The sequence below is a fragment of the Desmodus rotundus genome, chromosome 11, assembly GCF_022682495.2.
Source record: "Desmodus rotundus isolate HL8 chromosome 11, HLdesRot8A.1, whole genome shotgun sequence".
NCBI lineage: Eukaryota > Metazoa > Chordata > Mammalia > Chiroptera > Phyllostomidae > Desmodus > Desmodus rotundus.
Window position 1 is genome coordinate 100,703,512 of NC_071397.1, and position 144,179 is coordinate 100,847,690.

The following is a 144,179-nucleotide window of genomic DNA, read 5'->3' on the forward strand; positions in this document are numbered from 1 at the left end:
GCAGGCTGAGCGGTACCCACAGTGCCTGGTCTCTGCGTTCAGAAAATCCCATCACCCCAGAGACCCCGCTTTCCTCCCTACGAAGTAAAACTATATTCTTCTTTCAGGGCCCATTTACAAATGCGTCTTCATTATAAAGCCATTCTGGGTGTTCCCAATTCCAAATTGCCTTCTTTCTATTTATTCCACCCCTACCCTGCTTTTCAAGCTCTTTCTCCATCCTATTATCTCACAAAATCAGAAATCATTTACCTGTCTGGCTCCCTCCTCAATGTGGGTTCAGGGATCACAGGCCACATCTTACTCGTTTCACCTGTGCCCTCCACCTCTACCAGACCAGGGTGCAACCTGTAGGAACCAAGTCGCCCGAATTCACCAGGGAGATCCTGGCGTTTTCCTACCACGTGGAAGTTCATCTTGCCCTGCTTTTTCTGCTGCTGCTGCTGCTTCTTCTCACCACTGCACACTCCATGTCTCTGGGCTGGAAAGTGTACCTAAATGTGGCTGTGGGTGCCCAAGCCTGTCCGCTCAGAAAACCTTCCCTGGAAGCACAAGTCGCAGGGTTTATAGAAGGCAAAGCAAACCTCAGAGGTGTCATCTGGTTATTCTCTTCCCAAAGGAAAAAAGGGCAAATGTGAAGGCTATTACTGCAGCTTTGCAAATGGTATTCCAACCCATCATGCTTGATTCACAAGGACCCAGTGGGCAATTAAGGCTCAGAGCTCCGCGCCCCTTCTCCAGCCATTGCCACACCTCTCCGCTGCTCCCTGCAGCTGCCTGTCACAGAAACCCAGCACCTGGCTGCAGCAGACCCACCTCAGGGTCCCCACGGCAGCAGCGGGCCCCAACAATCACAGATAATCGGTAGCAGGATTTTCTGTGTTTCCTGGAATGCTTGTAAGTTCTCACAAGCAATTACACGGGCTCTACAGTGATCCAAATTGCCTCTTAAAACAGCTGTAACAACCGAACCAAAGCTATCGGCTCATAATTTTGGCCACAGGGACATAGATTTCCATGAAAATGAGTCAAACAAGAAACACAAGCAAGAAGCTAAATGATCTGTTTGGTGCAGTTTCCAAACTGTTGTGTTCCAGAACTGGATGACAGTGCCAGGGGCTGATTCTCCCATGTAGCAATCACTTAAAAAGATATTGACGTAAGGAACATGTACACAGGTCCCATGGGCAAAGACAACGGGGGAGGAGGATTGAAAGTGGGGGGGTGGGCAGGGCAGGGGAGAGCAATGGGGGGGGGAAATGGGGACAACTATAATTGGACAACAATAAAAAATTTTTTAATTTAGTAATTATTTAACAAATTTACTAGTTATCTTGTATCCATAGACATATCATATAAATGTAGAAGAGAAGTCACTCATGTTCTTACTGGACTTTAACATCTAACTGTTATAATTCAACAGATGCCATTACAAGTGTGGCAGAGGAGACAGATGTCATTGAAGCGATCACCTCGCGGGGGATGAGGCTCTCGGTCCCGTCAGCGCCCCCCTGACAGGCGCAGGTTAGAAACCATCGCCCCTGCAGTGGTAGCCACTGACAACTCGTGTTACTGTCATCATTTTTACATTGCATTTTAACTGCATCTCTTCTTATAGCAAGCATGCTACTGTTCTTTTAAAGATTTTATTTATTTATTTTTTAGAGAGGGGAGGCAGGGAGGGAGAAAGAGAGGGAGAGAGATATTGATGTGTGAGAGAAACATCTATCAGCTGTCTCTCTAATGCCCCCAACTGGGGACCTGGCCGGCATCCCAGGCACGTGCTCTGACTGGGAATTGAACCTGCAACCTCTGGGTGCTCAACCCACTGCGCCACACCAGCCAGGACTAGCCTGCTATTATTATTGTTTCTTTCGTTTTTATATCCTAATCTGTTGTGGGTTGAACTGTGTCCCCGCCCCCCAGTAAAAGACACGTCAATGTCCTAACCCCCAGCATGTTGGAATGTGACCGCATTTGGAAACGGGAGACGTGATTAGTTAGGCTGAGGTCAAACTGAAGTGAGGTGAGACTTTAAAGTAAGAGGACTGGTGTTCTTATAAACAGAAAGTCAGTGAGGGGACAGAGACACAGGGGCCATGCCATGTGATGCGGCGGGGATACACCCGCGAGCCAAGGCGCGCCAGCCTGCTGGTGGCCCGCACACCCCCAGAGGCTAGAAGAGACAAGGCAAGATCCCCTAGAGTTTTTAGAGGAACTACAGCCCCACCAACCCCAGGATTTCAGATTCCCGGCCTCCAGAACATTGACGAAGTGAATTTGTGTTGTTTTGAGAGACCTGGTTTGCCCTGCTTCACTGTGGCGGTCCTGGGAAGCCAACGCAGGGCCCTGTGGGGGGTCACACTTCCACTGGCCTCCAGAGCCCGTCTGGGCTTGGCCCCACGAGATGGGCCAAAGCCACCGCAGCCAGCACACGCCACTGCCTGCTGATTTCCAGCTGGGTTTGGCCCACTGGCCCGTGTGGAGCTCAGTTGGGAGCCTGGAGGGAGACAGAAGGTCGAGGTCAGGTATCCATTCATGACCCGTGTTCTCTGCCTGCGGGGTTTCCTGGCTTGCTTTGTCTTTGACTCAGAATCACGAGCCCAGAAAGTGACTCGAGAGCCTATTTTTCAGTTCTTGGAGGATGATGTACAACTAATGCCATCCTTAAAACATCGTGTTGTATTTGATGAAATAACGGATGGAGACGCATTGTGCTTTCAATGCTCCGTCTCTTCTCCAGGTGGCTCCTCGACACTTGTCTGCTGGTCCGGGAGCCTCAGTCTCTGGCCTTGCCGGGGCCCAGAGACCTGCTGCCCCACCGGTGTAGGCCCCTGCTGCTGCACTGCCCACTGCAGTTGCCCCCACCCTCACATCCTGGTCCCTCAGCGAACCTTACTCACTGCACAGTCACCCGAGTTAGGATGGCTCCATTTTCTTCTGAGACCCTCCCGTCACATCATCTCTGTCTTCGAACCCTGATTAAAACATGCCCACTGTCTAATATCCCTTCCATTTCCTCTCCTGCGGTTTCTCTCCCCTCTGGAGCCATCCTTCCAACTTGTCAGCTCCGGCTTGAGGAGGAGGTTTCAGGCCCACCTCCCCTGAAGTCTTGTCTGCGAGGAAATCTGAACAATGTGAGGAATGAAGCCTGGCTGATGGGTCACAATGGGCACCGACGTGCTCCCGATTGCTAAGACCACAGCGACAGTTGGAACAAAAGCCACACCAGGGGCGGATGGACAAATCCTGCTGCGGGCGGTAGCAGGCAAGGGGACGGTGGCATCGAGGTTGAAATGATCAGGTAGGCAGGTGGTCTACACCAGCTGAAAAAGAAGTACTGGGGAATGTACTGGTCGGTAAGGACGTCTGTGTCCTTCCTCTGTGTGTATTTATTTATATCTAGTGTATAACAGTTACCTTTCTCCCTTAATTCCTAAGGGAAAAAGAAGCAATTTTTGACATTTTGTATTATAAAAATAGCCCGATTCTCATCCCCGCATGAAGCTTCCCTTTACACTTCTCTCTCACATTGAGAATTCATTTCTTTTCCCGTGCTCCCATAATACAAGCCATTTTATTTTTTGTGGGCTAATAGCGATTACAGTATCATGTGATAATGGCTTTATGTAGAGGGTTTTCTGGGAACTGGCATAAGTACAGTGAACACAAGACCAGCGTCTCGAGCGTAAGCACTGGGGTCGAAGTAAGTTGTTGAGGTTGTCAGGCCGCGGTCTGTCAGCGGCAGCTGAGTGCTCATTCACTCGTTCGCGTGTCCTCAAAACACCGCAGGAGTCTCCCTGTACTCAGCCCATTCCCTCATGGCTGATGTTGTCCGCTTTGTTCCGGAATGTTCTACCTTCCACATATCCTCAAGTCTCCGTCCTCCCCCTCTTCTAAGACTTTGCTCAAATGTCACTTTCTTACTAAGGCTATCCTCATCCGGCCAACTTAAATGCACCCCCGCCCCCACTTCTCTAAACCTAGGCAATCTGGTATGTTCTTACCTTATTTTACTTTTTCTTTCTGATAATTAGAATCTATTATCATATGACTTATTTAATTTCTCTATTCCCTTTTGTATTTTTTGTGTATCTTTCTCTGACGGAATACAAATATCACGAAGACAAGTATCTTTGGTAAGTTTACTCACTTGTGTGTTCCAAGTGCCCCAACAGTGCCTGGAACGTAGTAGGTGCTCAATTGCTATTTTTAACCTAACTGTTTGGGGTCTGACAGATGTGCCCACGGCACCCTCCCTTGCTGCCAGGTCCGCTACCCGGAGGAGCTGGCTGGTCCCAGAGCTGGGCAGGGAGGCAGCCCTGCGGCCAAGCGGAGACAAGCCTTCTGAAGGAAATGGGAAGGGGTCTGGGCCGGCGACTCTGAGAGAGGGCCATCTATGCACCACTATACCATCTTTTCCCACGTCATGCTGTCGTCATTCTCTCGAGTAACCCGTGGCGTTGTAACCAAGTCCAAGGAGGAGTTCAAAGCCGGTTTTGGATGGACTGGGACAAATGAAGACAAAGTTGACGCCTAGCTAGGGTCGGGGTGACAAAGGAGGGGGAGTCCCCCCACCCCAGTCTCTACATCTGCTCCTCTAATGACAAACGCATCGATGAGAAGGTGAGCAAGGGTCCCAGCAGGATGGCATGACAGGAGCAGAGAGAAAACGCTGTACCGGTGACAGGCACTCACGGAAGCAGAAGCGTGGGCAAGGACGGAGATTAGGAGTAACAGAAACAGCTCGCGCCCTGCTAATCTGGCAAAGCAGGACTCAGAAGGCATGATGCTTTGGATCCCCCAGCAAAGGTCCCCTCACCTCTGCTTCCTGACCGGGACAGGCGAATTCCAACCCACGCTTCTCACCGAGAACCGAGCACGGGCTGTAGCGTGTCGCCAGGGGACACCTTCAGGATTTGAACTCAGCCTTAATTAGTAGATGCTCTGAAGATATTTCAAAAGTGAAAAACATTTCTAAGTTCAACCGAAGAGTCATGGAAGTCCATATACCAACTGCTATCTCACAAAGTTAACTCCAGCCATCATGGCTAGGTTTTTCAGAATAAAAATATATTCATGCAAAAAAAAAAAAAGTTCTGCATTCACAGTAGCCAAAAACTGAAAACCATCCAAGTGTCTACTAACTCACGAGTGGATACCCAAGACGTGATAGAGCTGAACAACGGCATGTTCCTCGGTGCTAAAAAACAGTGAAATATTGATGCACGCCCCAACGTGGGTACACCCGAAACCATTATGCTAAGTGAGTGAAGCCAGACACAAATGGCTTCATCGCATGGGGGCCCATTAAAGTAAGTGGACGCGGAGCACGGGGCTGTGGCCCGCGGGGACTGGTGGGGGCGGGCGAGCGAGAAAGCACGGCTGGGAATGAACACTAGCTTTACCAACAGCAGGCTCCAGCAGTAGATGGTGGCAATGGCTGCAAAGCCTCGGAGCTTCAGAAAAACCACCGACTTGTACCTCTCAGGGGACGGATGGTCTGGTCAGTGAAGAAGAAGGAAGTGTACACTTGGGCACTCCAGGGAAGGATCTTAAGGGGTTGTTAGAACTCAGAATTCAGAATTTCTGGTCTCAAAACTTGGTATGCTATTTGAAACAAATATTCACAGACTTAGACATACACAACCAATGAAACAATTGTTGCATTGTATGGAAAACAGTATGTTTTATATGAAGTTTTGGGTGAAGCAATTATGAGTAAAAAAGACAATTCTAAAGTTAGTTTTCCTTTGTAAGTGATGCCGCACCAACAGAAGGCATAAAAAGACCATTTGAATCATACACAAGTCATAAAGTCACAAGTTACAGGACAAGTCATGGGAACGGTCTTAGGGGAGTACCAACACCCCATTGCATGATTCGCTGTAAATGTAAACTCCCAGGAAACTGATTTGTATGCAGGATTAACATTTCAGAGAAAAACGTTCTGTGAGAATCATCGCTAGATGAACTAAAATGTATATGTTGAGATCATTATCAGAAATGTACCCCCATGTTGTCATGAACTATAAAATACTCGTAACAGCCCAGTAATGGCTCCAGCAGCAGAAAAGCCTTCTCAAAATTAGAAATTGTTGATGATGCTTTGTCGTTTTGCACTTGGCGAAATGACTGATGTTGTTTGCAGTTCAGTGTGAAAGACTTCCTCACACACATTATCAGAGAGTGAGCTCATCTGCCACCAGAGACTCAGCTGCGAGGCTGAAGAAGGTGGCCCCCGAGTCTGTTCAAGGGTGACGCAGTGTAAATGGGAAAACAAGGGGAAGGAGAGTCGGGGCCTCCAGGAAAACCAGTTCTGTCTTGCATGCGTTGTTCATCATCAGTACCAATTACCTGTCAGATATCCAATTTCTTTAAAGGCCTTGTAAAATGATGGTAATAAAAGTAGCGACTGCCTGGAGTTTCCATGATGTTGCCAGAAGTATAAATCTTGATGGCCTCTAATAAACGCATCTGCAGGAGAGCGAGCCAGAAAAATCTTATCATCAATTAGGGTTATCACATTAATAAAGTATTTTTGTGTGTGTTATATAACATTACAACACAAACTCGCTTTGCAGACTTGTATTCATGTATCACTATTGCTGTACTGTATTTTATAAGTAACAAAATATCTGCAAGTCGACGTCTTTACATTTTAACACATTTAATTGTACTTTCCCCTGTTTTTTGAACAAATAGCCCAGGACTTTCATTTTGCCCTGGGCCCTGAACAGTTTCTAGCTGCCCCTTTGGTTGAGAACCAGGTCTTAAAATGGCAGGGCACAGTTTTAACTTAAGGAAAAAATTGCATTTTTGAAAAATAAAAAAGCCATAAATATCTACGTTGACTTGATCCTTGTAGACTCGCTCCCATCTGGCGTTTGGAAGAAAAGTCCTCTTCTTCCGGTGCTCTTGGCTACGTCTGCAGACGCTGCACGGAGTGGCCCTCGGCATTGTGAGGGGAAACTAGCCAAGTCCCCGCGGGTCTCAACCAGGTGCCACACCCCTCCCTAGCACGGGGGTGCGGGGGGGGGGGGGGGGGAGGTTTAGAAGGAGGATCTCGGCAATCTCATTTCACTCAAGCATGGTGCGAGGAATAAACTGAGTCAACTTTGGCAGGACAACTAGTAGCCCAGGGAGATTCCAGGGTGAATTAGTTAAGAAAATTGCATTTTCCTGATAGCCAATGAGGTCTTCATTGTTTCTAAAGCTTGTGTAAAAATATAAATAAATAAATATAGCTTGTGTTAAGTCTTCAAGGACAGAGCGATGCCTTTTAATATCATTCTATACAATTGATGATGTGTACAGAGCGTCAAAAACTACCTTCCATTAACCTATGACCTAAGGCAGCGAAGCTACACCAGCACTATGCTTTATAAAGGTTAGTTTTGCCGGGCGCACTCACTTCCCATGCAGCCGGCTGCTTCATGCTTCTCCTTGAAGAGATGCTTCATTCTGCTAGAGCTGTTCCAATGGACAGGGCTGGCTTGCATAGACACCGTTATCTGGACAGCCGGGGGCGGCCAGATAATGCAGCAGGATCGTCCACAGCTATCCAATGCCGCTCGGGTGGCCCGGACGTCCGCGATGGTGACCTTTCCTGCTTGTGAACATTGTCCTTAGAATTATGCAGATTTTCCAATCTCCAAGCAGATGAACACAGAAAACAAATTAAAAGGAAAATATGAAAAGTAAGAAGTCTGTACTCCCAGTTCACAAAATTATTCTAGATTATTAAACTTACCATCAATTTGCAATTTATTATAAAGACTCCATCCTTCCCTTTTCTCTCTACTAACGTGCATGTATGTTTCTTTTCAATAAATGCAATGCTCTTGGGAAACTACGCAGATGGTTAAGTTTATTGAGGGGAAGGTATTTATCCCTGGTAATGTGCATAGAAGCCAGAAAATGAATTTGTCCATTGTGGTTACCAACATAAAACGGGAACAAAAAATAGAGATGCAAAAGATTAAAAAAATGAAAAAAGATTACGAGAAAACTAAGATTACCACGATGCCCTCTTATAGAAAGTGGGATATTCTAGCTCTAAGATGGATGAACATCTTTAGTGTCAAATCAATGCAACAGAGAAATGCCCGTGAACCTCGGAATCCAATGGACTGAGGAAAGAGCGAATGTGCGTTTGAGCTTTAAAAAGTACTGTTTGAAGCTCTGTGCTTCGGCCCCAAGTAGCACTGAGTGCTGTGTTACCAGCCAGTAGATTTGGAAGATCTTTGAAAAAAATCAATGCACATCAAAGTCAATCATATTAAGTTCCAACTTAAAGATTCACCAGACATTGTAACAATTTAAAAGCCCTAATTTTCTAATCAGTCAACAACATTCCTGAGCACCTACTGTGTGCTTTGCATTGAACCTGAAATGAAAGGAGTAAGAAAATGTCATAGTAGCTACAAACTACTATTGTCCCTTCTTGCTCCAAATTTTTCTGTCTGTGCTGGAATATTTTTTCTGGACCACGCAGGCATGCATATGTGTGTGTGTGTGTGTGTGTGTGTGTGTATACAGATATGCGTATATATGAATTTTATCATAAATTGGGTAATTCAAGCACCCAGTATCCTCTACATAAGCATTGGTGGCCGGACCTGATCTCCTTATTTTTCTGAGCCAACATTATTATCTTCTCATGTAGGCATCTCTCTCTCTCTCTCTCTCTCTCTCTCTCTCTCTCTCTCTCTCTCTCATCTATATCTTTTACCTGTCGGCCTCTACGTCTCTAACATACCATTCCATTTAGTGCAAAACAGCCAGGCACGAGTTTCTTTGCTGCATGATTTGTAGCAAACACTGATGCATTGCATAGTATGTTCCAGGAAACAGTCTCAGAACATTTAGTTCCCAGACGCTATACGGTTGGTAATGTCTTTACCAATTCACACGTTACTTATGAGTAACTCAAAGCATGGAGATGTAAAACAGCTTCCCCAAAGTCATGTTTGGGGGTAAATGGTAGCGTTAGACCTTAAACTCAGGCCATTAGAATCTAGGGTCCAAGCTCTTAATAAGTATGCTGTATGTTTTTTACATTATCTCCTTTCCTTTCTACAACAATCCTGTAAAACACAGCACAATTTTTACTAACAGACAAGAAAAATGGGACTCAGGGTCATGTGTGCTGACAAATCATTCCGCGTGTGTTTCACAGACGGTCACAGGAGACATGAGACTTCTGGGTCGGAGCCAAAGGGCTCCGTTCCTCACAGGAACGTCTGTGGCCAGAAGACCAGTGTTTTTTCATCTGTGTGCCACTTCTCCAAGCCCCAGGTTTAGCAGAGTGAAAGGGAGAGACACAAGTGACTGCTTCACATGCAGTTCATGGCCTCACGGAGGGGACTCTGAACGATTACAAGATGGGGTGTGCATGCCAGTCCTTCACTCTGGAGAACTACACCATCTCTGTCTTCCATGGCTCTCCACTCTACAAACATCTTTTTAAGAGAAGTCCAGAACACAGAAGGCACTGCTTCTGCTCATGTGACATGCAGATAGGCAACAGACTCATACAGAATCTATTCTCAACAGAAGTCACACATCTAGTGAGTAGAGAAGCTCAAAGTTGACCCTGGGTCGTTCAGCTCCTGTATTTTTCTGCAGTGACTATAAGCCTGTCTTCTCCGGGCTGCATCTTTCCATAAGAGGATGGAATCTGAAGCATATTACAAGTGGCCTGAAACGTATAGCTATAAATAATGAATGAATAAATTGAATCTCCTTTTGTTTATAAATGAATTAATTTCAGTGTATAAGCTCCTATTCATAGAATAGTTGAAAAATGTAATGAATCAGGGTAACTCAGCCATTTCCACTCTTAAAATTAGGCTCTTTTGGGTGAATAATCAGACTCAGGACGCCTCGTCCCACTGTTCTTCACTCCCCCTTGGAATGATATGTTTCCAGTCGATCTACAGGGTGAGGCACAAATAACGCCCCTTTTTTATTACAAAATCATAAGCATGCAATTCTGTAACATAGCAATGTCATATTCCAGCACATCATATGACATTTTAGGTGAAAGGTGCAAATGAGAACTATGAATTATTGCACCCATATTATCACCCTACCTACTGCACTCAGGCAGGCCTTCCTTCTGCCAGACCCCGTATGTTATCACCTTCCTCACCTCTGGGGAGTATCCACGGACCACCTTCTTTTCCTTCTGACAGTTCCGCAGTGAAGGTTATTCCAACTAACTGTATGAGCGTCAGAAGCAGACAGCCTCCAAGGTCATGCTCACCTTTCTTTAAGACCAGGCATCTGCTGTTGCTGTCCATGGTCCCGGCCCAACTGCCTCTGCAGTGCTGTCTCGGCTTGCCAGCAGTCTACCTTCCCCTCCCCACTTCAAGACAGGCAGGAGAAGCCCTGCCGTGCTCCTGTCCGACGTGAGTTTATCTGAATGTGAGTAGGAGCACCCAGGCATGGGGGAGCTGGGTCCTGTCTCTGGACTCCAGGTCGTGCCCAGACCTCAGGCATGGCCTCTCCTGCCTTTATCTTCCCTTTGCTAGAACTCGATTTCCCTTTGGGTAGGATGATGATTGCTACAATTTGTTTTTTACTTTGTGGCTTATAAATGCTCTGTGTGGTCTTTCAAGCATTTTCTTTTTGAAATCCACAACTTTTTTGATCTCAGCAAAGCTTGGCGTTTCCACATAAAAACCTTGTTTACAACATTATTCATTTGTTATTTATTATCCATTCAATTATTTTCTATAGATTTACCAAAACCATGTTCAGCACTTCAATTGTCTTCTTTGTTTAATGTTTTATCTGCCCTCCTTCCAGGTCAGAAAATGTAGAAAATACTCACTAATGTAATGATGTATTAATTGTGAGGTGCTGAGAAAGGGGTAAATGAGGTAAAAGGAATGAAAAAAAATAGCACCAAATACTAACCTTATACAATATTGAAAAATGCAAATTAAAGACTAAAGGTTAAATATAAAAATTCCAAGAAGGCACAAAATAAAGCACTTAATACAAAAAGATATGAATAAACACGGATGAGCAGCACTGCATCTTCCCCACTCCAGAAAATGTCTCTCTTCTTTGCAAATGTACTTTCCCTTTTATTTACCCTGAACATCTATACACAGGAGGGTTTCTTCTCCTTCTATGCTATTTAAAAAGGTAAAAACCAAAAACTAATTTGAGGTCATTCAAATCCTAATTTACAATTCCCGAAATGAAAGAGCCTGATTCTCCCGAGATCTCCGGCACCACACCATTCCCACCAGTAGTGGGAGGTAGCTGAGCGCACCATGCATAAGTGTAGGTGCGGGTGAGATACTGATTTCCACCACCCTTGAGCAGCCAGCTGCAGAGGGGGCTGCTGGGACTCCAGGCTGGTCACCTCTGGTCACGTGGAGTCTTTTCTGTTTCCACCAAAATGCCCTATTAATATTATTTTCTACGTGTACCATGAAGTCAGAAGGTTGGGAATGACTTCTCTATACCAGGTCTTACTAATAACGCATGATATGATGGTGTGGTTATATTTTTAATACGAATACTTACTAACACCTCAACCATATGTATATGGGGATGGTTTTGCCAGTATCTCACGCATGACAAACTCCCCACAATATTGTTAATGGGAATAAAGTCTGTTTATAGACAAAAGTAAGCCTCAAATTAGTTTTTGAAGAGTTAAACCTGTTGGATGGAAGAGGTGGAAGATAGTCTATTTCCAGATAAATATAGAGATGATGGGGGATGTTTTTCAGTTCAGTTTGCGAGAGAATGTCTTGCTTGAAGTACAGAATCTGTTATATATAAAGCATATACAGAAATGTGGAAGTCCATCCATGGAAGGCAATAGATAGTGGTGTGGAGAGCTGAATTTTGTTCTTCAGTACGCTGCAAGTAATCGTGGGTTTTTTCCCTCATAGGTATAGAACCATTTTAGGGGTGACAGTGAGACACACTGGAAGGGCAAGAGACAGGTCGTAATTTGGAGAGTTATACAGCAGACTAGCAGGATCTGATGGAGTATTCATATGCAACTTTCTATCACCAGAACTGAACACAAGGCTACACAGGAAAATGGGCCTAGTGGCGATGGAAATGCAAAATAAGTACAATACATGAAAGACAGCATGAAGAAGTAGTAAGCACGGTCCACGATGAATAAATTCAAAAGTGTAGGAGAGGGGCAGGCAATATTCAAGCGTGAGTTTCACAAACGGGCGATTACAACTGAATTTGAAAACAAATTACTGGAATTTGGGTTTGAAAGATGGGTGCCTTGGGTTGGGAACAGAAAGAAAGCAAGTCAGAGAGGCAAATGAGCACAAATAAAAAGAGAATGTTTCGGTAATCCAAGGGGTGTGTGTGTGTGTGTGTGTGCGTGTGTAAACCAGGGGGAGAAGAAAGTGACAAGAACATGTTACAGACTAATGGCTATTTTGGAGAAATATCCGACAGAATAAAGTAAGAAAATACCATTATACTTCATCTCTGGGAGTATATGAATTATCCAAGTGAGGGAGTAGAAGAACTTATTATTCTCCTTGGCATTTCCAAAAGATGAAAGACATTAGATGGTACAGTTGAAGAAGCATCGAGGCCAAGTAAAGGTTTTTCTCAGGAAATGTCACCTAAGCCTGAAAAATGGCTGAAAGGAAACAGATTCCATTTTAAAATAGGAAGAGAAGGAGAGAAACATCAGCAGCCTTCTGAGTAGGGAGTTCATTAAAACTACTCCATTTTGGTCAGTTGGACAAATAGGAAAGGTAACAATATCCCTTGTGGCTGCTTCTCAGCTACAGTGCTTAGTTTATGTCTTCTCATTTGTCACAGTGGAAGAACGTAAGGACTAGTGATTTTGAGTAGGTTTTGCCCGATAGTGTTAAAATGCAGTGTTAAAATCCACAGCGCCTGATCCATCGACACAAGAAGGAGGCAAGCTATATCAATAAAACCGCCTAATGCTTAAAGAGAGGACTATATTAAAACCGCAGTCCTGAGATGGGTAAGCTACTGTGATGCAGCACAATAAAGCCACATATCCACATAGTGCCTTTGGGAAATGTACCAAAAAATGCTAACACCTTCCTTTCAGCCGTGCGAACTAAACCATACATTTTCTCAGTGACTCACACTAAATGCCCTTTATTTATGTCTTTTAAAAATGTCTAAGTCACGCTGGCTACATACCTCCCGCTGAGTGTGGGCTTGTGGCACCTCAGGGTCAATGCCTGTGTGTTGATGTTCACTCAGCTATGTGAGGACTCAAGTCATTCACAAGAAAAGCTGCGAGCAAACAATCCCTGGCTGTCTGACATAAATTAGGTATTCTTGTTTGGAAACCAAATACGAGGCTAGAGGCGAAATAGCTCTCCCCAAATCATAATGCAACGCAGACGGCTTGTCCCTGAAAAGACAGAGCCTCGTTTCTGCGGCGTGTGGTGCAGTGGCTCATCTCTTATTCCAGCTAATTGCGGTACAGAGCTATTCCAAAGAATCCCAGAGCAGCACGAATGGTATCATAAACCCAGACAGGGGTTCAGAGGTTTCTACGAGAGATATGTATATTTATTGCCTAGCCTTCCAAAGGCACAACGAAAGAAAGTACAACTCTGAACAGCAGACATAAAATTCACAGTAGCCTTAAGGAATGTATACAGATTAAGTCCTAAAATTCAATTAATGCAAGGATTAAGCTACATCCACATTTTAAAAAAATCACAAAATAAGGCTCTTCGTTGCTCTGTACACCACGGAGCACCGTGCTCCCCTGCTAAAGTACTCCAGTTAGTGTAACACCCTGAGCCTCAAAAGTGCAACAGTGTGACTTTTGTTAAAGTTTTTATTAGCTTGAAAGTAAGAATGCTAAATATAAATTGTTGAATTCTTGGAGAATGTACAAAGAAGAAAGTAAAAAAAAATCATTTCAAATCCCACCATCAGAAATAACCATAGTCAGTTCCTGTGCCTTAACATTTCAATGGCTGCATCATCCTCCGTACGATGTCCACACTGTGTCTCACTGAACAAGGGCCCTGCTGACAGACTAGCTACGTGTCAATTTCCCACTAACGTGCAAGTAGCCATGGACATCCTCTGTCTACGTCAATTTTCACTTACAGTATTTTCTCCATAAGGTGTCCCAGAGGAGTGACTGCTGAACATTTTACGTCCTGTTACATTTTTTGAAGTTTCAGAGACATTATAACAATTTACGTTCCCTTAACTGTAACATGAACTAACTTATTTCCACTAAACTTATGAGAATAGCTATTGGCAAATTTTTAATCTTTTTCAACACACTACAAAAAATGATGTCATTTCATTGTTTACTTTTTAATTTGAAAAGTATTTTCAAATACTGTTAGCAGTTTCGTGTCTTAGAACATTTCTGTTATCTTCAGTTCTTGGCTGAACTCAATACCTCCTTAAGGGTATTACCAGGCAGCATATTTATTTAAACCTATGCATCTGTACCATTGATTCATTCATTTGACAAATCAAGCAACTAGTACGTGACAAAAAATATATACATATGAGGAATTCATCATGAAGCAAGAGGAAGCCCAAGTCCTGGCCTTGGGTAGCATGAAGGAAAACAAAAGCAATGAAAACAGTAACCTATTGATAACAGATTTCTGATGATGTAATTCTCAGTACTGATGGGATGTGAAGAGAACAGAGAATAGTGTGATAGAGAGGGACCGATATGTAAGGAGTAGACAGAGTTGTCATGAAATCCTCTTTGAGGATATGACTTTTGAGCTCAAATGTGAGTCATAGGAAAGATTCAGTCATCAAAGACCATGCCAGGCAAAGGGAAGGCAGAACCTTCCCAGCTGTAGAGCAAACAACACAGATTTTATTGTCGTTGTAATGGGAAGACGTCATACGCTTTGCTTTAACTTTGTCCCCCCCTTTTTTTTTCTTTAAGTGGAGGGCATTTATATGTTCCTATTGTCAGTTGACACTGTCATCATTGTTCACTGCAAATAACTAAATGACTGGACGGTTTTATTCTCCAGCTATAGCTACGCAGTGGTGTTTGGGCAATGGGCAAGACAGACAAGCGGTTGGACACAGCTGGGCTCGCCTGTGTGGGCTGAGTGCTTGCGAGGCCCCAGCTTAGAGCACTAACTGCCTCTGTGTCCAAGTGCGCAGATGATGTATGCAGTAGTAGGAGGTTAAAGGGGAAATGGATTTGCCTTGTTTTTGACAAACAAAGGAAAAAAGAGATGGGTACTGGGACGATTCCATTCCACCGTGATCCCCCATGAGGAGCAAGGCTGCTGATGGAGGACTTGGCAAAGAGGACGAGGATGAGCCAGTCTGTTCTTATTGTCAACTTTGACACCAACTTACCGTGAATGAATACTTACCGAGTTGGGGAAATCAGGAAAGAAGGCTCTTGTTTCATGGAATTTATTTCCTTCTTTCCCAAACTGTTGCCTTACAGAAACTACTCATATCCATTGCTGAGAAAGAGAAAATAAGGACAAGCAAGTTTGGCAATCCATATTTTCACTCTGCTGAGATTACCACTCTTAATACCTCCATATATGTTATATCAATATGTATTCTTCTCATACATAAGCAGTTTTTAATCCAGGTAAGTTCATACTGCATGTTGTTTTTTGTGCCTCTTCTCAGTCACTCCCCAGCTTCCCATTTCAATAAGTTTTCATCTCTCTTAGAGCCTACACTATGTTTACATGTCTTCAGTTATCTCAAAAATGCTCCTTTTATCTGGTTTGTCCAAACACAGTCAACCAGGAGGCCACATTTCACTGGATGTTAAATCTGCGCCAGTAGCCCCGTTCCGTGCTTATGGCACTGACTAATTGAGAGGGCCGAGCTGTCTGTAAAATCTCGGGGAACTCTTTTCACAGAGTTCTGTAAGTAATGTGGCACAACCCCTCCCTGCCTTGAGATGCCAGAGGTGGGGGAAGCAGGGACTTCCCCTCCCTCCCTCACCTCGAGTCTGGCGAGAGGGGCTTGGAGAGGGCCAGGCAGGGGCCGTTACTTATTTCCTGAAGTTCGTGGACATGGTGAGAGGATACCTAAATTATGCCTGGAAATGTTCAGAGCAGGAGGCTGGCCAACTAGCTGCCTCGTAACTGCAGGGTAAAGATAGCAACACTGGGAATAATCTGCCTTTCTACCCGTGGTGGGTCCAGCGGTCCAACCTGTGTCCCTGCTGGCTGTCGATCCTGAGGAGAGAACAACAGCTGTCGAGGGACAAAGGGAGAGTCAGGCAGAGGAGACGAGCATTCACACCACCAGAAGTACGGCTGCCCATTTGCAGTAGGGAGTATCTGAGAAGGAGCCAGCTTTGAAGATTCGCTCACAATACCTTCCAACGGTACAGTCAGGTCATGTGTTTTTGCACTTTACCTCTGTTTTCCACCTTGATCCTGGAAAAGCCTATGGCAGGCTGGTGAGTAGAAGGCAGGAAGAGCCGGGGAGTGGAAGAGGGAGGAAGCTGACCTTCCTTATTCTGGCTCTGTAGGGCTCCTGCCTGGAACGGGTCCGCGGGGGGCAGGAAAGATGCCTTGGTGAGTAATGACTTTGGAGTGTTCATTATTGTAATTTCACTAGGGAAATGTTACAGCTTTCATGACTTCCACTTGGAGAGCCCCTCGTTACCTCAGACGGACCAGGAATGCAAACGTTCATCCCTGAGGTGACTCCATCGAGAAGGAGTCAAGGACCGGTGAGAGGAATTCAAAAATTGTTTTGTGATTGTACCTTATCACATCCCACTTGTTCAAGGCACTAATTATGGGCCAATAGTTGCTTCATTCTCATGGAAAAATAATGAGAACATAGGATGTGCTCCTTCAGAGCTCTTTCCATTTTATATGCAAATGCCCCTCCTGGCAAATGTCTCCTTTGAGAGTGAGCTTCTTAACTGAAACTATTAATTTTTATTGTCATCATGCAAGCTGATATTTGTATAGCACTTTCACATTCGTTACCTTTATTACCATGTTTTCAGTAACTGCATTCTCTCGCGTTTTTGAGTTACCTCTCCATTATAACCCAATCTCCCATGTTTTCAACACATCTCATTGTGTTGCCTTTAGCAGCACAATCGTATGGATGGTGTTTCCAAAATTAAAACTGAGTCATTATTCTCAGGAAAACAGAAGTGCTCATCCGGCATCAGAGCGTTTCTCATGAGTATTCTGAAAGCAGCCTGTTCCATAGGCTGGGTATCATTTTATCATTACTCGAAGGAGCAAACCATCAGAATGCTAAAGAACAAATGAAGGGAAAAAAATGAAATATACAAAGGTCAAAGAGCCACACCGACCACAGGCATTGCGTTGAGAAATAACCAGCTTCTGTGATTCAGCTCAGCACGCGGCAAGCCCAGCACCCTTCAAATAAGGAGAAACGCGGTGGAGCAGGAAGGGAAATTGACAGCTCCCAGATTTCAATAAGAAATAGATAGCATGCACAGAACAGTGGTTCTCGTTAGATCTGTCAAGTTCCAACAAGCTAAGAATTCTCTAAAAAGTAAAGCAACACTCAGTAATCACCTCTCTCTTCCTCGGAGATAAATGGCCGGGCAGTCATTGTCAGCATCCACAGCAGCTTAAGAAAAAAGACTCCTTCTTTCTCTTGACAAAGATCCTGACTAGAGTGCGGAGCGATAGTACAGGGTCAGAATGCCAGATATTTCAGAAGAGGAAGAATAATTTTCTCTTCATAAAGAAGGAAATTCACTTCACACGAGGGGTATTTCTTTAGCCACTTGATTGGGAGGGGCATAAGACAAGGGCTATTGAAAAATGCGGTCTTTATTTGAAGACAGTCTATTTAGGGGCTAGTAGATACCAGCAAGGTAGCTCTATAGGTGCTTCTGAAAAACCTTGCCCTTCAGCACCTGTCTGGAGAGTGTCCGGTGCTTCAGCCAGCGCAGCAGTTGGAGGGGTCAGGAGTCGGGGTCATTCAGAGGCTCAGTGCTGATGGGGGTTGGGCACCACATAAGAATACAAAACATGCCTTGCCATTGACCTGAAATTCGCATCTTCATAGTCCATCCTTTTATCCCAAGAGTCAAAAGCATGAAAAGCTGACCTATAAATCTCTCGTTAATTAAGATTTCCGTGTTATTTTTCCGGGGAGGTAATTAACCTGTGAATTGCAGGGATATGCTCACAGTTCATATCATTGCTGCATGTACATTATAACAGAACACTCGATTAATAATAGAACCGATTCAGACATTTAAAAGGCACTTTGGTGCCTGTGTGTGATACCAAACCAGGCATTGAACAGAAGATTTAAAAACCACACCCTCTGCATTCAGATCTCTAAGCATCTACACAAAGCTAAAAGCTTCCAAAATAAAATCCAGGGTACCATTACATTTCGTTCCTGAATTTCAAGTAATGATTTAATTTTTTCATAATGAAAATAACTTTCTAAGCAATGAGAAAAATATGTTTAGGTGATAGAATCTCATTTCAGGCCTCATTCATGCAATAGAGAAACTATGAAAATCTATGAAGCTCTTCTCTGCTTTCCAGCGCCGAAAAGACGGCATTTCATTAAATCTCCGATCAATGAGAAGATGTGTGTGGCAGATTCAGTTTTCCTAGAACCTTTTGCAAAAATGTGCTGCATGCACTTCTGGGATCTTGCACTTCCCTGACAACAGGTGAGATCTAGTTCCTTCCCTTGAAGCTAGGTTGGACTTTGTCACTGCCTTGCACAGTGGTGGACCTCACACCTGGCGCTACTTGATCTCTGGGGCTAGGTCATAAAAATTCCATGCATCTTACTCCCTTCGGATGCTTGCTCCTGGAACTCAGCCACCTCATTGCGACAAAGCCCAACAACACAGGAGGAGACTGAGAGATCAATGAAGAAAACCAATGAGATGTTTCCAACCTGGGGGTTAGAGCATGCGTGTAGATAGACAGAGAGATGATAAATAATGCATAGACAGATAGATGTGTGGACAGGTAGATGCACAGTGTTAAAATAAAATGCAATGGAGACCAGGCTTGAAAATCCCCCAGAAGACAAAACTGTTTGGGGCCATGTAAACAAAATTAAATCTAGTTTATTTCATAAATATAAGCAAAACTTAACTTGGTTATTTCTTGTAAATGACTCTGATAATCATAAAAGAAACTTGTTACCTTCCTAAAAATGGTATAAGATAATCACTTTTAACCAATCCCTGCTGTCTACAACCCCCACTGGAATAAGCAATGACTGTAATGGTTAAAGAATGTCGCTATTTCTGCTTTCTAACCACCCTGTAATGCCGTGCTCCTGGGTTCCACCTCAGTCCCGGGTTTGAAAGCTCCTGGTTCGTAAACCGCTCTATGCACCCGGAACTCTTACTAATTACTGCTGTGCTGCTCTGAGGGGGTCAACTTGCTATTTATGGGTTTTTTACAGCAGAGAGACATAAAGACAGATATGTTATATAGATATCTTCCCCTATAAAGTTCCAACTTACACCGAAAAAAGTTAGTTGCAAAAACCAAGGAGCTTTTCTCTTCTGGCTCTTTACTATTTTAACTTCATTATAAAAGCCGTACTGTATAAGTTGAAATATTCATACTACTATGGCTTTTTGACAGTAATCTAGCTTTTCAGCCTAGTATAACATATTTTTTTTCTTAAAATAATATTTCTTTATCTGGTCTACTGCCTCAACTTAAAAGTTTCTAAGTTCTGAACTCTCCAAATCCCACTTGTCTCTTTGAACAATGCAAGTTACTATTAAATATAAACAAATCTGTTTACACAATATAGCTGTAATATGTCTAAGCAGTATACCACATCTCCTTCTGTCTGTCTCCGTGTGCCTCTCTTCCTCTAGATACACAGATTCCATAAAATGGAACAACATATAGTCATTTAAAATGACGAGGAAGTTATGCATTTATTTCAAAGAAAACAGTGGCTGTGTGTTACATATTAATATTTCTAAAATAGAAAAAGCAGACTATACAAAAAGATGCCCCCAAAACAATTTTTTTGACAGATCAATATACAGCTTGAGATGAAGGTATATCTAAGTATATAATTATCTTGGTAGATGAATGGAAAAGCCTGGAAGCAGACACCTGAAAATATCAGCAGTGGCTATAATAAGTGATACTGTGGAGAATTATTTTGATTTTTTCATATTTAACTTACCTGTACATTCTAAATTCTCTTCCAATTAGTATGCATTATTCAAAAATAAGTTAATAGATTTCTACAACCCAAACCTTACTCCAACAGCTTGAGGCATTCTGTTGGCTCATTCTTTTGACGAGCTGCGTGTACAAGGGCACTGAGAACCGGAAGGGCCTGGACTCCGACGATGCCCATCAGAGCGTGCTTCTCTCAAACGTCTGCACGTGATTCCTGCAGGTGGCAGGGTGGGGATGCAGCCGTCTCTTCTTTGGTAAACTGAAAAGGAATTATTGATTATGTCCTGCCTTGGAAAATGCTCCATCCTGCCTTACTCAGAAGATGCTCATTCTTGTTTCCTGTGTGATGCTATCAGTGATTCTCAATTGCAGTTGCTGTAGTTCAATCCATAAACTTTGACTTTATGGGGATTAAAAGAGAAAATGCCTTGTTCAGTTGTGGGCTGGTCACACCACTGAGTTTATTGATTATGACATAGAGATATGTGTGATGTATGTGTTTTCTCAAATAGTTACTTTTTAAATTTTTATTTTATAAAGAATGCCTTTGGAGGAATAAAAACTAAACTGTGAAAAGCTTTCTCTTTTTTTGCTAAGACCATCCTCTAATATCAAAAGATTTCTGTTAATATTTCACAACCCAGAGTGAGGTAGTCGATGTAAAATAAACCTTCTGGTCTACCTTTCCCTCAGCGTCCTTACCTCCTTTTTCACCCAGATGTTGTATGAACAGAAAAAAAATTTCTTCCCTAAATTGGTCACCCACACCTTCACAGTCGATGCTATTTAAGGAACAAATTTCTAAGGGACTTGTATTTCATTAAAATGTTTTTGGGACAAAATAGGACACCTTTCTCTGTTTCATTGGCTTTATGGAGGCCTTAGAAAAGTCAAAAGGCTACTTTCTCAAAAAGTCAACAGAACCTGTGTTCTCACTGTGTGAAATTTCCGCAACTTTGGGAAGTGCTTTGCGGGCAAGGCCACAACAACGACCCCTTAGCCCTTAGAAAATGTGCTGTGTCAGGACGGAGAACCGACTCAGACAGAAAATTCAACCAGATGAACTGAATTCTAAAATTGCCCTCTCCACAGAAAGACCACGATGCAAGTCAGGGTTGATTTGCTTGTTGCTTACATTCTATTAGGTTGGCTTAGCCAAGCCATCCCACCAGGCACATTTTATCTGAAAGAGATACGCACCATTTTTTCTACATGATTAGTGAAAATGTTATTAAAAGAACTCATGGTGTTGAAAAATTATTGGTGCAATATTTAAATATTGTAATGGAAGTTCCAAGAATGTTCAGGGCTCCAGGCCAAGAAATATTAATTCAAAGAAGAAAATTAATTTCCCTTTCTGGGAAACTTTTCTTCCCGAGGCCTGACCCTTTCTAAATGAAGGATTGGTGGCTGGTCTGCTCAGAGTGTGTGCCCTGCCACCCCCTGGCCCCACCCCCTGGCCCCACCCCCTGGCCCCACCCCCTGGCCCCACCCCCTGGCCCCACCCCCGGCCCTGATCTGGCTACAGAGGAAGAGACTATCCTCCTCCTTAAAAGCTTTTCTGCTCTTTCTTGTCTCTGTTTTTATTTTATAAAATGGAAATATGCCCAAAATATTCTCTATGGGCAGTTTGGCCAAAGACAGATTATGAGATTTGACTAATTCATTTTTCTGGTGCTTTAAATGCTACTAAATATGAGTTAAGATCTTTTCTCTTAGTTCAAACCAGTGTTTCAAACTTTATTGAAACCTCTGTTTGTAATCCCTGGATCTTCGTATAAGAAATTTAATCTGTGTCTCTGGGATTTTGCAAACTTTGCTTCACATTGGAATCCTGAGAACTTTTTTCTTTAAAGACAGATTTTCAAATGTTTCTCGGACTTACTCAATATGTCTAGCAGTAGGCTCAGATTTACTGGGGTCCTCGCTGAATCCAAAACAAAGGAACAAATGGGTTGAAATAAATAGGTGAACAAAACTTAAAGGGATTATTTTCTAAAATTTACATGAACGGCTGGTTCTTGTTGCTCAGGAGCGCTGAGAAGCAGCTTTGTTGTTTTCATGTAGCCTCATGTCATTAGCATCTCTCTGTGGCCCTACTAATTTTGAGTATTTAATTAAAACATCAAACATGTAGGTGTTTTAAGAAAACTTATTAAGTCTGTAAAATATACCCCTTTTGGGTTAGATTATATTCTTACATCTTCTAAAAGTTTCAGTTACAGTGTCGGAATTTTCTTAAAATAAAATTTCTGCAAAAGTAATTGAGAACACTTTTATTTCTATCAATAGGACAAATAAAACATACTAGTTTGTAACAGGTAAGCATACCAAATAAAATAAAGAAAGCTATTTTCAAATCTGAGCTGAGAATAAGCAGAAGCAGCAAATCCCAGAGCAGATATGGGGATTATCAGATAGAAAAATATATTTTTTAAATATTTAAAAGGAATAAAGGAAGGAATTTAAGAAAACAATTAGCAATACAAGATTATCATAAATGAGCAGGCGTATGCGGACACCGGTTGCCTGCGAGATGAATTGTCAAACCCCAGTGCAGACACAGTAGACATGCAATAAGTAATGCTGGAAAAATTATTTATCTATGTAGGAAAGGTGAAATTATATTCCCACCTTATACAATAAGCAAGAGCAAATTCCATATGCATCAACAATTTCAAATTTTAAAAAATTCAAAATGTACAAAAGCACAGAAGAATGCCTTCATGCTCATGGGCGATGAAAATGCACTCTGCCCTCAAGACAGCACGGGCGGCCTGGAGCGCACTGTGCTGAGTGAAACAAGCCAGGCAGAGAATGACGAACTCCACCCAGTCTCACTCCTATGTGGAATCTAATGAACAAAATACACAGACGATCAAAATAGTACCAGAGGTGTGGACACGTGGAACAGACTGACAGCCGTCGGAGAGGCAGGGGCGGGGGGACTGGAGGAGATTAGCAAAAAAACATATGTGCATGTATGCAGAACCCATGTTCACAGACAACAGCAGCGTGGGGAAGGGCTGGGTGGGGGTGGGGGGAGGCTGAGTGGAGAGAGGCAAAGGAGGGTCAATGGGGGTGCATCTGTAATAGTTTCAACAATAAAAATAATAAAAATGCATTTTGAAACGACACAAAAATCACCAACCTTAAAGAAAAGATCAATTCTACTATATCACTAGACACTTATGGATCAAAAGATACCATGAAAAAAGGTAGAGAATTAGCCACTAGCTAACAGAAAATATTTATTGAACTATAGCTGAAAAAGTTAATATCCAGAATATAAAAAAGGATTTCTATGGATTAGGAAGAAAAAGAAAATCACCTCATTGAGAAAAGGGCAAATAAGTTGTAGACATTTCACAGGAGAAAAAACAAATATAGGCTAAAAATATGGATATTTGATCAACCTTTTTAGTGTGAAGAGAAATGAAAATTAAAAGCATAAGAAAAGACCCTGGCCAGGGAGTTCAGTTGGTTGGAGTCCTGTACACCAAAATGTTGTGGGTTCTATCCCCGGTCAGGGCACAGACAGGAGGCAACCAACTGATGTTTCTCTCTCTCTCTCGGATTAAAAAAATAAAACACAAGGAAATAACTCTTCATACTCACCATAGGGGCAAGCCCTGTCTATTTCATATTTTCCTATTTCTTCTTTAGGAGTGTCTCGCTAACATTGACCATTTGTTCAGCTTATTAAATTAGACAAAACCCTCTGTTGAAATTTTTTATTGGCTAATGAATCAAGTTGGAGAGAAGTGAGTTTTTTATGATAGGCTTCATACACAGTGATACAGTATGCCTCTCTATTTAATTAGGTGCTTAAAAATGAATTTCAATGGAGTGTTCTAATTTCCTTTAAAAATGCTTGCATTTAAAATTATTTCAGATTCCTTTAAATATGTTATGGCCATTGTAAGTGGTACCTTTCTAATTATTAAGTTTTCTATTCCAGTATTACAGGGGATGACAATCTGAATGACCCCCTCTCCAAGAATTACCGATCTGGGAGCAGCTCCAGGTGTAAAAGTTCACTAATCTCTAAACATCTGAGTTTCTATTGGCTCATTCCAAACCCAGTCGTTTCCAAGTGTCCTCAGCGGGGCCCTCCCAGATCTCCTTCACTCAGCATTGGGAGGTCTGTCCGAGGACCCATCTCTTCAGTGAGGGTCTCTACTGTGACTGGGGGTGAGCCTCATACCAGTGAGACTTCTCAGCTTTCACTGTCCTCGGCCAGGACTCCTTTCTGGGAATTCACAGGGGCCACCAAGTGTACTCCAACTCACTTCTGGAACAATTTTCCAGGAGCTTCTGTCATCCAGCAGACACCTGACGTCCACACCCTTCAAGAGAAGCTGCCCTTTCACCGGCCTCCAAGCTGCCTGCGTCCTGGTGGCTCAAGTTCATTTCCTGTCCGGACCATAAAAACTGCCTTCACCAGAGTGTGGCAAAGCCCCTAGGGTCCCTAGAGCCACCAGATCTGGTTGGTTTCCCACTTCCTCCACTTACCCCTCGGTGCTTTCTCCTGTGCGTTAACAGCATTCATTCCAGAAGGCGGAGGAAGGGGGTGGCCCCCAAGCCCCTGCAAGCTTTCTGAGCAGCCCAGCCTCACCCTTTCAGGTGGGTTCCCACACGACCGAGGGTCCCATGTCTTCTCATCCCATTCTGTCCTGTTGTCCTGCTGTCTCTGCTCCCCACTCCATGCCAGTCTGTCCAGCAGTGAGCGGGGCTGTTTCCCCCGGGGCTTCTTGGCTCCTTGCAGAGCAGGAGCCATCCAGGCACCCGATATAAATGCCTCTGAACTTTTCTCCCAGTTAGAGCAACTCGGGAGCAATCTCTGTCGGTCTGGAGTTGCTCCAGCTCAAGCTCTGCCCAAGCACCTACGTGGGCCTTTCTCTCCTCCAGCTGTGAGCATTCAGAAGTCTGCTTCGGGGGATGTTATTGCCACATGGAGGAGTGGAGCCATTCCTGGGCCTTATTTCTTGGTGTGCATTGAAATATACGTGACACCACACTCACGTTCCTTGGGCTGACCGGCACCGACCGCAAATGTCCAGTGAGATGCTAAAAGGTGTCATGAAAAGTAACATTATTCTGACGTGAAGCTAGTTTGGGAACTGCCACATACTCCTGGAGAGTTATTATGCATGGTTCCATTACAGAACCTGTGACTCCTTTAGTGAGGAAACTCATCAGTTTGGTTAGCCTGAAGCCCCTGAGCATACTTCATCACCAATTCCTCTCTTTTGGCTAATATTTACTACCACTTTGTAGGACGCGAGCACTCTGGGGATCTCAGTGTGAGAGACACCGGAGTATTCCTTTCTCGGGTCTGCTTCCTGATCCACCGGCAACAACGAAAAGGAGCCTTCTTTCCATCGCCGTGCTGTAGTTACGGACCGGTGGTTCGGCACCATCCAGTGATGTCAAGGGTCAGTTCCCAGGGAGCCTCCCGCTGCAGGTGATGCGCTCAAGCCCCGCCACACTCCCAGGTCCCGTCGCCCTGAGCAGCTAATGTGACTGTTCTTCGTGTCACGGCCTCCGAAATTGGCCTGGGAAGGTGACTCCTCAGATGTCACCTCAACTCCCAGGAAGCTTTCTACCCCCTTTCCCAGCCCCTGGAAACTCTCGAGGCCCCGAGCGGCAGCCTGCCTCGCGGGGCTTCTTTCTAACTACAGGGCTGTCCTTAGGGACGCAGTTTTGAAGTCAGCGGTAAATATCACAGCCGGGCGTGCAGTTTGCCTTTGGCGGTTTTTGTCTAGAGCCTATGGGAGGCTGCAGGGGCTGTCAGGGGGTCCACGGCCTCTCCTCTGACGGGGTCCATTCAAACCTCCCCTTTAATGTAGAGGCCAACGAGGCCCATAAGATCTGGCGTATTGCTCAAGGCTGCAATGGTCAGTAGCAGCGCTGGGCAGTAACCTGGAATCTAGGCCGACTGAAGCCTCATCTTGCAGCAAGAACATGCAGCAAGCGCAGTGAAAACTACCTGGGATCAGACAAAATGCACGGGTGGCCCAGTCCTTCGGGTCATATCGGAACACCTTCGCCACACACCAGGCTCATCCGAGCCCTGGAAGCATCACCTTTCCTAGGTGGGTGCACGTACCCTGGCCCGCGTTCGGAAGCTGGCGTAAAGTCAGGAAACAGGTGCGTGTGGGTATTGCTGCCGTTTGGGGATGAACACACCCCTCCCGCCTGGGCTCCAGCAAATCCGTGCTGTGGAAAAACAGGGTCGTAGCAGTTGCTTAGTACCACTTGGAGCAAGTATGCAGTTACCTGAAAATGCAGGACTTTTGTAAACTGCGTGAGGATTTAGTTGGGAGCTGAGGTTTGACGCGACCTCCCACTTCCACCTCAAGTCTGTCCTTGGGCCCTGCCTGCCTGCCGGGAAAGCTCTGGCTGCAATGCAGAGTGACAGTCCTCTTACCCAGCCATCCTAGAGCAGCACAGAGCTGCCTCCCGGGATGGGACCCATGGAAGGTTGCCTCACGGGGAGGCGGGGCCCAGTTGTGCAGTTCAGGTAACTGCACAGAGACCAGCTCAGAGAGTCCTTCCCTCCTACCTGCTCACTTCCTCACCACCTCCCCTGGCCGCAGGTTCCTCTGCAGGGGGCCTGTCGTGCAGCCCTGGGCCCTGGGTATCCACCTTCACCTCCACCTTCACCCAGGCAGAGGGCACAGATCTCAGAGAGGGGCTGTGGCCCCCGCATCTGGCAAATATCTGGACTCATATGGCCCAGGGGGCCGTGACTGCCCACCGGTGGCCACCTCCCTCAGCCATTCATGGAAACAGCAGGTCTTCTCCTCGAGAGGTCTGGCCAGAGGTCCTCCGGAGTGTTTATTGTTCGCTGTGGTTTATCTGTGTAGCTATTGAAAGGCTGCACTCAGAAGACTGACGTACCGAGCCAGGCATTTTGGGGAAGCATCACTCTGTACTTGTTGTGGGAAGTGCAGGAGGAATAGCAGTAGGGGTGTGTTAACAGTCTGCACACACCCAAGGACGAAGCATGTGGGGCGTGGAGAGGAATGCTTTGCAAGATGGATTTAGTGGGCAGAACAGACAAAAGTAAAAGCAGATGGATTGAGTGGATGTGGGCTACACAGGAAGGAATTGAAGACTCTCTCAGGTTCTTGGCTTAAGCAGCTGGAGGGATGTGCTGTTCTTCAAAGAAACGAGAATGATGAGCAGCCGTGCGGAGAGAGATGAGATTCGACAGGACAGCGAGGATTCTGTTTCACACCAACTGTGCACGCAGAGCCAAGAGACCGCCAGGCTCAGTCACCATTCCGGAAGCGGGGCTTGGAGTTGAAGACAGATCTTTGGGCTGCAGAGAGAGAGCGGGGAGCATTCAGCACAGGAGGGCACTTGGGTTATGCTCACACCTCAGGGCGTGCGTGGAGCACATCAGCTGTGCGGGGATCACGCATGACGTAGCTATGGGCTTCCCACAGCACATGCAGGGATAACATTCACCTTTAGCTTTCATTCCACAACAATTACCTAGTGTCTCCAGCTGCTTACAGGTGGAGATGCTGGAGTATCTCCGCGATCCGCTTCTAGGCTGAAATAACACCGTGTGAGAACTAGCCAACCACTCAGTACCATGCTCCCATCTCTGGTAGGATCTTCACGTTTCTTGGTCCCTTTCTCTGGAACATTCCAGTCATCTCGCTATAGCTTAAACCCTGCCCAGGATTTTCTCACCATTCAGAGCTCGGCTCAAGGTCTCCCCGCTCCTTACCTCTCCGGTCCAGGTCGTGTTTCTTTCCTGCTTTTCTTAAACTGCAGGTATTTTCTTACGTTAGTTACAGAGAACTCTGCACATAAGAAAGCCGAGTAACGAAAATCCTAAACTCCCATCTGCTCAGTTCCGGCAATAGTAACGTTTAATAGTAACCTTTTGCTGATTTTATTTTGTCTGTCCCCCTACCTCATTTCTGAGTATTTTAAAAGCAAATTATAGAAAATCATGTCTTGTCTTCTCTAAAAGTCTATTACACAGTATGCATTTCTAATTACATATATAATCTCTACCGTGACATTACTGCCTAACAAAATTAACAAAACTTCCAGTCCACACAGAATGCGCCCCAGTTGCTTCAAATTATGTTTTTATGGTCTGGTTGTTTGAATCAGGATCCAAAGTGGGTTTAAATATCACACCTGATTGTTAAAATCATATAAGTTATTTTTTTAATTTCATGTTTCTGTGCTTTCTTTTTTAAAAAAGATGTGTGTTGTTAGAAAAACCAAAAATTTATTCTGTTGACTTGACCAATTGCTTCCTCATAGTATTTTTTAAACCTACGTCAGTCTTTTGGGCAGGAGTTTCACAGGTTATTTCTGCTGTGTCTTATCCTCAGTTCTGGCTGATCACAGTTTGAGGTTATTAGGTTCAGGTGGAGTCAGTTTGTTTATCTATTTTAGGGTTTCTGTTTTTTACTTTATTATTTATTTATTTTAATAATTTGTTATTCTACTTCAGTGGCCCCCTTTATTCCCTCTTTGCCCTCCTCTGCCCCGCCCAGCCCCCACTCCCACAGTCAATCCCCACCCTGTTGCCTGTGTCTGTGGGCCATTCATATATGTTCCTTGACTAGTCCTCCCCTCTTCTTCCCACCCTGATCCCTCCACCCCCACCCCTCTGCTCATATCAGTCTGTTCCTTGTTTCCATGCCTCTTGTTCATTAGATTCCTCTTACAGGTGAGATCATGTGGTATTAGTCTTTCACTGCCTAGCTTATTTCACTTAGCCTAATAGTCTCCAGGTGCATCCATGCTGTTGCAAAAGCTAGGAGTTCCTTCCCTCTTTCTGCTGCATAGCATTCCATTGAGTAAATGTACCACAGTTTTTTGATCCACTCATTTACTGATGGGCCCTTAGGCTGTTTCTAGCACTTGGCTATTGTAACTAGTGCAGCTATGAACATTGGGGCGCATAGGTTCTTTTGGATTGGCGTTCCAGGGCTCTTAGGGTATAATCCCAGCAGTGGAATTGTTGGGTCAAAAGGCAGTTCCATTTTTAGTTTTCTGAGGGAATTCCATACTGTTTTTCACAGTGGCTGCACCAGTCTGCATTCCCACCCACAGTGCACTAGGGTTCCCTTTTCTCCACAACCTCTCCAACACTTGTTGTTTGTTATTTGGTTATGATGGCCATTCTCACAGGTGTGAAGTGGTATCTCAGTGTGGTTTTGATTTGCATCTCTCTGATGGCTAGTGATGCTGAGCATCCTTTCTTATGTCTCTGGCCCCTCTGTATGTCCTCCTTGCAGAAGTGGCTAATTGTTTTCATATTCAGCGGAATTGCTCCCTGGGCCATTTTGTCATTAGAGGTGGCAAAATGATAATTTTCTAATACTGCTAATCCTTTTGTGTTCATTAACCATAGTTTTTCCAAAAAACAAAAACATGTCCTTACCTACAATTTGGTTATGCTGAAGACAGTTTATACTGTAAAGATGACCTAAATGTTTAATTTTTTGCTTTCATCAATTTCCTCGAGTAGCAAGTTCTTCCCCTCACCCCCTGCAGTGATGGGCTTTGTTCCCATTCAGCTTGTGTCGCCCTCTGCCACACGGGGCCCCAGGGGCTGTGTTTTTTCTCTCTTCGTTCTTTGACATGAGCCCATTAATCATTCATTGCACACATTGCTCCTTCTAATGAGAAATGCCACTTGGAGATCACGGTAGGTGCTACAAGTGTTTGATGGGTTGCCCCTACTTCTATGTTGGGCAACGCCCATCTTAACAACAAACAGCTTATGACTTCAAACTAGTTTTTCTGGCCCTGTATTAAGATCTTTCCTTACTTCGCTTTTATATTTTTAGCTGTTTTCTATTACCTGGCAAGTCTTTGTGTCTATAAATATTACCTGTTGTATGTTTGTTTTAGCCTAAGATCATTATTTCAAGAAGAGCAATATTAATATTACCATGAGATTAAGGCATTGAATGAAATCTAAGATTTACAAATTGTATATTTACCCAAAAATGTTAGTGTGTATTTTATAAAATCAAAACCATTTTTATATGACCATAAGTTAATTATCAAAACTTTTAGCCCTGGCTGGTGTGGCTCAGTGGACTGAGCACTGGTGTGCGAACCAAAGGGTCACCGGTTCAATTCCCAGTCAGGGCACATGTCTGGTTGCGGGCCAGGTGCCCAGTAAGGGGGTGCATGAGAGGCAACCACACATCGATGTTTCTCTCCCTCTCTTTCTCCTTCCCTTTCTCTCTCTAAAAATTAAATAAATAAAATCTTTTAAAAAATTTAACTAGATAATTCTTTATCTACTTTTGAACTGAAATTAAAATTTTAATAACATTCTCTTCGAGCTATTTTTCTTAATAGATGAGCAAAAAATCACTTGATAAAATTCAACATTCATTCTCCCACTTGGTGTCATGTATGAAGAACAACTAACATTATATTTAATGGTGAATTGTTAAATAACTTCCCCTAAAAATTCTCAGGCAAAAATATCCAATGACGTTTGTACAAGGTTATCTATTACAGCATTTTCATTGTCACTATAGCAGAGACTAAAGGAGAAAGAACCCGTTTGTTTACGAAGAGGAGCCTGGTGAGCGGAGCTTTGGTGTGCTGTGTGGCTATGAAAACAATAAGGAAGATCTCTGCGTGATGTCCAGTATCTGGCTACTTTGAGTTACCCTCTAATTCTCCCAAGTTTTTGACATATTTTTATGTCCAGCTTTTATAGCTGCTATCCGCCGCAGTGCTGGTTCGACTGCATTCCAGTATTCCGGGACGACCGACGGAAGGCGGAGCCCTCGTTACTGTCGGCCTGTCTCTGGAGTTCATTCCCGAGATTGCTGCGTCAGAGGGCAAGTGTGTGTGTAACTTCAGTACATCTGTTTTTTGTTACTATACTTACCCGCTTGATTATTTGATCAATACTTGTCTCTTCCATAAATAATAAACTCCATGTAAACAGAAACCTTTCCTTTTTTTCTCAATACTCTCTGCCCAGGACCAGTTCAAAGTTGGTATTAATTAAATATTTGCCATGAAACTGTTATTAATAGAATCCAGTTTTGTTATAGTAGAAAGTATAAGAAAAATAGGTGATACATTTTATATCTAGCTTATTACAAATAATTTCATATTATCAATAAAGAAGTCAATTTTATGTTTTACATTTCAATCTATGGTTGAATTTAAATTTTGTAAAAGCTGAGTGGCAAAGTATGAGTTTATTTTTCTGCAAATAGTGTCCATTTGTTGTAGCATTATTTGTTGAAAGATTCTTCTTTTCTCATTCAATTGCTTTGGCACTTTAGAATTTTGGAAGAAATATAGAAAAAAATCGAAGAGATTGGGGGAAAAGAATATTTTTAAGTGGACACTAAAAGAAAAAAACTGACAAATTGAGCTTAATCAAATTTTGTATTTAAAACATGTTGTTACAAAAATACAAATGCAAGACTCTTCCTCCCTTTCTTCCCTCCCTTCCTCCTCCCTTCCTTCCATCTCTCCTCCCTTCCTTCCTTCCTTCCTTCCAAATTTGCCTCATAAATTCCAGACTCCTCAGTCTCTTCCACCTCTGATTTCTACCTCTCCACAGCTGCAGGATTGATAGACACTGTTGGGGTCCCCCTTCCTCTGCTGCATCTGGGGGGTAACTTCTTGGCGGAAACCTTGCGTGATGGAAGGGCTCACCTCATCTGCTTCCTTTCTCTCAGGGAGCACAGTCAGAGTTGCCTCTTTTTTAATGTCTGAAAACAGTGCTCTTTCTATTTGGTCCACATTGTAGATGCTAATGATGGGACGTGAATTCTGGATCATCCTGCTATCTCTCCACCAAAAGTAGAACTCTGCATGTTACTATTTTAAGCATGCACAACCTGCACATATTTATTATCAGTTGTCTAATCTAATTTCTTTTAAAACTACTCCCTTTTTCTCTGGGATATTTATGTTTTAACACAAGTATTATTTTCTGGAAGGGATGAGAATGCGTGATAGCAGCGACATGGCGTTGGAGTGGGAATTCGGATAGATTCCCCTTACCGCTTCCTCCCACACTGACCATCAGACAAAGCCCTTGGCCCAAGGCTGTTCTGGCTGGACGCAGGGGCGTGCGGAGGCCCACTCTGGTTCTACAAGAGAAATGAAAGCTGGTGTCTGCGGGTTAAAAAGTTACTTGACATATATTTTTCAATCCAGTTATAAAATTAATAATTGTATGAGATTATTTCCCAGTAACAGAATTGTTGTTGAGAAAAGACATCCTTCAAGGGAAAAAAAGATAGATATATATTTTATATTATATATTTAAATATATATATTATATAATGTATATGATATATTATATAATGTATGCATTATATATGTGTATATAATGTATATGTATGTGTTATATACATTAAAATATATAATATATTTATATACATTATATATATTTATACAGATACATTATATATTTTTTCAATATATATAATATATATTTTTTGAGTGCCAAAGTACTTCTAAAGATAATTAATTTTAGGATTAACTTATTCTGAGAATGCAGACATATTTTTAAGTATATTCATTTTGTTTATTAAAAGCTTTTGTCATAGGCCCATAATTATAGTTCTTCAACCAGTCCCCCAGATATATATTGCACATTTGTTGTACTTTTAAGTGGCAAGAACATCGTGCTATTTTTAAAAGATTACCAAATGGGCAGACATTAATTTTATTTTTTTATCCAGAATAAAAATGAAGGCTTCTTTCAGATCATTAATCTTTTGCTGTTTTACTCTGACTTTATTCACTAATTAGCAGTATGTCAAAATACAATATTAAAGAAATTATGATAAGCATTTAATTAGACCACTATCAAAGTATTAAAGTATTCAAGCAATGTGAACAGACATGTTTTTAGCATATTTCAGATTTCTATGATCATTTGGAAGATTTTACTCATCACCATTAAATAACTAATTGCAGAGAAGATGATCATCCAGGGGCTCTTCCGTTAAATAAAAAAGAGAGATTTGGCTAAATGTTGTGACTCACTACTCATACTACTCGTGTGTGTTATATTTTCAGAAGTCATACTCTCCTTCTACAGGTACACGATAGGCAGCAGCAGGAAACCAAACGTGATTCTGTAACACACACACACACACACACACACACACATGTGTGGTGGCCACCGGTGGCACGTGGAGCGATCTGTGCCGCACAAGTGTTTCACACCAAGGCTTCCAGCTTAAAACCGCACACTGTGTGAACGAGAACACGGCCTGCCATTTGCCGAGGGAAGTACTTCCGTGAGGCTCATTAATTTAATTGGTCCCTGTCATCTAGTTAAAAAGGAGGAAAGAAGAGCATTTTCTGAGAAAACCAAAGATGGTTAAATGTCCTATTAGGTTGTGCAGCACTTGAGAAATTTTCAAGTTGGAAAGGAAATTGAATTGAGGAAATTTAATTCAGCACTTACACCACCTGCCTCCCCCCCACACTCTAATATGATGAATCATAACATTTCTAACTAGAACAGAGCTGAACTCTTAAGTATGACGAGTTTGCACTAATTGATCTCTTCCTTTTAATGGCATGTAAATGAATTGTATCTCTTTGAGGCACAGCTACAGTTTGTCTGGATTCCACTGTGATGTTCCCCGAACATGGCCCCCCACTCCTAGCCTGTGAGGACCCTGCCCACGTGGGTTATTGCCCTGCTCCCGGCCCCCTCTCCTTGATATCCTATCCTATACACCTTGGCAATAGCTGGTTGGGTGCTTGGAGGAACGTTCTCTTGGAGTTGGCCCCGTGGAGGGAGCTGCTGGCCAGGGCAGTATTTGCCACATCATCTGTAGGACGTGAAAATCCTTCCGAAGGAACATGGGACCCCTTTAATCTCTATCCCCCTTGGAGGCCCAGCATCCTGCCAGAGACTGGCTCCATCTTCACGTCCAGCCCCTTCGGGTGTTGTGGGCCGGCCCGCTGCCTCCAGCTTCTGAATCGGAATCTTTCTGGTTTTTTACCGATGTGACAGTCACTGCCTGTTAGAGTAAGAGTCAGCAGACCGCAGCCTTGGCCCCATCCTCACGCTGTCTGTGTTCCCGCAGCCCGGAAGTTAAGAGTCGGTTTTGCACATGAAAATGGCTGGAAAAAATCAAAAGAAGAAATAATTCATTACACATAAAAATGATATAAAAATGAAGGCTCCACATTCACAAATCAAGTGATTTGGGAACGCAGCCGTGCTCATTTGCTGCGAGATTGTGGCTTCTTTCGCCTTATAATGGCAGAATCGAGTAGCTCTGACAGAGGCTCTACGGCCCACCAGTGCCTAAACCACTCCTCCCAGGACCCTGGCAGAAACTTTGCCCAGCTCTGTCCCAGAATATTACCAGAACACTGGAACGGGGCACTTGAGAGCAGGTAAGCGCAGGCAAGCCCCCCAGGACATCAGAGTTTTGGGAGGCAGAAGGGAGTGTTCCTTACTTATGGACCAGCTGGGCTTCACAGGAGTGAAATCATGAGCCTGCCCCAAACGCTGGGGTCCCGAAGCCTTCTAACAGAGGGCCCCAACCATAACGCGATTGCTGAGCCCTGCTTGTCTCCCTGTCACCCCCTCATGTGGGTGGTTGTGTTTCAGAAGCCAGAACACTGATTCGGCCCCTAACAAGCAAGTCATACGTGAGGGTTATTCAACTTCCAGTGCTTTGGGTTCTCCGTCTACGAGATAAAATCTTTACTATAAATAGTGGGGGGTTTTCTCTTGTTCCAAAGAAATAAATAGTGTTCTGGACACTTTTTTTCTTGTTCCAAAATTCCATTTTTATGAATGTTGATGAATATCCAACTTCAAAATTTAGAGCTTCAAATTAGTTGTTGAATTCTAGTCAGACACATTGGGAAAGGATAATTATGTGTTAGTTGAGCACCTTATACTGTGAGAATTTTGTTTTATGTCAAAAACCCTCCTGCTTCCCTGATTCCAACTACTGCACAGGGAATATAGTCGATATTATTACACGATCTCTGCATGGAGTCAGGTGGGGACTGGAAGTATCAGGGGGACCACTTTGTGAAATACATGATTGGCTACCCACCATGCTGTACCCCTGAAACTAACACAGAATAATATTGAATATAAAAATAAGTAAAATACATTTGGAAAAGAGAACAATGGACAAAACTCTTCTTCCATCCCTAACCGCCCGGCTCCGTGCAGCAGGAAGCATTCGTCCCGGGGAGAGCCTGCCACTCTGGAACCCAGCGGAGCAGAGACCAGGCCCTCCTCACCTGCTGGCAGGTGCCTCCTCCCTTCCTCCACGGGGACTCCTGCCACAGAGGGGGTGAGGCCCTGGGATTCGTGCCCAGGCGCAAGCTGCTCGCTAACTCCAGCAAGCCAAAGTTTGCCTTCTACTTTTAAATGAGTTCAAACCTGTAGCCAGATGAGGTTTTTCCTCCCTGTTGGTGAATTGCCCTCATTAAGGGAAGGCTGGCGGCTGCTCCCCGGGGTCACTACAGCAGTTTTCTTCTGTGTTGCAAATGCTTCACCCCCTGAGTGAAAACTCACGCTGTTTCCCGGAGACGCTCCAGCTGTGCCCTGTTCCAGGCCGCCTGTGGGTTTTGTAAATGTGGTGAGCAGCTGCTGTCCTTGGGAGGACAGAGTTCTCACCTCCTCTCCTGGGTTGTCTTGCGCAGTTGTTCCTCCTCTTGGTTTAAGGGGCCGGGTTGAAAATACCTACCTCGGTGGGAAGTGATCGGGGCCCTTGGGCTCAGCAAAGGTCTCCCTGTAGATGACACTTTCCCAGAGACTAGATGCGCCCTATTTTTTTCTCTTGTTTGCACTCAAAAGTTGGCTTAGTTATTCAATGTCTCCTTTATCGATCAGATGTAGACTTACAACTTGGCCTTACATTATTCAAATGGATTTTCTTTTCTATTATAAAACTCCACAGTGGCAGGGAAGCTCCATCCGTCGCCGCAGTCGGACTGCTGGCCCTGGAAGAATGCTCTCCCGGCTCCTTCTGTTCTCTCGCTCTGCAGGCATGTCTGCACCTGCACCGAAAGTTTGCCGAACACTCCGGCAACTGGTCTGCTTTGAAATTCCTCCTAAGGAAAGCAATTGCACCTCCAGCCTGGAAAATCTCTTCCATGACTGGCAGACCTTACTTACAACCAGGGGAACTCGAGCTTTTTCTACCTGTGTAGTAAAAGGCAGAAACAAGCTGTGGTTTGGTTTGGTTTGGTTTGGTTTGGTTTTACTTCACTTTGTCTAGAACACTGGATGACATCATGACTTTGCTAACATGACCTGAACTGCCCCTAATAGAAATTCTTTACTTGGTGGAATATCAGTTGTGAGCTACATGTTGACTGTTTCTATGCTGGGAACGGTTATGCTTCATAGCTGTTATAAGGACATGTAGGAATAGGGGCAACCTGTCTCTCTCTCTGCTAACAACTGAAACAGAAGGGTTTTGCATGGTCAGACAGGTGCTTGGTGCTAGTCTTACTTTTTTTACTTTCTGGGAATTTTCTAAGAACGTCTCTATCAAATCCCTAAGAAATGTTTCCATAGTCATACATAAAGCTCCTTTGTAAACAAAATACAATTCTATTTATGTGTATATATGTAATATATATACATCATATATATTATGTATAATAGTAATAAAACTGGAAAATTTAATTTTAAATTATTTTACAATAGCATAAAATGAGTTGCTTACAGATAAATGTGACAAAAGTTTTAAATGCTTCGTACACTAAAAAATACAACATGTTTGGGGGAGAAATTGAATACTTTGTATGTATATCTATCCTTTTCTCTATAATCTATCTATGTTGAGTCTTAAGATGTCACTTTTCCCCCAATTGAGGTATAAATTCCATGCAGTGCCAATCAAATACTATCAGGCTTTTGGGGGATACAAATTTACAAGCGAACTTTAAAGTTTACAGAAAAGGAAAGACACTAGAATAGCGAAGCAACTCTGAAAACCAACCAAACGAACAAGGATGAGGCTGGAGGACCCACACTGTCTAATTTCAAGGATTATGATACGTCCACAGGAATCGGTTATCTTAGCGGCACAACGCTGAGGCGGATTTGCTTTCCCCATTGGTCCTTCATGCTTTTCGGGTGGCGGTCGCCTTGTTCCCTTCAGCCTCACCTCTTGCCTTGGCCCAGGGCCAATCTCACAAGCATCAGAGGTCTGGGATCACAACCTATTTCTGGGGTATTATATGAAACAAACTATCTCAGCATTTAATGGCTCCAGATGATATTATTTTACAATTTCTTGTGGTGTGGTGGGTTACTAGGCTCTGCTGGGCGTTACCTTCAGGCAGAGGGTTAGTTGGGGGCATCCGGGAGGCGGGGAGCGTCTGTATCTGCGTCTACACCAGGGAACATGAAAGACGGCCCCGTCAGGTGTGTGTTCTGTGCCATGGACATGAAGGACGGCCTCCGCCAGGTGTGTGTTCTACACCAGGGAACATAAAAGACAGCCCCGTCAGGTGTGTGTTCTGTGCCATGGACATGAAGGACGGCCTCCGCCAGGTGTGTGTTCTACACCAGGGAACATGAAAGACAGCCCCGTCAGGTATGTGTTCTGTGCCATGGACATGAAGGACGGCCTCCGCCAGGTGTGTGTTCTACACCAGGGAACATGAAGGACGGCCTCCGGCAGGTGTGTGTTCTGTGCTTTGGCCTTCGTCTGGTCTCCTCGGCTGTCTTTCTCGTTGCCTTCGTCCTTCCCTGTGGTCTCTCAACGTTCAGTAGACTAGACCAAGCTTCTTAACATGTGGCTTCTTTCTAAGAAAGTAAGTGTGGGCTTCGCCTGGAACTGGGGCTGAAGCAGGACTGGACGAGGGGCCGAGCCCAGTAGGAATGCACCCCGAGGTAAGTCTAGCCTCCTTCTCAGTCAGGGTGGGCTTCTAGGACAACCCTCACTGTGGAGTCCCCCCTGGAGTCAAAGGCGTTACCACCGAAAGACCCATGTCCCAGAAAACTTTCCAGTCCCAGGAAACCGGGGACTGGTAGCACCCCTGGAACAATGGGCACCTTTTCATTAGCCTGTCTCTGGCTCATAAAAGGCTGGGGAGTGTAACTCCAGGAGAGGCAGCTGCCATGAGTTGAGGGCAACTCTCAGGCAGGAGGTTGAACCGGGAGTTGTCTGAAGCCACTGCTCGCGCGTGGCAGCAGGAGGGTGTGGGCCCTGGCCCCGGGGGAGCAGAGACATCTCTTACTTGTCACCTCTGTCATCCAGGTCCTCATCGTTTCTCAGTGGAAACGCTGGGTGACTTTTGAACAGACTCCCCGAGGGAGATCAGCTGATGTCGACACTGAAAAGCCAATGCTGTGTGTCTTTGGGCAAATCACTACATCTGTGTCCAAGTTTCAGCTTTCTGATAAAATACTGACGCTGAAGCTAGCTTTTGTCACACGCCCTTAGACATACTCCGTGCCCACGACCGCAGGCACGTGGCTTGTCCTCATGGATTTTACAACAGTTACTTTTCATCTGGGAAGGTCCACTCGTTTAATCCGAGATGAAGTGACCTGTACAAGGAAAGAGACAGTGGAGTGGAAGCCCACGAGGTCAGTCAGACTTGTCTCCATTTTTCCTAGAGCCTAAAAGCTCTCCAGGCAAAGGAAGGTAATCCGACTGTTCTCGACAGCCGACTGACGGGCTGGCTCAAAGAATGCACTTGGCGGCCTCAAAACAGGAAAGGACAAGCACGGAGAGAAGCGCGGGCACTTTCCTGGCCTTTTCCAACAGCCACAGGTGTGGTGTAGACACTGGGAGCTTCTGAAGCTTCCCACACTATTGACACGAGTGGCAACAGCTTTAGGGGAGAAACGTCGGTCTTGGCCCAGGGCGTTTCACTGCCATGGTCACGCTGCCCACGGCGCGTCTTTGAATTTAAATGTGGGTGCCCAGGTGTAAAGCCACCTTGACTTGAAAACAGTGAAACCCAGAACGAGATTGTTCATTATAAAACAAGAAATCCCTAAGCAATTGTAAAGATATATTTCACAGGATAATACAGAGTATCGAAGTGGCTGCATCTTGTCTTCTATCATCATTTGTCCTGGTTCACATTCCTGACTTGCCCATTTTCTTAGCTGTTTGATGTTACCTATATGTTGTTCCATCTGTGTTACTTAACATCGTTTTGCCTCTGTTTCTTCATATATAAGATGGGGATGATGGACCTGCCTACTTCGTGTGTTGTTTTTGAGGCTCTAATAAAAGTTTATTTAAAATATTAAAGGCAATGTCTGACATTTAATGCCATATAATGTAAGAGATAATATGCCACCTAATGGCATATTATGGTTTCTTTTTGAAAAGAGCATCACTTTTTAGTGAAACAATTATGGAAGTAACCTAGCCAACACAGAGGAGTTTAAAAAAATGGGAAAAACAGAAGTATTTTCCTAAATTGTATCACCTAGAAAATGAACGTCGTCAGCACTTAGCAACTGCTACTCTGGGTGTATCTCTCACATGCAGTTGAAAGGCTCAACAGATGAAATAATTTTCCAAAAATGACAAAATAATACATGTGATTCTTCAAATAAAAGCACTAAATGGAATTCCACTTGAATTTAAATTGAAAAATAAACTGAAGGCTTTTTAGTTTTACTTTTAAATAAATTGTCAGTTACAGTCATTTGCTTGTTGTTGTTCTTAATTTGTATTTCACTTTCTCTTTGGCTGCATGTCAGATTGGAGAGGTTTTTTTCCTCTGAAATTGCTCATGGGTATTGTATTCACTGAGTTCTTAAATGTTGCCTTTTATTTAAAGGACAAGTTGACTGGTATAAATTTCTCACACCACAGTTTTCATGAGAATTTTTTTATGTTTATTTGTATAATTCCTTTTTTAAAGATTTTATTTATTTATTTTTAGAGAGTGGGGGAAGGAAGGAGAAAGAGAGGGAGAGAAACATCAATGTGTGGTTGCCTCTCATGTGCCCCCACCAGGGATCTGGCCCACAACCTAGGCCTGTGCCCAGACTGGGAATTGAACTAGCGACCGACCCTTTGGTCACAGCCCGCACTCAGTCCACTGAGCCACACAGGCCAGGCCTACTTGTATAATTCTTTATCAGTGGAGTTCAGAATTCTCTGGACTGTCTTAGTGCTCCCTGTTCTGCCTCATTCTCTCCTAAGGGACTGACTAGGCATCTTCTACCTACAATTCGCTGCCTTTTACATCAGGAACATTCTCTATCTTACATCCTACACCACTTTTGTGCGCCAAGTGTCAGCTTTTCTTCTTTCTTCTTCTAAGTCATTTTCTTCTTTAAAATGACGTAATGGAAGTCATTTTAAATTTATGTTCATTGCCATTTCATGTCACTTTTTCTAACTTTACCATATTGGCATGTTTATAAAACTTAATTCTTCTATAATGAGTTTATGTATCTCTCTTCCTTTATTTTTTCAGTTCTGCGGGTTTACTTTTCATTCCCATAACTTATCTGACTTTCTTGAAGTCTTTCTTAAAGTAATAAACATGATGTTTTTTATAATTGATTTAAGATCGAAGAAATGTATTTGCTTCCTTATTACTCTGTTTCCTTTGTTATATTTTAGGATACGTGTTCTTCTTTGACTTTTTGCTAAGTCACCTTATCACATCCATTATTTCGTTCATACTCTGTTACACTAACATCCATTGGTCAGCCTTACATTTTCAAAGGATGCTTTACTTGTGTGTAATTTTACAACCTCACCCAATGGCCATTTGGAAATGGTTGATTTACTAACTTATGCAAATCACGTAAAAGTTGCCACATTTTACTATCTAGTGTCAAAGAACTCAAAGCATCAATATTGCCCCCAATCTTATCAGAAAAGTCTTTAAATACTGAAAAGCTGTTGAGTGCACAGTATGGGATATGCTTTTCCCAGAATTTGGAATTTAACATGAAAGCTCGAATTTTATCTTTAAAACCAAGTGCCTTCGGTTTTCCTCTTATATGGAATAGGTTCATTTTTCTCATTTTTGACAAAACGTCCGCCAGACATTCATGTCTAAATAATCACATCAGCCAGCCAGTCTTCCAGATAAAAATGATGCTAAATTAAAAAGCAAGTAGTTTAATTTGCAAAGGAAACAATAACACAAGTGTTTTTCCTGGAGGCGAGCATCCCACTTCGGCATGCACCGGAAGTGATGTACGCATCCCATTTCATCAAACAGAATATCTTAAAGGACGCGTATTCAAGGGCTGAAATTTAATGAAATTATTTTACTGTCCCAACAAGGATACTCTTCATAAAACTGTTCCCACGGAAAGTGCTCTGAAAGGACAATGGTTGCTGGTTCAGTCTGCTGCCCCATCGTGTCCCCCGTTCCACCCGTCGCCCCCCATGACCCCCTCCTCAGGCTCAGGCACCCCAGTGGCTCCTGCACCGAAGATGCAAAAGTCAACACAGCAGGAGGCAACTAACATTTCAGTGTCCTGACAAAGCCAGCCTTGACTGTGCGGCCACGGAGAAGGCATCTGGGAACCCCAGGATTCTGTGAGCCTCTTTGCCCACCGCTGGCTCCGGCAAAGTGCTGGAAGAAATAAATCAAACTGTTATCAATGGCTGCCTCACAGGGGTGGCATTAGTATAAGAAGGAGGCATCAGCAATTTGGCCCAGCCTGAAACCTAGTAGCATCTCAGCTACGCTGATACCTGCCTTAGGGTGACATTTATTTTTTTAAAATAATTTTCTAACAGTTATTACTGTTGGAGAGGAAAAATTTTCCTTTACTCATCTAGGTTCTTCTGGCTGGTCTAAAAATTGAATTTACATGAAACAGGTTAATAGGAGAAAATCAAATATAATTTCATATGCATGGGGTCCCCAACAGGCAATTGAGGCTTCTATGATGTTTGGAGCTGAGAAATGCAATGGGGCCTGGGGCTTCCAAGGGGTAGAGGGTAATTCACAGGCCGCTAAGAAGAGCAGAGGCTCGGTAATTAGACGTTTGCCCTGCCATGCAGATTGGTCCTTCAGATAAAAGCGATCTCTGGCCCCAGTGTTCTCTCCGGAGCCGGGCCCCCTAGCCTAACTCTATCAGGCAGTTAGAGGGGAGGCAAAGGTTTTCCTGAAGCTGCTGGGTCTCAGCTGCCTTCGCGTCAATTTGATGGACGTGCCAAAGCGGCACATTCTGAGGCCATGTATTCTGCCTCCCTCATTACTCAGCTGATAATAAGGGTTCACAATTATGCTTTCAAAATATGAATTTTGCATTTTGGATACATGCTTCATTGATTCGTAAAATATAAAATTCACTCAATGATTAAATTCAATTTGTTGGGAAAATGGGAGACATAATTTGAGTCTCTACATTATCAGTATATAAGTAAATACAAGTAAACTTTTAACTTAATCATTTAGAAAGTCACATATTTGAAATTGCTTGCTCTGTAGATAAGCTAATGACTTTCACCAAAGCATACAATAAGGTAAAAAAATGTAAGTCCTCTAAGATCACCAAATATATGACATTATTCAACAGTCAGTTCCATGTTCAATGTTTCCCTGAGCTACACGGGGTAGTTGAATCAAACGATTTAATTGGCACACTATTTCCTATTTCCTCATCTATGCACATCAAAGTGGGAATCTAATCACCCATGTTACTTGGAAACCTTTCCATGTCCTGAGCAGGTCAATGGTATTATTTTGGGCTTATTTGGCTTGAAGAAACCTGGATTCTATCTGTTCTACATACATACACTGATTAAATTTGAATCGCATTTACCATATCCCTTACAGATTTTTGTTCAGTGTAATTTAACCAATTAAACTTGTACCACACATTCACAGAAGGTGCCAAGAAAAAGAAGAATTAGGAAAAACTGTAATTTTCACTCACTCGATAACATCTTGTGCTTTTTTTAGGACTAGGTTAGACATCGTTGCAATTAATTGAGTGTAATGAAAAAGTGAAAAGATGCAGCCACCGTGGTCGCTTACCGAGCAGTGCCAGAGAGGGTGGAAAGTAATTAAGGGGTCATTTTGTGTCTTCTGTCTCTACAGATGCTCGTCAGACTTGGGGCTCCCAGGAGAAAGTGTGGGACACAATGAGAGTTCAAATGTGAATCGTAGATTCGACTAATTTTATGAAAATGTGAAAAAAATCATCTCTGTTATGCAGGGGTTGGCGAACTTTTCATTAAAGGGGTGCAGAGTTTCTGCTGCCACTCTCCAGCTTGGCCGTGGTTGTGTGAGAGACTTGGACCAGGCATGCGCGACAGCTTCGCTAACCTTCACTTACAGAAAAGGGCAGAGCCTTCAAGTCCTGGTTTATACCGCAGTATGTTGGCAGGACTTAACCTCTGGAGGAGTGACCTCAATAAACTGCTTCCCTAGAAGGAAACCTGTCAAAAGCAAAAAGCAGCTTTGCTTGATTGAGGTCAATTTCGTGCATGTTTGAGAATCAGGGCCGGCAGGTCCTCAGGTACGAAGGCCGTCAGAGGCTGGGTTCGTTTTGGGAACACTGCGTGCTGATCACCGGTGCATTCACGCGGGCATCAAAAAGAAGAAAGTTTTACCCTTTGCGACAGTGTGGATGGACCTGGAGAACAACATACTGAGTGAAATAAGCCAGAGAAAAACAGATACCATATGATTTCACTTACATGCGGAATCTAATGAACAAACTGAACTAACAAGGAATATGGAGTCAGACTCATAAATGGAGAGAAGGATGACAGCTAAGGGTGGGGAGGGATGGAGCAAAAAGAAAAAAAGGACCCATGGGCGTGGACAACAGTGTGGTGACTGCAGGGGAGTGTAAGGGAACTAAATGGTAATGGAAAAAAATACAATAAAAAAAATCACTAGTATATTTGGGTCTACCTTTGCATTTGTCGCTACTGAACAGATTCATCCCAAAATTGAAACAAAGGAGGAAGGAGTTAAAGGATAGTGTATTATTTTCTTGATTTTTAAAGTCCAAATAAAGCAAATACTAGTCGTGGTCCTTTTAATCAGGATTTGTTTGCTCATTATTTCCCGAGCAACTAGTGAAATGCACACAAATTATGAGCTTGCTTTTTATTTTAGGGGCTTGCTGTGAGGAGCTCCTAAGATAATACGAAAGGGCAAAAATGACACTATTTTATGGCTGCGGCTGAGGGGAAGGAACTAGGAGCTAAGGCACCAGGGAAAGCATTGGCTGTGCTAACCGCTGAAACCCCCTCCAGATCTGGTTTGGAATCTGGGAGAAAGTCGTCCAAGCAGAACTCCCACCTCCAGTGACCTTCCAGCCTCTGCTCCGGGAAGAGCCACTGCCCTAATTCAAATTCTAAGCTGTCTGCCTCTCTCCCTTGCAGGGCATTTGCACACCATTGATGTGGTAATGTCTCCTGTCCTGGTGGCCTCACGGCCCTGGGCAAGCCCCCTCTGGTTTTCCACAGAAAACCTTAGAACCGCTTTCTTCTTACCAATGCCTTTGGGTTTCTCCAGAGATGGTTCTTTTCTGCTTTGAGGGGCGACATCAGCAGCCGGTGTAAGTGTATTCTGAATTGTTCTCTTATATAGAAAACTTTGCTTTACATTCTAGGAGCCACACTGATACCCTTCTGTGTTTGGAGAAGACCCCTCTTTTAATCATTTTTTTTAAAAACCCAACATTATTTGCACATCAAACGAAGTAAAGGTGAAACACTCTCTAGCTTCTCTGCTGTGCCGGGAACTCCACACTGTGCTCACGTATCACCTCTGCCCTTGCCCTCAGCTCATTAAAAAGTGTAATAGCTAAGCTTCCAAAGCTTGTCGAAGTAAGAAACGTCCAAACCTATAAGAATTTTTATGAGTGTACTTGAGCCAAACTGATGACAACGGCTGGGAAGCAAAATCGCAAAGGACTGAGAAAATGCTCCGGAGAATGGCAGTTTTCACCTTATTTTATACATTGGAATCAAAGGAGGAGGCTTAAAGAGAGGGTTATGTGAAATCCACTGGCGATAGGTTAGGGAGGTGGGAGAAAGCAAAGCGGGGAAATCGCTGGGATTGGACAAAGAGTAAAATGAAGAGACACTTCTTTTACATTGGTGGGTACAGGGTAGTTAACAGTTAACACTCATAGCACAGAGAGATGGTATTGTGGGAACAGGGTGACAGTGCAGGGCTCCTTGGCCCTGTGCTCTGGTGGGAGGTTGTGCCCTGCTGGGGGGGGGTCTGGAAAAAGGGGATTCCACTGACATTCCAAAGGTATATTATCTTAGATGCAGAAAAGACAACAGGCAAGCTCATTATAGCCAAAGACTGACCTTTGTCATGAAAGATGCTGGCCTAGGACAAGGCTGCCAGCCATGGACTGCTTTTAGTTAGAAAGTTCCAATTTCAGAACATCCGGTGCGGTTACTTTAGGTCTCTGAGTGTGTGAGGCCGCCACGCGAGCCTTCCCCGAGCTCGTCCGGTTTAGCATGCAGCCCCTTTTTGTCCACAAGCTGTTTCGCCCTGAAAAGGGAAAAGAAGCCTGCCAACGGAGCAGCATCTACTGAGCTTTGAGGACAGAGTGCTCGGACTAGCTGTTTAAACACCTCTGCTTGTCAGCGTAGATGCACAAAGTAATTGTAGATGCTCTGATTCTTTTATGCTTGCTCATACAATCTACTAATTTACATAACAGGTCATTCAAAATGGACCATTCAGTTATTGGCATAATTGTCCAGGTTCCGTTATTAATATAATTAGGGGTAATGTAAATCCGAGCAATTTTCCAAACCATAATTAGTAGGGCGCAATAATATACAGAGAAATAAAAGCCACAATTTTCCTAAATTGGTAGACCAGTATTCATTGGAACGAGCTGCAGGGAGTCCTTTGCTGGGCCAGGCACTGGGCGGAGGGCTTCAAACGGTGAGACCACGCATTCTTTGAGCGCCACCCCCACCCTGTTTTCTGAAGCCGACAGAGGTGGATGTGTCACAATAAGATCCCCATATGGGCTTCAGTTAACTTTCTGTTTGTCTCAACAAAAGAGTTCTAACATGCTAACCCATTTACAAAATGTCCCAACTCAAAAAATAGTAAGATGACTGGAACCTCTACAAAGTCCTTAGTGTTGACCCCAAATCTCCGAACTTACCCTTGGTCAGCTCCCTTGTCTATCGTCTTCAAGGACTCTTGAACAGCTTCAGACTCTTCTGAAGAATCTCGGAGACAGTCAAACAAAGTTTGAGAAATATTTTTCTAATGCTTTGAGACTTATGGTAATTCTGTTTAATGTACATTTCTGGCAAGAGTTATATTTCTGAGATGCAGTACTGCCAGTCTATATATATTTTAATAATGAGATTCCCAAAATGATTTTATACAAATCTAACCACTCCTTTAGTGTAAATAATGATACAGAATTTGCATGTAAACCTCTATTCAGTAAATCACCTTCGATGATAGATATTTTCAATGCTAGTATTACAGTTTCTAATGCAAAATTTAAACACTTCGGTTTTATGGTTTTTTAGTGTTATGAATCTTTTGGAAGAATATTTTGTTTATTGTTCCACTCTGGCTTATCTCCTTTTATTTCTGGACAGATAAATCAAATTTTATCTGCATTACTAACCTCTCTCTTGGAAATATTTAATAATGAGTAATGACCCAGTGTGGGTCAATGAGCCTCTCTCTAATGGATGATTCTCCAGCTGGAGGAAGCAGGCATGCTTTTACTCAGCCACGAGGAGCTCGGAGAGGAACATGTCATGTAGAATGAGGAGAAGAGCCTGAAGATGTTAAATTTTTTAGTGTAAGAGCTCATTAATTTCTCAGGTATATTCTAAAAGCCAGAAACTACGCTTTGTGCTGAGAATACAAGCATCAATAGAGCAAGAGCTCATAGTCTATGTGGAAAACTCAAAAGTGGCGTGCAAGCTGATCTTCCAAAGTTCAGAGGTTTACTCTTTGCTGCTTCTGTGACCAACCCAGGGAGATAATGCCTGTTCTTTAACTTCTTCCCACATTCATTTGTCATAACTTCGTCATGCAGGATGACTTCTGGCTGAAAGAAATGGAGTGTTTTTTAAAAAAATATATTTTATTGATTACGCTATTACAGTTGTACCATTTTTTTCTCCCCTTTACTCCCCTCCCCCCATTAGCATTCCCCCACCTCACTTCATGTCCATGGGTCATACATAAAAGTTCTTTGGATTCTCCATTTCCCATACTATTCTTAACCTCCCCCTGTCTATTTTCTACCTACCATTTATGCTACTTATTCCCTGTACCTTTTCTCCCATTCTTCCCTCTCTGCCTCCCTGCTGATAACCCTCCATGTGATCTCCATTTCTGTGAATCTCTTCCTGTTCTAGTTGTTTGCTTAGTTCATTTTTGGTTTTGTTTTTACTTTCTTAGTCTTGGTTGTTGATAGTTACGGTTTGTTTTCACTTTGCTGTTCATATTTTTTATCTTCTTTTTCTTAGGTAAGTCCCTTTAACATTTCATATATTAAGGGCTTGGTGATGATGAACTCCTTTAACTTGACCTTATCTGGGAACCACTTTATCTGCCCTTCCATTCTAAATGATAGCTTTGCTGGATAGAGTCATCTTGGATGTAGGTCCTTGCCTTTCATGACTTGGAATACTTCTTCCAAGCCCCTTCTTGCCTGCAAAGTTTCTTTTGAGAAATCAACTGACAGTCTTGTGGGAACGCCTTTGTAGGTAACTCTCTCCCTTTCTCTTGCTGCTTTTAAGATTCTCTCCTTCTCTTTAATCTTGGGTAATATCATTATGATGTGTCTTGGTGTGTTCTTCCTTGGGTACAACTTCTTTGGGACTCTCTGAGCTTCCTGGACTTCCTGGAAGTCTATTTCCTTTGCCAGACTGGAGAAGTTCTCCTTCATTATTTTTTCAAATAAGTTTTCAGTTTATTGCTCTTCCTCTTCTCCTTCTGGCACCCCTATGATTTGGATGTTGGAACATTTAAACTTGTCCCATAGGTTCCTAAGCTTCTCCTCATTTTTCTGAATTCTAGTTTCTTCATTCTGTTCTGGTCAAATGCTTATTTCTTCCCTGTGGTCCAAACCATTGATTTCAGTCCCAGTTTCCTTCCCATCACTGTCGGTTGTACATTTTCCTTTATTTCACTTTTCATAGCCTTCATTCTTTCCTCTATTTTGCACCCATACTCAACCATTTCTGTGAACGTCCTGATTACCAGTGTTTTGAACTGTGCATCTGATAGGTTGGTTATCTCTTCGTCATTTAGTTGTATTTTTTCTGGAGCTTTGATGTGTTCTTTCATTTGGGCCGTATTTCTTTGTCTCGGTGTTCCTCTCACATAGTAAGGGGTGGAGCATTAGGTATTCACCAGCGCAGGGCGACCCACCTGGCTGTGTTGTGGTGCTGTATGTGGGGGAGAGTCCAAGAAGGAACAGTGCCGCTTACTTGGATCTCAGCTGGCTTTTGGTCACTTTCCCGCTATCCACAAGCAAATTGGGCCCTTCTGGTGCTGATTCCCAGGTGGATGGTTTGTGTACATTCTAGGACCCCATGGGTCTCTCCAACAAACTCTCCTGTGAGGCTGGGAGTTCTTCCCACCACTGCAAACCCCACAGGTTTTTTTCAGTCAGAAGTTTTGAGGCTTCATTTCCCTGTGCTGGAACCCTGGATTGCAGGTCTGTCTTGCTCCCCAGTTGTTCCTCCCAGTTTATGCACATGCAAATATAGGACCGCCTGCTCTGCCAGCTGCCACCTCGTCCACCCCTGTCCTCCAGCCGCCATCTTGCCGTGTGTCCTCTCTGCCCAGCTGCCCATCCCCACCCCTCCTGCCAATCTGGATGTATGCTTCTTTAACTCCTTGGTTGTCAGACTTCCATACAGTTCAATTTTCTGGCAGTTATAGTTGTCTTTTGTTTTTAAATTTGTTGTTGTCCTTCTTTTGGTTGCGTGAGGAGGCACAGTGTATCTACGTATGCCTCCATCTTGGCTGGAAGTCCCTATTTTTTAATAATTCATTTTATCTCCACTATTGTCTTATTTTTATACCTGTCTGGAAATATTTTTTTTTTCACTTTAACATTTGTCCTAGGGTTATCCTTTAAAAGTTTAATTAACCACATTTTATATTCAAATGTATGGTTACATGTTTTATTGGCACCTTACAATGAGAGTTATTTTTCTCTTTCATCTTTTTGTTATTGTTCTCGTAATTTTAATATTGTTTATGTTATTGAGCAATAATTTATTGTTGCCAACTTTGTTTAAGACAATGATTTTTCATAGCTATTAAAGATAAGAAATGTCTCTTAAAATGCCTTCATTTAACCATTTCTAGGAATCATCTCTCAAGAAATTTTGCCTCAAGAAATTTCTTTAAGGTGTCTTGTAATGAAGGTTTAATTTATGGATACCTGCTGGTTTTGCTTGTCTGAAAAAGTCTTTACTTGCTTTGTATTTCTGAAATGTAAGTGGCTGGGTATATAATTCTGCATTGACAATTACTGCTTTTCCTTCTAGCACTTTGAAGGTGCCATGACATTCTCATCGGGCTTGTACGAGTTGTGATGGAAAGTCTGCCTTAGCTCTTACGTTTAGTCCTCTGTAAAATGTTTTAACCTTTGCAAACAGTGATTTAGATATGAGGTATTTAGAAGTTTTTCTTTCTTGCCTTATATTTATCTGCCTTGATGATAACTAAATTTCTCAAATTTGTATTTGTGTATTTTCATTATATTTGGAAAATTCTCAGATGCTATCTCTTTATATATTTCTTCTGGCCCATTCAATCTCTCTTGTCTGGGTTTGCCATTGCACCTTTTGATAGGTTCCACAGTTGATGGATGCTCTATTTACCTTGCCTCCCCCCCCCACCCATACACATGCTCCCTTATTATCCCATTAGTGTTCCAATCTGGGTCATTTTGATTGAATGATCTTCAGACTTACAGATGCTTTCTTCAGCTGTGTCACATCTACTGATGAACTTCTCAAAGGGATTCTTCATCTCTACTACCATGTTCTTTTTAAATTCCCCATGTGGTAGGCAGAGTAAGTGTCCCTAAAGATAGCCACATCCTAGTCTATGGAACTTACAAATATATTATGTCACGTGGTGTCTAATTCTGTGCGAGCTGCTATAAAACTGGGTGGATTAGACACAACAGGAATGCATTTTTCACAGTTCTGGAGGCAGGGAAATCCAAGATCAAGTCACTGGCAGGCTCAGTATCTGGTGAGGACGAGCTTCCTGGTCATAGATGGTTGTCTTCTCCCTGTGTCCTTACGTGTTGTGAGGGAAAGGACGGTTCTGTGGGCTCTCCTTATTAATAAGGGCACCAGGTCCAGTCATGAGGCGTTTGCTCTCATGGCATAGTTACCGCCTGAAAGCCCTTCTTCCTAACACCATCATACTGGGATTTAAGATTCCCATGTATAAATTTGGGGGAAGACACAAACATTTAATCTATTCTATAGCATATGGTAAATGGGGATTACCTTTGCAGATGGAATTAAAGTTGTTAATAAACTCAATTTAAGACAGAAAGATTAACCTAGATTATCTTGGTGTGTCCAGTATAGTCACAAGGTTCCTCCCATGAGGAGGAGAGGGATAGAAGCCTCGATGTTAGAGTGATGTAGTGTCAGAAAGCCTCAGCTGGCCACTGCAGACTTGAAAGGGAAGAGCAGGCGTGGGGCCAAGGAAGGCAGCCAAGCTCCGAAAGCTGGTAGGGCAGGAACATGTATTCTTTCCCTAGAACCTCCAGAGAGGAGTGTCATCCTTCCAGCATCTTGATTTCGGGCTGGCGAAGCCCATGATGGATCTGATTTCCAGACTGTAAAGTAATACATTTGTGCTCTCAGACATCTCCAGTTTTGTAATCATATGTTGCAAGAGCAGAGGTAACTAACACACATTTTCATTTCCTTTTAACTCTTCCTTTTTATTCCTATCCCGCTTCTAAAACATCCCATGTCCACGGTATACGTATTGTTCATACAGTTATTTTGAATTTTCTTACTGAGAGTTCTAACATGTATTAATATGTCATCTCTGTGTCAGGTTCTGTTGATTGTTTTTTCAATTGGAAACATTTTTTTCATCTTATAATTTGGATCGACTGAGGTTCATAGTGTATAGAAGAGTGTATTAGAGGCTGTGGAAAGTATTATTTACATCTAGAAATAGGCATGCTTATTTATTTATTAATTTTTGTTCTGTTCTTATTGGTGTGGGGGTAGGTGTTGAGTTCATCCAGTCAGGGGTTGGTGTGGATTTGGAATTTGTTGCTTCCGTGTCTGCCTTCAGTAGCCGGTAACTTTAAATCCCCCCAGTCTTACCTTGTGCTTAGACTCTGAACCGTTTCCAGAGGGTCTTACCCCAGTGTTTTTCTCCGACAACAACTACAGGTCTTGCCTCTTCCCTCGTGCCAGAATCCAGTCGCTCGTTCGCTCCCCTCCCTCAGCAACAGATATTCCTGGTTCCTTGGTGCTGGGTAGACTTGGCCACAGGTCAGAGGGATTCTGTTTTCCTGGTCAAGCCTCTGCCTTAGGTCCTCTGTCCCCTGGTGCAAGGGCAGAGCTTTCTGAGTGTTCCTGCTCCGCCCCCGATGATGAGAGATCGAGAATTGTTTGGGTTCAGAATGCTTTCTGCACCTCCCCAGGGCAGAGGCCCTTATTTTTACCCTTCTACCAGTGGGTGAGTCCTCGTGTGTATGTCCTCAGGGGTTTGTTGCCTTTCCCCCAGGGGCCCAAGGTTTTGTTCCTTAGGGGACAAGTGACTGGGTGGTGCTTCATGCCCTTCTTGCTGTAACGCCTACATCATTGTCTTAGTCAGCCTAGGCTCCCATAACTCATCACCGTGGACTGGGGGCTTAAGCAAGAGAAATGTATGTCCCACACTTCTGCAGGCTGGGGGGGCCAGACCAAGGCCTCAGCAGATCCAGCGCTGCGGGGGGCACAGCTCCTGCCCTGGGGAGAGCTGTATTCCCATTGCACCCTCCCACGGTGGAGAAAAAGGAAATCACAGAAGGCCACTAAGCCCATTCATGAAGCCTCCAACCTCATGACCTATCCATCACCCCAAGACTCCACTTAATGCTGTCAGATTTTGTTCGTGTCTCAACACAGGAACTTTGGGGCAACACAGACTTTCAGTCCAGAACTGCAACAAAAGGGTTCTTTGCTGTTTCACTGTTCCCAGCCTTTCTCATGGGCACACAGTGGGGCCACGGAGAAACGCCGACCATTGGATATCAATTGCCCTTAGATGTGCAGCTCAAAGGCATTCTAGTTGCCCTTCACCCCAACTCGTCTCTGAGGCAATTTAGTGCACATTTCAGCTGAACTCTTCCTGCTTTGCTCACACAGAAGTCGTGCATCTCACCTTCCTCTGCAGGTGACTCGCTCAAGTCTCACTTGTCCCTCAAGGCACTGCTTTTCTTGACGTTTTGTGGCTGCCCTGTGACCTTGGCTTCATGACAGGTTGAAGAAAATGTATGATTCTGTACATTATTCAGCTTTTATTTGTTACTGTAGGAGCAATATTCTTTCTACCTTTTTACATCCTAGACAGAATCCAGGGGTCTATTTGATCTATAATGTTCAAAAGTATCTGTTTATATCCTGCATTCTAGAAGTAAATGTTGACTGACTATCTCGGAGAAAATGGTGCACGGTCATCCGGCGTTGCGTGTGGTTTTGGCACGCACAGTGTGATGGCAGGGTAATTTTCTTTCCCCGTTAAGTCACTTGGTCATTTGACTAGAAAAAATTTTTTCCTCTGTTGTTAAAGTCCAAATCACTTTACCAGTATATGCTAGTAAACGATTATCCTAGAATACAGTAGTGCACTGTATTGTATAACATACTATAATACAGTATAATATATACTGTTATATAAGAACATATAATACACAAGTTACTGTACTATATGATATATATACACATGTATTATACAACACATAAACAGTATACAATATAGCACACTATAGAAATTGTGGTCATTTCTTTTTGTACATCAGTGTGCCCTGTTAATAGTGACATTATTCTCTTTCATTGTTTTAGTTTTCCTTTATGATTTACACAACTCCTCTGGGTAGTTTCTCACTTATACCTTTGATCATTTTATTATTTCCTTTTTAACTTTTATCACACGGCCCTTTATAGGAAAGTTTGTTGACTCCACATCCGTAGGAACGACCCACTCTTCTTTTCGGTCACGTTTTGTTATGTCTAGGTGTAGGTGCTGGATTTAACCCTTTTCGTCGTTTATTTTAGGATAATTAAAATGTACATATTAGCAGGCAGTTCTGCAGGGGAAGAGGCAGTTTGGCCTTGCAGATTTTAACTATTGTTTTAACGGTTATAGAGAGGAACTATTGTTTCTAAAGATGTGATTTCACTCATATGTGGAATCTAATGAACAAAATTAACTAACAAGCAACACAGAGACAGACTCATAGATGGAGAGCAGGCTGACAGCTGTTGGGGGTGGGGGAGGTTGGAGGGATTGAGCAAAAGAGAAAAATAAAGAGAACCCCCTGGGCAGGGCCACAGGGTGGTGACGGCCTGGGGGTGGGGGTGGGGGTGGGAGGGGGGAAGGCAGGTGCAGGGGATGAACAGTGGGGCAGGGACACTTGACTTGGGGTGCTGCACACACGATGCAGAGTACGGGTGACGTGTTGCAGGACTGTGCACCTGCCACCTGTATAATTTAGTCAACCAGTGTCACCCTAAAAAATAAAAAGTAAAAATAACAATGTAGAAGGCCTGTGCATTTTTGCCTATGTTATCTCAGAACCGAACACAGTTTCTCTGGCCACGGTTACCAGGCAGAGTAGACCTTCCCTTCCACAGAGACTTGTGTGCTTCGGAAGTCGTGTTTTTGTCTGTGACCTTTAAGTGACCTTTGAGCTGTCGCTTCAGGGCTCTGAGCACTTTAGTTACCTTTCCTGCTGTGCTGGCCCAGCACTTGCCTTTGTTGGAGCTCAGCCCAGCTCACAGCAGTTCGACCTGAAGGCACGGGTCTCTTACTTTGGAAGTGCACCTTTGCTGGCAACCTGTGCCGTCTTCCACTACTAGGCTCCTCTCTTCTTCCAGCTCCTCTCTGTCCCGACACTGGGGTTTGCGCGTGCCTTCCTGCCCTTTCTGATAGTCTTCACTGGCTTTGACAGCAGCTCCACGCCATTTGGAATTTGCCTTCTGTTTCTTAATCGGCTGAACATGTCTTTTCTCTATTGTTCTTGCTGCTTTTCCTTCCTGTCTTACGTGTTTTCCTGGGAAAAGGTGGAACAATTCTGAAATAAATTTTCTCAAGTTTTTTTGTTGTTGTTGTTGTTGTTTTTGCTGGAAGCTACTCATGTTTTCCTAATTGTTTCAATAGTTTTTGGATTGATTTGTATATGATAATTGATTGATGGTTCAGGGGTTTTCAAAACTGGTATCACTAAGCAAACTTTCAATTAATATTCTCTCCTGGACCCTATGCTTTAAAGTATGTTGATTACTAAAATGAATACATTTATGAAATAATTGTTCATTCTCAAAGAGACATTTACAATTTCCAATTAAAGTTGCCAGTTAGCATGAATATAATGAATTACTCTCACTGAATTAACATAGTACTAGACAAAACAAAGAATGAAGAAATTTTAATTAGTCTATGAAATCTTAATGCTGATAAATAAATTTGCATTCGCTTTTTGGCCCTCTAAAACACTGAAAACATTTTTAAGACACCAATTACAATCAACATGGAAACATTCTGAAGTGTCCAGCAAATCATGTTGAGAAGTAACTTTTGAACTTTCTTTTTATTTTGAATGGAACTTTAATTGCTTCATAGTTTATTTAAATCATTTCATATAATTTTGCATAATAAAATTTCAACTGGATGAATTTTTATATGATTTTTATGATTATGAAGTTAAAATAGCAAATGCAAATGTTTAAATATCTCACTGATTAAATAAAATTTCTGGCAAGCCGACAGCCTACATGTCCATATTACCAGCAAGGCCCAGCCTTCTGGAAACCAGTTCTTTGCTTTTCCTTTGGCAACTTTTTTTTAATATGCGGAAACCATGATTAACTATTGGTTTTGTGTTTGTAATTTACTATCAAATAATTAAAACATGCAATGATATATTAAAAAACAAAATAAAATTGATATAGTCACCATTCAAATTAAGCAATAAATCATTACCCATGTAGTTAAATACACCTATGAACTTACCCAGAATTGAATATATCTCCTCGTTCTGGGTGAACTATTACCCTAAGTTTAAGACTTATTATTTCTTTATATTTATTTTCTCCTTCCTCCTTGCTCCCCTCTCTCTCTACATATATATGTAACCTTGAGGAATATATCCGAGTTTTTTAATGTTTTAATTTTATGCAAAAGAACTCCATGTATTTTTTGAATCTTGAATTTTCTGTGAGTACTAGAATGTGCGATTCCTCCATGTTAAAACACGTATCACCTTAGTTCATGAATTTGCAATGCAATATACTGTCCTCATTTATGAAAAAGCAAAACTGAGTCTTTTACTGATGTCTTGATCAAAATTGGTGTTATTACAGTCAATGTCACTAGGAACATATTATATGTGTGTGTGCCCTTGAGCAAATTTAGCTGTCCACTTCATACTGGTATTTAGAAACATTATTTTGCATAGTAACCATAGTCTGCTTTATGTGTTGCAAATATCTTCTTTCAGTTTGTTTCTTAGACTTGCACTTTTTTGAGGTGTCTCTGATGAATATGCATTGTTCATTTTAATGTAGTCACAATCATACTCCGTTATGTTTGTGCTTTTTAAAAAGATTTTATTTATTTACTTTTAGAGAGAGGGGAAGGGAGGGAGAAACAGAGGGAGAGAAACAGAGGGAGAGAAACATCAATGTGCTGCTGTTGTCTCTCATGTGCCCCCTACTGGGGGCCCCGACCACAACCCAGGCATGTGCCCTGACTGGGAATCGAACCAATGACCCTGTGGTCCTCAGGCCGACACTCAATCCACTGAGCCACACCAGCCAGGGCTGTTTGTGCTTTTTTATGTTGTTGGAGAAATTCTTCCCTACTGGGATGTCATAAAGATATTGTCCTATATTTTTGTTTAAAAGCTAAGTTTTTACACTCATTAATTTACATAGAATTAATTTTCAATGTACAGTTTGATACACTGATGGCTTCTTCTTTGTCCTTAAATTTTATAATTGATTTTTAAATAAATTCTATGCCTTTTTAAGACATTTTTTAGGAACTTGGTATTTTATTGTCATATGAACAGTATTTATTTTTTAATAATAGTTATTTTTAAAAGTATACATTGTTAAGCATTGTAGTAAAATTTTCTATTGGTCTCATATTCAGACATTGCTAAATTACTCTATTAAATCTAAAAGTTTAAGTTCAAAAGTTCCTGAGTTTTTTAATGTGAAAAATAGGCAATCATATTGTCTACACATAATGCAATTTTGTTTCTCATCCCCTGTTCCTAAAATTTTCATTGCATTTGTTTCTTTCTCTGCAGTGTTAACTCCGCCAACATATTGTTAATCTCAACAGGTAGGAGAAGGAATCTTAATCTTGTTTTTGAGTTTTAAAAGCAATATTTTTTATCACTTACAAATAAAGTAAGAATAGGCTTTTTCTTGATACACTTTGGTCCAAAAATCATTGGTTACCTAAGAGATTTTATAGTTAATGATGACTCTTTATCAATTAATTTAAAATCCATTCACATTATCACGTGAATTCTTTCCCTTTTTAACCTTGTAAATGGGAAAATAATTTTATTTCCCTTGGGAAATCCCACAGCCAAGAATGCAATTGTCGGGTCCTGCAGTGGTAGGTGTCTGTTGAATGTCACAGGAACCTTTTTTTCAAGGGCTGCGCCATCTTGCATTCCCGGCACTTGGTTTTGTTGGCCTTTCTCATTGTAGCCGCTTTAGCATGTTCATAAAGGGATCTCATTCTGATTCTAACAGCATTTCAGTTACGACTACACATTAAGCATAAAATTCTCAGAATAATATCTCATTTGGGTCAGAATGAGTCATATAAGCTATTTCTGTAATATTTGACAAATCACATGAACTCGAATTACTAGTGAAATGGTTCTTCTATAAAAGGACGGTGCGTGCAGTTTAGGGAAACATGTGAGTGATGTTGCCGAAGGCGATGTGCATGTATCATCTGGCTCTCATAATGTGAACTTTGTTCTAATCGCATACACATAAAACACGACTATCTCTTTGTCCTTCCTCTACGTTCTGATACGCCTCCTTCCCTAGAGGAGAGCTTGTGTGCATGCCAGGGCCACAGTAGAAAACATGTCCTGATTTGGGGACCAGGTGACGTTTTCCTGACCTCTGCTCCCATGTTAGAGGCTATCATTTTGAAGCGCTTTGTCTGTTCTGTTATTTTCATTATTAGCTTTGACCTTTCTCCTGAAATATTTTAATCTGACAATACTTTGCCCATCAGCTACTAGTAATTTTTTCTTTCATTTACAAAAATGTTGACATTGAGTTGCATTTAGATTACAAACATTTGCAGCTACTCTACGGTGACTTTGCACATTCGATCAGCCACTGAGTTGAGTTCCCATTGCTCTGCGTCCTCTCCAGAATTTAGTACTGGCAGATTTTTAGAATATTAACACTCTAACAGATGCTGAGTGGTATTCCGTTTTAATTTTAATTTGCATTTTCTTATGGCTAAAGACAGGAAGCATATTTTTTTATGTAATTAATTATCATTAATATACCTTCCTTGAAGAAGTATTTAGCTTTTTAGTTGGGTTCTTTGGTTTTTTTATCTTTGAGTTTTGAGAGTTTTTCTAATATAAGAATTAGATGCAAGTCCTGTGTCAGAAGTGTGATTTGCGGATATGGTTTCCTAGTCTCTGTCTCGTCTGTTCATTCTGCTAGTGGTCTCTTTCACAGAACAAATGATTACAATTCTGAACAGAGCAATTTATGTGTAGTTTTAGAACACTTTCTGCTTTAAACTGTATTTTTCTCTCAGTGGACATCTGAACTTTGTTTATATCAATTAAACACTGTTTAATTAAACATAGAAACAAAATAAAGGACAGATTTTTTAAAACAACATTGAGAACAATCAAAAGTTGAAAAACACTTAAAAATAATTTTAGCTTAATAATTACTGTTTCTTAGAAGAAACTATGGTGGGGAAACTGGGTTGTGGATCCTATGACGTTAATTATCTTACCACCCACTGTAGGGAACTGTTCCACGTGTGGGAAATGTAGCCCAGCTCCCACCTGGAAAAGCCAGTGGGTGCAAGGTTCGGCAGGCAGGACTCACACCCACAGATGGGTTCTCCCGTGGGGAATCAGGCCTGCATTGTACCTAGGCTGCTATGAGACTTGCTTTTGCTAAAACTCCCTCACCCTGGATTGAGGCAGCAAATGTTTACTGAGTATCTTGAACTTCCTAAAGTCTGTGCTAACCACCCCAGGATGGAGTGTAATCAGTTCAACCACTTTTCCCCTTGAGCTGTAACATCCTTCTCTTTGAAGTAATTAGCAGTATTCTGTCCTTTGTTGCCTGTAAAAGGTAATCACCTACAGCAAACCTGTGCATAGTAAATGAGGACCACCCTCAATGTAATGTGCCCAGAAAAGCAATAAAAGCCTGTCCAGACAGGGGTCGGTGCTCTCTTGGGCTCTCTCTAGCCCTCTCGCCCTCTCTCACTTAGAGAGTGGCCATGCCGTCCCTTTTTCTCCACAGGATGTCTGTAGTCCGTGTGTATTTGTCTATTGCTGCACAACACGGGATCCTGCTGGCCGGGATCCACATCAACCCAGGTCACTAGTTTTGCTGTGTAAACTTCGGGCAGCCCACTGCATGCACTGTGCTATATTTAAATAGTTATGAGCTAGAGACCAAAGCCCTAGTTTCTCCAGCTGTACATAAGTGCTTCTATCCTGGGAGATTAAATGAAAGTAAAGTATCTTCAAAATATCTGACAATAATTCAATCAAACACCCAGAGCTCAATCTTTGAAAAGAATGAACTCGCTTGTACACTTTGCAAAAGTGAAGTGACAAGTCAACCTCCCACGTCTTCAGAAGAAACCCAGGCACTAACGAGAACACACAAATGGCACACACTCTATCGGAGCTTCAATATCTTTCTGTATTTTTTTGGTGAGGAACAATTGCACAAAAATAATACTTTCCAGACCATTTCAAAGGCTTTAGTTAATTAACTTTGTTTCCTCCACTTAGGACACAATTGATGCTGCAACGGGTGCCCACATCTCATTGAAAAACAGGTGGCTGGAGAGATGAGCTACCTGCTGTAACAGAAAAACATCATGTGCATTTCACATCTAATTGTTCTTTGTCTTCCCTTTGAACCACCGAGTTCACTGGAACCCCTTCTTATAGGCCACTGAAAAGGCTCTTCACCTGCCTTCCCACGTCAGCAAAAGTGTGTTCATTTTCTGCTCTGCAGTTGAGGACTTACTGTACAGAACACTCGTCTTCCATTGAAATGCCACATCCAAAGCAGAGTTTTCATACCATTATGGGAAAACAGCTGAAAAAGAATAGCGGCACTTACACCATGCCCCAAGGCCTCCCTCCGTGAACAGGGGGATGACAGAGTGCTGGAGACGGGGGACCTCAGACACATTCAGATTTCCGTCTTTTGTTTGATTAAAGATGAAACACAGGCCACAGCGGTGAAGTCACTTTCTGAAGCCAGTCACCCACGTCTATAAACAGGTTTCTCAAGTCACGATCTCGTTCTGTTTCATCCCAACATACAGGCCCCCTGTGGTGCCAACAGATGAGAAATCGTTGGCATGACTCATCGTAGGTGGGCCCAGGAGGTGAATATGTACTAAACGTGTAGGAGGGTGTTAGTGGGGACTAGACCTGAAGTTTTTGAAGCTAGAAAATTGCCAGTTAAAAACTTTTAGGCCGTTTCTGCTTTTTGGTCAGGGAATGGCACTGTACTTTGCGACAGATGCCTCCTTGTACTGGGAAGATGGACTGAGAGTTCCCTGTTGGCTGGTACAGCAGTCCCCCCCCGCCATCCGCAGGGGATACAATGGGAGTGGAGGGGACAGTGCGGGTTGGAGATGCAAACCCGAAGGGGTTCAAGTCCTAGATTTCTGGAAACCTTATGCTTCAACAAATATATATCTTCAGACCACAGGCTGACACCGAAGATGCTGGCCTGCATGGCAACAAAGGCGTTTCTGGCCTGGGGTCTTGTCCTGTGCTCAGAATCCCCCCTGAAGAAGAGGTTACAGTTGTGTCTGTCCTGGAATTCCTGATCTGAGCTGGGGATCCCCTGCTATCATCCCTTCCCTTGGCTTGGACTGGGCAGGGGGCACCTGAGTACTGGGCCCATTCTCAGGGGTCCAGTGTCTACACATTTCTAACTTCCCCTCTGACATCCCTCCCCGATCCTGAAGACCCTGTGCCCTTTATTTCGTGTGTGAGTCAGGGGTGGGGAGTGCACACTGTGGGTTTCTTGCCCTGAGCTACAGACCTAACTCTTGAAACTCGTACCTCCAGCCCCCAACCTGACCCTCCAAGGCCAATGGTCATCTCCATCACTCTCTGTGGCTCTCCACTGTGTCTTGTCTCTTCCAACGAAGTGAATGCAGAATCCCTCTCTCAGACTTTACAAATTGTGAGACAAGCGTCACATGTGATACTAGAGGGCTGCGGGAGGAATTCAGACTGAATGAGTTAAATGGCGTCCAATCACATGGGGAAAGTGGCCATTTCCTCTTTACTCTCTGCTGGCCCCGATCACACCAAAGGACAAAGCGTCCTGCTGGTGCGCCCACATCACAACCCCCCCCCGGCACACAAGCCATCGCTCTCTTTAACACAGTGTTAGTGCCAACTCAGGTTTCCACAGGGGCCAGAGTTTAGATGGAATTCAATAGTTCCTATTTTGTTTTTATTTGTTATATTTTATGCTTAACTTCTTTTTTTCTTAAAGATTTTATTTATTTATTTTTAGGGACAGGGGAAGGGAGGGAGAAAGAGAGGGAAAACAACATCAATGTGTGGTTGCCTCTCATGTGCCCCTCACTGGGGACCTGGCCCGCAACCCAGGCATGTGCCCTGACTGGGAATGGAACCAGCAACCCTTTGGTTCTCAGGCAGGTGCTCCATTGAGCCACACCAGCCAGGGATATTTTATGCTTAACTTCTAATTAGAGCAGCAGGAGATATGCTTTTACCTTTCAGCTTGTGTTGTAATGTTTCCTTTTGAAATGTTGTCCTGAAATAAATGAATTCAATTATAAAAATATATTCATAAGATCCCGGTTGTTCACTGAGATAGTAAAAAGTCATGTAAGCGGGAAGGAAATGCCTTGCTCTGGGGTCTGCTCTGGCTGCACCAGTACAGGGCCCTGTGCTCACCTGTGTGCCCCGTACTGGTCACAGGTCCCTGTGTCCATCCATCATGCAACTCTGTCCTGAGCCTCCCGGGGGTGTCCAGCCTGCAGCCTGCGGGCTGCGTGGGGCCCAGGGTGGCTATGAGCGCGGCCCAATGCAAAATCGTACATTTACATAAAACCTTTCTTTTGCTCATCAGTTTTCCTTAGTGTTTGTGTATTTAATGTGTGGCCCCAGACAGCTCTTCTTCCAGTGTGTCCCAGAGACACCAAAAGTTTGGACACCCCAGCTACGCCATCACCCCACCTCCATCTCCCTCGCCTGCAGGACAACTTCTGTAATTCTGAAGGAATGAACTCGGTTATTGCTTCACTCAGAAGGCCCTCCCCAACCCCTCCCTAGGGGCCGGGCTCCACGTCTTTGTGGTCCCACTGGACCTCGTGGCTCGTGGCGCATTTCCACACCTGCTGCAGTGAGCTGTTCACATTCCCACTCCCTCCCCCAGCGGTGCGCTCCTTAGGGAGGGTGCCCGCTTATCCGCAGGCCTCAGCCCGAGGCCTCAGGCACAGGAGGCACCGAGTCACAATTTGTTCTTCACAGATGGTCCTTCACAGGAAAGTACCACTTGGCAACCATGAAGCTGTGTCACAATTAGGAACACTGAGAACTATTGATATCCAATCACAAGAAGATAAATGTGGAGAAAAAGGAGTTGATGGGGAAAGCATTGGAAAATTAATAACCATATAAACTTTACTTACACCCACACTGGAGAATAAGCAACTGGAAAGTTGGTTTAAAATGGCACATTAATAATCTCTGTGCACAGACCAAAGGTTAAAATAAGAGGTTATGGTTCATCTGAAAATAAATGCTATTTTCAAACTACTCAGCATTCACAATAAACCGCCGAAGGGTACCACTGAACCGAACACACCAAAACAAACAAGAAATAAACAGATCAGGGTGGGGAGACCTTGACTTTCAAAAGCTAAGGCTTCTTCTGTGAAATGAGGCTTCATTTGTGGAAAATACCAGAAAATATTTGGAAAATGTTCTTTCTCTGCTATTACCTGGGTGACAAAAGAATCTTCCTCAATTTGAGTCTACTTACATAAAGTGGAGGTTAAAAATATCTCCCTCACAGATACGTTCTGAGGAATACATAAGAATATAGGTAGCATGTACTGGCAGAGAACTGTACTCAAAATTAGTCCCCTGCCGTTTAATGATAGAATAACAGCCTGAAAAGAAAAACCAGAAATTCCACACTCTCTCAGTCTCATCTGACATACAATTTTTGTACTAGTACAGAAGTTAGCCAAGTTTTTCTGTAAAGGGACAGAAATATTTCTGGCTTTGAAGGCCACATGGTCTCTGTCATATTCTCTAACCCCCCCCACCCCCCACTGTAACAGCAAAGTTTCCACTGTCTTTGTAAGTGGGTACGGTTGCATCCGATACATCTTTACTCATAAACACAGGCCAGGGGCCAGATATGGCCCATAAGCTATAGTTTTTTGCAAGCCCCTGATTTAGTAGATTGAAGAGTTGAATATGAGTCAAACTTTGGAAAAAGAAATTTTTGTATTCCTTTATCTTTTAGTTTAATAAAACCTAACACCCTATGTGCATGTTTTTCAAATCAGTTGCGACCTGTATTTAGCAAATAAAGTCACATGCTCTTTTGGTGGATTTTTAGAGAGTATTAAGAGTTTAAGAGACTCCTGTAACGATCAGTTGTCTTTTGTTGCAAAGGAAGTCACTATATAAACATTCAATATAGACAATGGCAAAGGTCATATACGTTAGGAAAATGGAATTCTGGCTTTGACTGATAACTCGTCTTTCCCCTAGAAAACTCATGGCTGGGGAAAAAAGCAAGCAAGCAAAGTCTAATGATTTCATAGCTTGGAAAGGCAGATACTTCCTATTAGTCCATTGTATTAAAATTTGATACAAAGCTTCCAGTAAGCCTCCACATCGTGAACTCAGTTGTGCGTCACCTACCACAAAGAAACACTTAGTCAGTTGTGTCTTTTTTTCTGCTTGTTTGCTTCCCAGAAAAAGAAATCATAGTTCAACAAGTTTTCATCTATAAATATGCTACCCTATTCTCTCACTGGTATGTGTCATTTTTTATGTAAAGTCTTTCCTGTTTTCCTTTTGTTCTGAGACAACACTGCTTATGTGCCACACTCTGGAATCAGTCCCGTTTCTTAAACATCACAGGATGAGCCACGTCATGCTTCTAATGGAGAAGCATCCTCGGAGGTCTCTTCCAGGTTGGCGAGCTCTCAGGACAAGTCTCATACATTTCCTTCCTATAATCTCCTCCCATTACTCCATTTTCCCAAGAAGATGCTACCCCCAATTTTTCCATCTAAAACGTTTCAAGGCATTATGCATATTGTTCCCCATAGAGGATTTTCCCTTAATGTGCCGCTCTGGTGGACCCCAAATCTGTCAGCGGAAGAACTTCTTCTCTCTCACAGTAAGAGTCCAGGGCCGACAGGCAGTAGAGCCACATCTCCCTGCAATTCTTTGTCCCTCTGTGAGCCTGGACATTTAGGTCACACAGGTTTTCCGGTCTCTAGCTCTTTTTCTTCCTTTCCTCTTACCAATAGCTACCTTCGTAGTTTCTCTAGCACAGGCTACAACATCTTTTTCCTGGAAGTTTCAAGACCTTGAACAAAGATTAATTTATTGCAGTAATCCACATGAAAAACGGTCAGAGAATTTCCCTGTTGCTCACGTGAGTAAATAGAAAAATATTTGAGGTTAATCTGAGGAGACGGGATGCACAACGACAGATGAGCCAATCCTGAGTCTCGTCCTCTGAGGAAAACACCAACCTTTTCCTCTAGCAGGGAGTTGTTAATAGTTCCTGTTTTTAAAAAACTTTAAGGTGTTACTCTCTTTTCAGTTATGTTTTAGGCTAGGGAATGAGGCAAAGGAAAAAACCGCTTTCATTGCCACAAGTACACTGTTTAATAAAAATTGCCCGTAGATCTAAACGTTCCTTTTTGGATACTATTTTAGGGTAGTTATTTTTTAAAAAACATGGGGTGGTTACGTTAATGTTCACAAGTTAAGAGAGAAAATCAACTTGGAATATAGGGTTTACAAATGTAAGTTACCTTTTGTTTTTTTTGTATATTACTTCTTAAAGTTGTGATTCTCAAATTTGTCTTTCACTGAATTCTCTCATCAAAGGAACAGGTAAAATTTTAATTTCTGATCTAATGTTTCTAAATTTTTCATTATTTTTTCTGGTTCAATCAAGATACCAATAGTAGATGTGACACAGAATAGCTTTAGTGATAACAATCATTATTCCTTTTAAGTTTTCTACAAGGTCTTCATGAACATTTAAAACATAAAATTACATGCAAATTTTAGTGGCATATTGCCTAGTTAACTGGCTACATACTGCTTACCGATAAAATACAAAATGACTTCACGAGACCCTTGGGCATTACATTTGATCGTTCTCTGGACAAAATAAAAAGATGCCAAAAGGAGTACACATTTTAATGTCTCTGAGGCAGTGAGCAAAATTACTTCTGCTAATGAAGACACAAATTGGTACGGTCGCTTATGTGGGAAGATGCTTGCGCTCAGGGAGAAGATGAATCTCAGAAAAGTTTCCCACTTCTTATTACTGCGAGCATAATATCTGGAGAATGTTACTCTAGATGCAAAAAGTTTTGCATGTTTTTATACAGGAACAAGTGGGATTCATTTTTTATTACAGAATTATCAGGTAAAGATATATGACCTTGGATAGTGTCTTAAGAAATATATGAACTAATTTTAAGTTGAAGCCTTGGACTAAAATTTCAGAATGAGCAAAATAAACCAATCCACAGTCAACATTGTCAAAAAAAAATAAGAGTGTTATCAAATTGGGAAAATACGTAATGACAAAAGGTTATCGGGAATCCATCATTTTAAGTGAAAAGTTGGTGTCTTTGTACATTTGGAAAAATACCCATCCACTCACTTGGAGATTGCCTCATCCGGTTTGTATGCCGTGTGCCTCGCACAGCGCTCGGTGAGGTACTGGTGGATTGAATGGACAGAGTGCCTGGTGGACCCACTTCAGCACGTGTCTTCACCAAATTAGATCTTAACTAACCATCTCCCAAGCTCAGCCATCCAAAACCGTGGTTTGAAAGGACCGTCATCAACAAGTGTCATGAAAGCCATCTGAGATGTGCAGGGTGATCCTCCAAACAAGGTCCCAAGGCAAAGAGAAGCAAGCCTTTGGTGTTCGTTTTCCAGAAGGCGTCATTTTGTAGCTGAAGGTGCTTACTCACCTGGTGTTAATTTTCCAGACCTCCACTCTTTCATATTATATCTGATCAAATATAAATATGCTTCTATAACTAGACTGCTAGGAACTTGCTCAAGATGGACCCGTGACCTTCATTTCTGAAAAAATGGATATGCTTGATTGCTCCACACTGATACTGGGCATGTTCAATTAATGCTTACATTATAAAGAATGTGCAAACAACACAAAGGGAAATTAAATCCTTTTCACTATCTGTCTGCATCTGAGTATTCATAAATTGAAATAAGTGTGAAAGTGCTGCCCTCAATCAATTTCAACTCCAGTCCCTGACCTGATTATGTTGTGCGTATCAATATACATTCCCTTAATTAAATGTGCTTCAGTGAGCATTAATGGTATTAAACAGAAAGAGAGAGAGAGAGAGAGAGAGAGTAGAGCATCGTATTACTACCCATCGTGTTGTTGGGAAGACAATAGAGAGGCGGATGGAAAGGAACACAGGAAAGAAAGCTGCTGTGTACATTATCATCATTATTTCTTATGCTGAGTGATTGCAAAGCAAGATGCTAGAATGTCACTTGCTTTTCCTCAGCAATCTCCAGCAAGGTCTGAGGGTGACAAGAAAAGGCAGAGTCACAACGTCATTGTGAGAAATTTGGTCCTGTTTTTGGTATGCTCATGATTCATTTCCGGGTTATTTGGACACTGCTCATTTGCCCACATTTGCACGCCTTTGCTGATGCCCCATTTAAGCAATATGAGTTCCTTTGTAAGGCTCGGCTTTCTTTCTAAAACATTTAAAAAGAAGTTATTCTCTCACTGGGTTGTGAGGCAGTTCCGATATGCGTCTCTCCATTCTGATTGCTGTCTCCTTTCCTTCTTCCCTGTCTGCTCTGTCCTCTGCAGAGCAAACAGACTGTCTCCCAAGACAGCCACACTCCTCGATGGGGCTGCACTCCACAGGGAGTCCACGGTTTCCTGGGTGACTTTCCCTCTCCAGACTCCTGAAAACGGCGGGCCCTACAATGAGTGCTGCTTTCATCCTGTGATGTTCTGGAAATAATGTTAGAAACTGCTAATTAAAGGTTCTCACCGGGATAGCTCTTTACTTTCTTTACTTTGGAGCTTAGGAGAGCAAGATCTGACAGAGCGGAGGAGGCACAGATTGACTCAGAAGGAGGTAGGAGGAGAGAAGTAGAATCTAACTTCTCGGGCTGGGTTGTAGTCAGTCCGTGAAAGATAAATTCTGCAGCGCCAATAGACATAGTTGCCTGTGGAGTAGATAGCCTTTGAAAATTATATGTGATAAGGAGCTGCTGTGTGTGCCCTGGTAAGTCTCCGAGAGCAGGTAATGTTAGCGTAGGTAGCTAGCTAGTTATCGATAAAGACATGCAAATGGAATGAGACCTTAAGCCTAATAAACTAGGGAGCTGAATCGGACATCAAGCCTGATCTGCTAGGAAGCTGCAGCATCCTCAGGCTCTCCAGCAAACAGCTGCATGGCATCACCAAAGGGTTAACATTCCTCTATTCCCTTGAAGGAGCAGGAAAAAAAAAAAAAATCAGCTGTCCAATCTCTCCTGGGGGAAATCTGTCCCAGTATCCAGGATTACAGGGTGGAAAGGGAAGGGATAAAACAGCAGGGAAAATTCCTCTGCTAAGTGTATGCACAGTAGAAACCAAGATGGCGTGGGAGGTGGGCACAGGGGGAGGGAAGCCATGGACAGTAGAAACCAGATGATGAAGCAGAACTTTGGGGGATGTGCAGGAGAAGTCGAAATGGCGACAAGGGCTGAGTCTAACTTGGGAAAATCTGGGGGAGGGGGGATGAGGGCAGGGAAACCTAAGAGACACAGAAAGGGGATTGGTTAGAGGGAGGGCCCCGCCCTGCACATGTGGGGAAAACCCGGGATGTGGGTTGAATAGTATGAATTACAAGCCTGCGTGTTCCCCCAAACCAAGAAAATATAGGGAAGATTGCCAAGGGCCTCAGAGCAGTGGCTGCTGGAGACTGCTCACTCCCTACGTCTCCAAGGGTGTATTATTATTTTACTCCACCCCGATAAATGTTGCTACTACACTTAAACTTCTCCCACATGCCTGCCCTTTGAAATGCCTTTCTTGTGACACCACAAGAACCCATTTACACCAGTAACAGCAAGGCTTATAGAAAAGGAAGACTTGGTTACATGTTAAAATAATGTCAGAAAATTAGCCAGACTACTCATGAATACTAAGGAAAACTGACAGAACCTTCTACTAATGGTTAGTAGAAGATGGGGAGTCCAAAATTTGGTGTCTCTGGGCCACACTGGAAGAAGAGTTGTCTTGGGCCACATATTAAATACATTGTGACATGTAATCACAAAAAAATCTCATAATGTTTCAAGTAAATTTACCATTTTGGTTGGGCCGCATTCATAGCCATCCTGGGCCACGGGTTGGACACCCCCATAACTAACCCCTGGGGGTGAAGTCCTGAGATAGAGAATTAGATCCTCATGAAGCTTCACATTGACCTCTGAAATCTGCTGGCTGCTGTTGACCCTGAGTGTGTCCTGAGCAAGAAGGTCCCTGAGACGCTGGGCAAAGTACCCGGTCACTCAGCACTGACTTCTTTGACAGAGAGTATTCTGTTGCTACTGGGTGCTCTAGAACCAGGCATTTTCTTGTCCTCAGAGAAACTCTAAATTGAAGAAAACCCACATTGTTGGTGACATGAGGAACTGATTTTAATTCAATTAGTTTTAGTTGTCCATGGAGGGGCTATTCTATATTTTTATCATGCTCTTTTAATATTTTATCTGTTTTTGATAACTGACACTATGTCAGATTAGGTGAGGGACACAGGGATACCCTGGCTCTGCGCTCCTTGGACCAACCTATTTCTTTTCTGTGTTTGTTTTCAAGATCTTCCTCTCTACTAGCTTTTAAAGCACTCAAATCTCCTCAAGCTTATAAAACAACCACCATAACGCATATCCAAAAGGAAAAGAGAAGGAAGAAGAGAAAAAGAAAACAATCTCCAAGATGGACTCATGTTAATGTCTCTACTTATCTGCAATCCTCTCCTCTTTCTCTGCATGGCTCCATTTCTTAAGAGATTTTTCCAACAGCTGTTCTCTCCACATCTTTACAACCTGCTTATAGCGGGATTTATCTCCTGTGCCCACAACTCCACCAGAAATGTTCTCACCAAGTCACCCGATGGCTCTGCAGTTAAATTTCAAGGACAACTGTTAGTCTTGATCTTACTGATCCCCAGTAGCATCCAATGCTATCCACCTCTCCCTCCAAACCTCCTTGGCTCCCTTGATGAACACTCACCAGCTGGCTTCATTCCCTTTCGGCCTCCTCTTCAGTCTCCCTCGCAAGCTTCTCATCCTGGGCCTGCCTCTAAATGTCAATATTCAGATCTGGGTGTTCTCTCCTCTTTTTCACATCCCGCATCATCTCATATGTGTCCACATTTTCAATTATGGATTTCATGCTACTGATTCCTAAATCTTTGTTACTAGGCAAACATTTTTTTTCCGAGAGCCAAATTTATTGGCAAAAATCCCCTCTGGGGAATAAATAGCATAAATGATAGGTGGAAAATAGACAGAGGGAGGGTAAGAATAGTGTAGGAAATGTAGAAGCCAAAGAACTTATAAGTATGACCCATGGACATGAACTATAGGGGGGGGATGTGGGAGGGAGGCGGTGGGCAGGATAGAGTTGAGTGAAGGGGGGGAAATGGGACAACTGTAATAGCATAATCAATAAATATATCAAAAAAATCCCCTCTGGGTATCTGAAATTGGACATCTCATGCCTATTGTATGAAATACCTGTCAGAAAATAAATGTATAATCCTTACCTAAAGGAGGATGTCTGTCCCCCAGTGATTATATTTCCACTCACTTTTAAAAACCAAAAACCTCAGATTCAGTTAAGACTTCTCTCTGTCCTCAACTGCCCGCTCATCACTGAGCTCTGTCGTTGTCTTTCTCTGAATCTGTCCCTTCTTTTATATTGTCACTTTAGCTTAAGTACTTCAGGCAACACAATGTTATTTTCCATTAGCATAACTGCGAACGTGTCCTTTTTCATTTCTCTGTATGTAGACTTCCCCAATTTCTACCCTCTGCAGCCAGTTACGCCTCTAAGCTGCTCATTTGTCTGTATCATTCCAGCTTCCTCTTGTCTCACCTGCCACTCCAGCCAAATCTCCAGCCACTTCCCTTTGTTTCCCTTCCAGCCATAATGAAGAATTCTCTTACATTAGTCCTTTGGATTCTGCCTAAAAGATAGTCTTCCTATAAAATGTCAAGATTGCTCCCTCTCATTCTTCAGAATTCTGTGTAAATGGTGATTTCTTTCCTAAGAAAATATTCTTAACATCTCCCAATCCCCACCCCAAACTAATATAGTGGTCCTTGCTAGGATTTCTTTAATATTTCCTATATTTTATCATAAATGTTTGCTTAGTTGCCTATCAATTCTCATAAAAGGAAGATGATGAATGATTATTAACAAGCAGGACCATAATTAGGATTGAATAGAGCATTCACTCAAAGGAAGAAACATCTAAAATTATTGTTGGTGTGTATGTTTATGGACATGGAAAATATTCTTAATAATATTCTGTAATAGCTTGTTAAGTAAAAAAATTAAGGTTCAATATTGCATGCATACTATGTCCCAATTACTGATAACTAAACTTACCATAAAAAACAAAAAGGGAAGTGGAACTTCCAGAATGATGAAATGAGGACCTCTAAAAACACATTCCTCCATAAAAGCAACACAAACACAGCCAACACAGTCCAAACTAACCGTTTTAGAACTCTGGAAATTAACTAATGCTTTGCAAAAGCGTGAGGAGGGTTTATTCAATAGAATATGCTGAACTTTAGTAAGAACCCAGTTTGATTGCACTTTATCTTGATCTAGTCCCTTCCGTCCTTGTCTCACGTGCTAGCAGCCACTGCAAGGGACAGACTGGGTTTGCAGCTCATGAAAAGCCTCATCTCAGCACATTTTGATTTGACCTATTTCAGGGCTTCTTGAAACCCCCCCCTCACCCCCCCCCAGTGTTGTTGACTCAAAGCTCTCTTTTCAGGACGAGACTTATCCACAGATGTTTGTGAAGAACAATCAGCAGTAACTGTTGTACAATCCCAGCTGTCTGAGGCAGCTCTGCTGTCTGGATAGGGCAAACAAGAGTTTGGCCACAGCCCCAGATGGTGTGGCTCAGTGGTCTGAGTGCCAGCCTGTGAACCAGAGGGTCCCATCCTGGTTGGGACACATGCCTGGGTTGCGGGCTGGATCCCCAGTTGGGGGCGTGCAAGAGGCAACCACGTGTCGATGTTTCTCTCCCTCCCTTTCTCTCTCCCTTCCCTCTAAATAAACAAAATATTTTTTTAAAAAAAAGAGCTTGGCCACAAATGTAAAATAAATATCTATGGATTGAGATGACCACGGAAGGCTTTGAAAAGCTGTGACTATTAGAGTTGATAATCTCAGCAATATTACAGGATACAAGATCAATTTACAAAAATCATTGAAAAGCATGAAAGTAAAATTGACAAAATAATTCCATTTGCAATAACATTGAAACAATAAAATACAAAAACATTCATATTTGTGTCCTGAGGACTATGAAACATGTTTGAAAGGAGTTGAAGATGATGTAAATGAATAAAGACATCTTGTGTTCATACAACAGAAGAAATAATAATGTTAAATGGCATTCTTTATCAAATTCATGTACAAAATAATAGATCAAAGGCCATTTTTCTTGGCCCACAAAAATATGTCTTATTTTAAAAAAAGAATTTTGTTTAAACCACACGTAGTGGAATATGTTGTCAACAGCTGAGACTCTTAACCATTTACACGTGACTATCTCTGAGTAACAGAATTAAAGTAAATTTACTTTATATTTAAATTTTTTAATTTTCTATCTTGTTTTATATTTAATATACATTATGTAAAAAATTGGTAACATTTAAATTTTTTCCTAAGTGAGCATTGATTACTCAGACTTTCAAATGATTTATATCATCCTGCCTCCCTCTCTTGAGTGGGTGCTAACTTTAGAGATGATTCTAGCCCTCCTCTCTCTTAAAGAGAAGGGCAAACCCCCCTTCCAGGCTCTGTTATGGTGGCAGTGGTGAGTGGACTGAGTTGGGGCCCAGGGTTTTCCTGTATTTATTCTATGCTTGATTAGGATCCAGAACAGCTGTCTGGGATTCTCTGGGTCTTTGATTTCTCCTTCTGAATCTTCCTTCTTTTTCTGTGGAAGTAACTGGGTGGTTTTCTCATTCTGCTTTTTATTCATAGTGATTTTGGTCTTTCATGTGGTTAAAGTCAGACAATAGGTGGAACGGAGCAGCCGGAAACTACACAGGCATTTTTCTTTCTAGGAAGTTTTAGGATTTTTCTACATGGTTTCTCAGCATGAACATGATTGGGTTAATTTGTTACTACGTGGCTGCAGAAGAGTCACACACTATTACCATCTGATTCAGGGCCCATAGAATTTCAAATGTTGAGGTAGACATTGTATCACCTCTGCTGACATACCCTCAGGAATTACACATCCTCTGCTGTATTCTATTAGTTCGAGTAAGTCATAAGCTCAGATCCAAAGAGAAAGGGTACAGATCTCACCTCTCAATGAGAGAAAGGTCATGGTCATGTCACTGAGTAACTCGTGGGGCGGGATTTGTTATTGGACTATCTGTGGAAAAGGCAATATGCCGCACAAAGTGATATGATGTTGATTTGCTTTTCATACATGGTCTCACAAGCACCATTGTGGTGGCTACTAAATTGCCCTTTTCATGCTTAAAGCTGATGGCCACAATTACATTGAATTCCTTAGTTCTAACTGTTACTTTACTGGCATGTTGACGTGGCTGTCTCTCAGTGCAGAATACAATTTCTTGTTCCATATTTGAGAGTGCAAACTGCCTAAATTAAGGACATTTGTAAAAAGACAGAGATGTTTACATAAACGTACCAACTCAAATTGCTTGAAAAAGACAGGCTAGAATCCTTAGAAGCAGGTAAAGAATGAATTCCAGGATCTTTGGAGACAGAGGTACATGAAACTATATCCTATCAGGTCGTTTGTCTAACTCACAATTTAATATTTGCTCCTACCCCTGAAAATGAGAGTCAACATCACATCTTATCCATTGTTGCCATCCAAAATTGAGAGTTATATAACCTAGTTTGGAGAATGTTTGCAGATAAAGCACTAAGCCTAGAAATACAGAGGAAATAGAAAGAGCCACAAGAAATCTTTAAGCACAGAGAATTTTTAAAAGGAATCTCACCTTAAAATTAGGGGCTTAGTTCTCTTGTAACATCTAATATTGTAGGATGTAGGGAACACAAGTGACGTATGAGTTGTTTATAGTAATGGTGTCATCAGTTCACTGCCAAGCCAAATTTATTTTACTTTTTGAATGAAAGAATTGCTACATGATGAATTAATACATATTCTAACTTCCTTTTGGGGTCACAAGTAAACTCTATCATTGCAATGGGAAGTAGCCAGTAATTGACTTGGAAATATTCCGATTTTCAGAACGATGACTCTTTCCAAAGATGCAGAGTAAGGTTTTCATTGATTAAACAATTTGGGTCTGAGTTTTGCGGCTGGGACTTAAGGATTGGTGCTCACAGGAGCTTGCAGAAGCTCAAGTGTATACTTTTTTTCATCCTGGAACCACCTTATATTGGGCGGAGAGAATTACTAGCCTATAATGAAATGTAAATTAATTCCATTTTCTTTGAGGTTCAAATAAAGTTCAGTGAGACAAGTCTACTCGGTGCTTGTTTTACTGGAATATGCTCCGCTCTATAGGGTAGATTAATAAGTTTTCCACATTGCTTTTTCATTATTAACAAAAATAACACTTCCCATTCTCTCCCACATGATCATGGGTTTAGGACACGTTCCCAAAATAAACCAAGGTGACCAAAAAATCAATAATCCAATAAGTTGAGGAAGCACCAGTACGTCCAGTTTCTTTCCATACGCATTTACCATTTGGTTTCTATTATCATTCAAGGTGGCTTCTTTAACTTAAGAAGTCTCACCAGTTGATTGGCTGGTAACTCATCCCCAGCCTCCCTCCCCGTGTGCGTTCTTCACTGGATGGAGAGCAGATCAGAGCATCCCTGCTGAATTTCAAGGATGTATGGAGCTCTTGCAAAACCGCTCGGATGCGGAGCACTAATACTCAGGGGAAATGTTGCAGAGAAAACATTTCACATACAAATCTGTCAGGGAGAAAGTCGATGGAGGGTAAGAAAATCACACAATCTCCAGGTGTTAAAATTATCTTTCCTCCCCCAACCCGAATGCTTTTAAAATCCTCATTATTCTTACTCTTTCCTCCTAATGCCTTCTCTGTCTTTAGGTTGGGAACCACACATGTTATGTCTTCAGAAAAGCCCATTGTGAGTTCTTCTATAGATGTTGCTTTCCCCATTTAGTTGTTTTTTAAGATTTTATTTATTTATTTCTAGAGAGAGGGGAAGGGAGGGAGAAAGAGAGGGAGAGAGACATCAATGTGTGGTTGTCTCTCACATGCCCCTTACTGGGGACCTGGCCCACAACCCAGGCATGTGCCCTGACTGGGAATCGAACTGGCAACCCTTTGGTTCGCAGGCCTGCACTCAATCCACTGAGCTACATCAGCCAAGGTGCAAGTAAATATTCTTAATTCAATGAAATGGGCCCTATCATAGGGAAAAAGTTACATGGGGCACTAAGAAAGAAAAAAAAAACCTAGCTGAGTTGGGGATAACTTCCCAGAGGGCACATATTAATTGAGCTGTTAACAACAGTAGCAGTTTATCAAACAGATAAGAAGCCAAATGGTATTTGAGAAGGAAAGATGAAAAGTGAGCAATATCTGAAGGCATTAAACTTAGATGCCAAGTTCAGGGCCCCATAGCATGTCTCTGGGGTGCTCTGCTATGAGTGTGTCCGGGGGAGGAGTATTCAGACATAAGTCTGTAGAAGAACACAGCAGGTGGACGGTGACAAATCTCATGCCGAGAGTCATCAGTGGTATTTACATCGAGGAATTGCATGGCTAAATTTGGTTTTATAAGATAAATCAGTGAGTAGAATAGATTGGTCAGAAAAAGCAAAAGCCGAAAGCAGAGAGAGTAGCTGTTCAAGTCACTGAAGTTACCCAGGTGCAGTGGGATGATGAGGCAGCTCGCAGTCGGGGTTGCTGACGTGTTAGAAAAGAGGAAAATATTCTGAGATAATTCTTCAATATTTTTATGAAAAATAATGACTAGTCAAATATGACAGCTAAGAAAGAAGAGGAAATGATTGATGATGACTCCTCTCTTCAGAGCAGGTGCGAGGGTCAAAGACAAGGTCATTGCAAAGGTAAAGACAGCGGGAAAAAGAGTTGTTTGGGGCTTTACATGAAATAAAATAGTTCTGTTTGGGACATCTTACATTTAAAATGCTAATTGACAATTTGTTTATCTGGAAGTTGAAATTATGGCTTTAACCCTCCACTGACTCTCTGGACTAGAGGTAGAGATTCAAGAGGCATTACCATGGAGATAGTTGAAGCTGAGGGAGAGAATAATATTTCAGAAGAGGTGATAAAGAATTAGCAAAAGAAAATAGCCACAATTTCCAAAACTGGCCGTCAACCAAGATGTTCTTCAGTTGGCAAACAGATTTTTAAAAAATGTGGTATATTCACACATGGAATATTATTTGGCACTAAAAAGAACCAAGCTGTCAAGCCATGCAAATACACGAATGAGCCTTAAATACATACCAACCACTAAGTGAAAGAAGCCGGCCTGTAAAGGCTGCATACGGTGTGTTTCCAGTGGAGAATGCGAAACTATGACAACAGCAAATAAGTTGGTGGTTACCAAGGATGGGAGGCGGGGAGTTCTAGGCTGTGAAAATGCTGTGTATCGTACTGTAATGGTGGACACAGGTCTTTACACACTCGTCCAAACCCACAGGACGTATGACAGTGAGAGTGAACCCTACTGCAGTCCATGGTCTTTGGGTGATTATGATGTGTTAACGTAAGATCATCAAATGTAGCAAATGCATCACTCTGGCTGGGGGATGTGGCTAATTTTGGAGGCTGTGCATGTGTGAAGATCGGGGGGGGGGTATGTGGGAAATTTCTACACCTCTCCATCAATTTTGCTGTGAACTTAAAACTGCTCCAAAACATAAAGTCTTTAAAAAAAAGACAAAAGAGAGAAGCTTCTGGAAGACCAACACTTCAGAGGCATGCAAACACTAGTCTACTTTGAATAAAAACCCAGAAATGGGTAGTGTTTAAGAAATAAAAATAAAAGTGCATTTAAAAATAATGAGTTTTCAATATGACTGAACAAACCAAAACCATGAAGAAAGTGAACAGAACATATTGAATACACTGACCAAGGAGAATGTCCCTGGTGAGTTTACCAGAATCTTCCTTACATTTTCAGTATGCTGCTGAGGGTGTGAACCTGATTGTAGTAGTTTGGAAGAAAATGAGAAGTGAGAGAATTGAAATGGCGAAGATAGATTCCTCTTCCACAAAATTTCAGCGGTAAACTTAGCGACAGAGGCATGGCCCGAGTGTGCACATGGCTGATGGGAGGAGTAGACGAAGCTGCATCTGCCACTCGTGATAGGACAGTGTGAACGAGTGTCCCCTGAGGTCGCCTGCTGTAGCAGACTGTGCACCTGAGTATATTGTAACAATACTCAGTTGTTACAACTGAGACAACAAAGCTGGGGCACGAAATGATTTGCGTCTAATAATTCTACTTTAAACATTTTAAATTAAAGGACATCTAAGAAGTAAAAGAACTTCGGTTGTTTTTGCACATCTGACTGTGGACATCATTTCAGATGCAATCGCAGTGTAAGATTGTATTCAAAGTTATTGGAATTAATAAGATCACCCAACGAAAAGATGCACAGAGGAAAGAGAAGCGGTGCCCATTTAGAGGTCAGACAGAGAAGCAGAGTCCAGAAAAGAGATGAGGTAAACGCAGAATGAGAAGAATATATCATCCTAAAAGCTCAAAGCTGAGTGGATTTCAATGAGGCATTGGCTGACTGAGTGTAAAGATGTTGCTGTGCTGAATAGGTGAGGAGAGAAAGCATCCTTTGCACTTGGTAATACCAAGGACAAGTGATGACCTCAACAAAGGGAATTTTGGTGCAAGTTTAAAGCATCTTCTTAGCTAACTGCACACATTAGCATGACTTTAATTGTCTGCTCTCTTCAACAAGCCAGCTTCACTATTCCAGGAAACTTTTCCCGGGAAGATAATAGTTGCAAATAACTTCACTGGTTATTCTATGAATTTTCTGAAAAGAATCCATCAACTCTTCCACAAAACAATGGATGATTATACCCCAGGATTCTTTGAGTTCTTTACCCCCAAACTTTGCCTCACTGTGCCCTGCTGTCTCAGGATGTGCATTCGATCCTAACAAACCCTCCACGTTGAAAGGTCTGTCCATGCAGCCAAGGGCCAGCCAACAACCCCTCCTAGGTCACCCCCCGCTGAGGTGCGAGGAAGACTGTGGAGGCAGAGCTCTGCCTTACCACGGTTGAAAATCAGCTCACCTTTGTTTGATCAACAGGTGGTGGGGGGGTCATTTTGGGGACAATGGTAAAAGGGATAGCAGGAAAAACCTGGATAGTTGGTTGTAGAATAATGGGAGGTGAAAAAGTAGAATCCACATGTATATTTGATTTTGAATCATTAGCTTATGAGCTTGCTCGTGTTAGCTATTGAACAAGTCTGCCAATTCAACAGAGACGTGCAGTCAAGAGAGGGGTTGTTTCATTTAAAGTGCTCAAGATGGGAAAACTAGAGCAAATGTTCGTAAATGTTACTGAAAGAATAATCTCGAGGAGACAGAGAGACACAGGACAGAGGGCATAGCCCAGGGAGGAGTCACTGAGCAGGCGAATGGGCTGGACTCGGGGAAACGCGGGCACTGATGAGCTGTAAAGAGAGAAGAAAGACTTCTTAGTTCTCCAAGCAAAAGAGAGGAACGATGCTTACAGAGACAGATGAATTTCAGATTGGTTGATTTAAGAGGAATGTAACAGGGTGCAGCTGGGGTGGGGGGGCAAATAGGGATATGTAATGGGGTCCAGAACTCAAGGTGTCCAGGAAATATTAGAAAAATATGTATAGGATGTCCTCACCCCCACAGGCCTGAGATGGGACACATGGAACAGGGCGATTCAGAGCTGTTTTGTACAGCAGCAGCTGTGCAGCTATGCTCTGGCATGGTCATTTAACATATCTATAGCCTTTAACTGGTTTCATGGATATGTTAAATAGCTGTAGCTACGCTTTGAGCCAGGGAGATGGAAGTGACTTCTACCCAAGACGTAACTGGGAGGCAGCTCCCCCTGATTACAGCACCTGCGTGAGAGCTTGAGAAGATTGGCTCCACGCCATGGGGCCACACCTGCCCAGACTTCCTATGGCAGCCCAGTAAAGCTGGAAGAAAAGGGAATGCTGGCAGGTGTAACTCATTGTGGGAGGAGCCAGAAATGGGGCTGCAGAGGAAGACTGGCGCTGGGATTTAAACCCAGGCACAGCAGCTATACCCAGGGAGAACCACCCAGCTTTGGCAGAGCGGGGACCCCGTGGCTTGGGCAAGAGTTAGGACCACGAAGCTTTGGGGTGCTCCCTTTTGCCATGCAGCCTAGGAAGCAGGAGAGACTTTGCCGGGAAGAAAAGGGGAGAAAGGACTCTTGCCACAAGAAAGTGCCACATGGCTCTGGATTAACTGGAGATCACTGTGGCGACAGAGCAGGGGGTGCTGGAACCGAGGGGCTGCCTGAACCACGGACTTCTACTTCTTTTCCTGAGATATGGTGCCCTGGCCTGGGCAAAGGGGGAAGGAAGGACTGTGTGTGTTTGTGGGTATTCTAAAGAATTTAGTATTTTAATGAAGACAGTAAGTCATTACTCTAAATCTGTGTAACTTTTAAATAAATAATTCCTCTCCTTTTCACCAATCTCTAGCATTGAGAGACGTCTTTCCTCTGGTGGCAGGCAAAGTGAACCTAGTAGGTGGGGGGAACCCCCAGAGAAAAAGGGGGAAGTCCTTTTGGTAATAGTACATCGTTAACTCCCCCCCCTACACACAGGTCTGTCTGTAACAGGAAGAGTCCTGTAATTCCCTTTTTTAAACTAATGAGTTTAAGTCAAGGAAATAGTGAAGAGAGGATATGGGGGAAATTCAAAAAGCCAAGAACTATACAAAAAAAATCGCTTTGAAGATGGTGAAGGGAAGCTAGGCACCAAGAACCTGTGCGTTTGTAATCAGATAATAAATAAAAGCTTAGAAGTCTGATAAGTAGCTTTGCAACATACGGACACTTTCACTGGTGACAGTAACCGCAAGTCTGCTGAGAAGGGTAGGGTCTTTGGGCCTCCACGGCATGGAGGGCCTGGCCTGACGGGCATCTACGGATGTCGAACAGCAGCATGCCATGCCTCCGATGAATTTTTAACAGATTTCACGACAGAATTGAGGGGCAGGTGTAGAGACTTCCCACATACCCACTTCCCTCACACATACATAGCCCCCCTCATTTTCACCATCCCCCACAGAGAGCACATTTGTCACAACTGATGAACCTGCACTGCCACGTCATCATCACCCAGAGTCCGCAGGTTACACGGGGTTCTCCTTTGGCGATGTCCCTTCTACAGGTTTGGACAAGTGCATGGTGGCATGCCTCCACCGTTGTCACACAGACCGGTTCCGCTGGCTTAGACACCCCCTGAGCTTTGTCCATTCCTCCTTCACTCAGCACGTCTGGCAACCACTGATCACTTCCCCGTCTCCACAGGTTTTTCTTTCCTACAGTATCAGAGCTGGAGTTGTACATACAGGCTTTTCGGCACGACCTCTTTCGCTTAGCCCTGATTGATTTAAAACAGCTGAGGTGGGCCAATTTTTGTCCAGCTTGCGAGAGTTGAAATCAGTGAAACCACGTTTGTTGAGGGCTCCGGTGATCATCAAGCGTGTGTTCGCGCTAATGGTGATGCGGGCCTTCCCCTCTCTCCGAGTCTCATTTCTGTCTCCACCGAAGGGGGCGAGGGACCTCCAGGACCCACGGGGGAATGCTGGATAGTCAATGTTGCAGGGACAATCTCTCACGCTTCCCATGGACTGCTGGCATTAGAAGCTCCAGCTATGAAGTGGAATTCAGTCAAAAGTTGGCTAAGGCTGATGCAATGTTTATTTTCAGAAGGAACAATAAACAATAAAACAGTAACCTGCTTTTTAAGCTCTTGTTACAAATATTCTGCTATTTCACTACGGAAGACCTCATTGTTACAAATCAATGTGGTGTTGCTTTTATTCATTGGATGTGGAGCAGAAGCACCGACCTGAAGCAGTGGTTCAAAGAACATAATAAATTTATTTTTTAGGCTTTTAAAAATTTTATTGAATTTATTGAGGTGACACTGATTAATAAAATCATGTAGGTTTCAGGGGCACAATTGTATAGCACATCATCTATATTGTGTGTGTTCATCACCCCAAATCCAGTCTCCTTCCCTCACCGTTTACCCCCCTTTACCCTTGCCGCACCCACTTCCCTTTGGTAGTCGCTGTTGTCTGTGTCTGTAAGGTATTTTTTCTCGATCCCTATGCCTGCTTCACTCAGTCCCCCATCCCTGTCCCCTCTGGCAGCTGTCGAATGAAGAACATAATACATTTCCATTTTCAACCACTCTCTCTGACAGCCTTTTTCCATAATTTACCCTCCATTAGATGAGTCGCTTCCGTGTGCATCGCACCACGTCCCTTTAAGCCCTTCCACAGAGGCTGATGCTTCCTAAGTGCGGCACACAGACCACCTTGTGTTCGTGAGACCTCTTTCCGTGGGTATTTAAGCTGCGCTGATACTGTTTTTCAGTTTCACATTTAAAATATTGCATTTGTTTGAATCCATCCTGTGTGATAGATTCTTTCATATCTTCTCTAGGTTTTTTAAAATACTGAACTTCAGAAGTATTATTTTGGGTATCTCAGGATGGTAGTTATTCAACAAGTCCTATCTCAACTCTCTTTGTCATACCTTCCATGTGACAAAGTGCCATTGGTGCCCCACGCGGACAGTCAGGAGACCTGTGTGAGGCACAGGTGTGAAGAGAATGAACACACACCCACAGAATGTCAACCAGCAGAGGAAGAATTGTTAGGACCTCATTGTAAAATTCCAGTGCATAGAAAAATAAGAGGAAACAAAATATTAGTTATATAGAATCATAAATATTAATTCCAGCAAACTCTGTACTTAGCCCTGGATAGAATGTCGCCAACAATTATTAACGCACTGCCTGAAGATTTCGTGTTTGTTTTATTCCCCTACGCGTGAGATTCAGTTCGGAGATTTTAACATTCCACAAATTAAGCCTCCGTGCGTAACATTTCAAGTATAATATTTCGCAGGGTCCTGATTCAGTCCTGGTGCAGCACAGCTGAGACTCATGGCTACAGTAATTTCCATCGAGATCGCAGGGAGACACTCTGCTCGCTCACGAACGCTGGGATCTGCTGCTAATGTGGAACCCAAGGCCTAAAGTGACTCATCCTCCCAGTTTGTAACCGGGATTTCTTCTGCATTCTTTCTGTGGCAGCTGTTGATCTTTTGCAAAAGTTTGCCAGGTTTGCTGGTATGGCAAAGGTGGATGTTTAGCTCAGAGCACGGGCTGGGGGCGTTCAGATGAACTCGTCCTTGCGGCTTATCTGAGCAGTCATGAAGCCCCAGTCGGAGTTCACACAAGTGTGTGCTTTTCTTTCTCTTCGGATCTACCGGGGAAAAACCAAGCGACTCGCCCTCCTCTCATGTTACGACCTGAAAGGTAATTTCAAAAGCAGTAATAGTTTCACCCTTTGCGACAGCACGGATGGACCTGGAGAACATTATGCTGAGTGAAATAAGCCAGTCAGAGAAAGACATATACCACATGATTTCACTCATGTGTGGAATCTAACAAACAAACTGAACTAACAAGCAAAACAGAGACAGACTCATAGCTGTAGAGTAGGATGAAGGCTATGGGGAGGTTAGGGGGTGGAGGGGCTGAGCCAAAAGGAAAAAGGACTCATGGACACGGACAACAGTGTGGGGATTGCAGGGGGAAGAGGAGTATAAGGAGACTAAATGGTAATGAAAAAATACGATTTTTTTGAAGTATTCAAGTCTGAAAAAAAAGAAATAACATGTTGGTACCTCACTCAAGGTCTTAGGATGGGTCCTCTAAAGTCTCTTGCTGCAAGTGACCATATTTTTTGTTATTATCTTTTTCTTGGTTGGGACTTAAACTTCAGTCTCAAGCATATATTACAACAAGTCAGTTCCTATGCTCATCAAAATATGAGCACATATTTTAAGTTCCTGTTGGTCCTAAATTCTGCATAACTTAAAGTATGCCATCACTAACATTAGGAAGTTTTAAAAAGTGATGTACCTATGGTGAAAACTAATAAAAGCATTGCATGGGGCAATATTATATTAAAGAACATACCATATTTGCAACAAGAAATAGAGGCAACAGAGACCCTATTGACTGAAGTGTTCAAAAACATTTTCATGTAGCAGGTGGCATTTGAGCCCAGCCTTGAGTGGTGGCGAGGACTTGAGTCAGTGCGGATGTCTACAAGTCATTCTTCCAGTGAAAAGGCATAGAGACAAAACAAAGCCCAGAGCATGCTCCGTGGGCCGGCAAGTAGGTCTGCGCAGATCTGAGGGGGCTTTTTGGAACTAGTAAGCCATAAATTTGGAAATGGAAGTAAGAGGACCCGACTCTAGCCCAAGAAGATTGGGCTCCACGCTATGCGCAGTTGGGGATATCACGAAGGTTTTTGAAAAACATGGGTAATGTGATAAATCTGAGTTTGAGAAAAATAAAGCCAGTATTGGTATAAAAAACAGTATGAAAATAAAACCCTAGATAATGAGAGAACATGAATTAAAACCTGGCAATTAGAGTGAAGAAGAAACGGTGAATGTGAAAAAAAGAAGACATAGCAGAAATGAATGCAATGTCAGACTGTTACGCCGGGAGTGTCATGCCGGGCAGCATTGCTGATATCCGAACGCTGGGCATTGAGAGGTTCGGAGGAAGGGGAGTGGCTGGCTGGCAGCAAATACGGGATCAGGAAGGAGCAGGGAGGTGCGGAGGGAAGGAATTAGATGGTTTTAGGTTCATCCTTGAGGTGTGAGCAAAGCACTACAGTGGAAGGGGCTGTGAGCCCCATGCAAGGTCCGAGGGCAGTGATTCAACATCGGCACATCCTGGAGAATTTCTTCCCTGTGCACAGCCCAGCACTAATAATTATTCAACTTTCCGGTTCTTGGGGATGAGTCAGTGGGTGAAACCGGTCACGGCAGCCATTCCTAATCAGCTCCCTTGCGGTCTCCTATCTAAAAGCCACAGATGTGCTCTTCCTTCTCATGAAGCAGAGTTTAGATGTATGAACAGCTTGGGGGACTTCAGCTTGCAGACGCCTTGGAATAAACATGGCGCATGCAAATCTCTCGGATCTCTTCTGTCCACCCAGCGGAAAGAGGCTATCAGACTCCACAGACCGCGAACGCCACTCCAGCTCGAACTAGGAGAGAAAACATGAATTTACATGAGCCCTGTCAGGAAAAAACGAGTCAAATGCCCAGCTGAGTGCTAATCCAGTCTACTGGGGGGCCCTTAGTTACCCTGACTTTAGTCGTGTTAAAAGTCAGCTACTTCTTTGACTTGTTCATTGTTTTATGAGACAATGCCTCATTTTTCATTTCTCTTTGCCTTTCTTTTGTCCCCATCCAATTTGTAATGTTCTGTTTTTCATCAATAACTTAATATGAAGCATGTTCTCCCTCTGTCTCCCTCACCCTTCTCCCCAGGTGAGACCCCCCCCACCTCACCCCCAGTCAGCGCTGACCCAGGCTGCAGGGTGACAGGCAGGGTCCTGGCTTCCGCCTGCCACCCCCCCCACCAGGTGTGCAACCCTCAACGAAAGGCTTCCCGATGCTACTATTTACCTGCAAAATGTGGATTTCAATATTTTAGTTAATCACAAGATTTCTATCACTGCTTTTTTTTCCTTTAAAAATCGACTACTGGAGGTAAGACCAAGCATTTGTTTTCTTGGGATCAGGAGCATTGCAGAGAAAACTAGACATTCGTGCAAGTCGATGGAGCTGTAATTTAGGGTTTTCAGTCTTAAACGGGTGCTCGGCCCTGCTCAGCAGACATTCAGAAGTGTTCCGTGTTTCTAGTATTTTGTGGGAAAAGGCTGCAAGGACACTCTTGCCCCCAACCTTTAGGGATCAAAGCTTACACTCACCACGACCTAACGTGCTCAGCAGAGAAATGGCAGCCACCAGAGAACCCCTCATATTTCCAGCCACAAATCAAGACGCCCGCCTGTGTGTGCAGCAAGCCGTTCCTTCCTGCCGCATGTTAGTCCCTCGAGGAAAGAGCAGGCTTTCCTCTCTGCCCCATGCCCATCCCCCCAACCTCTTCCACCTCCAGTTAGTTTCTGTGGTTCTGACAGCGTCAGTTTCTTCCTCTTTCTGTCATTGCACAAAAATTCTATGGATACGCCTTATCCACAATAAAATTTGTCCTAACCAAATCCACGTACAGCTGCCCCCCATTTTTCTGTTTGCTTTCATAGCCGAAGTGTTTCCTATACTTACCGTCTCTACCCAGGCCTCACACACACAAACTCACGAGTGCCGGCAGGTGCACACGCAGGCCTCACACCAGCCGACCGGGAGGGAGCTGACCTCTCTTCTTCCCGGACTCACAAGCTTTTCTCGGTTCTCACTACATCACAACCCTGTGCTTTCCCCCTCAGCTCCCTGGGTGTCCTTTCCTCATTCTTGTCTGCGACTTCCTCCCATTCCTCCATCCGCCCTCTACATAACGGCCTCTCTCAAACTCTAATCCCGGCTCGGTGGCTCTGCCATCTTTAGCTTTACTCTCCCGGTGGTCGCACCGGCCCATAGGACCTTGTGTTCCTATCTGCATGTTGATGATTCCAGGTTTGTGCGTTCCCTTGTTTACTCGACACCCTCTTGACATGTTCACACACACAACTCACACTTCAGGAAGTGCCACCTCCCAGAGCAGCTGTCCAAAATCTCACTGCTAACTTGTGTGTACAACGTCTCCATCTCAAGGCCCCGGTCTTCCTTCAGTACACCTGCCACAATGGCTACTGATGCTCTGCTCAGGCTGCTTTCGTCTCCTTGTTTGCTCTCTCTGCTTCTTGTTGTCTTGTGTGGATCGGTCCTCGTTACAAAACAAACAGGAATCTGCGGGCAAAGCGCATCTCTGACGGAAAATGCCGTCTATCCATCCCGTGTCTAGCAGGTTGTAGAAAACACATTAGACGTTCGATCGGTGTCTGTCCTGGGGTTGTCAGCAGCGAGAGCCGTCCCACTCAGGCACCCTCTGGGTGGCCTGGACTGATACCATGTGAGGCGTAGCATGGGGGTCCCCACTGCCGAGGGCTGTCCCGCTCTGTCTCCACAGGTAAGTGCCACAAAAAGCATTTGAAAAGCAGCGGTATCGAGGTAAATGGGTCAGGTTTAGTAACAACTGTGAATGTCCCTCAGCTGCACCTCTGAGGACACCTCTGTTGCCCCTGTCACACGCCTCTGGGCGATTCTGGCCACCCTGGTGCAAAGGAGTTTTCTCCCATTCCAGGCAACTTTCCAGAATGTGAGATTATTCAAACATTTGAATGAGCTCTACTCTATGAGAACATGTATCAAGCATTCACAAATACCTGTTTATAACAACAAATGACCTGTGACACCCTTCACAGCCCCAAACACTGACATCCTGGGCCAGAGGCTGAAAGACCTTTAAAAATATCCAGAAAAGTTATCAATAAGTTAAGAATATTAATTTTCCAAAGAAGCACATACGTACTTCAGTGCAGCGATTATTAGTGAGCTGACAAGGGTCGTGAGGACTTTCCGTTTAACTCCTGAGTTACGTTTGTCACACTGACTGTGTAGGGAAAAAAACCCTTTCTTCTATATTCTTGTATTTTTAGCCATGTTTCCCCTCTGTGTGAGGCCAAATGTCATTGAATCAGCCCCGTTTTTAACCTAAGAAATTCTATTTTTAGGTCACAAAGTGATCTTGCAACAGTAGACGCCGTTGCTCTGAAATTCTTCCGCGGACCCGCCTGGGCGGGGAGTAAGAAGACCGGTCAGTGGCTTCTCCCTCTCCGCGGTCATCAGCTCTCTCCGCCCTGCGCAGCTCGAGCAGAGCAAGCATTTTATCCAAACCCGTGAATTGCACGAGAGGTTAAAATTTACATAATTTTAATAAAGTAAGAGTCAAAAAATTAACCTGCCTTATCTCTTATCAAAAAGGTTAATTTTGTCACCCTTCCCCAGATCTCACTGCCATTATCACGGGAAGTATTCCATCATGTCTGCCATTTGCTTTCCCTTCGCCATGGGGGAGGGAAGGAAGCCCTGGCTGTGGCCTGGGCACCTCCCACGCGGCTGTTTCCTAATGGCAGCCGACTTTCCCTTCGCAGGAGGCCTCTCTAGCCTCACACCCAGCCCGCCTCCACTTGGAACCTGCCAGCAGGCCAGCAGCTACAACCCAGGGAGCTAAGTGCTTCTGCCCTTGAGTGTCGCAGGCTCCTCTGGGTAGAGGCCCCCACGACGCACTGGTCTGGGCACCCAGGAGCATCTAAGGGGGTGCTCCCCCACCCGTGTCAGCACCGAGGAGGAGCCCAGCGCATCTCTGAGGCCGTGAGGTCGCCACGAGCACCTGCGGCTGATGGGGTGTGCACAAAAACCCCCAAGTCCAGCTTCTCTGCTAAAATATTAACTGCACAGACTCTCATCTCTAGGCACAATGTAAAGGCCTTGACTGATGGGATCGAGGTACCCGGCAAGCCGGGAAGACAGCTACCCTGAAAGGAGGGGCCGTCCCAGAGCAAGGAGCAAACAGCCCGAGCAGCAGGGGCCACAGTGGAAGGAGACAGTGGTGGAAGTCAGCTCACAGAAGCCGGCCGCGTCTCCAGTGCTTTACTGCGGTTTGAAGGTGGCTCACTCGGCGTGGATCATACACAGACACACGTCCACCAGAGACAGTCGGTCGGGTGTGGTTGTATGATCACGGCCTCCAAGGGCGGCTGGGAAAGGCAGCCTGGGCGGTGGTCCTGTGCTCACTGTAGGCCAGGGCTGCGCGTGGGGGGCTCTAGTCCAGAAAGGGGTGCAGGGAGAGTGGGCCTCCGGTGTGGGGGGGAGACTGGGTCGGAGGGCAGACGGCTCTTCCAGTTCTTGAAACCTACTTGAAAGGATGCTCCCCAAATGGCAGAAGTCTCCCTGGCCCGTTGTTTTTTTCTTTTACATTTTAACTAAGAAGTAGGATTGAACCTCTTTTCTCATTTATTAGTCATTTGTATTTCTTTTTGGTTTGTTTTTCCATTGATCTTTTCCTTAGTTTTATATGAGTCTCTTTCTCTGGTTCTCTTTCTCACGTATTATATACTATCAATACTAAGAAATTAATCGTTTCACTATTTCACTTCTTGAAAGATGTTTTCAGTGAGTTGTTTGCCTTTCAAATTGCTAAATACATTGTATTATTCCGACTTTCAAAACTATTTTATTAAGATTTTTATTTTTTATTTTATTTATTTCTTTTTAGAGAGGGGAAGGGAAGGAGAAAGAGAGGGAGAGAAACATCAGTGTGTGGTTGCGTCTCCTGCGCCCCCTACTGGGAACCTGGCCTGCAACCCAGGCACATGCACCCATTGGGAATTGAACCAGTGACCCTTTGGTTCACAGGCTGGCACTCAATCCACTGAGCCACACCAGCCAGAGCTAAAACTATTATATATTGTGTATTTCTTTTTTGTCTATCATTCCATAATTTTTTATCATTAGACTGTCCTCTAGTCTCAGAGCAAATTACCTTTATCTTCCAGTTGCGTTAGATGTCTGGAAGAGATACTTTGCCTGGTTCTATGACTGAGAATCACTGTAACCAAAATGATCTAAATTCCCTAAATTTCAGCTCGAGGGACATAAACGGTGGTCGATCAGCTACCAGCTACATTTGTCAGATGTTTTCTCATATTCCTAGCTTCTCTTCTTTACTGTGGTATCCTCAATCTATTAAAATAATGCCATGGAGAAAACACACATTTGTTAAATTAATTATTTAATGAATGAATCATATTTCTTGGGAAAGTTTCAATAATGAAGAAGTTCATCCAAAGTGTCTATTGTCCTAAACAAGCACCCAAGTGTGTCCCACTCGGTGCGGCTGTGGAGCACGGTGACGAAGGGGGGTCCTAGGTTCCGGAAGGGGCTGTAAAGCACTGGAAATGTCGTCCTCTCTCTGGTTTTGGTTTTGTTTTTGTTTGGAAATGAAGCATATTAGCATATTATAGACCCTAAAATGTCCTGGTGTACACCTATCTCATTACTTAGAATTTTAAAGAAGTTTGACTAAGATGCATGGAGTTGTGTGTGAATGTAACAATTGATAAACCGAATGATTTTCTTGGCTGTCGTTTTAGGAAATTTTCTTTGGTTGAACACGAAGCAAGGAAATTTCTCGACCATCGATGTGGGCGTGCATGAAGGCCTTTCGTGTGTCAGCCCCTGAACAATTCACACTAGTGAGTAAAACCTGCTGTCCCCTCCACTCTTTCCCGCTCGGCATTTGTCATGTGTTCGTGCTCAGTTTCACTAAGCCAAGGCCCGACTGGGCCTCCGCCTAATGGTCACGACCTCCAGTCCATGCTCCTCGTAGCTCTAATGATGTCGCCTGAGCTGCCCCGCCCTCACCCCGACGCAGTTGGCAAATTCCAGGGGTTCCCTCCATTCACATGAGCACTGTGTTCTAACAATAGACTTCTTTGTGTGACTTTCTTTCTTACAAACCATGTATGGCACCCCACTGCCATGGGGAAGAAGTGCAGCGTGGGATTAAGGGTCATTCAAAAGCCACTTCCAATTCACCCTCCTTCTTTTACCCACTGTGGGGCCCACCTGACCTATTCTTTTCAGAACAAGGTTTCTCAATTACCCATAAGAATCAGATGAGTTGTTTGGTAAAGTTGAAGACGTCCTGATTGCCTTATTTAGTACCTGGACCTAGGACTAACTGAAAACACCTGCTCAGCCTCGGGCACCACCGAAGCTTATTGCACCTGCGGGACTTGTAGAATTTGCGTGGGCCGGGATACCTCCAAGTCGGCCTTGGGGTGCTTCCCTCTGCCTGGACCCTTCCCCGGTTTTCTGTGGGCCTGTATTTACACTCCAGTATTCTTCTCAATGTGATGAATCAGTCTTCTGTTTTCCCTCCCTTTCTCAGCACTACCCACCCCTCCTTTTCAGGACAATTTGTCATTTTCACCCAAGTGTGAGCGCAAGTAGGACATCTCATTGGAGTCCATAGTTCCTGATTAAATTTTTCTAATAGAAACTAGAAATATAATGACTAAATTACTGTTTGCTAAATTACTATTAGCTGTAACTATAAATATATTCGCTTCTTTATTAAAAATGAGATTTTGATGCCTTTGTGCTTTAGTGGGGTGAAGAAAAATGTGTCAAGGGTCCACACGTATGTTATTTGTACATGATGTTGCTGAGGTTTTCCTGCCTCTCAAACTGTTTTCTGAACTGAAAATTGTCAAGTGACTCATGTGGAAAACCTTGTAAAAGAGCAATCAAAGAAAAAATTTAATTCAGCAAGTCTTAGTATACCTCTCTGGTTGGAAAATGTAATTGTTCTTGCCTCGAAGAGGCCACATCATACTTAGTTTGCAACAGTGCTTTTATTTTTCTCTCTGGGATCAAACCTGCACGAGTGTATGCATTTTGCCTGGTTCCACTAGCAGCTGATGGGTAATGCACAGCACTTGGTAAATGCTCAACAGCTTAATGAATGAATAGGTAACCCTGTACTTTGTGGGACAATGTGGAGCACACAGGACCAAACTACGTACCTTTCTAAGAATTTTCCATGTTAACTTGTTATTCCTCACAATTCTATAATGCAGAAACTATAGCCGTCCTCATCATTGTCCAGCTCAGTAAACTGAGTCACTAGAAGAAAACTTATCTGAAGTCACAGCCCGGAAGTGTCCCCAGCTGGAGGCACACCTAGACAGTGATGCTGGCCTCTGTTCTCATCCCCTCTCTTCCCAGTGTTGGCAAAGGCGATGGGACCGCCTCAAGTTAGGCTCGAGCTGACGTCACATAGACGTCCTCAGGTAAGAGCTTACCTCTCTGGAGTGTTTCTCAGGTATACATGTTCTCTTTGTAAGCCCACGCTTTCCTGATCTATAGACAGAAATTCGCTTTCCCTGTCCCGCTATATTGCAAGCCCAGATGTATTTTTGAGCAACTTGATTAAGCCTGGCAAGACATCACTGGATTGAAATCCTCATTTGGAAGGGTACAAACTCATTTTGCAGTTTACAGACAAGTATCTGTTGTGCCCAAGTAACCTTTTGGAACTACACAGCTTCAGAAATGCAGGCTTCTCTCCCATCCACCTTTGTTCTTGCTTTGCACGTTTCTGTGGCTGGGTATCAGACTAGTAACTTCTGATTGACCACAAGCCAGGAGACGGGCTTTGCCGTGGTCCACTGGGCCATGACTCCAATAGTCTGTGTGTACTTGGGTACCTGCTGGGGTCTACTCCAAACAGATGGATCACGTGAGACCACAACACCACGTTTCTTCTACGTGGCGATGCCTGTTCAGTGAGAGGAATCAGATGTCTTGAAGAACAGATCTGTGCCAAATCAAGAAGAGGTTGTGGTTTCTGGTTGGAAATGGAAATTATACTGCTACCAATAGCCTGAGAGCTGACACTCCAACCAGCCCTGCGGTATGCCAGAGACAAGGCCACCTGCGGGTGGCTTCCTCTGCCTCGTCGCTCGTCTCTGCTACTTAGGACTCAGCACGCCTGAGGCCTCCCTGGAGTCCTGTGAGGGAGGCAGGGCAGTTACCATTCATTCTCACCCAGAACTGCGGCTCAGCCGGGTGAAGCGGCTTGGTCAGCGGAAGCCATTGACTTGAAATCAGTCTTTTTTCCTCTGTACCTTTAAGCAGCATTATGTAAGACTAAAGTAAAGGCAACTATATCCCAATGGCAAGAATTTAATTCAATAACTTTCCAATTAAATTCGATAAGGAGATGAGACTAGAGCCTATTCATCCCTACGTACTGCAGATCAGCACCACAGAACTTTCTGTGATGATGCAGATACTGTGTTCAGCAGAGTAGCCGTGGTTCACACATGGCTCGTTCAACTGAGGAAGTGAAATGTGAAATTTAGTTAACTTTACTAAGTTAAAATTAAATATCAGGGGGTAGTAGCTACTATATCAGATAATGCTATTCTATTTTCTTAAAATTAAGAAAATAGTTGATGAATAGAAGCAAAAAAAAAATCAGTCTTCATACCCAAGAGTATATGAAACAATTTATTTGAAGCAAAGTACATTGGATTAACACTTAAAAATAAACTGAGTCCTGGAGTGGAACATTGTGTGTGTATAAAGTTTCTGGGGTGGCACTCAGGTGCTCAGCTGGTGGTGGGAACCAGAATTAACACGGTGTGATGTCAACCCACGGGCTGCTAGGATGCGTCACTTCTGGTTACTCTTCTGGTTACGCTAAGTGCCGGGGGTGATTGGATGTCACACACTAACAGCAGGAGAAAAAGTCAAATGCCACCGCAAGTATTACCTTTGTTGTACACCCTTTCCTTTGTGGCAGGGCCGTTCTTCAGTAATAGGTGGATGTAGGGCAACCGCCGGTCACGTCTCATGTTACTGATGGCACAGTGGAGAGTCCGCGGGGACAGGCGGGCACTGTCCCTGCGGGGAATGCCTTGAAGCTTTGTCTCCTTCATTGCCTCCCAGAGCCAGCCCCTGGGTGCTCTCTTCTTTCCAAATGTTTTCCTGGCATCAGCTGCGACGGAGACACTTATTTCCACAGAGAGCCAGCCGGCTGCTGCTCTCCGGCAAGCCCCAGGAACTCTGACTTGAGACCCAGGCTCTGTCTGGATAACAGAACCAGAATTTGGAACCAGAGCAAAGCAAGGATGGCAGCAGTCAAAAGGTTTATCTTACAGCCTTAACATGTCCCTGGGAGGTGTTCAAGGCAGCTATTTAAATTTTGTAACAAAATTAAAACTGAAGGAAAATGGTCTTTTTGTATTTGTCTAATATGCATATAACTGAACACAGATGAATTTTAGCTCATTCCAAGCTAGACCATTAAAACATTTTTAGTATCTTTGGAACGTTGCATAACAAGTAAGGGGAGCTACCCAAAGTTTTCAGAAGCCAGGCAAAGATAAACACTTTAATTATCTGTAATAGGAAATTCACTGTGCACATCTCACAATAGCGATCACTAAACGCAGCATTTTGGGCATGAATCATTTATGTGACTCACACAGCTCCCTACTCGGCTGATACAGTTTATCTTAATTTTACTAAGCTGTTCGGCACCATGCCTCATGATGTCCTTGTACACCAAATTGAGCAGAAATATAAATATATTTATATTTATAAATATAAAATATATCTATATATCTATATATCTCCTATAGGATAAGTAAGGGGCTCTGTCTCTTTTTTTTAAATTATTTTATTGTTGCTCAAGTACAGGAGCTCTGCCTTAATCTTTGTGTTGCTTTACATTTTTGTGGGAGTTGGAAGATAATACAGAAACAACTCGTTATTGGTACGGATATCTACTGCAGATGTCAGAGGTGCAATGGAAAATAACTTGACCAAGTATGACAATAATCCCACATGTAAGATAAAATTTAATAGGCTGAGTTTCAAAAGATCAATATCAAAAGCTCTTTTGATTAGGTATGCCTTGTCTTTAAAACAAAGGCCTAAGAGTCTTTTAAAACTAATGCTGCCGGATGAGAACGAAAATCTGCTTAAACCACTGGTGCAGGCTCACTGGGAACAGCAATGCAGTGTGTGGGGACTGCTCCTCGCCACAGGCCGTGGCGGCCAGTGCGAGCCCGGGGGGAGGTGTCCAAGATGAAAGCTTTTGAGAAGTAGTTTTCCTTCCCCTGAATAGACTCCAAATGTCAAAGAGTTATGGTGGTATGATACCACTGGCTGAAATAATCACAGTTCTACAGACGAGGGGAAATGCATTTAAGGAGGTCCACCAAAATTCGGTCTTATCCACATTATTTTGCAAAATAGCACTTAGATTTGGGGGCATGACTTTGAGCTTGATTTTAAAATTTTAACCCAGGAGGCAAATTTTGGGGAAAAACCAGAACTACCATACTAGGAACCACGAGGCAGTCCCTTTGCCGAGAATACACGGGAAGAAAATGAAAACAGTACGTGAAGGACATCTGCATCACCATCTCACGGAAACGCGAGAGACATGATTTACAACGGCCAAGACCTGGAGACGGCCGAAGAGTCATCAGTGAATAACTGAGTAAAGCTGACAGACACGGTGGGCAGTACGGACAGTGAAATATTCATCCAGCCACAGAAACGGGGAAAATCCTGCTTTTCCAAGAACATGGAAGGACCTGGAGGACATTATGAACCAGTGTTGAAATCCTCCAAATATAACCGCGGATTTCTTTATTTCCCTTTTCAAGTCTGCGAGATTTTGTATCAAGTATGTTAGGTTCATATACTTTATAAATTGACCGCTTTATTATTACAAAATACCCCTCTATTCCTAGTAATATTTCTTGTGCAGAAGTCTGCATAGTTTGATATTAATGCAGACATTCCAGTGATCATATGATTATAATTTACATGATATGTCTTTCTTTCCATACTCTTACTTAAGTTGGATATATTATGGTATTATTTCATAAAAGAAAATTCTCCTGTTATAGGTGTTCAGCTTAATGAATATTGAAAAAGGTATTCAGTTCTACCTGTGGACCGGGTCTAGCTCTAGATCTATCTCTAGATATAGGTATGGATATAGTCCTCATTAATTTTTAAAAGAATCAAAGATTCCACATTTGATGAAATAAGACCACTTACTAAAGTGTGGTGGTGTCAATGTCAAAGGGTCAAATCTTAGACATTTTATGACAAATAATTCTGAATCTGGGTAATAAATACATTACAGTATTTCATATTCTTATACGACTCTATATATGGCAAAGGAAATAAAAATTCCTTCTGGAAGAAAAATGATAATTGATGTATAAAACATATTGCATTTAATATTATGGCAAACCCCACTGGATATAAATAAACATCCCCACTCATTTTAGCAGTTTTGGGGGTAAGATGCAATTAGGATTGTTGGTTCCCAATGACCGTTTTTTAAGAAAAAAGTGGATGTCCATTGCTTTTACGCAGTTTACTGATCTCAGTAACAGCACCAATACTGATGTTATGCTGCAAAAAACTAACTAAATAAAACTAACCATAAATAACCCACATACAAGAGACCTTTAAGTTCCTCCATCCCTAGACATGACTTGGAACATGTGTGAACACTCACCTACATCATGTGCTAAACTGCAGACATCTGACACAGTGTGGCATCCAGGCTTCACCTCCCAGTTTCCTGGGATTTCCAGATATGCCTTCCATACAGGATTATAAAATGCTTCCTCTTATTTCCATGTGCACAAGCGTCGTTGAACCTATGTGACTGAATTCTCTTTTGTGGCCGGACAATGTTCTACTCATTTTTTCCCAACCACACTGCTTACTGAAGGGTCTTGCACCCGGGATGAGATCGGTTTGGTTTTCTAGATTAAATTAATATGTTTGAAACTTAGGACTATTGTGATCAAACCCATTCCAAAACTTTTCCTAAATGATTGTGTTCATCATTTGTTCACACTGCATTTTTGCTCCTACGCCATGCACTCCATTCTGTGAGCAGCAGGTGTTGTATCCAGAACAGATGCTGTGCATCCATTCGTGATGACTGGGACTGGCCAGCCGGCACCAGCTGGCCGCAGCGAAGTCCCAGCCACCATACGGATGACCACAGAAGGTGTGAGCTTTGACTTCGAGAAGATTAAGCAGTGTTTTTGACAAGCTTTGCGAACCGTATTTCCAGCAAGAGTCAGTTCATACAGAGAGTATACTCCAGTCAACCAAAAAGATGAAGTTGCTTTATAAATAGAACATTTTGAATTTAAAGAGAATGAATCTTAATCTCTACTACAAGTACATTGTTGAATAAGTTTACTGATTTGAATGTATAATATATTCTTTCTCAACAGTCATAATACCTTAGTAAAGAAAATTATATGTGATCTCTTTCCACAGAAACCCACCTGCAAAAGACTCGCTTTAAAAAAAGAGAAAATTAATGATTGGCTGTGTGAAGTACAATCATAGAATAATGTAATTTTAAGGATTATCTAGTCCAACACCCTTAATTTACCCATGAGATCACCAAGGCGTAAGCCCCCAGAGACAGTGTAATGACGGGACTGAGGACCTGAGTTCCCTGGATTTCAGTGCAGGATTTGAAGTGAAGCAAAAACACAACCACACACTTCCCAAACCCGCAGCCCCGAAACAGCAAAGCAGGCTGCGGGCGTGCGGATCTCATCCACGCACCAGTGTCCGATGGAGAGAATGAAGTCCAGACAGAGATGTGCAGAGTGCCGTCTGGAGTTCCCGCTGTGCAGTGGGGTTAATGGGGGGCGGACTTTCTCCTCTGTGGCTTATTTTTTACTTCACATGTCTGTGTTTTGATACTAATAATGTCCACACATTACTTTTCTAGCAATGCTCTGTTCCAAAAGGATGCAGTTGAAATATGTAATCTAAAGAAGTCAATTCTATTTCTACCCCAGTCCTTATTAACTGTATGGACTTGGATTAGAAATTTATTATTTGGTTTTGCCTTAGTAATTGCTTCTGGAAAGCCCAGGAAATTGAATAACTTTAGCTTTTAACTTCTGTTTCCTCTACAGCCATTAGTGGGTTCTGCACATGCAGGGATTGTTTCTGAGAAATGGGGCTGAATGGCTTCTACAGTCATTAAATATGATTAAAATGGTTATCCTGGGTTATCAACAAATACCTTTAAAATCTTTAATGGTAAACGAAGAGTTATAAGTTTTCCCTTCTCTGTGAAATTAAACAGCCCGTCCTGGCAACAGCAAATTCAGCCAAATGTACGCAACAGAACAGCTCAGGAGACATTGTTTTATTTGCGTGTACACTGAAAACATTAACATGTCAGCAAACTCCCCCGACCTCCCTGATGACAAACTCGCCTTCTCAGTGTCTCCCTGGGTCTCAAGCGGGCTCTCAACTGTGAGGCTGGGGTCCCCTTACCGTCGTACGCCGCACCATGAAAATGTCAATGCCACCTTGCCCAGGTGACGTTGCTGCTCTTAGAACGTCACTGCCCTGAGGGTCTCGTGGGCTTTCAGAGGCTTTGACTCCGACAGAAGCACCAGGCAATTATTAAGAGCAGCGACGACTGTTATTAGTTCTAATATACTTCCTCTTCAATTGGATAAGAAGTCCCCAGGAACTGATTATTACGGGCGCTGAATTGGGACTCAACTAATCTAAATTCCATTACTCTCCCGGTCCTTATTAAATGTATGGACTTGGATTAGAAACATTTTTTTTCTTTTTTGCCATAGTAATTGCTTCTGCAGAGCCAATGGAATTAAACAACTTGAGCGTTTCGGTTCCATTTCCCACACAACCATTAGCGAGTTCTGCATGTGCGAGGATTGTGTTTGAGAAATTAGTCTGAGGGGTTCTTAAAGTGATTAAATATGATTAAAACAGGATCTAATAAAGGCAATATCTGAGTCTAACCTTTTCCCAAGTACCTACTGTAAGTGGGTCTTCAGATGGTATACATTAGCCTATTTTTGAATGCTTTACGTTCCGGTTCTTTTGTGTGTGTTTGTTTGTTTTTATCTTTTGGAAGCCTGTACAAGCTAGCACTTGTTTGGAAAAAGGCTCAACTCCAGTGAGTTTAAAATTTACTTTGCAGGAAAACCCTTCTGTGAAAGGGTCACCGCAACGCACTGCGATTTGCTCGTACGTGACCTTCAAATGATCCGCTTTTGCACAGTATCAAAATTTCTTCGCACACCCTGGATGTGCTTGAAATACCGTTCTTCTGTCAAACCGCCTCTCTCCTGCACCCAGTTCTTCCTCCGATCTCCGACACTGTCCATCATACCGCCACGGCCCTTGTGAGGTGCGCACTGATGGCAGCCACGTCCCCCAGCAGAAGGCATTTCTCCGGTTATTAAAAGGTTACACCCCATCCAGAAGCTTTACCGAATCCACCACACATAAAATTTATTTAACTTTCTCATGCTTACAAATTCTCCGCGTGACATGTGGTGGTAGAGACATAGCCAGGCCGATGAGTTTTCCTCAGTCACCGCCTTCAGCGTGCTCCCCCATGGCTGCCACATTGCCTTCTGACGCCCCGACTCTGCTCGGCCCCCTCGCCCGCCTGCCTGGCTCACTGCTGTCCTCCCAGCATGCCTTGCACGCACCTGGAAGCTCCTCCGATCTGTGCAGGCGTATTTATCACAGAGGGTTTCCGCTTCAGATGGTAAGTGCTGGGGGAAATGATGCTATTACAGCGCAATTCAGATTACAGTTCAAACAGTGCGGGGATTTTGTGTTCGGGGTTCAGGTAACCTGCCCGCCACAGCCCTCACGGCAAATGTGAACGGGTCCACTGAGTCCACGTGGCTCTTGTTGATAGTTTAGTGGAAACTGCAGACGTAGACGGAACAGAATGCACTCGCTCTGCAGCACCAACATCACCTGCAGTTTCGTACACAGGTGACCTACAGATGGAAATGTGCGTATGTGCGTAGAAAGCTGAAATCTAAGATGAAGAATGTGATTACAAAATGGAGACCACGTTTTCAAAATATTAATAGGAAGCATAGCTGCATAATTCATATAGAGATAGAAGCATCACAATTTATGTAGATGTATAACTACCATGATTTTCCAAGACAGACCTGCTACGCCCTTAACTAAAAGTGACCGAGACAACCGGCATTTAACTTGCCGTCACGCCTGCCATTGTCCTCGATCAGCCCACTCTCTCGTCGGTGACACCCTGACATGTGCCTCACTCCACTGCATGCCCTGCACCCCAGGTTCAGGGCTGATATGTAACAGAATTCAGGGCGCAGATGACAATCTCCATTGCCCACTTACAAAACTCAACTTATTAGTTTCTATATAAAAGCCAATAGGGGTTAAAAGCAACAAGGGCTTCTTAGTGGGGTGACTTTGGGTAAATACGGTGACCTCGCTCTGTCTCAGACTACCAGCTGTCCAACAGGTGTCGCATCTACTCTCAAGACCAGACGAGCCACATACTGCCCATAACTTGTTTTGCAGAAGCCCTGGCTCACAGAGCGCGCTGAGTAAGCACAGTCCTTTGTAGGGGCGCTTGTGTCTGTGAGCAGGAGGTTTGCCCGTGGTTTCACCGGAGTTGTGCTGCACGGCTGTGCGTGCTTCTCCACACTGTCTGCTGCCTCTGGCTGCTAATCTCCTGGCGAGGCTACTCCTCCCCTCCCCGGGGCAGGGCCATGTTTTATGGAAAGCCACAGCTTAAGGCAGAAACAACTACAAAGTATCTTTCCAGTGTAGTACTATAGTTGCTTCATTTATCACATCCTGAAAAACAATCTTACATTTCCAAAAAGGCCTATTTATATCTCTGTGATAAGAAGTATAGGTTAGCAGATTAACAGGTCAAGTTGACATAGATGCATGGTATTACAATAATACAAGTAAAAAATGAGTCTTCTGCTGCATAGAAAGTGTGATAAAACTCAGAAAAAGTAAGGCCATCTTTGTACCAGAATTCAGGGTCGTTTTGATATGGGGTTTCCACAGTATAGGTACAAAAATCTATACATTACAGTTTGTTCTGCAAGTGATTATTATGTCAATGTGACTTTTAGTGATGTGTTTGACAATATTTGATCATAACTTCAATATAATATTGCTATAAATACAGTGTGTGTGTAAAGTATGCTGTTCACATTGAGAACATGGGCCCCGGGACTCACCCGCAGGAGAAATTTCGAGCTGAGCAGCGCCCCCCATTGGTGCAGCCCAGCGTCTTGACGCGCCCTCGTGGGAACCAAGCCAAGTTTCAGTTCCAAATCTCTCTTTTTTGAAAATTATACCTAAAAATATGACCCTTCGGTAGTCTCAGGCCACTTTTCTCATTGGGCTTCCACAGAAAGCATGGTTGTAGGATAGTTCGATCAATGATACTGAGCAGCAAACTTCAAACTATTTCTGCAGCGAGTGACAACTTGACAACGTCATCTGACCATCGCGAGATGCTTGGAAGAAAAACCGGGCAGTGGGAAGCCAGTCGGGGCCTCTGCCCGGCAAGGAGTGGACAGAAGGGTGGGGTGAGTCCTTCCTCATCTGCGCTGCCGGAGACTTCCTCCTCGTGCGTTTAAGCAAGCACCTTGGAATGCTAACCAGTTTCTAGGGATCGGTGTGTGAAGGCTGTCCCCTACAAGTCTAAAGAAAGCCAAGCTACCGTTCTATTTCTTAAGGGGTTATAGTCTCTTATACGTGTAGGAAAATAATTTCCATTTAGAAAAAAGTTAACTGATTATGTATTGGCAATTACAGCTATTTACTATTTCATTAACATCTGATGTTAAGTTTATGTGTAATTTGATTACAAACTGATTAGAAAAAATTTTCATCCTGTATCCTTGTGCATTTTGTGTTAAAATACAGGGCGATTTGGGGGAGGGTTCTTTCCCAAGCAATTTCCTCGTTTAAATTGGGCTATGAAATTGGCTTATTTAATAGCAATGCAATAAAGCCAGACTGTTGCACCACCTCCAAGGTACTGGCACAGGTCGTGGTGCTCCTGCGTCCCATGGTAACGCTGCAAGGTGAGCCTGCCAGGCTTTGCGTCCCTGGATCCACAAAAGGAGACATGAATGAGTGAAACTGAGCAATGTCATTTTTCAGGCTAGAGCCTGAGTGTTGAGACTGTTTGTGAAGAAGGGCTCCGTGTGCTGAGGTCGGCTTTAACTACCCGCCCTCCGTAACCGATGCTCTGTCACTGGGGCTCAAAGTTGATTGTATATTAAAATCACCAGGCCAGCCTCTTAATTGGCTAGTATTTCCCCAGTATTTTTTTACGTTCTTTTATTTGCAGATCTTTACATCATTAAGTTTTGTTGTGCTTGCTTTAGATATTTTTGAAAATCTGTCTTTAATAGACTATTTTCATCCATTCACATTTATTATAGACTTCAAGTCTTGTTTCATCCTTTTCTTTCCCATAATTGATCCTTCCTTATTCCTAGTTTATTGTTTTTCTTGCAAGGATTTATTCTCTAGGGATTTTTAAAAAGGGATCTATAGAAAGCAAAATGTCTTTACATTTATATCTCTGAAAATGTGATATCATTCTCACATTTAAAAGATAGTTTGGCATGGATAGAAGTCTAGTTAAGGCTTATTTCCTCTTACAATTTAAGGATGTTTCTGTGTTCTATATTTATACCCACTCTAACCTGTAAGAAGTCCGATGCTAACCTGGCTGTTATTTATTCATACATAATCTCTTTCTATCTTTGGAGACTTTCAAGGTATTTTTTTTTTGGAATACTTGCTGCTTGAAAAATGTTACTGCGGTGTGTGCCTCGCGGTGTTCTTGTATGTGTGTGTGTGTGTGTGTGTGTTCATTTAAGAAGTTCCTTTGCTTCTTTTCATCCTGCTGATTCACAGGGTCCTTTCAATCTTACCCTTCGCGTTATCTCTAATTTCTAATAGATTTTATTAATCTTCCCTCTTTCTGTTCCTTCATGTGACTATGATCAATTTATTAATACTCAGCTCCCAAATCATCCGTCGTTGGCCGCTTTGCAAAAATACAGCTGGGTTCTTCAGTTTTCCTTTGTCACTTGGCCGATGTTAAGCTTTGTCAGTAGAGGGCGCTGCAGGAACATCGGAGGAGAAGGCTTTTCTTCTTCTGGGTCAGGTTATTCTTATCAGCCCCAGGAAGCCAGCATCACCAGGCGTCTTCTCAGGGCAGCTGCTGCCAGCATCCTCTCAGGCAGCTTTGTAGCAGGGTGCCACCAGCAAGGCACCCCTGTGACCAGCTACTCCCAACATAGGGCCTTCAGGCGACTTTACAGTGGCGTGCTGAGGCTGGGCGTAGGCTTGTGACTAGCCTTTCCTGGCACTACCCCCCCCCCCCCCGCCCCCCCGCCCCGTAGTGCCATTGTCTGTGTGCCTCCCCAGACACCTCCTGGGCAGTTTTCACTGAACTTGGGGGACATCTCCTCTTGTGTATGTACCCCCGGGATCCCAGGGGGCAGGTCTGCAGAGTTCCACCCAGACAACTCTAGCATCCAGTGTCTAGCCGCCCCCCGCCCGATGAGGTCTGGATTTTGGCCCTGGGGGCACCGTGGTTACTCCATACGCCCCCTACACGTGTACTCCTTACTGGGCGGTCCGCTGTTGTTTCAATTTCCTGTCACTACGTCTTTATATCAATATTCACGTTACTGTGCAGTTTCTCTTCCTACTGGGTTCTAATGCAGAATAAGCAGTGGGGGCTGTCCTTTAAGATTGGCCATAGAGACAGAATTGTGGGAGCAACGGTCTGGCCGAGCTCTGAGGCTTGAGTGCAGGGCTGAACTCTTTGGGAAACAGAAAGCCAGTAATCCATACACTGGCATCATAAGGAATCCAGTTATCACCTGAGGCTGATTGTGATGAAGCCACAGCTGCAGCTGATGCCTGGGGACTCCGAGTGGCTGGTGCGCTGGCCCGTTATTGCAGCAGAGGTGACGACAGACAGCGTGGAACAGGTTATATTTGAGTGCGCTTCGGCAGTTGCAAACAGCCAACGACAAATTCATATTTCCAAGTGTCAGCTTGAGTCAAGGTCAGAGAGATGGGGAGCTTCCATCACATCCTTGAACAGCTCCCTTCCTTATTCTCTCCAAATGGCTGATGTTGCTAAAATAAAACCAAAAAGTAATAATGTGGGTGGTTAGAACGCGAAGGTACATGCATTCAGTCTTGCCAACGATCTCCTGTGAAAGACAGAGTGCCCTTTGAGGGAGAGCAGAACCCCGAAAGTTAGCACAAGGACACACGACTCGTTTGAAACCAATGGAACTGACAGCATTGCTTCCCCAAGTCGTTTTCGTGTCTTTCTGGTCAGTGGAAGGGGTGGGTCCTCTGTGTGGGAGAGTCCTGTGATAACTTCCGTTGGACAGGTGCCTCATGAGGATGGTAGCCAGTAGCACAATGCAGCGTTCAGGTGTTGCAGCGTTAGGCCAGGAAGGACGGTACCTCTGAGAACAGCTGAGGTCACTGCCCTGGGCGCCATTCATGGGGAGGCCACTGTAATAGCATGCTTTGTGGGTCGTTTGGCTGAAACGTGGGCTCCAGATGACCCTCCCTGGGTGAGGGCCGGACCTCCAGAGCTTCCGTGTCTGATGCACAAGGGGCGACCAGGAGGGAGCTAGGGCTCAATTTATAAAATTAGAACTCGGCCACATTTTGCTTTAAGAGATAAACCCTAAGTACAAGGACACAAAAAGGCCAAAAGTCTAACCACTATGCTGTACACCTGAAACAAATACAAAATAATATTGAATGTAAACAGTAACTGAAAAAAATATAAAATAAAAGGTACATTATGCACATACTAATAGAAAGAAAGTTTAGATACTCTACTGCTGTCAGTCACAGCAGACTGTAAAGCAAGCAGCTTCACGAGTGGTGAATCTTGCAAAACGATAAAATGGTCAATTTGCCAAGAAAATAAACCTTTCTTAATTTATATGACTCTAATGTACCTTTAAAGTACATAAAGTCTGAAAACAAGCCCATGAACAGAAGCACACGATTCGTAGTAGAAGGTGTTAATTAACTTGTGGTAGTAACCAGAATCGCACAGGCACTGGCGTGAGTCTTGGCGATTTGAATGACACACTAACGAACGCACTGTCACCGACTCGCGTGGCACACCGCGCCCCGAGCTGCAGAGCACGGTCACGTCAGGTCACGCCAAGTACACTTACAACTCCTTTTCCAAGTTGAGTGGACGGGAGACCACAAAGTTAATTTCCACGAATCCCAAAAATGTTTAAAATATTGAAATAGTTTGAAAGTGTTTAGAAGAAAAGCAACTATTACAGGAAGAACTAAAGGAAATAAGTAACTTTATGGGAAATAAAGAAATGAAAATGCTTTTTGGGAACAGGATGCTCCCTAAAATGCGGCATGACCTCAAACAATTGACCTCGTCTTGTTAGGGACGTTTTCCGATGATTATTAGTACAGGAGGGCAAATGTGAGCCCTGGGTGTGGGGACATTGTATGTAATCATTTCTATGTAAATCCTGTTTCAGGGGGTTAATTTTAGGAGCTAAGTTAAGGGCGAAACATAAAATGGACTACGGTTACAAGATTAAATGCTAACTTTCATGACATAAAAGCAAACCATAGCTAATGAAAGATATAATAATGAAAGGGGGAGGAAAGATAAACATCATTAAAGAGGGGTATCAATATTTCCTCAATATTAATATTAAGAAACAGAAAGTTTTTAAGGTGTATTTAACACATTGAAGAAAATAATAGAAGAAATAAAGTGGTATAAATTACATTGCTAAAATAAAGAGTAAAGAAGTAATGTAGTTAGCTAAACTTCTTTTATATAATAAATTAATAAATATTAATTCAATAAAGGATTTAATATAAGCTGTTTATTATAATTATGAAAAAGCCACCGGAAAAATCCCAAAAGAAACTGTAAAACGAAGTAACCCTCTGGAGGGTGTGACCAGTGCTGAAGAGGGAGAGAGAAAAATATAGTATTTTTTGCATCCACTATACATCTGTTTTATGATTTGTTCCTGTGTGTGTGGCATTGCAAACAGCACAGAAATTCTAAAAAATATATAAAAATATGACGGTTTTTGAAGTCGGGTAAGTGATGGCTTCTGAGGGTGTGAGGGGTGTTGATTGAAAAGCAACACGAGGGACCTTTCCGCAGCAATAGGAAAGTTCTATGAATTGATGTGGATGGTAGGCGTGTTCATCTACACGCATCTCGAATGTCGCTGGGCTGAATACAAGATCGTCTTGCTTAATTTCAGGTAAATTACACTGTAATAAATGAAATAAACAAGCAAATCAGCAGGGAGAATGTCTTGTGCTCACTGGGCATTGATTTGATTGTGCGTATATGGGACACCCCTCCAATACTTAATATCATCAACACAGCGATCAGTGGTGAGTCTGTAGCAGGGCAGACACATGTAATATTGTTGGTGTGTGTGTCGGGGGGGGTCCATGCACCTGCTCCTGAAAGAAATCTGCAAATGGCGACATGGATGCCCTGCTCCTCTCACTTTCCGGAGGCCTGGCGGCATCAGGAGCCCGTGGTCAGATTTTTGTTATCTTCTCGGCACGCCGCCTCCCCCCAGGTCCTGGTCAGAAATGACTGCCTCAGCGCTACATAAACATTGCCCCTGTATTCAAATCAAGGAGAAGAGAGTAAAGCCTGCCCATTTTGTTAGAAAACTGAGTGCTTTCTGAAGTCCTAGGATGTATCTTCCTTTATAAAGGTTGGTATGACTTTGAGCCGGGGTGACGGGAGGCGAGGACGGGACCAGCTGTGCTGTTCGCAAATCGATTGTACCGGCCACAGTGTGTGACATGTGTTTAGGTGACGTTGTCTATTCCACCAAATGAATTGCAGTCATTTGCCACATTTGTGCTCGCTGTACTTACCTTCTCACGGAATTTCAAATCCTCGGTAGGTAGGGGCTAGGCCACATGCTTTGTTTGTTGTCTCCTGTACATGTACAAAAGCATGTCTGCACTTACTCGATTAACTAATTTTCATGGAGATAGGTTCTCACAGCAGACTGAGAACGATTCCGACCAAAGACCTATCAGGCACCTTCCCGCCCCGAAGGAGCCCACGGAGCCTCAGCAGCTCCCTGGAGGCCAGGAGGTGCTCCCGGCCTGCTGGGCTGCGAGGGGAGGTGGAGGCAGCACACTTGTGACCAAAGAACACTTTGTCACAAGTTTCACAGTTAGACGGCATGTGAGTTTCTTTCCAACTCTGAGATTTCCATGAAAAATTTTTGTGAATTTTTTCTTGAAAGAGAGAAATGTAATCTGCAGTCTGACATGTTGGCGTTCTCATTTTTCAATTATGGAGACCCGACTTCAAGAAATATAATGTCTTATGTCAAATAAAAAATGAATTCTGACCATCTATTTTCTACACTAGGCAACGGACTGACAGAAGAGAAAATTAAATGTGACATGCTTAGGAAGGCAACAGGAAAGCTCAACTGATGTAGAAACATGAGCCTGTCTCCAGCTGGGGCCAGGCACGGAAGGGAGCACTGTCTGCATTCCGCGCGGTGCAGAGGTCCCTACCGATCACACGTCGTCCTCAAACATGCCATGACGTCAGCATGCTACCATTTTAATGTAGTATCATAATTACCAGGGGTGGATTCTAAGAGTGAGCTAGGCAAGTTCCCACAGGATTCAAATCGTCCGCAGCTTCCAGGCCTTGCCATCCGCAACAGCTTCAGAAGAGATCCGATACCCAGCCACTACCATTTAACGTAGTTTTAATGGGCTGATGCGTAAGAGGATTTTTCGTGGTTGTCTCCCCAGCCTTCAGCTATGCTTAGAATACGTAGGCAAAGTGGCTCACAATGTGGCCAGTCTGTGCATTTGTATTAATCTGGTCAGCTGTGTTAATTAATACACTTTATCATGGTGAGCGGGACTTCGAAGGTGACTCACGTGGATCCTGCCGAGGAGGAGCGCGCAGCAGATACCTCCGCGCTTCGCAGGGACAGGCTCTCCAGGACATGGCCTGAGAGGGTTACGTTTGTGCCCGCTGCCTCCCCTCGTGTGTCCTTTTTGAAATATATGTGATTCTACTAGGGCTGTTCGTCTGAACATAATACAATGAGGTATTTTTTGGATCGATAAACATCTCACCCTTTGACTCTTACAAAACTGCTGTTAATAAAGTTAAGTTGCTTTCTCTAAAGGATTCAAAACCATTGCAGACAAAAAAACATCTTGGGCCATCAGCTTGAGAGGGTTTTTGAACATATTAGAGGTGACATAACTGAGAGATACCTTTGTAATCTAATGTTTATGTATAATAATTTGCTATTATTGGTAATATTTTTGTATTTAGGTCAAAATGCAATGGTAGCTTTGAAATGAAGAATATGATTTCCGATGTAGGAATTTTCTAGCATGTTCAGACTGTTTTTCCCCATCACAGATAGGGCACCCACCACTTTTTGAATCACTCATGGTACCTGGCTCCAAATTCTGCATGTAAATGTCGTGCCTGTATTCAAATTTGGGAAGCTAATTAGAAGAAGTAGAGTCCAGTTGGTGTCATCAGAAGTGTTCCAGAATTAAACCAGACTCTATAATACTGGTAAGATTTAGAATTACCTAAGAAAAGGATTTTTAAATACATTTTATTGATTATGCTACTACAGTTGCCCCATTTCCCCCCTTTTATTCCCCTCTGCCCTGCACACCCCTCCTGCCCGCATTACCCCCACCCTTAGTTCATGTCCATGGGTCATACATATAAGTTCTTTGGCTTCTCCATTTCCTACACTATTCTTAACCTCCCCCTGTCTATTTTCTACCTACCATTTATGTTTATTCCCTGTACCTTTTCCTCCATCCCCTCCCCTTCCTCACTGATATCCTCCATGTGATCTCCATTTCTGTGATTCTGTTCCTGTTCTAGTTGTTTGCTTAGTTTGTTTTTGTTTTGTTTTTTGTTTAGGTTCAGTTGTTGGGAGTTGTGAGTTTGTTGTCATTTTACTGTTCATATTTTTGATCTTTTCTTAGGGAAGTTCCTTTAACATTTCATATAATAAGGGCTTGGTGAAGATGAACTCCTTTAACTTTAACTTGACCTTATTTGGGAAGCACTTTATCTGCCCTTCCATTCTAAATGACAGCTTTGCTGGATAGAGTCATCTTGGATGTAGGTCCTTGCCTTTCATGACTTTGAATACTTCTTTCCAGCCTCTTCCTGCCTGTAAGGTCTCTTTTGAGAAATCAGCTGCTAGTCTTATGGGAACTCCTTTGTACATAACTGTCTCCTTTTCTCTTGTTGCTTTTAAGATTCTCTCCTCCTCTTTAATCTTGGGTAATGTAATTATGATGTGCCTTGGTGTATGCTTCCTCGATCCAACTTCTTTGGGACTCTCTGAGCTTCCTGGACTTCCTGGAAGTCTATTTCCTTTGACAGATTGGAGAAGTTCTTCTTCATTATTTTTTTCAAATAAGTTTTTCCTTTTTTGCTCTTCCTCTTCTCCTTCTGGCACCCCTATGATTCGGATGTTGGAGTGTTTAAAGTTGTCCTGGAGGTTCCTAAGCCTCTCCTCATTTTTTTGAGTTCTTGTTTCTCCATTCTGTTCTGGTTGACTGTTTATTTCTTCCTTCTGGCACAAACCATTGATCTGAGTCCCAGTTTCCTTCCCATCACTGTTGGTTCCCTGTATATTTTCCTTTAGTTCACTTTTCATAGCCTTCACTCTTTCCTCTATTTTGCACCCATACTCAACCATTTCTGTGAGCATCCTGATTACCAGTGTTTTGAACTGTGCATCTGAAATGTTGGTTACCTCTTCATCTCTTAGTTGTATTTTTTCTGGAGCTTTGATCTGTTCTTTGTCTCCACGCGTCTGTTACATAGTAAGGGGCAGAGCCTGAGGTTTCACCAGGGTAGGGCAACCCACATAGCTGAATTTTGGTGCTGTATGTGGGGGAGGGTCCGAGAGGGAACAGTGCTGCTTGCTCAGCTCTCGGCTGGCTTTCAGTCACTTTCTCCGCTACACATAAGCAAATTGGGCCCTTATGGTGCTGATTCCTGGGTGGGAGGGTTTGTGTACATTCTGGGGCCCTGTGGGTCTCTCTAATGAACTCTCCAGTGAGGCTGGGAGTTTCTCCCACCACAACTCCTCACAGGTTTTTTCAGTCAGAGGTTTTGAAGCTTCATTTCCCTCCTCTGGAACTCTGGGTTGCACAGTCTGTCCCACTCCCCATTTGTTCCTCCTGGTTTACCTGCAGGTGAATGTGGGACTGCCCACTCCACCAGCTGCCACCTTGCTAGGAGTCCTCTCCACGTGGCTGCCCATCTCCGCCCCTCCTATTGGTCTGGATGAATGTTTCTTCTTTAACTCCTTGGTTGTTGGACTTCCATACAGTTAGATTTTCTGTCAGTTCTGGTTGGTTTTGTTTTTATATTTGTTGTTATCCTTCTTTTGGTTGTGTGAGGAGGCACAGTGTATCTACCTACACTTCCATCTTGGCTGGAAGTCTAAGAAAAGGTTTTTAATAAATGCTAAATATAATGAAATTTTAAGATATAGAGCATAGGGATTGTAAAAATCATTTAAAAATATTATCAAGGAACAATTTAAAGCTATTTAAGCAGAATATAATACATTTATTACATAATTCTTTTTATTGAGGTATAATTGACATATTATATTCATGTCAGGTATACAACATACTTCAATATTTGTATATATTGAGAAATGATCATTACAATTAAGTCTAGTTAAGATCCATCAGCATATATAGTTACAATTTTTTCCTGTGATAAGAAATTTTAATATCTAGTCTTTTATCATTTTCAATCAACTCCATGTGTTTCTTTTTAAGAGCCCTATTCTTTTTTTTTTTAAGATTTTATTCATTTATTTTTAGAGAGAGGGGAAGGGAGGGAGAAAGAGAAGGAGAGAAACATCAATGTGTGGTTGCCTCTCATGTGGCCCCCACTGGGGACCTGGCCCACAACCTAGGCATGTGCCCTGACTGGGAATCGAACTGGTGACCCTTTGGTTCACAGACCAAGCTCAATCCACTGAGCTACACCAGCCAGGCTCCGTGTGTGTTTTTAATCTAAGTTTTATGTTTTTTGAATTTATTATTTTCAAAAAATCAGTTTTTATGTTTATTAATCAGGTCTATTGTGTTTTTTCTTCAAATAATTCTTGTTTGAATTTTATTAATTTCTTCATTCTCCCGTTAGATTTATTATATTGGGTAGGTTTCTATCTTCATGACTTGAATATAGCATTCAATTATTTTCAATCTTTTTGTTTTATTATAAAAGCATGTCAAGCTATATATTTTAAATTTTCTAGTGTTTATTATACTATGACATTGTGGCTATAAAATATGTCCTTATGAAATTTTTTTTTACTTACTAGGACTCTTTGCAACCTAGTATAGACTTTCCATGACTTTACAATATATTCGTATTCTGTGTATTGTATACCGTAACCAATAACCCACATTCTTACTCATTTTTGCCCAATTGATTATTAGAGAGGAGTGTGCAATTGCCTGTAAGGATGAATACTTGATCATTTAAGTGCAGCTATATTCTCCTCTCTCTTTCTTCTTTCTCTGCTCTCTCTTTTGCAGTCTAGAAACACTCCAAGCTCCACCCTCCTACTGTCTTTTCTAAGCTACAATCTCCCTCCAACCCAAGCACCCACCTGCTTTGCCTTAGACAGCTGTGTGGGGAGTCTGGTCCGGGGAAGTGGCTCTTCTGTCCCTGCTGCTCAGTACAACTCGGGGCCACAGATCCACTCTTCCGGCTGTACTAATGCAGTTTTCAAAGTACATGATCTCCGAGTAATTCTCCAAGGGCTTCCCTTACCCCTCAGCTCCTTTGTTGAGTCCTCGTTCACTTAGCTCTTCAGGCCTTTACTGTCTTGTTCTCCTGGGGATTTTTTGAGCTACAGTTTCTCAACTTCTATTTTTCCTCCAGCCTGGTTATGTTTCCTGTATCTTTGAGACATTCCTCAGAATTTCTAGTTTGCTGTTTATACTCTCTTTTTTCCAGGATGTTTCCAATTATTGGAAGGGATTTGGAATAGAAAGGTAGGTGTAGATGGCTATTGAAATATGATTGTCTTTATAAAATATACTGTCCACTAAACATCATTGAAAAATGTAACCATTTAAATCTATTTTCCTTCTTATATGAGATGCCAGTAAGGTTTGAAGTTATGTGTATTTGATAAGAGTCTAGTAGGATTTAAATTATTAAAATAATATGCACAAATACAAAAAAGAGGAAATAAACAGACAGTCCTTTTTATGTGCAGAAAGTAGTCTTATTTTCAGACGTTGGAGCCGTGGATGTGATGCCAGCCAGAGATGAGGTTCAGATGTATCACTTTCTTTTTCTAAGTTAGAAAAAAGCACTTTATGTCACATTTTCATTGTTGTTGCTCCCTTCAGGAATTTGACTTGAACTGGACTTTGGGAACACAAAAGCACAGCTCCTATACACTCGAACTACTAAAATTAAAATTTATGAATGCAATCGACTGTCAGGAAAAAAGATTTGGGGCTGGGAAAAGCAGGGACAGGGAGGATAGGAACATCTGCAGTAGTATCAACAATAAAAATTAAAATTGTAGTAAAAATGAAAATGATTAAGAAAAAAGTCTTACCTCTAAAAAAACGCAAAGTCTTGCAATAACAACACATTTGTCTGAGCTCTAGGATATTGTAGTACGGAAATAAACACTTTTTAAAACTGAAGGACACCTACCAATTCTCCATCTCCAAACCTTAATGCGATCTTCTTACTTGCTACCTACTGCTCGTCCCCATTTTAGTCAAAGCATCCCAGGCTCTGACCCACTGGCATTGGGTCCCGTATTGGTCTGCTCTTTTCCAATATGTACCTGACTTTACACCCTGGGTGTTCTTTTCAAAACACATGTCTGATCCAGCTGTTCATGGGCGTGGAGCCTTCAGGGCCTTTCCGACCCCCCAGGACCAAGGCCCCAGGCCCCAGTTCTCCGACAGGTGGCTGGCCCTGCGTGTGTGGGAATGTGGTGTCACTTAGCTCCGGTCTCCATGCCCCACTCCCACGCCATCCTGTCGGAGCTCCACTGGCTCTGTTTATGAACAGAGACTTCTATTTCTGCTAATATGCCAAGCTTGTTATTTGGAAAAATCCACCCCCTTAAAACCAGAGGGATAAACATTTATAAGTATATTTCAAATAGTACAGAACCTGGCAAAATAATGAGTCATACAGCTGAAATATAAGGGAGGGCTGGAGCCCACAGAGCTAGTTGTTGCTCTGAACTTGGCTTTGTGGTGGTGGGTGGGGGTTGGGGGGTGTGCTGGCCCAGGTGCGTCTGCAGACAGTGTTCAGGTGTCTGATGCTTTGCAGCTCAAGCTCCTCAGGACGTGGAAGCTCCAGGCACAGGTTCATTGCTTTCCCGTCACGGTGGCTTCCTGTAGCTCCCTTCTGTAGCACCGGCTACACACGTAATTGCATAATTCATGGCACAGTTACTGATTTGTGTCTCATAAGAGCAACTGTCTTACCTCTTTTTACTTATTACCCAATGCCCTGCCCCTAGAACCCCTTTTCTGCACATAGTAGCATCTGGATAAGTATTTGCTGAATGAATGACCGTACGTGTGAGTTTACTAACTCATCTCTAAATTCAGTCAGTGGTGTGTGTCCTTCAAAACGACAGAAGAAATTTGCATGCGGAACTTCACTTCCTTTTAGGAAGCCCTGTGGCAACGTGGTGTTTCAGTCAAAGGTAATCTTCACCAGGAAGCTCAGTGATGACAGATTCGCCTTGCTCAGCTTAGGAGGGCCCCCTGCACGGGGTGGGGGGTTGGCAATCTTACCTGCCTCTGGGTGTGGAACCCCAAGCATGAGTGGCACAGTGCCTCTCCAAGATGTTTCAACCAGAGTGACAGGCAGGCTGGGGTTGACCTTTGCGTGGGAAGAAGGAGAGTCAGGGCAGCATTTCGCGGCAGCAGCTCCAGAAGACCTGTGTCTTTCAAAGATGCAGTGATTAGGCGCCAGGCCTTAGTGCACGCGGCAGGCCCTCCCCGCTTAGCCTAAGTTAAGGACGAGCGGGGCGTCCACCACAGGCCCTCCTGTACAGGGGCCTTGCTCTCAGGCAAAATCGGTGCCTAAAAATGTACTGAAACCCAGAAACTTGACAGAAGCCTCGAGTGATCACAAGTTTCTACAGAGATGCTTGAGATGACTGTTGCAGCTGAAGATCTCACGGAGAGAACGGGGCTGTGGCTGAGCAGGACGCCTCTCTCCGTGGCAGGCTCAAGCTGGGACAGGGACAGAATTCATTTTATTTATTGCTCTCTGTTGAAAATGGTCATTTTAAAAATATTTAATTAATTTATTTTTAGAGAGGGGGAAGGGAGGGAGAGAGAGGGAGAGAAACGTGGGTGTGAGAGAGAAACCTTAATCGGCTGCCTCCAGAACGGGCCTGGACCTGAGAGGGGACCTGCAACCCAGGCACGCGCCCTGGTTGTGAATTAAAGCGCGACTTTTCACTTTGTGGGACACTCAACCCACTGAGCCACACCTGTCAGGGTGAAAATGATCATTTTTACCTAGACAATAAAGCTGGGCATTGGAGGTATTTTGGAAATCTGCGTTGGCGGTCTTTTGGTTTGAACCAGGGCTGTCCAACCCAAGGCCCAGGGGGTTGCATGCAGGCCAGGGTGGCTGTGAATTCCGCCCAACACAAAATCGTAAATATACTTAAAACACTACGAGATTTTTTTTGTGATTATGTGTCGCAATATATTTAATGTGTGGACCAAGACAACTCTTTTTACTCCACTGCGGCTCAGAGACGCCACAAGGTTGGACCCCCCTGGTAAATAACACGAAGCAAACATGTCGAACGGGTGCTGTGTACCAGCACTGTGTCGGTGTTGACTCAAACACAAACGCAAACCAGATCCACTCCCAGTCCTTCAGAAGTTCCTAAAGTGGCCTCTTGCACAGCGGGCGAATTCCTTGACTTGCCCACCCCTTCGACGGTACTCGACCACGGTGTACCTAGGATAATACAGGCATTCCCGTCCTTCTGGGTCCATTTCCCAGGGGTCCTGCTGCTGCCTCCTCCCTTCCACTGTACCCCCCCGTTTCCCCGGGATTCCTGCAGAAGCCCGTGTTCTTGGAACGTCATCTTCCCTGCTTCCTGCAGACCAGATCACTGTCTCCCAGGGGCATCCCCGGATGGGGTCACCATAACATAATGTCCCCGGGCACCCGAGACGCCTCTCCATTCCCCTGCACAGCTCCAAGACTGCGTGTGCTGTGTGTGGTGTTTACGATGGTCTTTGGTCTTACTCTGTGTGTCGTCCCGAGAACCCAGCACATGCCTCGCTCCTGGGGGGCAGGGCTGGCTATATTTTGGAACCCACTCTCTATCTGGCCCGGGCGATTTTCCTGGGGTCTGCTCAGGACAGGAAGATGGGCTCCTGTTGGCTACATGAATGGGGATGATGAATTCTAATGTCCGTCTCACAATGTGACGAAGGCCTGTTTGGGGCAGGGTATTCAAATCGTGTTTGCTTAATTCATTTGACTCTTTTCCTTAGTTGTTTTTCACCAAGTCGTTCTTTCCTTTCCTGTCTCATGTGTGGTAATCCTGTTTACGTAGAATACGCTAGCAGTTTCAAATTTCTTAGTCTAAACATTTATTTATATTCAAACATATTGAGGACTTCAAAGAACTCTCATGTATGTGGAGCATGTCAATCTACCATTTTGAACTTCACTATGTTACAAATTCTAATTGAGAACATTTAAAGCACAAACATACCCCATCAGCCACGGGAGTGAGGTGGTCACCTCAGGAGAATCCTGGTGTAAGCTCATGAGAAAAATGAGCGTGAAGAGGTCAAATAAGCCAGCAGATTCGAATGAAAATTGTGTTGACTGTGTTGGTGTCAGAGCCCCGTGAAGCTACTTTATAAGGTGACAGGCGCCTCATAGATGTGAGCAAGTTAAGGACCAGGAGGTGGGGGAGGTCATTCTGGATTATTAAGAGGTCCCGTGTAATGACAAGGATTCTTATGGGAAGTAGGCAGGAAACCCGAGGGATACACAGAAAATGTGAGGCAGGGTCAGCAGCTGAGGAATGGGGCCAGCACCCACCCTGGAAAAGGCCGGAAGCTTCTTTGGAGCCTCCAGGGGGGTTGTGGCCCTGCCAACACTCCGATTTAGCCCAGCGAGACTGACTCGGACTACTGACTTTCTGGACTGTGAGACAGCAGGTCCGTTGGTTTAAGCCACCAAGTGGTGTTCTTTTGTTCCTGCAGCCGTGGGAACTCATGCCCTTTCTCGCTGGTCTTCTGCCTTCTATTCTTTCCTCGTTAGAGTCCAGTGCCACGCCAGAGCCAGAAGGATCTTCGCAGCATCTTGATGAGATCATTTTGCTCCCACATGTTGAACCCTCCATGTTCCTGTTGTCCCTGGAGAGGAATGCAAACTCCTTGCCTTCGAGGCTACCCTATGTAGCAGCATCTTGCACAGGCAGAGCGGGTCGCCCTCCACAGCAGCTCCCTAACCGGCCGCACTGGACTTTCTGTCTCTCTCACGAGTCGGCCTGGTTTCTGCCTCACTCTCTGCCCTTCTCTTTGCACGGAATGCCTGTCCAGCTGGGTGCGGCTTGTTCATTGCCATCATTCAGGACTCAGTGCAACATCACCTCCTCAGGGAAGCCTTCCCGGCATGCCCCATAGTTTATTGTTCTATCCTCTTCCTCCCCGACCCTGGTCACATCATCCTGTTCCTTTTTTGTTGTTTTATCTTGACAGCAATTACTGCCATCTGGAATTATGCTTTGCTCACTGGCTTCCATTTTTATTTTCTACCACTTGCCTCCCAAAGTCCCAGGACAGCGGGACCTTCACCCGCCTTGTTCCCTGTTACAGTCACAAAAATCCACACCCGTGCCAGACACATTGCAGAGGCTCAATCCATGTTTGTTGAAATAATGCCTGAGTTCGTATTTTTGACACTTTCCTTCCTCTTTTCATTCTCTGGATGCTTTATGTGGGCAGGTGCCCCTGCAAGATTTTAGAGAGAAGAAAACTGGTCAAGTTTTCTTGCCTGAAGGCAACCTCAGCATTGCCCTGAAGTGCAGGCACCTGGGCTACACCGGCCCTGCCGGCGGGTCCTCCCGCCTTCTCCAGCCCGGCTCTCAGAGTCCTCAGGAATGCTGCCCCCAAACTCCCAGGGCATGAGGATAGGAAAGTGAGATTAATCTTGGACATCGGGAAATCTGAACACTCTTGGAATCACCCAAGTATGTTTGCTCTGTGTGCTGCCCGTTTTACCGATTCTGCCTGTCCTGTGATTCCAGATGATTTTGATAAACTTTCACTATCTTGGGAAGGATAGTTCCGATAAAGCATTTTCCGCCACCCCCAGGACAGCCAAGGGCGCTCTCCGTTTCCAGGCAGAGCAGGGTGTAAATTGGAAACATATCAGCGACAATTATCAAGGAAGGGTTTTCAAAATGCACTCCTTTCTGTGGAGCCCAGCAATTCTTCCTTCAGAAAGACATTAACCAAAAGCCCCGCTCTGAAGATGTCACTCGGAGCGTGCAATTGAATTAATTTATTTGTTTTATGGTAGTTTATAGTTAGTCATGGAAGAGACTCTCGCTTTATTTTTGTGTCTGCTCATTTAGATAATGCTCTAACTGCCATAACTCGCAGCTCTGCCGATGAAGAGACCGCAGGAGAATGCTGATGTCCCGCATTGGAGCACCCGGAGGGCAGGCTGGGCTCTCTGTTCACGTGACCCGGTTTACCTTTCATCCGGGCCCTCGGCTTCCCCTCCTGCACCAAGTCTCCCTGTCCAGGTCACATCAGTACCAGGCAATGCATTTCACAGATGAAAAAAAAGAGGAAAACCTGTTATAAACTTGTTAGGAGAAAGCATACAAAGTCCATCTCCACTGAGGCTCATTTGAGCGATCTTAACGAAATGCCCCAACATCTAACCACTACGTTGAATGTGTCTGCTTGTTGGAGTTGAGGTGGGTGGAGTTCTACTGAATGTTGGTTATAGAGCCTGGATTCTTAGGACAGAGGACTATAAATACATTTTTTCCTTAATACTTAAAACTTGGGTTAGATATGAAAATATATTGAGACTCCCCCGACCACACACGCAAAATGATTGCACCAAATCTAGAAACTTGAAATTCTTAGTACTTTCTACAGTACTCCCTTGGTACTGAAGTTACTTCCATCATTCTGAACTATATAATAATATCTAATATATGTGTGTGCTATGCTAAAGATTACTAGCCAGGTGCTGGAAAACTGTTGACTAGTTCTATCCCCACTACTATTAAAAGCATCCTTCAGTGGCCGTGTGGTGAAGTGTCCCTGTGTAGGAAAGACTCTTCCCAAACATATAGGTTTAATATTGTATCTCACCGCAGATGTTTTTATTAAGAAAATGAAGATGTTTTAATAAAAAAAATGTGCCTTTGTTTCTGAGTTCTTTTTCCCCCTTAAAGGTCAGTACAACTTTTATATTACCTGCAATTAATCATGAAGCCTTTTACATTTGGATCAAGTTTTGAAATACTAATTTGAATAATGTTACTTAAATATTTTCTAGCAGAATTTGACACTATATTACTAATTTTTGCACAGGTCGAAATTGCAAAGTTTTTTGGAAGTTACACATGTAGTACTTTGGACATTTTTTGATATTAAGAAATATCTGCTTGTTCATTACTGCAAATCATTATTTAAGTACTGCATCTTAGCACCTAAAAATCTAAGATACATATAGCTTTGTTTGAAAATCACATTTAATTTTTAAAATGTTATGTCTCATGGCAGCAGTCTGATTCGTGGTTTAACATTCCCTCCCCCAGAGCTGCTCCCCAAGCTTCATGCCCCGGTGCCGTTCTGGGCTCTCCCAGGCTGAACTGTGGATCCAGCCTCAGGGAATTTTTTTTTTGAAGACTCTTCCATCGTGTTTGTCCATTTCGTGACGGGTGATTTACAAGCTCACCTGCCCCCAAATATCTCAAGACAGTAGCAGACTATCCACACCTGAAAACATGTTGACCCTCATGTGTTTTTATTCACAAACATAATTTCCTTTGCAATCCTGAGATATCACTGGTCCAACTTATCTGGTAGAACTGAAGGTATCTCTAATGTGCTAAATTTCCTCACTTGGGGAGGGCTTTTCAAACCTGTCACTTCTTAATGAAACATCCCTCCCACACAATGTACGCGCGGTTCTGGGTTCTGGTTACTCTTCTGTGGGTGGTCTGCTTCTCTCGGTCTCCCTGCCTTGAAATAGGCAGTGTGTCCCCACGCTGCCCACTGTTCCTGAGCTGGTGTTCTTGCCAGCAGGTCCCCCTGCTTCCGTTGTTTCCCCACTAACCTTAAGTGTTACCTTCTCCCACCCAGATTCTTCATCACCAACTTTCTAAGGGCCCTCGGAGGCTCACAATAGCCACTTATATTAAATTGAAACCTCTTACATTAAGACCTAGAACAATTTTGTCCTTTGCTTTTTGTCACCTCGTCTCTCCTCTTACTTCATTCCAGGGGTTGTTCTGTTTCTGCTAAACAAATTCACTTAAACATATTAACCTTTTAGTCCTACTTTAAAGCAATTCTCTCTATCCTTTCCTGTCCTCCCCTTCAAATCTCTCTTCAAGTATCATTTGTTGCCTGAAATATTGCTTATTTCCACTTCCCCTTGCTGTCCATTTCCACAGATCTCTCTGGATGCACCTACTTGTTCTCGTTTCTTCATTCGCTCATGAAGTAGTATTTGGAGATATGGGATCCCAGGGAAAAGGTGTCCATAACACGGAGAATTTACTTCTTTCTCATCTTCTGCAAAAAGGGAAATCACATCGCCTACCTCCTAATGTTACTTGAGGATTATATCTTTAACTATGTATTTAGAATGTGTCTACCTTTTTCTGCCTGTCTGTCTATCTATCTATCTATCTATCTATCTATCTATCTATTTATCTACTTTCTCACTGTACATTCACTTTGTAGCTACTCCTCTACTCTTTGTTTCTATGAGTTTGGATAAAGAAGATGTGGTATGAACAGGCCATGGAATATTATTCAGTTACAAAAGGAAACTGTGTCATTTGTAACAACATGGATGAAGCTTGAGGACACTATGCTAAGTAAAACATTTCTAAATTAAGCTTTTAAAATCATGTCGACATAAAAGCCAAGACCCTTTTATATGTTTGTTTTAAAATATGGCCACTTCTATCAATAATTTGAGGCTGCTTACACTTTTTAAAATTAAAGTAAAATTTCTGATAATTATGAAATAAAATAAGAGATAAAATAGTCAAAGATGTGAAATAATACATTTTATCACATCTAGGTAGAGACTTATATAGGTATATGCTATGAAAAGAGGTGGCTTCAGGTACCTTGTCAATGATAAAAATGTAACGTTTTGCAAACACAGGACGACACGATGTCTTCCGGGTACTCCGATGACCCTGGAGAGTCCGCTCAGGTGTAACTACGATCTGAAATAACGTTACCTGCACTTCTGTACGTTTGCTGCGGTGCATCTGTGGTGTTTAAAAATAGTCCTTATGTAACACTAGGAAATCCTTCAAGCAAGCAAGAAAGGCATATTGGTAAACCTTCTAAGTTAAATTTCCTTTTATACTGAATATGTTTCAAAAAGCACCAGAAATTCCTTATCCCCTCCAGAAATTACAAGAAAGCATCTTTTATGATAAATTGCAAAAATTTAGATAAACTGTAAAGATTACTGCTCAAATGAACCAAGTGCAGAAGTTACTCACTTAGAAAGTATACAGTTCTCCAAGATACAATATTATTGGAAAACACATTTGCATTATTATATTTTGGCTGAACATTTTTTTAATTAGGTAATAAATTTCAACATTTGAAAATACCCTGATCCTATTTTTGGGTATCCGTGACCTTTCACTGTATGTATTACATTTTACATTCCATTTTGGAAGACAATTTAAAGGCAACCATTAACTGATGCCCACGTTACTTAAAATGTCTTTAATTTTAGACAGGCATGTGGTCACACTTCAGCCAGCGATGGGCACAGATGATTGCCAAGGCTTCGGTAGTGCGTCTTACAATCAACAGTGGCTAAAAATCCCCTAAAAATCCCCTGGGGGCTTAGGGGAAAAGCCCACAGAAGAAAACAAGGAAGCAAACAAAAGTCAACTGCCATTTAACTTGCTCCCTATCCACAGAGTCTGATTTTATAATCAAAAATGAGTCAATGCATGTTTTTAACACATACCTCATATCAGTCTAACGTAGTTCGACCGCAGGGTTTCAGAAATATCCAAGTTTATTTAAATTTTTTTCTTATCAACTTTGTCGTCAATCTTTCTCACAAAACAAACTTACACATGTTTTACGATCATTTCTGCACTTATATGTTTTTTAATTTTAATGTATTGATTTTGAGAGGGAGAGAGAGACATTGATTTTGTTGTTCTATCCATTGGTTGATTCTTGTATGTGCCCCAACTGGAGATCGAACCCGCAACCTTGACATATTGGGATGATGCCCTAACCACTGAGTACCTGGCCAGGGCCCATATACTTCAATAAACAGATGCCTCAATGTAGAGGATATAAAGCTTCTTTAAACCACAGGGCATGCTCCATGAGGTCAGGGATTCTTTAGAAAGCCATTTTCTTTTTGTACCCTTTTTGCATATTTTTTAAGTTGCCTTAATAATTGATGGTAATGTCAACTGTATGTAACTTTTAATAGCTGTTTGAAGTAGTGGCTCTGTCAGTGCTGAGTATATTTTTAAAAATTAATTTAAAGTTTAATTAACACACAAATGGATCATAAAATTATCCTGTGAGTCAAGAATTAACAAGTTTTGTGTACCTGACATACAATTTTTAAGAAGGCAAAAATCTACAAATCGGTCAATAAAACTTCAAGTGGACACGTGCAGTAAACAAGAGAATGCTTTAGCGGGTGCATTTTCCCCTCCCGAGCGGCGGCGGCATTTTTGGTGTGCGCGTTTGTCAGTGTTTAGTGGAAATGCGAACCTTTCCCAGCGGCACAGCCACCGTCCCAGGAAGGGAAAGGGGAGGCCAGGGTGGGATTGGCAGACTGCCGCAGGGGCCTCCGATGACGGCTCTCAGCTGATCCCAGCACCGGAGACTTCCGGTCAGAACCAAGGTCATCGCTTAAAGACAGCTGAGCCCCTCCCTGGAGCCTGGTCAGGTTTATAAAATAGATCACCATTGTTCCCACGCTTCTTTCTGCATCCAGAAATCTGGCCCATAGATTGCTTAAAGAAAACTGTAGATCCACTAACTTTCAATCTGTAAAATTTTAAAATTTATTTTAAAGTGCTTAGTATAGGGAAAGATAAAACATTATAATGACAAAAAGTAAACAGGAGAAATTGACATATGGTGCATACAAAAATAAAATCACAAAGAGCTGAGAAAACCAAAATAGCAGTTTTCATTTGCTGAACATAAAGGGGTCGCGGGTTATTCTGTGAGCATTATTTAAATTAGCCTCAAAACAGCTCCATGAAATATGTACCATTTCATTGACAAGAAACCCGAAACTTAAACTAAGGTACTTGTTCCTAGTTGCAGGGACAGTGAATGTGCACTGGAGGCGTCAGCCCAGCTCTGCGGCTCCCCGGGCTCCCTCCCTCGGCGCTCAAGGCTGAGCCTTGCGCTTCTGTGTCCTGCATGCGGTTAGTAGAGACCGAGAGGGTACTGCGTCCCCATCTTGCAGGTGAGGCAAGGGAAGCTTCGAGCAACTTAGCGATTCGTCAAAGGTCACTTGGTGAGAGAGAAAGCCAGGAAGCCACCTAACTGCTCATCAAGCCCAAAGATGAGTCAATGCCCGTTGACCTCCACGCGACCTTGAGCATCTTGGAGACCAGAGAAAGGGGAAAACTGAATCCTCCCGCGTGTGCCACGGTCGTGTGCCCCGGTCACGGCATGGTGGTGTCGATGCCCCTGCATCTGTGTGCTGTCCGGGCTGGCGTCCTACCATCGAATAAAATGCTTCCTCATCATTAACTCATTAGGGGGCTTATTAAATAAAGGAGCCGGTGCTGGTAGAAATCGCAGTTGAAACTGGCCAGCTTGGGAAAGAAAGCATGCTACAAATTTCAGCCTTGGACAGCCAGCGTCTGCAAGAGTTGGATGTCACAGGGAACAGCACACTACAAGCCACAGGTCACGCGCACGGAGGAAGGTGGGTAATTAATTCCGATTGCTGTCGGCTGGCATTTCGAAAGCCCAGTAGTAATCTTTGTGTACCCTTGGAGAGCGCGATTATAAACTTGGTTTTAATTACATGTGTTAATGTGCTGTTAAAAAAAAAGAATCAGCTAAATTATTTACAAAGGATAAATTATGGAGAGGCTTGCTGGCGAGCCTGAAGGGTGTGTTTCTGCCAGAGACCAGGCAGCGGGTCATTAGTAAAAGGCAGCGTCCAAACCCCTGACCTTCAGCCTTCTGCACAAGTCAGCCTTCCCTGTGGGGGCCTCTATTTATATATATCTAGCTGTGGAATATCCATCCACACCGCGCCGTGCGTCTTCGATCTACGAAGTGGAAGCTTGGCTGGGAGACCTGAGACCAGGTTTTGAGGCGATTTCAACCAATGAGGATGGCGATTATGTGTTCATTTAACCCACGAACATTTTGGTAAACACTCCCTAGGGGCCGCACACCTGAGCCGGAGGAGATACGCACATTTCTGCCATTCCAGACTCTTTCCGCCGTGGTCACCTGGCAGTTACAGAGCCATCGGTTAGCGTGGTCAGTTTAACTGGGACTGGGGGAAGGCGACCTCCACAAAGGGGCAACCAAAAAACTGGGCTATCCGCGAAGTTCCATATGCATGGGGCTCGCTCTTTCTAACTCTGATTTACCTGTCACATTACATCAAGCAATAGTGCCTTGCACTGTATACGGCCGGGGGTCACAGACACAATTTGGTGTGATTTTTGCAAATTCATATTCACCTACTGTTTTTTTAAATCCGCAAAAGTGCAAAGTAAATTTCCATTCTTGGTTTTGCATGATAATTTTGTTTCCAGGGAGAATTCAGGGAATCGAAGGTTGAAAGCAATTTCTACTGGCGAAGTGGAAGGAAGTACTTTGGATGCAGTGAGGCATGTGCATTCCATGACCCAGCGTTTTCCTCCTGAATCTCCAGTACGGTGCATTTGGCTAAAAGAACAGAAACACCACTGAACTGGTGGACGGACAGGAGATGATTTGCTCTGTCTTGAACCTAGAAGCTCAGAGCTGATGCTGGATCGAGGTTGTCTGGGGGGACCTGGTTTTGCCCACGCAGTGTGCCGCCCTCAAGGGGCTTCACCTTCAAGCTGTGGGCTGCGTACCTGCCTCTCTGGGGGATGCAGTTTGTGTAGGAGGGACACAAAGTCCTCTAGTAACCCTCCCTTAGGGGTGACAAAAATCCCTCACTTCTCAAGGACCCTTATTCGGAATCGTGCCCTGTATATGGATATGTCTGTAAGCCAGTTGTTATCCAGAAACGGATTTCCTTTAAACTGCTTCCATCAGCTCCTGGAGGTGGAGGGGGTCAGATTCCCCTGAGGCGCGTGGACAGAAAAAGAGGTGGATCCATGAAAAACAAATCAGTTCTCTTAGAAAGGAAAAGGAGTTCGGGGTCCAGCAAGTGTGAAATGCACAGCGTGAGAGATGCATGGTTGCACCATAGTTTGAGTTGGTTGTGAGAACACACAGGCTGTTCCTTCCTGGTCTCGGAGGCTGCACAGCGGGAGCTCAGGGAGCTCTTGGGGGGTCCCTGGAAGCCAGGGCTCTGTGCAGAGGCCTGAAAGCTCAGACGGGGTGCCCTCCATGTTCTGGCTACCGTGCCTGTGCAGGTGACTGTGTTTCTGATGTAAAATTTGTAATCGGCCTCCTCACTTCTTCAATTTATGATGACTCATCCTCATTAAATGTCCCAATGCAGACTGCTCAAGTCCTTTGTCCTTTTGAATTTTTGCAGTAAACGTTGTATACTGTTAATTCCTCCCGTGCAGGATGTGCCACCCACATCTTTGCTGGAAGAAAACAGCTATGCAGGCAAATTGCACAGTAAAAACACGTCAGTGCTTTTAAGTAACTTCATGGAGTTTCCTGATTCCATTCCCCTAAATTTATCTCAGTTTGAGCTCTGCAGACTTGTAATCTGCCAGGTGGCTTCTGCCATATAACAAAGTTTCCGGTTTAGTTTATCACCTTTGCTAGCCAGAAGGCATGTACGTGTCCTCAGTGAGTTCCACAATACCTGTATTTCCTGTGGGAAATGAGTCCATGTCCAGCAATAAGGTCGAGAAATGACAAATGTTCTGGAAAAGCCCAGGGTGTGGCTCGAAGTTCACACAAACATTGAGTTGGGGGGGAAGTCATGAATTAGCTGGACCAGCATTTACAGAACGGCCGCTGGGATTATTGGACGGTTTCTCCTATTTCACACCCCGCCCCCCACTTTTTGTTCCTTGCCTTCAGTGTCGCTGATCTTGGATGCTGGATGCTGGGTTTTCCTACCAGCTCCTTGTTGATTCTTCAGACAACTTCCAGCTCGAGTTTAAAGACACAAAGAAATTAACTTGGTAGCATTTTTCTTTAAGTTGGTAGCAATATTCATGGACACGCAAGTACTCACACCTGTGCTGACTCTGACCACAAACTATTAAGACGTTTTCAAATGTCAGTGAGGAAAATCTTATTTTTTGAGTCAGGCTTTGTCGACTTTCTTTCACCTGTCCTGTTCAGAAGGAGAATCTCTGATTCCTCGCCCTGGTGTTTGAGTGATTTGGGGGGGAAGGGTTCTCCTGCACTGGCCTCATGCGTCTGGACAACATCCTTCTTGATTTAGAAGTCGGTTACTCAACCCAGACCCAGAAATGCACAGTGTTTCACGGTTCCCTTTGGGGGGGTTTCTATGTTCATAGCATCTCATCCTTTGGCTCAGCATTTCTGAACAATGCCTTTTAAGAAAAGTCATAATTGCCATTTGGGTTTTAGAACAACCCATTCTCAGGTTTTAGCCAATGTGTGGCCTTTGTGTTTGTTCCTACGAGCCAGGGAGCTTCAGAACCTCGAATGTATCGCCAGGAGAAAAATAACTGGAGGTTTCCTCTCTCCTCACTGGAGTTCTAATTCTCTCGAGTCTGCCTTCTAAAGAGCTGCACTGGATGTGGCATCTTCGTTATTCTAGTAAAGTGAAATATGACTCAGGCTGAGCTGGCTGGGAACGGCCTAGGAGCTCAATGTAAATGTCCTTCCTGGAAACAGCCAATTCATTTCTGCAGGACTTTAAATAACACTTGCAGGCCCCGCCCTCCGCTCATTGGGTAATGTGTCTTTTCTCACTTTCTTCTCCTCGTTAATATTTTTCTCTCCCGTTATTTGTCATTATGGTCTATAGCTTTGCTTAATTCTGTAAGGCTATTTATATCATTTGCATGAATAATGCTACATAAAATAAAACAGTACCACTGCATAGATTAAGGGAGCTCACTTTATAATATTTGATTAATTTTGACTACTTTTCCCATAATAAATTAATACAAAATGTGCTTCATCATATGCCACAGAGCTATGTAACGCATGAAGAATTTTCCATGCTTTGCTTTAATCAGCATTTTACACCAGGTTCCATTATCATCTATAAAATGCTGTTAAATTCTTCACAGGCTGTCCAGACAGCAGACGCTTACTTCAGGGAAAACAATGTAATATTTTAACCTTAAATATCATATGTAGGTGGCAGTAAATGCAAATTAGTAGGATTTTGTTTCTTTCTAGTTGCTTTGATCACTTCTAGGCAAGCAATTTTTTTTTACATCCATCATAGCATATTCCCAGTTAGGAAGAGTTGGTACACAATACTAAACGAAGCCCCAGCTCAGCGAGTGAATGTCCAAAGTCACTTCGCACCTCAGGGCGTCTGTGACGCCCTCGCTAAAACGGGGAAACACTAGTACCTCTTCTGCCCGTATCTCAAGGCTGCTGGAAGCACCAAACAGAATAGTCATTTTTAAGAGTGCTTTGTGCATGTTGAAGCACCATGCTCACGAAATGTGTAGTTATGATTGACTCCAGTCTCAAAAAACCCTCCAATGTGTCTTCGTTAACGTTTCCCGACCCTACTCTGTCCAAGTCTATGGGAACCTCGGGCTGGGCTGCAAACCCAGCTAAAACCAATTAGATCTTGTTACACTACAGCTAGCGAAGGTCCAAGCCCCAGGAGCTTGTTTTCAGTCAGTTTTCTCGCCTTTCCCAGGGCCTGTTTTCCTTTGCCAGCCAGCTGCAGGCTCTTCACTATGCAAATATTTGCCAGCTTTGGTTTGATGGGTGCTGGTCCCTGTGGGTCCCTGTGGGTCCTCTGCCTGCCTGCTCTCCCAAGGTGTCCTGGGCAGCACCTGGGCAGCACCTGGGCAGCCCCCCATACCCTGCTCTCTCTTGCCTGCACGGTCTCAGCAGCAAAACCAAGGAAACAAACTCACCCCGAGTCCTTAAGAGTTTGGCTCATGACCCCCAGCACCTAAGTGTGTAGGCAACACACGGCCTTTCTGCAGCCCTCCCTTTTACACATAAAACTCTCATAAACCCCTGCCATGGGATGAACTTGATCTTTCACATGAACTACTGATGATGTTACGTAATTACTCTTGATCGATGGGGACTGTCAGCCAGCACCCTGAGCCCACGCTGTCCTGCGTTCAGGCCTGTTTGTGGGTGTTTGTGCCTCCGGCCCCGGTCTCAGCACGGGGGAGGACTTTATTCGTAGGGCTGAGTTCATGGGGAAAAGCTGTGTTTATGCATCAGCGGTAACAAGCCCACAGCTCGGTCTCTTCCACCTGCGCCTTGCTTCTCAGGCAATCTCGGGTGCAGTGGGGGAGGGGAGGTGGGTGGAGTCAGCAAGACCTCTTCTCCTGTGGTCTGGCATGACCAGAACCCCACCACCCACAGTATCGCCATGTGGCAAAGGAAGAAGAGGCCAGGGCATCCCCTACGGCCTTTTCTTGCCTCAGAAAAAAATGACCGACATCACCTCCACTGTCTGTTCTGGGCAAGAGTTAGCAACATTTTCCCGTCCAGCTGGAAGGGACCTGGGGCCTTGTCTCTGCGCAGTGAGAACGGAGAACTACGCGCAGTAAAGGCTGGTGAGGTTCGCACTTCTTTCCTCACCAAATCCCCGCCCCTGCAGGGGCGCCAGGACGAGCCCTGAGTGCCGAGAGGTCCCCGCTCAGCACAGCGCTCTCCAGTACACGTCTCCGTGTTAGTCTCCACATCATCCTCACCGGCGTTCAGGCCCCACGGGGGAGTCCCGTGAGGCAGGAGGAGTGGCCAGCAACACCAGGTACGTGCGGTCTGCGCCCACATCGGGACCTCACACAGGGGGTCGGAGGCGCCCTGGGTTGCCAATCACGCCGCTGTGTTTACAGTGACGGCATAGGGCATTTCCTTCCTTTTGTTTCCGGTAGCAATGGCTTTGGGCATGGGGGTTTGGGGGTTTCAGAATAGGGTTGGCCCCCTTTCCCCTGGAGCCCCTAAAGAGGGTTTGGAGAGGCAGGCCAGTGGGACGAGGCCTTGCCTAGATGGACTTGTTACCCAGAAATGGATTTTCTTTAAAACACTTCCATCAGCTCCTGGAGGTGGATGGGGTCAGATTCTCCTGAGGCGCATGGACAGAAAAAGACGTGGATCCATGAAAAACAAAATCGGTTCTCTTAGGAAGGAAAAGGAGTTCGGTGGCCAGCAAGTGTGACTGCTTTCCCAGTCCTCAGGGCTCTGAAGTTGCCATGGCAACCCGGCCCTGGACCCCACGGGGCCATGGCCTTTCCCACCCACCCATCCTGATGCCCAAGCTTGGGTGATGATGGTGATCTCAGTTGTAAAGCGTTTTCCAAAAATGAGAAAATTATGTTTTATTGATTATGCTATTACAGTTGTCCTGATTTTCCCCCTTTGTCCCCCCCCACCTAGCACCCCATACTCCCTCAGGCAATCCCCCACCTTTGTTAGTGCCCATGGGTCACAAGTATAAGCTCTTTGCCTCCTTCCTCCTATACTGTGCTTTACAGCCCCATGGCTGTTCTGAAACCACCTGCTGGCACTTCTCACCTCTTCACCCATCCCCCCCCCACACCCCTCCCACCTGGCAACCATCACCGTATCCACCATTCTGTCTCTGTTCTTGTTTGCTTAGTTTGTTTTTTTAGATTCCATTGCTGAGAGATATGTATTTTTTGCCATTTTATTGTTCATAGTTTGGATCTTCTTTTTCTTAAGTAAGTCTCTTAAACATTTCACATCATCATAGTTTGGTGATGGTGAACTCCTTTAGTTTTTTCTTGTCTGGGAAGCTCTTTATCTGCCCTTTGATTCTAAGTGATAGCTTTGCTGGGTAGAGCAATCTTGGCTGTAGGGCCCTGCTTTTCATGAATATTTCTTGCCAATCCTTGCTAGCCTGCAAAGTTTGTTTTGAGAAATCAGCTGACAGCTTTATGGGAACTCCCCTGTAGGTAACTAGCTTCTTTTCTCTCGCTGATTTTAAGATTCTCTCTTCATTTTTAACCTTTGGCATTTTAATTACGATGTATCTTAGAGTGGGCCTCTTTGCATCCACCTTGTTTGGGACTCTGTGCTTCCTGAACTTGCATGTCTATTTCTTTCACCTAGTTAGGGAAGTTTCATTATTTTTTCAAGTAGAAAGTCATTTTTTAAAAAGCAGGAGTCAAGCCTACGAGGTCTGTCTGGAAAAACTCCAGCCATTGTTAATAATGAGAACAGTTTGCATGATATCGATGTAACCTGGCAGCCAAGGAGAGTGGACTGGAATGTGCGTGTGTGAACAGTGATGACTTCACTGTACTAGTCAGTGGAAGCAGTAGATGCTGTTGAGTGCGCCTGTGTACTGTGTGGCTGTCACATTCAAAATGACTGAGGGAGTAGAGCAACGGATCTGCATCAGATTTTGCATGAAGCTTGAACATTCCTCCATGGAAACTATTCGGGTGATTCAGAAGGCCACAGCTATGGGCAGCTGGTGATTGGCAGCTTCATCACGACAATGTGCCCGCTCATGCATCACTTCTCGTGAAGCGTTTTTTAGCAAAACACCAAATCACCCAGGTGTCTCAGCCCCCCTGTAGCCCAGATTGGGTGCCATGTGACTTCTGGCTTTTCCCCAAATTAAAATCACCTTTGAAAGGGAAGAGATTTCAGACAGTTGATAAGATTCAGGAAAATATGACGGGGCAGCTGATGGCAATTGGGAGAACAGTGTGAGGTCCCAAGATGCCTGCTTTGAAGGGGACTGAGGCATCATTGTCCTATGTACTATGTTTCTTTTATCTTGTGTCTTCTTCAATAAATGTCTCTTATTTTTCACATTATATGTCTGGATACCTTCTGAACAGACCTTGTATATATTGCTATTTTAATTTAAACAGCATTTTAACCAAATGATTCAAAATAAACAGAATTTCAGGCATGACTTTATATTTTAGGCCAGGGACCCAAACCAATCTTAATGTATCATAGTTATGGCTTGCATTCTCCTTTAAATAATGAAAAATAACAGGACTCGAATTTGCTTGGGTGTGTGTGAGACCTCAGGCCCCAGGCAGGCTGCACAAGGCTGCTCCCTTTGAGAGGGCAGTTCAGGCCCTTCTTTCCCTCCAGGCCCGCAGTCAGGGCATGGGCTACTACACATGGGTGACTTCTTATTTCTTGCCTCCCAAGAGATGATTTTCTCAATTCAGAAACTTCATAAAGTTCTGACTCTTGAACTACATGGAAATTTTTCTTTCAACCTTTACAGCTTAGCTGGATGGAAAGGGAATAGGAAAATAGAGAATTCATAGTAATGCGTATTAATATTACACTGCCCCTAATAAGGTACTTTCAGAACATTCTTTTGCACTAGCCATTTCTAATGTCTGCTAAAATATATTAAACTGTCTCACCCTCTTCTGCATTTTATGTATAAATGTCAAAGCCCAGAACTGTCCTGATTCTTTCACACAAGTGAAAAGTAGGGTCCTTTCTAATTGTCAATTTTATTTATTACAGAGCAGGAGCTGGTAGCAAAGGGTCCAATTCTGCAGGAGAATTATGTCTCCAGTAAAGCGAGAGCCAGTGGCCAGGAGGAGGGGCAGAATGTCTACAAGGTGGGGTGGGTGCACGGCAGACACACCAGGCCTTTGTGACTTGAATTTTACTGTTTTTCATTCTTATGTAGTTCTAAGTTTTTTAAATTAACACTTTTAATTTTCTTTTTTAATTGAAACTTCTAATGGCCATATAAAATAGTGAATATTGCAAATACAATAGGGAGACAGCTTAACAAGAGTATTTTAAAGCATTTTTGTTTTTCGAAAGGAAATGCTGTGAAACGGGCCTGAGAGAACTGAAATGTGAGTGTTGGCAGCAAGTCGAGCTTGTGGGGTCCTTACTGACAGGCCAGTTAATGCAAGGACGCGGCAGACCAGGTGCGGACAGCCTGCCTGCCGGCCCAGACTGATGAGAGAGCAGCATTTCTCGCGATAATACAAACGTCTATTTTAACTCAGTATGAATTTTTAAAAATGTTACACGTAGCCACAGGATGATCTGTGGAAATTCTTTCACTTCCACAAGAACTTGCTTTATTTGTTAAAATTCCAGGCTGTTTCCTACAATTTCCTCAAAGGCACGTGAACCTTTCCTTTTTAGTCAAGCCTGCCCCAGCATCGCATCTGGCAGCTCGGCCTGTGCACCCCGGGGACCCGCAGAGCAGGTCTGCCCATGCTCAGTGCATGCCCAAGGAGCGGGCGAGGGTCTGGGTGTGCACTGAGCCCTGACGATTGACCACAGGGCACAGTCTGGGCAGGTGCTGCTGAAAGAAGACCAGGCGCGTTCCCTGAGGTGGTCTATTTGCATTGAGCATCACGAAGCGGAGGTTCCCTCTTCTGCAAATGCTTGCTTTTGCTGACATGTCCGAGTGTGTTGCTGAAACATCTGTAAGAGGAATCGCGGTTAGCAGAGCACATGACACAGCTGGACTGCTCTTTCATGGTTTCCTTGTGTTAAGTGAATCACTTTTTAAATAAACTAAATTTCTAAATGAACGTTCTTTTCACATATTCAGCTATCACTTATAAAGTTCCTACTGTATACGCTGGGTGCTGTTACCAGTGCTTTGCCTCTATTTATCTATTAGTTTACCTACTACTTGGAACAGCTACGAGATAGATTCTGATATCGTCCCTGTTTTACTCAGGAGAAAACAGAGGCACAGAGAAACCGAGGAGGTTGCCTAAGGCATGTCACTAGTGAGACAGGAAGCCAGGGTTCAAACCAAAGTCTGTCTCTCTGTTGAATTTATTGGGGTGATGTTGGTTAATGAAGTTATACAGGTTTCAGGGGTACAGTTCTGTAATACATCACGTGTGTGTTGTATTGTGTGTTCACCACCCCTGGTCCCATCTGCGCCCTCTGCCAAAGTCCCACACTCAGTGCCTGTCATTTAATTCACTGTCTGCTCTTGCTTCGGGTTGATGCCTGGAAACATACTGAGGGGGTGTAGGTGGGTAGGGAGGGGTGGGCGAATGGGCCCTTCTCTCTGCCTTCCTGCCTGTGCCTTCCACATGACTTCTTCAGGTGATGCCAGGGCCGTGGCTGTTCTCCCCACTTTCCCCGCCCCAAGGGGTCTCTCTGCCTCCTGCGTTCTCTCCTCACTTAGGGCATCTGCCCTCAGGAGTGCAAAGACCGATCCCATGTCACGTACCTGGGTGGATCCCCAAGAAGCTGGGGTTGGGCCACAGGCCCTGGAAGGGAGCCGTGGGGGAGCTGCCCCTGTGGCCTCACGACCGCCCCTACTAGGCACCAGAGGAGGACACAGTTTTCAACTGACACAGTTGAAATATGACTTATTTTTTATTTACCTACTTTCTATTCTTTCATTTTTTTCCTGTTTCAGCCTTACTTTTGTCTCATTGAGCAGTTTTATCAGTGTATTTGATCTGTTCTATTGAATTATTTATAAATCTTTTAAAATTCTCTTAGCAGCTTCCCTAGGATTTACAATATACTATTTTAAAAATGAAGTCCCCCAATATATGACAATGTACTGTTACACATGTCATCCAAGGACCTTATAATAACATATTCATTCCCCAGTCTCATTCCTATGTCACTGTTTTTATACATTGCAATTACATACATGATATAAGCATGGAGCACTTTAATGTTAATATTGTTTTAAATACCTAATTACCTTTTAGATCCTCTAAAAGTAAACTTTATTTTTATATATTTTAGTTGCTTTTTCTAGTGACAATACAAAATAGAGCATATTCCTTTTGAAAAACTTCTGCTAACATGTCTGATAAGACATGCTTGACAAGTCTTGCTCTCTTCAATTTTTGTTTTTCAAAGTATTAATTTCTCTCTTCAAGGGATATTTTCTCTGGATGTAGAATTCTGGGTTGACCGTTTGGCTGTTAGCACTGTGAAGATGCCCTTCCATTGTTTTCTTACTTGCAAAGTTTCTACAAGAGTCTGCCAAATATCCTTCATAGATAATGTGCCAAATATCCTTCATAGATAATGTGCCCCTTCCTGCCTTTCCACTCTGCTGGCTGCCTTAAGTTTTCTCTCTTTCCTAGGTTCTCAGCAGTTTGAATATCATATGCCTACTTGTGAGCACTTTGCAATTTACCCTGCTTTACCTTCTCTTAGCTTCTTGGGTTCATGGTTTGCTGTTTGTCACTCACTTTAGAAAACTCTAGCCATTATATTTTCAAATATTCCTTTTTTTTCCTGCTGGATTTCTCTTATATGTATGTGAATCCATTTCTCCCCACAGCACAGGGGATTTCTGTTTCTGTCATTGTTTTTAAATTTTGGTTTAGGTGATTTCACCTTTCTTCAAGATCACTCATTCTGTCCTAGCCTGTGTGGGGTATACTGAAGAGCTGGTTGAAGACATTCTGCATTGCCACTGCTCTGTCTTTGATTATCAGTATTTCAGTCTGATTTTATTTTTAGTTTCATTTTTTTCTGAAATTACCCACCTGATCTTACATCTTACCTACCTTTTCCATTATAGGCTTTTAAAAAATTCTGTCATGGTTTTATTTTTTCAATTACAGTGTACACTGAGTATTACTTTGTTTCACTTCCAGGTGTGCAGGGCAGTGGTCAGATGGTCATATAATTTACAGAGTGTTCCCCTCGGTGTTTCCAGTATCTGCCTGGTACCACACATAGGTGTTAAAATATTATTGACTATGTTTCCTATGCCATACTTTACATCCTTGTGACTATTTTGTAACTACCAATCTGTACTTCTCAAACTCTTTATTAGAATCTTTAATATAACAATTTTAGTTATTTTCAAAATCCCTGCCTGATACTCTCAATGTTTGCATTATTTTTGTCTGTTCTGATTTCTTTTTCTTTTCTGATTGTGTTTTTACTGCCTTTTTTTAAACCTTCATAGTAATTTATTTTAAGGTACAGATGTTGTATATGCTGGAAGATAATTAGGTTAAATATTATTATGCATGAGCATACCTTTCATTTTATTGTTTTTAAAGTCACCACATTTTAATCTTTTTAGTATTTGTCTCACAGTTCTACAGTTTCATGTGTGATTATTTTTTCATTCAGCCTCAAAGACTCCTTTTGGTATTTATTGCAGTATCGTTCTGCTACTAATAACTTCTCTCAGCTTTTGACTTTATGACAGGGCCTTCGTTTTTCTTACAGTTTTGAAAAGTAATTTTTGTGTATGTAAATGTATATATACATATATAGTTGATTCTTGATATTCATAAACACTATATATACCTACTTTCTAAAGTTTATGTGTAAATTAAAATCAATACTCACAGACAGATGAAGAATTGAAAAAAAATTGAGTAACCTGGATTACATGTCCCAAGCAGAAGTCACCCAAGGCAATGAATGGCCTGCCATCTTATTTTAGTGCATACACTGTAAACAAATGGCCTTTTTGTGGTGCATTTAGTGACATTTCTCTTCCACTTGTGTGCTCTTCGTTGGTGATTTGATTGTTTGAAATTTCCCTCAATCATAATGCTGAAGTACTGTCTGGTGTTCCGGAGTTAGGGTTCCTAAGCAGGCTGCGATGTTTCTTACAGAGCAAGTCCATGTGCCAGAGAGCTTTTTCCAAGGATGGGTTATTCTTATAGTGCTGTCAACCATGAGTTCAATGTTAATGGGCCACCAGTATATATTAAATAAGGTGTATTTAAACAGATACATACATAAAACAAGATTATGCATTGTGTTTTTGACAAAAATATCATGAGCAGAGCTTTGAAGGAAAGTAGCTCTGGGTTTCTTCTCAGAGAAGCAGTTCAGTATTAACTGGTAGTGTCTATGGCAACTTTCTAGAAGAGAAACTAGAATAAATAATAATAAAATGTATATGCACAAGATGTGTCTATTCCAAGCTTTATTTATTATTCTTAATAGTTGTATTTATTTACTTTTATCTGCTCTGTTATTATCAGAAGGAGTTTTCAATTTTATTTATTTTGTTTTTTAGTAGTTTTGAAGTGAAATAAGGCAGCATATTATAAATGATGTGACAGGAAGGTGATCAGAATTTGTTAGATAGCTTTTACTAAGTATTAGTTAACAATATTAGTAATTTAATTTTTTAAATATTTCTGTTGTATAGCCTTACTTTATTAATTATTAAATTGGAGCTGAAAGAGATGAAGTAACTTGCTAGAGCCAATTTAATTGGTTTAGTTTTCTCATCTAAAAAAATCGTTAATAATCCTTCACGCACAAGAACGTCCTGAGTATGAATTAGAGGGTGAAAGTGTCAGAAACACAGTAATTGCTAAAGAGCCCTTGTCCCATCAGATCTGTCCTCCATAGAATACATGTAGCCTAGAAAAATGGCATGAGATTTCAGTGGAAGTACCTACCTTCAGTGTTAATGAAGATTCAGTGGTAGCTAGAAAATCAGTATGTGACACACTTTTTCATTATGACGTATTGTGAAGGTTCTCTTTGCAATGTTTCGGGCCAGACATGGCGGACATGGCAGACAGTGATTTCCGTGCTTATCAGAGTGGCTGAAAAGGCCCTTTGGGAGTGTTAATGCTAAAGTTTCTTCATTAAGTAGGAAGATGAAAATCTGCCACTGGGCACCAAACATATTTTAACAAATCACTCAGGAAGATAAGGTCACTTCTCTGGTTTTATCCTCCCACACCAGGGTGTTTTGAAATGGTGACTGAGCAGGAACTAGCTAGCGCACACATGAAAACTAAGGACTTGCTGGTACAAGTCGCCCAGCAGGGCCTCAGAAAGGAGTGTAAGAGCCCTGGCATTTCTCCACAGTCTGAACACCAGTGGACCACTGCATGTGCTCCCGATGCGCCTCCAGTCACCCTGCCTAAACAGCTTGTCATATATTAAATCGATGGTCTTCCTTCCGAACCAGTGCCTTCTCCTGCATTTGCTGTCAGAGCTGGCATCACTGCGCACGTAGTCACCCAAGCTAGAACATTGTAAGTGCTTTCCAATCCCCCCTTCTGCCTCACCTACGTTGCTGTGCAGTAGTAAATATGCATGTTTTATTTTCTGTTTCCCGAGTGCGTTTACCCCCACTAAGTCCATGTTAAGGATACCTTTAGTTAGATGGATTATTATCTCTTCCTCTGATTAGAATGGGAAACACCTAATTGATCTTCATGCCTTTAGCTTGGTGCTTAAATCCAACCTCCACAAGTCAATTTGGTGATCCTCCTGAAGCACAGGTGGCCCTGTTACTCCTCTGCCAGGACTTTTGTTGCCCGCAGCAGATTACCTGGGCCATTGGCCTTGCAGAGTAAGAATTTCTCCAGTAGAGCATCGAACTGGTAGATGTGCATGGGCTGCATTTCAGTCATGCTGACTTTCTCAGCTCCATTGAGTGATGAAAGTCTATGGCTACTCCTGAACGCAGGAGAAAACTCCGGAATGGAGGTCTAGAAATGATCATCATCAAATTATAGTTGGATGGTAGTGAGTGTGTTGATTAAGCTAATGATGCTTCTATAAAAAAGGATATGTCTATCACCTTTAATGGGCATGTCCTTTTTTCCAATAAGGTAGTGATGGAAGGTAGTCCCGGAAAGATTTAGCGAGCAGGCTAAGATATTTTGGCAAGGAATTGGGAGAGCCTTCACATGATCTCCTAGTTGAAGATATTTTTCCAGTAAATTGCATTGCCCTTTTTGTATGAAAGCTAATGATGTTGACTTTGTTGACTTTCGCACCAGCTAGCCACCCTTGGAGACCCTACTGTGTACCTGGCATTGTGCTAGGATGTGCACTTCAAAGACGAGCCTGGCCCTGCCTTTCCCGGACTAATGTGAAGACAGAATATAAATATATATTCTAAATATATAACTAAATATATAACGATGTGCCAAATGCCACTATAGAGGTACACGCAGGAGATTGCAAAGCCCAGAAAGGCACTGGTGGTGATAAAGAAAGGGAACAGCCTAGAGGAAGGCAAAGCATTGTCTCTCCACCTGAAGACTTCATCCTCCACAATCTCGTTCCCCTTCCATATTCATCACTCATACAGCAAGTGTGGTCTGAGCAAGTACATGCACCTGGTGCTGTACTTGGTGCTGACAGAACAGCAGTAACTAGATAGGATTTCTGGTGTCGTGGAGCTTAGAATCTAGTGGGATGGGGAAAAATACAAAAAGTAAATGTAAAATGATGACAAGTGATAAAGGGAAAAGTAAAGCATGTAATTCAGAGAAGGAAGGTAGGAAGCAGCAGCTGTAATCCGTGAGTGCACAGGGATATTTGGAGGGCCATCATTTCACCTCCCACGGAGGTGTTGGCAGTGCCAGAAGACTGCAGGGCATGTGGGAGGGCGTTCTGGGCAGGGGACCACAGACACCACAATGTGAGGCGGCTCTGTCTGACCTCCAAGGCATAGTGGGGGGCAATTACGGCTGGTACAGTATGCGAAGAGGCGAGAGGGGTAGGATGTATGGCTGAGAGCTATCATGAGGCCCTGTAGTATAGGGCATTGTAGGTTACTGTAAAGATCTTAGCTTTAAATAAAATAAAATAAGGTGGGATAAGTTTGGTAGAGTTTAAGCAATCAAATGGCATGCTTAAATTTGTTTTTCTTTATTAAAATTTATTTTTTAGAGAGGTTTAAAGTTCACAGCAACATTAAGAGACATGCAAAAAGATTTTCTATATAGCCTCTATTCCCCGGCATAGTTTCCTCCATTATCAACAGCTCCCACCAGAGGGGAACATTTGTTACAACTGATACATCTGCACTGACACATCGTAGTTACTCAGGGGCAATAGTCTACATGATGGTTCACTCTTGGTGTGGACATTCTATGCGTTTGAACAAATGTCTAATAACTTTGGTGTCACACAGAGTGTATCCACTGCCCTACAAATCCTCTGTGCTCTGATTATTTACCTTTCTTTACAGCCCTACATCCCAGCAGCCACTTACTGTTTACTGTCTCCATAGTTTTGCCTTTTTCGGAATGTTAGATGGTTGGAATTAGACAGTATGTAGACTTTACAGATTGGCTCCTTCCACTTAGGAATATGCATTTAACTTTCTGTCGTGTCTTTTCATGGTTTGACAGCTCATTTCTTCAATGCGCTGAATATCTCATTGTCAAAGGTACCACAGCGTATTTACCCATTCAGCTACTGACGCACAGGTTCGTTTAGGTCTACGACTCATCTCGTTCTCTTTACATTGTCTTTTACACACAAGGCAGAATATTTAACTCTAATAAAGTCCAGCTTTATTGCTTGCTTCGTGTATTATGCTTTTGGTGTTACATCTAAAAAGCCCTTGCTATTCCCAAGGTCATGTAGGTTTTGTCTTGGGTTATTTTCCAGGAGTTTCATAGTTTTGGATTTTACCTTTATGTCTGTGATTCATTTTGAATTATTTTTTTAAAGGTGGAAGGTCTCTGTGTAGATTTATTTATTTATTATTTATTATTTCATGTGGAGGTTCAGTTTCAGCACCTTTTGTTGAGAAGACTACCTTTGTGTGCTTCATTGTATTGTCGTTTGTTAAATGTCAGTTGACGATATTTATGAGGGTTTATTTCTAGGCTCCATGTTCCATTTGCCTATTTGTCTATTCCTTTATCACTGCCGTACGGCCTTGTTTACGTGCTTTATGTAAGCTTTGAAGTCAGCTGGTGCCGACTCTCCGATGTTGCTCTTCTCCTTCAGTGCTGGGTTGGATATTCTGCGTTGATTTGGTATTTTTGCCTCTCCATATAAAATTTAAAATCGGTTTGTCGATAGTTAGAAAATAGCTGGCTGGAACTTTGATTGAGAACGCATTGGATCTATACATCAAGTTGTGGAGAACTGACATGCTGACAATATTGAGTATCCCTGTCCATGAAAATGGAATAATTGTCCATTTTTAAGTTTTTCTTTGATTTTGTTTATCAGAGTTTTGCGGTTTCTTCCAAGTAGATCTTATACACGTTTTGTTCGATTTGTACTGAAATATCTGGGGCTCGTGTAAATGAGTTGTGCTTGGATTTTCGATTTCTGTTTGTCCGTTGATGGTGTATAAGAAACAATGGGCTTTCCCACATTAACCGTGTATCCCGCACCCTTACTAGAAATGCTTATTCGATCCAAGAGGTTTTCTGTCAATTCTTTTTATTTTCTATACAGATGATCATGCCGTCTGCAAACAAAGACAGTTCTATTTCTTCCTTCCCGAACTGTACACTCTTTATTTCCTTTCGTCCTGTTCTGTGAGCCAGAACTTCCAGTATAATGCTCAACGGGAGTGGTGAAAAGGACAGTTTTGCCCCGTACTTGATCTTAGTGGAAAAGCTCCGAGCTTCTCACTGTTAAGGATAATGTTAGCTGTGGATAAAGAGATTCGTTTTTGTTTTTTTTTTCAAATTGAGGAAGTCCCTTTCTTTTCCTAGTTTATACAGTGTTTTCATTCCTAAATGAGTAATATATTTTGCCAAATGTTTTTCGGCATCTATTGATATAATGTGTTTTTCCCTTTTTAGCCAGTTGGTGAAATGGATTACATTTTTCGATTTTCAAATGTTGAACTAACCTTGCATATCTGGAATAAATCTCTCCTGGTTATACTGCATAGTGTTTTTGTACATTAATATATAACGATGTGCCAAACGCCATTCTAGAGGTGCACGCAGGAGACTGCCAAGCCCAGGAAGGCACTGGTGGTGGTAAAGAAAGGGAGCAGCCTAGAGGAAGGCAAAGCATTGTCCCTCCACCCGAAGACTTCATCGTCCATAGTACAAAACGTCATTAATGTTTGTGTTAAATTCCCTACCATTTTATTAATGGTGTCTGCATCTATGTTCATGAGAGATATCACATTGTACTTTTCTTTCCTGTGCCATCTTTGGTTTCGGTGTCAGCAAAATACTGGTGTCATAGGTAAATTAAGAAGTATTGCCTCTCCTTCTATTCCCTGAAGGAGATTGTAAAGAATTGGTATAATTTCTTCCTTTCGTATGTGGTAGAATTTACTGGTGAAACCATCTGGGAATGGTGCTATTTTTAAGATCATTAATTATGAATTCAATTTCTTTAGTAAGTGTAGACCTATTAAGATTGTCTGTTTCTTCTCATGTGTGTTTTGGCAAATTGTGTCATTCAAGGGGTTGATCTGTTTCACATAAAGTTATCAAATTCGTGCGCACTGAGCCCTCTCTAGTGTTCCTCTACTCTCCTTCTGATGCCCGCAGACTCTGAACAAACACATTTTAAAGCAATAACCTGGACGCTGCCTTGAGTATAACTTCAGAGGGGCAACTGTGGGAGCCAGGCAGCCGACGGAGAGATAATTCCCATAATCCACCTGAGAAATAGTGGCAGTTCAGGCCAGCGTGCTAACATCGACAGCGTGTAACAGAAAGACATCAGCGAATACTGACTAAGGTTTTGGTCCAACAAACCTGCAGAGTATGGAGAAGATTGAGGGAGGAATGTGTTTTAGATAAAGCGTAGGTCAAGAACTTTGGTATGCTAAAATGGAAAATCATGTTTATATTTCAAATGGAAATGTTGAAAAGGCAGCTGGGTCTACGAGCCTGAAGTTCAGTAGGAAAATCCAGGTCAAAAATGAAACTTTGGGTGCCATTTAGATCTGTGGTAGAGAAGAGATGGTTTTACCAAGTGAGCCCGGAATCATTCCGATTATGGTTAGGAAGATGAGGAAAACCTGGCAGAATAGCCGAAAAGAAATGGCCAGTGAGCTAATCATGAAAGTGTGAGAATTTGGTGTCATGAAAATCAAGAGCAGAAGAATTTGAGAGATGAAGATTAAACATTAGATTTACAAACATGTAAGGCATTATCAATCAATGGAATAGTTTGGCAAAAGCCAGATGGGAGTAGGTTCAAGGACTGTGGAAGGCCCAGAATCAGAAGCAGCACATCCGCCCACCTCTTCTGCGGGTTTTCACTGTAAAGAAAACGAAATTCAGTAGTTACTGAGGTAATGGGATCAAGTAAGAATTTGGGTTTGTTCCTTTTCATTTGAGAGAGATAATGTGTGAGGGCTGGTGGAAAACACCCAGCAGCACAGGAAAGCTGACTGTGCAGAAGAGGATGAGAGTGTCAGCTACACTGATGAACTTGAGTAAGGGGGGTGGGATGGGCCCCACAAACAGCTGGAGGATTTGCCTGGAGCTGGGACACAGACAGTTTGATCAGAGCCAAAGAAGAGGAGGCAGGACAGATGGGCAAAGGTAGCCGGACGGTGTAAGGGGAAGTTGTGAAAGGCCTAATTTCTTCTCAGAGAATTAGGAAGTAAGGCCGTTTGCTGAGAATGGGGAGAGTGTGGTGTCACGGAAGCTTTGAAGAGAAAGTGTGGGACACTGATCTGGGAGAACTGGAGAGTGTATGAATGAAAGGAATAGATTGTGAGTTACTTCCCACACTAAGGATGCAGATAGGTCATTGCTTCCTAATGAAAAGAGGCACCTGTTCACTGGGCCGTGGCTCTACCAGGCTCGCCATCCTCACCTGTTCAGGGGGGCAAGGGCGCTGCAGTGGGCTGGGGCTTGTCCAGCCAGGAGAGTGTAGACTCCCACTGGCAGCCATTGCACATTTTCTGCTGCCTGATCTCTAATGTAGCATAGAATCCCCCCGCTTTTGTCTAATTGTCACAGTCACAGAATAATTTAGAGCATAACAACGTGTCACGGCCATTTACATATGGAAAGCTGTTTCTAGAGTACCTTACACATTTTCACAAAACGCCTGTTCACTTCCAGAACTGCGTATCCTAGGAAGAATCTGTACAGATAATGTCAGGTCCGAGGTGATGGATCAGTGATAGGAGAAAAGACTCTGAAGATCAAGTTGAGTTCAGAAGTAAATTCATTTTCTGAATTTGTTTTCCACTGATTTAAAATTATATTGAGAAAATACTATATAAGTGACTTATTAATAAGAAGATACAGAAACCATGCTAAGAGGCCATCTACTGTTGTACCAAAACAGAGTGACAATAAGTGAAAGATGTGCATTAAAAAGGAGGAGAGGAATTGTTGATATTCTTGAAAGCTGTAGGAGAACCAAAACATGCGAGCATCTCCTGTGACCCATGCCTGCATCTTCATGGACGATTATGACTGAAACAGTAATACACTGATTCATATCTTACTATTGTGTCATTTTATTCAATAATCGTAGCAACATTTAAATCATATGATGTCTTAGTAATCAATGGTGTTTTTCATAAAAATATCCATTTGGTTTCTAGATGCTTTATGAGGCATCATTATTTTGTTGGCATTTTCCACGTAGGGAGAAAAAATATGTATGGAGAAATGATCTCTAATTTTATAACACAAGTCGAAAATGAGATATTCAATGTCAGATTCACAGACAGATAATTTCTTGACTCAAATCAGTCCCATGTAGAGAAGGAGACACGCTTTAGTGGCTTCTGTCACTTGGACAATTACAAGCTCCCAATTCAACATCTGGGATTCCTCCCTGTCAACAGCTTGATTCTAGGATTTCTTGCATCGCTGCTCCAAATGCCACCATTTTTTTCAAGAGCCAAAGTATCTGACTTGGATTTTAAAACACAGGTAAAGTTGATGAGTATAGGGCTCCCCCTATTTGCTATAAATACTGATCGAACCAGATATAAGTGGAAAGCAGACAAAAGTTAAAGTCACAAAAAAATAGCAACAAACTTTTACATATAAGAAGAGAAAAAGGAAGCTATCTCCAATTTTTAACATGTGCAATTTGGCCTTACCGCTTTACATTGGGGTAGCTAAATTTAGGTACCCGCAGCTCTACATCTGGATACCTTCTCACTTAAATTCCAATGAAATAACAGTTTCCTGGTTAAAAGACTCATGTAAAATTGGGTGGTCTTTACACGTTGTATTATTGCCAGAATCAAGCTGCGACGTATCCGTTGGTCACACAAATCACTCCCTGTTGCCCCTTAGAGAATGATACAAAGGCTGCCTTTCCCCAGGAGATTCAGTGAGCCTCCGCACCAGGTTCACTGACTCACAGCCTGGCAGTCTCGTAGCCCGCTTCACACGCCCAGTGCTCATTGCCAAAAGCAGGCTGCAGTGAGGCCCGGGCCCCGGGAACAAGCTTCTGTGTAGATATTCCTCAGACGGTGCGCCTGGCAAACCTGCCAGTGATTCGTACCTTGAACTAACTCAGATGAGTGTCGGCAGAGGGGGGGAGAGAGGTCGCTGTAAATAGTAAGTTAACAAGGCAGATTCAGATTGGAAATGCTCATGGAGAAGCTGGCGTGCCCAACTATTTTATTTTCTGCCTACCAGTGCGAGAGAGGAGATGGTCTTTCATTGTGGTTTAAAGTTTTGCTCTGCTTTGTTCTGCTTTGTTAACGAAATACTTATTATAAAGTAATACGACGAAGAGGCCCTGCTGAGGGTACACAAACTCTTCACTGAATACCTTGAGTCACCCCTGCCACTCCAGAGTCTCCTGACCCGCCCCCTCCGGCACCTTCCTCTCCAATGCTTCCTCCGGAGAACAGGTACCCAGGGGCATCCACCAGCCCAGGCCGGGACCCGTCTGCTCACCTGCCAGTATCACTGTGGGGAAACCCGGAATGGAAAGTCAAAGGGGAGGGATGGGCGGACACCAATCGTACCTGCCCATCACTGGCCAGGGAGGGAGTCGTTCCTTGCACGACTGACTGATCACTACGAAAGACATTCTCCTGGGCGATGGCATTTACACTAGAGTGTCACAGCTCCCTCAGAAACCAGAGGTCTTGTCATAAAACTCAGGAGCAAAGGAGAGTGTCAGAACCCGGCTTCCCAAGAAAGCTCTGCCCTCCTGGGGCATGGGCATGCAAAAAGTGCTTTCTTAAGATGCTCTGGTATAAATTTAAAATACAACATGTCTGGAAATGTCAATTTTTAACAACCAAGTTCTTAAACAGAAGCAAGGCGAGACTGGAGAAAGAGCAGGAAGCTAAATTGTGATGCGAATGAAGGCCAGGTGCAGGGTGGGGGCAGGGAAAGCGCCGAGATGAACAAGGTGCCTACAGAATGTGTAGTAGGTCATTTCGGGTCACTCTCTGATCTGGAAGGACCCTCCGCAGCGGGACCTGGGAGTGATGTAAATGCAGGCTCCTGTCAGAGAAAAGTAGGCTAGTGTTTTCTTTTCAGACTTCATGCCATTAACCCCAGGTTTATTGTTCGTGAAAACAGCAGGTGTCAGTTCAGGGCAATGGAATTCTCAGATGCCGTGGGAGGCAGTGTGATGATGTACCCACGGGGCGCTCCCTGGGAAGGGGGCAGAAACTAAAGCAGGGTCACCGCAGGACCACCGTGTGCAGCCCGGGTAGCCCGGCTCACGTCCCCCCTGGAACATGTCCCTGTGGGGTCACACAGCATTCCTGCAGATCTGCCCGATGGGAGGCAGAAACCCAGGGAGCATCGTGCTCATTCCCCTGCTGCCCTCGGAGACTCAGTGGAGAGAACCACAGCCCAGGGTGCCTCTAACTCAACTGCAGGGGGAGGCCAGTATGTTCTAAGTGAAGACGCTTCTAACAGAAAGAAAGCACATTTCTTTCCAACCTCCATTAGAGACAAAGTTGATCAAGAAAGAGAGAAGCTAGGCCTGAGCTGCTCTTGCAATAATGGATTATACATAAAATGTCATCAAAGGTATGTTCAGCACTCTCTATGGAGAACAAAGCTAAAGAAAACACCCCGTGAGATGAGAGAGCATCATAACACTATTACAGCTGGTTAGCCAGTGGAATGCCTACCTCCCACCTTTCAGGTGAAGACAGAATGTTTAAAGTAATAAAAACTCCTAGCTACACAGACATTTCGACAGGCCTGAGGCTGCACATCTGTGCGTCAGGCGCAGTGCAGAGAGCACACCCCTGAGGTGGGCCGCTGCGGGCTCCCTGCAGGGAGCGGGGGCCGGTCAGCCAGAGCCAGACCACTCTCCAACACCACCTGCAACACAGACCCGGCTGAGGGTCTCCAGTGTGGTCAGACCGGTGGGCTTGAGAGCGTGCAAGGTCGAATCCAATAGAGCCTGCTGACCTGTGGGACGCAGAGGGTGGAGAATGGACAGGAGTTAAGGAGCACCCTGCTTGCTTTCTCCCTTGAGAAATGCAGCAGATGGTGGTGTCGTTGACTGAGATGTGAGAGACGGATTTGGAGGGCAGGGCACTGGCCAGGGTGATGAGTGCGATTTTCAACACCCCGAGTTTGAAGTGCCTCTGGGGTATGAACACAGATGTGATTGAAAAGTTGAATATATATAAATATATGGAGGGGGGAATGTTAGATAGATATTTGGTCACAAAAAAGATAAAGAACAAAGAATGCAGAGTGTCTCAAACAGAAGCATGTCTGTCCCTAATGATAATCCTGCTTCGTGTGACAAAATCTGCCTCACAGCCCCTCCCCCTGGAGAAGAACATTCTGGAGTAGAGGACAGTTCCTTGGTGGCAATCTTTCCCAAATGCCCTCTTCCCTGTAGAGTGGATTAGTGTGTACTGCATGTCACAGCAACAAGGAGTCTTCGTGGGTGGATGACCACGGGCATGTCACTTACCTTTCTGTTCTCATTTCTGCAGCTGCACAGCGGGCATAACAAAGTGGTTACATTGTAGAGTGCTTACTAGCATTAATTGAGATAATAGTTGCAGAGGGTCCCAAGCAATGCCTGGACATAATGAGCACTCAGTGTTTTTAAAGTAAAATGAGGATCGACTCCAGCTAACTCTCACTGAGTCTAATTAGGGACCAAGCAGATTGGTTTAGAAG